The 114,665-nt window shown below is 44.2% G+C and overlaps 1 protein-coding gene across 2 annotated transcripts; it reads right to left on the bottom strand.

Annotated features, from left to right (window-relative positions):
- Positions 1-21,792: 21,792 nt before the first annotated feature.
- pou3f1 (POU class 3 homeobox 1) lies at positions 21,793-107,615 on the bottom strand. Of its 2 annotated transcripts, XM_056445218.1 has the most exons (2): positions 107,558-107,615; positions 21,793-23,718 (listed from the first exon to the last, which is right to left on the bottom strand). In XM_056445218.1, exon 2 carries the CDS (start codon positions 23,715-23,717, stop codon positions 22,665-22,667), a length of 1,053 nt encoding a protein of 350 aa, XP_056301193.1. In that variant the 5' UTR covers position 23,718; positions 107,558-107,615; the 3' UTR covers positions 21,793-22,664. The 2 variants fall into 2 exon arrangements, with proteins under 2 accessions (XP_056301193.1, XP_056301192.1); XM_056445217.1 differs by lacking the exon at positions 107,558-107,615 and having other exon boundaries at positions 21,793-25,029.
- Between the last annotated feature and the right edge of the window lie 7,050 nt (positions 107,616-114,665).

The raw sequence follows: 114,665 nt of genomic DNA, 5'->3' as shown, positions 1-114,665 counted from the left end.
GTACCCAGTAACAAGTGATTGACGTCCTTTGGCCAACTCTCCTCCCCCGTCCCGCCCCTCCTTACTTCCTCCCACTCTCCCGGCCCTCTGCTACTGCGTCACGTCGCTGAGAAAGCGTGCGTGTTTCGGGACCCTCGGGGGCCCAGCATCCATAAGCCGAGGGGGTCGAGGTCGTTGAGGAGAGCCCAGGGGTCAAAACACTGTGTGCGCAGTTCCGGGACCCCTATCCGACTGTGCGAACCCAAGACACAGAAAGCCCACTGTTCCTCCTCAAGCTCTTCTTTCATTCCAACCCAGCAACGGGACTCTTCTGCTGGGATGCGGTGGCAGGGCTCCGGCAGTGGACGACCTTCTGATTTTAAAGATATAGACAGGCATTTCTCTATTGTCAAAAGCCTCATAACTCATTTGAGGACTGGCACAGGCCATCCTGTCCCCCACAAAGGCATCTCTTAAGTTAATGACCCTGGAGGTTCGCTAACAAATAGTCATTTTTGGAATGGGGGGCAGTTAGAAGTGGAGTGCTGTGTAGTCGCACAGCTGCAGGGTACGACTTTGACCCCGAAATATAGTAAATGCGTGTAAAAGTGTGGCCTGGTTAAGAAAGGGTACAAAACAATGAATCTGTGTTCTACAAGTTTAGTTATTGCACATATTATGGAAAAAACACTCCTTTAAATCAGGGGAACATGTTGTGATCCTTTTCTTTGATGCCAATGTATTTAATGCTGTACTATATTTTAAATAAAAGATACACTTGCATTGTTTTTCAGCTTTACATGTGGTGTCAGTTATCGCAAAGGTAAATAATCTAGATACTTTTATTGATCTATTGATTCATATATTTTTCTAAGGGTCAGTTCATGCATATTACTCGTACATTTGGTTTTAATTTCGCAATTTTGAGAGATTTTCCGCCTCCAGCCCAATAAAGTAGAAGTGAACTAAACTTCCTTCTTGCTACTTGCAGTATTGAAAAATGTCATTCTTCTTTCCGGAGACGATGTGCTAGATATTCTAGATATTCTACAGACCTCAGTGTGAACATTTTCCATTAAATCTACTTCCTGCTGAAGCATTGTCCCCATGAGAGCTGTGGACAGTACGTCCTGTGCACTACCCAGTGACAGGGACACTGTTTCTGAAGAGTGAGATGTTAAATTTGTTTATATAATATTTCAATTATATTGGGGTGTCAGCATAAATATCAGAGATATAAACATCTCAGCAAATAAAAACAAAACTATAAAGCATTTTACTGTAATATTCATGGACTAAACCTTTACGTCATTCTTTTATTTTGTTGTCATTTTGTGGTCCCATTTCCTTTGAATATTGGATTACACAGAACTTGGTCACACGCACCATCACCTCCCCGCATGGTTTTAACCTGCCACTTGATCCTTGCAAACCACTCGTGCTGCTCCTCCACCCTCCCCATTCACCAACACAGCGCTGCCCTGCTCCGAAGCCTGCGCACAGAGCCGAGGTTAAGGATGGCTGAGGACAATACGAATCGATCCCCCAATTACGAAGAGTTGGAGAGCGAGAGGTGGGGAGAAGAGAGAGGTAGCCTTGGGTGTGAGTGTTGGGAGGGTGTCTCAGAATGCACGGGGTGGGGGGATGAGAGGTAGTCTTTATCTTCAGATCCCTCTCCCCTTTAACTTGAAGCTGGGTGTCATGGGGCTTTTGAAGTCGTGGATAGAGAGGAGGGACAGAAGAGAGAGGGGGGGGGGGGGTGGCTGGCGTGCAGGCAGGGTCTCGCTCCACGCCAGGGGGAAGACGTCTGAAGGAAAATCTTTACAGTCTTGACAGTGCCCCTGACGTGTGCATTTTTGTGTACTTGTGTGCGAGTATTTGGACACGTGTGTATCTTAGCGTGTCTGTGTGTGTGTGTGTGTGTGTGCGCGTGTGCATGTGTGCCTGAGTTGAATGTCTGGCTCATCCAGTGAGGTGGGGATCACAGAGCCCCCTTTTTAAATTGCCGCTAATGAGGCCTGGCTGGCGAGAGGTACTCGAATTGATTAAATTTGCATGGGAGCCTAAATCATGACGGGGGCCTCATACTTGTGCCCCCCTCACCCCCACCTCTAGGTACACACACACACACACACACACACAGAGCACCCCTGGTCCCCCCCCCCTATCCTCTCTAACCTCCACATATCAGACCTACAGGGGGTATCTCTCTGCAGGAGAGAGGGACAGGATAGACCAGGGGGTGTGGGTACATGTATGTGTGTGTCGTTGAAGGGGGCGTGGAGGGCACCCATCTGCCCCGGTATTACTGTCAGTCCATCATTCAGGGGAATGCCAGGCGCGCGCCTCGGGGACGTGTTCATTACGCTTTAACTACCGGATCTGTCCTTGTCTCGCAGCCTCCCCGTGTCATTGTCTGCCTGAGATTGCGCGTCTCTGTGTGTGTGTGTGTATATTTATGCATGTGTCTGCTTGCATCACAATTGAACGCACACAGTTCTATCGTATGGGGGTGGGTGCACACCGGACACTGTACTTGAGTTCGATATACTTCAGGTGTGTAAGTTTCTGAAAACTGCTCATTGGTTCCCTCCTTCGTCGAGCACTGTTACACTTCATTTTATTATTCTCAGTCTCTTCACTTCTACTTCTGTCTTTCACAAATACACGCTCTGTTCCCTCCGTGCACTTTTTTTTGTCTCTCAAATTTGTTGGCAATGCGTGATGAGAGCAGCTTTTTGTGTACACGTGCGTGTGTGTGTGTGTGGGTGCGTGCGTGCTGATGGGGGACAGTGCACGTGCGTGGTTAGCCTGGGTGATTGCAGTAATCAGATGGGGGTGTTAATCAGAGTTTGTTCGTCAGTGGCCTGATGAGGGGCGATGAGGGCCGCTGATTGTAATGCGATGCTTCAATCGGTCTCTCTGACGACGACAGAGACAAACCGCCGAGATAATCATTATCATACCGCACACTTTTATTTTTTTCCCCCCACACTTTTGGAACACCACGACAGACTGCCAAAGTGTCAACAAACAAGCAAAACACAACACTTCTGTAAGCATTGAAGTGTGCCACTGAGAAGATGCACACTCAATTATTAGAGGCCGACTCTATTATTATTTTACAGCATCTCTTCGTTCCAGTGGACACAATGTCAAACGACGAGTTATAGATCAGTATTTCGGTGTCAGTGTCACCCCTGTTGGATAATAAGAGCAGGGGGAAGGGACGTGTTGGGTTAGAGGGGAGAAAAGAGGTAAACGTGACCCCGTGGTTTATAGTCCTGTCTTGTCACTGACAGGCTTGCATCAGATCTTATTCTCCTCTTTATCTTTTCTATTTTTCTTCTCTTTTTTTATTTTGCAGGGGGCCCCATCGCTGGCACTATTACGACTGCCTCATCAGCCAAGTCCCTACAAGGGCTGATACAAATTAATTAACCTAATTAGGGGCTGCGATTGCGGGTGTGATTATAGGGGCTGGAAGGGGAGGGATGGCTCGTGGTGGCGGGGGTGCGCTGGCAGCCAGGGCCCAGGCGATGATGAGCTGGGAGGTGTGGGAGCAGAGCCAAGATGCTCTGCATGGCTAATGAGGAAAGCTAGCTAGCTTCAGCCTCCCCCCCCCTTTCTCTGTTCAATTCTCCACCTTCTGTTTACATTTTCTCCTCTTTTCTTGTTTTTCCTTTTCTTAAAAAAAAAAAAAAATCCACTTCTGTTACGCTTCAATTTCCTCCTCCTCATCTGCTTAAGTGTAATTTAATATTGCTGCACCCGTTCTTCTGATGTATTTCCTGTTAATTGTATGTGTTGTTATCATTATTCCCCTCCTTTATTTTGTCCTTTTGTTTGAATGGCTGACTTGTGAAACGTACTAATGCACCTGTGGCAGTGCACCGTTCAACTGAATGCATTATGTTGTCTCTTCCATGTCGTGGTTCAAGCCACTGGCCTATCTGGTTCAACTTGTGGGCCTTCATTTTGGTCTGCCGTTGATTTTCAGGACCTTTTGAGACTAAGAGCTAAGAGCTTGCACCATCTTTGACCAAATTTCAAAAGTGAGGTAGTCGTAGAATCCAGATTCCTCCACGTCTTTAGTTGATGATCTGTAGTTTCATGCTGCTGCACAGGGAGCAGTGCAGCGCTGCCTATTGTTCACTTTAACTGTACTCCACACAAGGAACAGAAATACCCTTTGGGAACAGACACAGCGTCGCACACACATACACGACTCACACAATTCCTCATCCTTCCGTGTGCACAACCAATCGCGGCTCAACGCATAGATGCACACTCAAGCTCTCTCTCTCTCTCTCTCCTCCACAGCCACACAGCAATATTTAAATATCCTTCTATTTGTATTGGAAACAGAACAAAGATATTCTTCAAGACCGAAGCAAAATGTATTTTTTCTTTTCTTGCCGGCATCAGCAATTCTAATGTTTCTAATTAGTTGGAGGGGAAGACGAGCAACTGGAGGGGTTAGGTATCAGTCATAAAAAATAAAAAGAGAGGAATCAAAAGAAAAGTAACACCATAAATATTCTTCACAAGTGCAGTTTTGGGGCTTCTATACAGTTCTGAAAGTGCAGAAACCCGTGCCAGTCTTGTCCGCTGATTGCAATGTCACCTCTGAATATTGTCGCTCTGTCTCTGCCACACTAAGCATGCAGTGGATTGTGCCATTTGATTTCCAAGATTGTGCCTTTAGCTGCCTCTCTCTCTCTCTCCTTTCCCTTCTTCTTGCTCATGCACCCTCCCTCTCACGTCCCGTTTCTGTCTCAGTATCAGTTGCAGGAATGTGATTAGGAAGCCACGAGCAGACATTGATAGGGAGGTGTTCATATCGCCGTTCTAATCTGGAAAAGAGAAAGCCCCCTTCTGTTTTCCTCTCTCAAGGATTTTGCATTGTAAATTCCTGCAAGGCTCTTCTTCATACATATAAAAATGCAAGACAGCTTTTGATCTCGCATAAAGATACATTTTTTTTAAAGACATGCTTGATTTAAAGCTGCTGTAATCAATATTTGTATGCTAGCAATGGATGAAATGAATGTGAATGCGCATAGAGATGAACACACAGTGAATTATTATGCCACTCTGCTCCTCATTACATTTACCATTTAATAAATTTGGGTTGCTTTTTCCATGAAACACATTAGTGATACAAATTATACTAGTTTTATGTGCGTTTGCACTCCCTGTTCTAAACACCTGGGTGTCAATTACAATTTTCCAGGGACAACAAATCCTCTGGCACACAGAAAGTGAAATGTTCCAGCAACAGTGAAAAGTCGTTGTTTGTTTGGAATTAATAGAAGAAGAATTAGCATGACTCACTATCGCCACATGACTGAACACAGGACATTTCCCTTTCACAAACTGTTATGTTGTTTTGTCTTAATGGGGTGTCACACGCGTGGATTTAGGTACTTACATGTATGTTTCATTAGATCATTGAACGTCCTGCAATTGATGAGAACCAATGTGAAGCATTCGTATTCCACGTGTATCAAAACCGGGAGAGAGGCGTCACAAGACGGGTGACGCTGAGGCTGAGAAGTGTTTCTCTGTGTGTAGGTGTGTGTGTGTGTGTGTGTGTGTGTGTGATTGAGGCAGAGGGGCCTGAGCGATTACTCAGGCCTTTGAGAAGTCTCTGTCTCTTGGCTCCAGTATACTCTCGCCTCACTGATAAGCATGAGCCCTGTCAGAGAGAAGGTAAATACGGCACTTAGGGATTCCTCTCTCATTTTGTAGTCACATTTACGCTTTAATTAAAGCCATGCAAGAGAGAACGGGAGAGAGCGATAGCCCTTCAATGAGCCGATGCTATCAGGGGGCCAGGTAGGTAGAACTACTGGGAGATGTGGGGCCGATATCTGGCCTCCGCCCAGTGGATGTGTGTGTGTAAAAGAAAGAACAATTTGCAAAATGTAAACGTGTGTCCGGTCAAAGTGTGTGTGAGTGTGGGTGTGTGTGTGTGCGTGTGAGACGCTTTACGATGCTCTCCCAGCTAAACAGCTGTAGCGAGGCTGCTATCAGATATTTATAAGCGCCTCATGAATATGGATGGGCGGCGTGATGGGACTGATGTTTGTCCTCTAAGAGGGGATGAAAGGAGAATGTGCTCCCTTCCCTGAGAGACCCATTCAGGGCCGCTCATAGAGCAGGGCACGGGAGCTCTGGATTGGGAGTGAAACGGGGATCGGGAAGGGTGCTGGTGGTTCAGGACAGATGGTAAAATGTAATGAAATGTGATTTGGATATACTCAAGGCAAAGCATTTCCCTTATGGATTTCTAAATGAAAAACTTGTAGTTTAATATTAACGCTCATCAGGATGACCGAGGGTTCTTGCCACCTCCCTCCCATATTTTCCATTTCAAATTTGTATTGCTTTTTGAATTCTGAGATATTTGCATAACTAATAATAAAATGTTGATTCTTCACTGTAAAAAAAAGACCAGAAATATGTTGAGCAGTACTAATTACTTAATTTTATTTAAATGTGATAATTAAAAATGTGGCGTGTATTGTTCTTTTGACTATGTGGGTGTGTTGTCGTAGATCATCAGAACCCAGTATTTACAGTCCGCTTTTGTTAGCTTAGGTAATGAGGAGGCGACATGTGTCTTCCCTAATTTATAACCACAATTATGTCCTGACGGCCAAATGTAAATTAAATATGTTTTCCAGCCCTCAAAAAAAAAAAAGTCACTTTTCTTTGTCATTGTCACAGTGAATAACGAATGCCCTTGTCCATAGCGGTCACTCTGATTCCCAGCAGCAAACATTTGGTCAGGGACATGCATAACTGACCTAATTGTCCACAGTAGAGGTCGCCGCAGTGAGAGACCGGATCAGAGGACGGCAAGCATGGGGGCAACTGGCATTGCTGCACGACAATGTACCTTTCAATGCTAATCACTGAGTCATCTATCAGAGCTAATACATGGGCGCTAAGCAACCTGTACATGCATTAGACCTCCCCAATTACCATAATGGGTTGGTTTTTAATATGGCTAATAGGCTGGCACGACCTTGCCCATTCACTCAGCAGGTACATGCACCCAGCCAATGTGAAAAGGACATATTTAGAGACTAAATGACCATTAGGGGACTTTTAGCTGTTATGGGTCCATAGTTACGCATCTGAATAAGGGAAGCAGAGACGGACAGACAGATGAATAGATGATACGCAGGAACATTAGTGGCCAAAAGACAATACATTGGGAGTAGAAAGGCTGAAATTGTTGTGTGCAAACTGAGAATGGATATTACTGTTGGTTTTGTTCTTTAGAGTACTAAACACAAAATGGCTGTTTGATGGGGGCAGCATTTCGGCCGGCAGCCTTCTTCGTATCTGAATGCGCTGGTGTAGGAGTGGCATGTGGGCATCGATGGGAAGTACGTCAGTGTGGGCACAATGTGGTGCTGTGAGGGTGGCTGGGCGGAGAGGCAGAGAAGGGGCAGAATCTGAAAAATGTGCCTACGCAAAAACTCCGAGGGGTTAACATGTTGGTTTTCTCCGTGTCTTTGTGGCCGTGGACAAACGATCCCAGGAGTTGGACAATAATGTTTTTATGAGACTCTAAATGTTGAGCTCAACAAGGTCATTGTGGGAGTGTAATGGCCAACACGTGGCCGGGCTTGAACTCCGGCAGCCTTGCGGTTGGTCCGGGGGCCAGAGGTGAGGAGAGCAGGGGAAGCAGGGAGGAGAGAAGGTGGGAGGAGAGCAGGGACTCACCCCTCCGGGTTTCTCCAACAAGCCAGCACTTTGTTCCTTCTGGAGGACAAGAGCCACTCAGAACATAAAGTACCTAGATGACCAAACTGTGCCGAGCCAGAGAGATAATGTTTCCCTGTGGCTAATCTGTGCCTGGATGCCCACGCCCTGGCATCTAGTGAACAATAACCCCTTCCTGCTTCAAACAAGAACCCTTTTCTTGGTCTTTCTTGGGACACGTCAGACTTTTACTGTCTGTCGCTGTATGTGTGTGTGCGTGTGTGCGTGTATGTGTATTTGTGCGCGTGTGTGTGTGCGTGTGTGAGACTGTGTGGGTCAGAGCTCAGTGATTTATTTGTTTGTAAAGTCCGGATAAAGGACTTCACTGTAGTCTGGATGACCACTTCACTGTGAAGCAAGGTCTCATGGTACCACACAGCACTTCAAGATGTTTAATATCTTACCCTCATGGAATAAGTTTGCGTCGCACATTTAGTAAAGCTGTTGTAAATTCATGGTTGTTGTTTGGTAAAGCTAATCGTATCGTAGGACATGGTGGTGTGTGTCTTTTGGGAATCAGTGCTCTCAGTTGCATCTGATGTTGACAGAGTACTGGAAAGCAAATCTAGAGAAAGCTGAGCAGCGGAAGATTTACTTTCATCTGGAAAATTAGCTTTCAGCACACATACAGTAATATCCCCTTCTGTCTTTTGTGAATTGAATATCAGTGACATTATTCCATCTGAAAAATGCAGATACGTGACAATACATTCAGAGACGTAAACAGTCTGTGAGCCTAAAAATGTGTTTGACGAAGCATCGACTTCTTAGATTGGCAGAACAGATGTTTAATAGGACGGAGCTTGAAGAGACAGCCTGGTCTTGTCTCTCCTTTGTCTCATTGTCCCAATAGTTGGATTGTTAAATAGATGGACCTTTGGTGTGTGTGTGTGTGTGTGTGTGTGTGTCCCTCTGAGGCCCCAGCGTCATGGTCCCCTGAGTGAAGCCATATGTCTGCTGTTAAAAAGGGCCGGAGCACCGGACAGCTGATCAATAGATCAATCATAACATTTCCACTACAAATCAATTACCCCGTGACTTCCTATCAATCTTTGTTCCTTTGTTTCAACAGAATCTGAATAATTTGCTTCATTTGATGTTTTATCAAGAATGAATCAATTGGCTTTTATGTTTCTTTGTCTTGTTTATTACATAATATTTGGTGGTCAACGATTTGCGTCACAATGAATATCACAGCTACGTTTACAGAGGGGGAATGGTTCAAAGGCAAGGAATAAAGAGCGATAGAGAGATAGAAAGAGAGAGAGAGAGAGACAGTAATAAAGAGGGCACATTGTTTCCAGTCTGCATGCATGAGCTTGTCTTTTCGACCAAGTTGAATTCCAGCCATTCAGATGACCGGAGTGCGTAGGCCAGGCCTCCAACGCGTTTCACCGTCACCATCACAACAGTTGCCATTCATGAGGCTCCGCTGGCTGTGGGGACATCTGCACCACAACTCTTGTCATCGTCAAACCCCCTCCCCCCCCCACACACACACACTTTCTGCTGCACACTGCCCCACCGAAACAAACAAACACACGCACACACACTGGCACAAGTATACGCGCGCGCACACTCAACTTCTGCAGCTAAATGCCAACGCAGAGAATCAGAAGGGCATCAGAGACGGCTGTTGTCTGCGTACGCCCTTGTGTGGGTTTGCGTGAATGAGACCCAAGGGTGGGGAGGTCTCTGATACCACAGGGTGCTGACGGGGAGGTGGCGCATTGCTTGGCCCGCTCGGGTGTGTCACGATGCTTGGAGGGTTGAGCGGTTGACAAATCCAAGGTTTTTCGACCAGAACGACCCCCTGGCATTCCACACGGGCTTGTTACACCACAGTGACGTGGGTGGCCCAGGTGACCTTTGAGCCTATGGAGTTCTCTCATATGTGTCCATTGTGCCAATGAATTCTGTGTCAATCGCACATCTGCTATCTCGTATGGATCTCATTGGGTATTGAAAGCTTAGTGTTCAGACTCGCTACAAAGCACTCTGGATACAGACGGAACTGAAAATGATGCGGATGACTTGTGAGTTCTGTATTCATTCTCAATACATACGACAATAAATGAAGTCAAACACTCTTGATCTGGAGTTTAAAATCCCTGAATTATGCTTCAATAAAGGAAAGTATTCTCCAAAGTTCCCATTCATGATATTCCCAAGCTGGCTCCCCTGCTGGTATTTCACACCATCGGGTACTGGGCGCAAACACAGAGGTTTGTTGGATAAACATCCAACGCTGAGTAGGAGCGACAAGCATCACTGTTATTGTTGCTGCTTAATGCCATGCACTAGCATTGTTGTTTTGCAGCAATCAACACATACATATGTAATAAAGCTGAGAGGCAGTAGGACAATACAAGCTACTGTTACGCCCAACTCAGATCCGCACAAAGGCCCCCACCAGTCCAGATCGAAGCAGACACTCGCTTTGCATAACTGTTTGCTGGGACTGGAAATGACTGTTTCCTGGAGTTGAATGTGCAGAATAACCGCGATTGGTCCCCGTTGGGAGTTACCTGGCATTTCTCATGATCTTATTGGACGCCATCTGTTGAGCGTGTTGGCATTTTGGTGAATGATGAAGGTTGATGGATGGTGATGAGAGTTCAATGGAAGGAAGTACAAGAGGGGACAGGACATTTTGGAGGGACTGCAACGGTGTTGTAGATCGGCCATATGTGGGCTTCGGTGTCTTTGTGTGTGTGTGTGTGTGTGTGTGTGTGTGGTGGCGTCTAAGGGCAAACGTCGATGACTGTGTCAGGGGTGAGTGATAACCGTGGTCTTTTCAGCACTGCGGGCGGGTCAGATGGGTGTGATGGATGGCGAGCAGTCTGGCCCCCTTCTTCACGCCTCTCTCCAGCCCAGTGTCTGGAGATGTGGGCTGGGGTGGAGGGCTGGAGGGGCTGGGCTACGAGCTGGGTTGGGTGTGAACACGTCTGGCCCTTATTAGACAAAGGTTGCCTGCACTCCAAAAAAAAAAGGAGCTTATTCAGTGGGTCTTTCTAGGCTAAACTAAATCGAACAATCGCTACCAGCTAAACCACTTGAATTTCTGAATGGAGCTGTCGGTTATTCAACATAGCACCTGGAATAGCTCTCCGTTTTGACATTGACAGTTAACAGATAAAAAAAAGTGCTTCAAATTTGTATGGAGAGGTTTTTTCCCCTCTCTGCTTAGAACGTGTGAACGGCTAAGTCTTCAACATGTCTTTATATGAAAAACAAACTGGTACTTGACGGTAAAATAATATGAATATTTACAACAATGCCTTCAAAGACTTTTATGAATCACTTCTTTTTCAGAGATGTTTTTGTGACAGATGCAGGACCAAAAAGGTCCCTTGTTGTTTTCGTTGTTTTTTACACTATACAGTAGGATTTTGTGTTTTTGTGTGAAAAATAATAATAAATAAATATAAGTAGGAATATAACTAATAAAATAAACTGCACTTTTCATCCTTTTCTTATCTCTCTTTTTGTTACTTTTGTACTCCCGTCATCCTCAATTGCTTCCAGAGACTTTCCTTCACAAAACTCATCCTTTCTTATATTCTCTATTCTTTTTCCTCCTCATCCTCCTTTTTTTCTCCAGTTTTATTTCTCCTCCTTACCTTCCCTTCCTCATTTCCTCCTTGTCTTTCTCATCGTGCCCGCTCCTCTTTCCCTTCATCTCTTTCCTTCTCCTTTTTAATCCAGTTCCCTCCGTGTCCTCACCTGCCTCCCTTCCTTTCTCTTAGCACAGTCCTTGCATTTCTCCTCTTCCTTCTCCTCCTTCACCTCCACACAATATGCATTTACTCTATGCACACATCTCAGGCGCCATTCATCTTTCTGCACTTGCAGAGGTGATGGTGTATCTGACACAGCCATCCTTTTCTGACGGAGGTTGGAGTTCCATGGCCAGGCTTTTATTTTCCCTCCTGTGTTTGTGGACTCTGTGGACACTGTGGTCTGCTGCTTCAGGCCCAGGCAGGCATACAGAGGGGCAGACAGCAACCAACACCCTAGAGACGAGCTACAGTAACCTGCCTCGTGTCTTTTCTCAATCTTCAAACACGAGGGAGACAGAGAGAGGGAGGGAGAAGCAACAAAGGCCGATGTGAAAGAGCACGAGGCCTTCGCACACCCGGGCTCACTAATTGACGGCTGCAGGGAGTGGGAGAGACAGTGGAAGAGATAAGAAAGCCACCAGACCCTGCTTATAGTCTGCATTGTCCACTCAAATATCCACACGGACACATATTCACAAACAAGCGCACAGAGAACAAGTTTTTACAAATGCATCTTTATAATCTCAATCATTCACCTTCATGATGTTGATGCTGCCATACCTGCAGCCCCCCCCCCCAACTCCCCCCCAGTGTTCACACCTCATAAAACCACTTCTGCAGACACATGCAGAATCTGTTTCATCTCTCAGGCTTATGCGCTCATATGTGGGCACAAGTATGGAAAGAAAGGCCCAATTTGCTGCTTTGTCACTGGTTTTGTGATGGTGAACTGAAGGCCCAAGGCCACGATTTAATTGCTTTGGCCATGTGCAGCAAAGAGGTGCCACACCAATTAATCCCCTCGGTGGCGGAGTGTCCTGTCCCACGCCTGCACCCCCTGGTAGAGTTGTCCCGCAGGGAAGAGGTGAGTGGGTTGGAGTGGGTGGAGAGGCACATGGGAACCCATGACCAACAATGGGTACCCAATCCATACCACGTGCTCCGCTTCTCCACCATCCCCCCTTCAGCATCAATGGATCACCTTTCATCATATGCAAGTCACGCAGCTGCAACAATCACATTGGAATTAAGGTGAATGTGGAAGCTTGATAACAAAGATCTGACTATTTGTATTTATTGCTAACAATATGAAAGAAGTATTCTGATTATTTGATGAAAGTAGCAAGAAAGGTGAAAGTAGCAATAACAACGGGTAGAGATACTGTTTTACTTGAAAGTACAGAATCAATGTATAGTTATAATATTAAATTAAAAGTACTCATTCCGCACTGTGGTTACACAATGAAATACGGTTTTATTATTATTGCTGATGAATGAAAGTGGAAGAAGCTGTTTTAAAGGTAACGATTGTATATTCGGTTGGATAATTTAATCTTTAACATTTAATACATTTTTAGAAGCTAATCGTTTTCTTGCAATCTAAGTGGTAGCTATAATTGTCAAATCAATGCACTGGAGTAAGAAATACAATATTTTAGGTCAAGCAAAAAATGTGTGCTTCAGTTGTATTTGAGTACTTGAATCACGGGTCGCTAACTTATCCAATAAATAACACAAAGTATTCTTCTTTCTTGTTACACATCATGCAGGGGGCTGTGAAGGTTCAGGATTTGAGGGAAGTGAGAGATTCCCCTACCCCGTCCTTTGCCTGCCTACCCATGGGTCATGAGTCTTTACCCCAACAAAGGGCCTGTCACCTCTCCCGATCATCCCCTCATCCCCAGGCCCCTTGACTGTGAGTGGGGAGGCTAACCTGGTCTGACCACTGCAGGGGGAGCAGCAGGTGGACAAACAGACAGATGGACAGAGGCAGATTAGAAGGAAAGAGACAGACACAGCGGATTGGAGAGAATTGTTTATTTGCCTCTCTGCATAGGTTGGAGACGGGAAGAAAGGGGTGTAGAGTGGAGGAGGGCTATGGGTGGATGCAGCATCTGGCTGATATGCAGCTGTGTACTGAGGCTATGAGGCGCCTCCAGCCCAGGAGGAGGTAGAGGGGAGTGTGTATGAGGCCATCAGAGATAGCCAAATAGACAGTGACAACAATAGCCTCCTGTAGCCCGCAGTCATTGTACCCCGATTGATCGTTCTGTGATCTTCCCTTTCCCTAAAACTTTGCTCCTCCTCTTCGCTCAGTATCAAAAACGTAGGAGCCGTCGTGAATAAAGAGGAACCGCCACGTTCAGGGAGGGAGACCACGACGAAGACAGCGCAGGTTGCCGACTGACCTTTTGTCTTGTTTAAAAATCAAAGGGGTGCCGCTGCCGAGCCCGTGGGGAAATAGGGGTGGGCTGGCTGGAGAAGCCAGAATTAGTGGGGGTGTCTGGGTGTTAATCCATGGGACCATCGATGACCCTTGATCCGTGGGGGCATGGGGTTGGGCTCTGCTCAAATGTGTCTGTGAAAGTCCGGCCTTCCCTCTGCTCTTCAGGCAGGCCCGGCCCTCCACAGCCCTCCTCCCAGTAATGATTTATGGGGCAGGGGGCGATCGACACACGCTCAGCCCAAGGGATGACCCTAAATGGTAGTTTTGACACCACTGAGAGACGGGGTTAAAGGTGATCAATAACAAGCCACTGGAGGAGGAGTGGCAGAAGGACAGATAGACCGAGGAGGAAGAGTGTGAGAGATGGCGGAGGAGGAGGAGGAGGAGGTGGGAGCAGCTCTTTTTAATTGGCCTCTGCTCATTACTCGGGTCTTTGTAGACCATCGGCTCTTTTGTGCACCTCCCGGCCTCTCGCTCCAGGGCACATATGTGTTGAGATTTTAGGTCTTTTCGCTCAATTCTTCTCAAGCTGACCTCAAAATGTGTTGGTCTCAAAAGACTGGTGTGAAGTTTGACCTGAATCGACTCTGACTTGAACAGAGTAGAATTGGAAGACTCCTACTTTCAGTCAAGTGTAGTATTACTTGCTATCCATGCACGTCTCAGAAAAACTGCATGATGAGGGCTCCTGCCAACTCGAACTTTTTCTTTCTTTCATTCTCTCCTTAAATATACTCCTTCGTGGCGTTCGGTCTGCTATACTCTACTCTACGGTACCCTCGATTCCTCTCATTCGCCATGTGTTTTCATCATTGCAAGTCTTTGACAATAGCTGAGCAGCAAGGGTTCATAATACATGCAGTACAAACAGTTCTAGTTCCCTCTTCAACCAACGGTGGCCCCTAATTCTCACCATAAACCGATGCTGCATAAGTGTTTTTATTATTACATTTGTTTTATTCAGCCAGGATTATCCCATTGAGATTTTGAATCTCATTAACAATGGCGTCCTGGCCAAGATTGCAGGATGAACGTTACACACATGTAGCACATAAAAACAACGAATAACATAAACACAACAACACGGAAAATATAATAATTGGAGTTTAAAATGTCTCAATAGCTCACAGCAAAATGAGGGTGCTTTTACCATAATGGGAATAACAAACCTAATTGGTCCACGTGATTTGGAGTTTGCAGATACTGTTAGAACATGTTGTCGGCAGAGAACACGGATAAGGACACAGTGCGTGTAATATGTCCCGGGAAAGAAAAAGCCGACGAGCCGACTTTCTGTGTGCAGAAACTTGTAATTCTGGCGTGATATTCTGAGTGTGATATTTTCAGCTCAGATTCACTGGCATGCATAGATGAAATGTCCCCATAATCAATAGCTGACGAAAGCATGTGTTCAAATGACGTGTCTGCCCGTACCCATCGCTATGTGTTCCCCCAACTCTGGATGTCTCACTTAATGTGCCATCTTCTCTAGTGTACCCTCCCAGCGCTGGTGCTGAGGGGAGAGATGCCTAGTAGTGAGTAACACTCCCACTACTTCTATGACACACACACACACACTCACACACACACACAGCAGTCTTGGAGTATCTCTCAGAAGTGAGCTGATTAGGCCTAAGACTGGGGACTGCTTTGCCTAATCATATCGCTGCATCCAAATCATCTGTGTACATTTCTAATTACACAGTGGCACGCGGTGTCCTTGAGCACAGTGGCAGGTCTCCATTTCATCTCTGTGCTGTGTCTTCCCCCCATTTACTTTCCTTATCCCCCCCCCCTCCTGCTCCATCCTTATTTATATATTTATTTCCATTAGCCTTATCTTTGTTGTTGTTGTTTCTCTTGACTGTGCGCTGAGCAACAGCACTCATTTGCCCACCCATCTTCATCCTTTGAACTCGGCATCGCGGGGCAACGCCGGCTGTCGGGGGATCATCTTTGATGATCTGTTTAATGTCCGGCTCCAATTTGGCGGGGTGCACAATATGATATGTATTCCGCATGCTCAACACGAAGGATCAGTCATGGGTAAACGATTACAGCAAAGAATATTGTTTGGATTACAGGGCAGGCACACTACCTCAGTAGAGTGTTCATATGTCTTCTGAAAGAAAACCATAGGGCCGCTCAGGGTATGCAGAAAGGAGATCATTCAGCTTCTCTGCCTATTCATTTGGGAATTGCCATATTTTAGCCATGTTTTTTTTCTTCTTCTTTTCTTTTGCAATATCCTTGATGAAGGAAGGCCGTCGCCGTGTGCTCCAGGGTTAGATGACCTTCCCATCATTTATCTCTTAACGGCAAGGTCTTATCTTTTCTTTTACTCGAAGCAGTGAACCTTGTTATTGCAGGCAAGAGGCATCGCAGTGCCTTTGCTACAGTTGACAATAGCCCAACTTGAAGGTGAAGAGAGGGGACAACCTTTAACATGGGAATGGCACGTCCTCCTGGCGCAACAATTATCTTTGCAACCTTGTGCAGCAGCTTAAAAGGGCCGCCTCAGCTCCTGCGCTGTGTGATTTCCGACTACAAATATTTTTAAAAAACCGTATTATTTCTGCTTTCTTTGGTTACCGTGTTATTCTCAATATGATTCCTTGGGCTATTTGCAGCCTTTTTGTCAGACATCCTCCAAAATGTAGGCAGCTAGTGCAGTTTGGGATGATTGTATTTTTCTTGCCTTTCCCACTTTGCTCTTATCACCTGTTAAGCTTGTCACATCCATTGTTTCATACCAACCAGCTCACTGAATCAGTCGTAATTGCTTCTGCCAAATGCCATCTAAAGTATGACTTTCTTCTCATTGTATGCCACCAACAGTAACATCTATGTGCTGCTGCCTGGAGGCAAGTTCCTGAGATATTAGTTCTCCACTCTCAGAACTGTTAGTCACACTGACAGACACCTGAGGCGATATGAAATGTCCCTCAAAGCCATGAAAGAGGAAGACGGGCCCACTTCTCTTCTTCAAAACCTCAGAGTGAGGAGCAAAGAGATGCAGAGGAGTGGGGAGAGCTGCACTTAAACCCCTTTCGCAGATGGGGGCCATACCTTGGAGCCAACATGAAGGGGGAACCCATATAGCTACAAGGCCCGGTATCATAAATAAGACAAGACTTCTCCTCTCCTGTCTCCGTCTCCTCCAGTTCACTGCTGGAGTGTTTCATATGGTAACTAGGTGTTCACTGTGTGGCCACATTGTTGCCCATCTTTCAAGTAGCTCAGAGGAGGAAACCTTGAGGTAGAGGGAAGAGAAGGAATTTTTGATGAAAAAATGCATTATTCTGTTCTTTTTTTCCAGTCTTCATCCCACCTTCTCTGCCACTCACATGTGGGAGTGGAGTATTTATTACATAAACGGTAAAGAAGGAGAGGAGAACTGGGCTGGAGGAAGAAGTAGTAATCGAGAGTACATAAGCTACGGGCTCCTTCGCCCGTCAGGTTAAAAATCCGGGTTGGATGGAGGAATGAGCACTGTGTTCCTCTCCACACTCCTTTACAGTGTTATGTGGCGATGCAGAGGATGTATAATGTAGATGCCCTCCATCTGTAATTTAATCAGTGTCAAGCATATCTCAGTACTGATCCAATATAACATAAAATACTAAAAGGATGCATCTATTTGAGAATAATGTGTATTGTGAGCCTGCTATGATGAGCACAGTGTAAATGATGCATTTCTTCATGTGCTTCTTTTGCATCTGTTGCATCAAGCTTATAAGCACTTTCTAATAAGGTATATGTTTTAGTATGTATTGATGGGTGATACATCATGTATTAATACTTTATAGATAAGTAATATGTATACAAGGGATTATTCTGGGGTTGTCGGGTTATGGACTTGAAGGATGCACGCAGGTTGGGTTATTAGGGAGTGAGTTAAATATTAATATAGATTTCTTTCACTGCAATAATAATACATCTGGAGTTGTTAATGGGTGGCTTTTGGTCCTGGTGCTTTTCTTTTTTCCCCCCATGTGTAAGTGATGAAGTTAGCTATTGGAGGGGTCTTCATGGTGAATTTAAAAAGAGCAAAGGAGAAGTGCTGCTGTAGGAGAATATACATCAACCCAAGGGGGAGTTCACAGTTTAGCAACCCTAAACATGTTCCTACAAACGGCTAGTTACTAATCAATAAAGCAGGCTTAAATATGTATTGATTTTATTAAAGCCTTAGCCAATATATAAACCCCATAATTCCTTATTAGAAAGTGGTACCCAAGAACTACAGGCACCGCTGCCTCCCAGTATGTTGGCTCTCAGGCATCATCCCATGTCTCCGTACATGAGGATGATCTGGAATCCCAAGAATCCCAGCCAAGTAAATTATTCATCCGCTCCCATTATTTCCATAATTGCGAGCATTGTAGTAGTGTTTGTAATGTCATTAATAACAGGCGTTGGCGTATAATACGCTTAATGTTATGTATCTGTTGGCAGATATAGCTTGATGCTGCTAATCCTCATTCATTTGCTGTGGATCAATGCAAATCCGCTAGCGTGAGTGAAATCCCCTCCTCCCTCCCAGAGCCGATGGTTCCTAATGTATTTTCCCACCATTAACCAGCCATAATCCCTGCTAATCATCACTAATCCACATCTCCTGTGTGTGACGATACTTCCCCGATGAAGGAGGCATCGTGTTCACGAGCGCCCGGGCACTGCTGAGGCGGGAGCTCCTCTGCAAGTGCTGCCGAGGGCCCACTCAGTGTAGGAGAGCCGGCTGCTGAGAGGGGAAGAGGAGGATGGGAGGATGGGAGGAAAGGGCGAACTGTTGTGATTCGTAAGGTCAAATAGCTGGCTTTTGCTGTTTTGTGATGAGTTCTGCTCATGTATTATTGATTTATCAGCATAATGGGGGTTGTGTCCCTCCATACGGCACAGAGTAAAAAAATGAATATCATCATATAATAACAGTTGGTACCAGTCACCACAATCTCTCTTGCCGGACAACTGTGGACTCTCTGTGGACCTCTATTTCTCCGTTGATGTTCACTCTGTGTATTGCATTGCATTTCAAAGCATTGCTATTGGTCACTTAGAGGCTTACCTGTTACTGGGGGAGTGGGGTGGGGGTGGGCTGATGTCTCTCTGCTTGGCTCAATACAGCCATGAAGAAGAGACGACGGAGGTCGAGTTAACAGCGGGCAATGCCACGTGTGCACCTGCACAGAAACAACATGTTACCCCCAGCAGTGCTGTACACCTGAACCCAAATTATATTTTAAAAAGTTAAACACAACTTAGTCTCTGTTGTAAACTTCTTATGGTGCTTGAGCAGGTGGAGTCAGTGGTCATGCATGTTTGAGCTGGGTGTGTTTCACACAAACAAACAGGTGAAATTGTTGTTAGCTATGATAAGTGAGTTGTTGTTCTCGTTATATTGTTGTTTTTGTTATTATTGGTCATTTCTATAATACTTGGAGGTAACCTACAGCGTTGGTTGTGCAGTACTCTAGTTCTGCCAGCAGGGGGCGCCTGTGACACGCTGTTCTCTGACAATTGGTTCGCTTCCTGGTGTTGGCCTCCTCTCTCCACGTCTTGACCACCTCAACCAGTCCAAATACACTTATTTTCCTCACTTTCATCACAAAAGCACAACAAGACGATTTAAAAACGATCCGGTCTTAATTATTGTGTCTCGCAGATTCCAACGCATGATGTCATGGCTGTAGGCTTAACATGACCGCAGACTGAATCATCTTTAAATACCAAAACAATTATATCGTATTACGTAAAATAAAGGAACATGTTCGTTGTGTCAGGAGATGTGTAAATGGGATGGAAATTAATACGAAGTCTCCAAAATATAACCTGAGTTGTGATTGTTACATCAAACTTTTCATCGCGTATTCTTTGTTAGATAGCCTACGGGTTTTCTTCCCCCTGAGAAATTAGCCAAATAAAATGTAACACTTTTAGAAATAACGTGTAATTGAAATAATAGCCCAAATGTAGACAAGTTTGGATATTTAACCAACTTTAAATGTATATGCCTCGTGGATGTAGAATTGGTTGCAGCTTTTCACTTTTTTCTGTGTAAATGAATAAAAACCATTATTGTGTTGGGAATTAAAATCCAGCGCCTGCTTTCAAGGACCAACTGTACCCTGGTCTATAATATGCACCATGTACATGTAGAAACAATGCCGCTGTGCCCTGGGATTCTACAGAAGACACAAGGGCCGAACTCTAAGACTACATTTAAAATATGATTTAGACAAACTCAATATTTATTTAGAATCCAAAAAAACATAAAAATATATGTTGCCTGTGAATGAAGGCCTGTGTCTAGTCGTATTAAACTTTAGGGCCTGCCGTTTTATTTGTAATTTGTTCTTCTTCTTTTGCTTCATCCTTTATGGGTTTTCTCTCTCTATTTTTGGAAAAGAGGCTGACTCTTTGCCTGCAGGCCTCTCTGTCTCAGATCAAAGATTCGTCACAGTTCGCCTTTTTTAAATGCATAAAACATGACAAGTTATGATGATTTATGTAAGGCAAAACAGCCCAATGTGATGGAAGGAGGCCTCATCTGCTCCTGAAATAAACAACTCACCTGGCCACTACTACGACGACTAATACTGCTAATAATCGTAGTAATATAAATAATAACCACTCAATGAAAAGACAATACGTCCGTATTGATATTGCACAATTTAATACTGCGATTATTACACAAAGATGTGAACAACGTCAGAGACTGTGTGAACTTAGCAGGGAATGCCTGAGGTAAAACACGGTTGTCTATTCCCTTTAACAGCACATGGACACAGCTTGTGATTTAAACGAGCCCCTGTTACATAACGCACCGCTGCTGACCGCCTCGCGCTGCACTTTATGCTCATGTTTACCTTGTTTACCTTGTTTACCTCGCGAGGCCACAGCACAGCAACAAAGGACGGGTGGTTTGGCTTTTAATGAAGACAAAAGACCATTTCTTGTATATATGTTTTATGTAAGTAATAAAATATTACTATAACATAAATATAAATGTGACTTTGCAGTCGACATTTAGCAATCAACATACAACCAATGTAGGAAACAAAAAGAGAAACATACTGAAATCCACTGCAACGTAACCATTAACAGAGCCGAACAAAAAGCTCCAAACACGTTTAAGAAATAAATATATATATATAAATGGTCAGATTCATAAATGAAATCATATTAAAATATCTTCTTGGAATTAGTAAGTGTACAAAACTGCCCGGAAAGAAACAAAAACAAAACAATATCTCAGGACAAATACAAGTTTACATATTGGACATATTTACACATCGGAAATAATCCTGGCAAAATTTTCTCTAAAATCTTTTTTGTACTATTATTATTTTTTCTTGAAAAAAAAACGCTTCCCTCGTCTGTATTGAATAGCACTGCTTTAGACTTTTGGACTGGTCCAACATTGAGAAACGACACAACGCATGAGATTTTCAGATTTCCTTTCAGGTCAGAAAAAAATAAATATATCTACTTAAGTCCCTTCATCGCTCTCCCTTAAGGAATTATTATTATTTTCTTTTCTCCGAATCCAGCGTTTTAATATAATACAGTGGATTTATGGGACAAAGGAAAACGGTGTGGTTGTAACCAGATTGGAACGTCAAAAAACACAGGATCCAAAACAAATAATAACAAAAAATCATGTACAGGCGTGATATTCCGACATGGGGCACTGAAGTTACCTGAGTTATTATTACTTTTCATTTCATGACCAATCTCTCTTGAAGTGTTTGGGATACAACAGGATTATCAGGCAGGGAGCAGAGACAGCGCTCTGTGGTGACAACCAGGGACCTGTAAACATGGGATTTATTGTGTTTTAAGCCTATATGGCGATCAGCCCCACTCACAGTTTTATTAACAAATATAAAATTGCTATAATAATAATAATAATAATAATAATATCAACGAAACAATAAGTGCTCCATGCAAATAAAACAATCATTTGAAAACACCCCCCCCCCCCCCAAATAAATGAAAATGCGTTTTATTTTTATTTTTCAAAGAATTCCCTTTTTAGCGTCTGGTGCTGTTTGCAAATGTCGACGTGGTCAGCTTCAAAGCGTGAACTAGTATTTGAAGGCATGCAGTCAGAACTTAAACGTCCTGTTGCATTGGGCATTTTTATGAAATGTGTTTGGCCCTAATTATGAGTGTTTCGGGTGCCATAATTTCCATCACTTCACCACCCTCAACTCCCACTGAGTAGACAGGACAACAACACAAAAAGAGACTTTCTCTGATGAGTCACAGTGCCTATACAGCAAATAATGAAAGAAATCAAAGAGAGACACTGAAGTTAAAGTATTTCCAAACCAAAACATCGCACTTAGAACAAAGAAAGTATACACCAATATTCAGATAAATCTGGTTAATCAGTTCAAGGCTGAAAAAGCAAAATGTTCATTCAGTGTAGATCTCTCCATGTTGGTCGTCTCCAGGCAGCCACCTCGTTCTGGTGAGCGCCAACAGTTCGTGGTACACCAGGAGGTGATGGCCCCGGTTGCCACATTTAATTACTCCCCATTTTGAAACAGCCATGGGATATCAAATTGACTTTATATGCCTTCTCCTCCATATCATTTTGGTAAATAAAGATCTGTGTTTCACTTTTTAAATGCGCACGGAATCAGAAGTAGCGAATATTATGTGTGTGTGTCTTTTCTGTTTTTTTCTTCTTTTTCTCTCTTCCTCTTAACATTTGCTCTCTTTGCCATATATGTGTTGACGAATACTATAAGGACACAACTGTTCAACTTTTCCACGTCTCTTTTCTCTCAGCAAAAAAACAAAACAAAAGCCAAACTTAAATACTGTAAACTCCATAGTCCCTTTCCCTTTTCTATCCCTGCGCGAATAGTTCATGAAAACAGTCACTGTACAGGACTCTGTAGTGTGCGGTGTAGAGGAGGGGTCTCCGCTTGGGAATATACGTCCTCCATATTCGGGTGAGGGAGCCCAATTGGTGTCATTCTTTTCTCTTTCTGTCTTCTGTTGCAAAACCAAACGCGCACAACCTCTTTTTCCAACTGCAGCGTGTTGGCTAAACTGGTGATTTCGTGAGCAGACGGCTTTGGGCATTTTAAGAAATGATTCTCCAGCGCCCCTTTCACCCCAACTTCAATGGAGGTCCTCTTCTTTCGTTTCCTGCCCTGCGCAGCAATCTTGTCCAAATTGGTGGGACTGCCCGTGTTTGAGTCTGTCTCCTCCAGCCACTTGTTTAGGAGCGGCTTAAGTTTGCACATGTTCTTGAAGCTGAGCTGCAGCGCCTCAAACCTGCAGATTGTCGTCTGAGAAAAGACGTTTCCATACAGGGTGCCTAAGGCCAAGCCCACGTCCGCCTGCGTAAAGCCCAGTTTGATCCGCCGCTGCTTGAACTGCTTGGCGAACTGCTCCAGGTCGTCGGAGCTGGGCGCGTCCTCGTCCGAGTGGTCCTGGTGGTGGCTGAACGCCTGCTGGGGCGACTCCATCTGGTTGTCGTGGCTGCCCGAATCGTCGTGGAGCGGGTCGCGCATGCCGTGGTGCAGGGAGCCGGGCTGGGGACTCAGCATCGCGTTGAGGTTTGTGTATCCGGGCTGCGAGTAGACCAGCGGCTGGTGGCCCGCGTTGGATGCAGGGGACAGCGGGGACAAGTGGTGCGTAGTGGCGGGCGCCCACGAACCATGGTGGCTGCTCTGCGTCTGCTGGTGCACCAGGTGAGATCTGTGGTGGAAGCCGCTGCTCAGGTCCTCCCGGGTCGCCTGCACCGTAGCTTTGTGCTCCTGCTGGCCGATGTGGGTGCCGGTGGACCAGTCGGTGTTGGAGGTGGGCAGCCACTGGTGGTGCGTCAGGCTCATCGGGTGTCCCGTGTTGGTCGCCGCCAGCCCTTGCAAGTACTCGTGGTGCATCATTTTCTGCACCTCTCTGTAGGTCGTCCCCTGGTGCATCCTATCCGAATCCGGATGCATGAGCGGGTTAGACGGCAAGGAGTTATTCCTCGGAATATACTGAGCTGTTGTCGCCATGGCTCCTACTTCGAAAACTGACGAGCACTTCGGAGGTCTCCAGGCTTTAGAGCCAAAACGCAACAACCTGCTCTGGGAGGTCTTGTGGAAGAGCGAAGACACGCCTCCATCCCGCTTGTATTGGCTCCTCTCCGCTCCGAGCCCACTGGGGACATATTGAATAGGCGCGAGGTTTCAGAGCATGCTACAGCGCAGGATGGGTAGAGCTCCGGTCTTACACATGTTATAGAAAAACATATGTTCTATTTATTAAATGTCTCTTTGAGTTTTTAACAGCACTCGTCTCATTTCGTAGACCTGCGCACAGATAGCCTCCCGTCTATCTGGTACATGTCTCTCTCTCTCTCGCGCGCGCGCGCTCTCTCTCTCTTTCGCTCTCTCCCTCCAACTCTCTCCAAAGAAGGTGCACGGTGCAGCAGCGGGGTTTGATTAGGTTTCCCTGAGTTCAGATGGGTTGTTTTGCAAATAACCACGTGGGGGAGTACGGAGATCTTTTTGAAGGGGTTGTCTCTACCTCCCCCCCAAAAACATACACACATGCACTTACAAAACACGCACCCGTGCACCTTTATAATAGGTCACTGATGATTATAGCGCTCCTCATTTTAAATAGATTATAAGGCTCCGCAGCCGCCCACACAACCAGAGGCGTGTAAATAAGCGCCACGTGACGTGTCCGTGAACGCGTGACACATTTGGGAGCATTCGCTCCATTTCAAAGCCTCCGCGGATGTCATTTATTTGTAGCCTACTGTCTCGGTCATTTCCAATGTTGTCGATGATCTCATCATCACAACCCACTTAGTCGACGATAGGCCAAGTTGTACGTTACCCTACGCGCACGCGCGCGCACAGATAGTGCAGGTGACAAATAGTAGATAGTTCATTCATACCGTTCAGTATCTTATTTTATAATCCCGAAAGGTTAAGTGCCATATCTGATCATTATCATTTATCATGAAAGTCTATTCAATTTTACAAGACATCGACTGCCAAGCTGCTGCTGTTTTAGACATATACATAAAATAGGCTCAATTTTTTTATTATCATTTACCTCTCGAAGCATTTTACTGAGCAGCAACTTGCAGAGAGAAACCTTGTGTTTCTTCCTCCTGGCTCCTTCCTCACTACCTCTCCCGGTTGATCTGATTATTTTTCCCTTCACGTTTTGTCCCAATAGCAAATTACCAATTCTATGAATTGCAAAGCAGCCTCAGAGACGCTGAGGGGTAGAGAGAAGAAGAAGAGGGAGGGGTGTGTGTGTGTGTGTGTGTGTGTGTGTGTTTGTGTGTGTGTGTGGGGAGAGGGGGGGGGGAGATGCGAAGATTGAAAGGGATCTTTGCAAACACAATCACGTTCTTAAATGGAAATGCGGGGCTTTAAACAAATCTTACATCTCTCCCGTTCCATTCGCCTAAAACTCTGCAATCAGGCACATGTTCCACTCCTTCTGAAACAGGAGCTTTTGGGAAGGTTTTTCACGGCCAACAGTCCCATTTTAATCATTTACCTGAAAGCAATGTGTTGCCTTTTTTCCTCTCTCAAACCGAAAAAAAGAAAATCTTTGCCGCGTGTTTGTTGTCATCTTCAACCTGCACGCGACTCCTCTGTGTATCTACAGGACGACTGCACTCAGTTCATTTTAATCCGGGACTACACACTAAAAGGTAAATTGTCTCCTCTCCGCTGTGACCGCGTCCTTGCTGTACTCTTGTCTCCATAATGTACCGTGTGTGTGCGTGTGCGTGGGTGCGTGTGTGTGTGTGTGTGTCGGGAAGATGTTGTCGGGGTCACAGGTGCTCGTCATCATCTCTTGAAAGGCGTGGTTTTTGTCCACCCGCTCTTTATATATTTATTTAAGATGAGTGGGAGACAATCCACGCGGGTTATTGGTGTGTCCTGTTAGGGGCAATTTATTATTATGAGTAACAACGTCAGATTTGAATTCATATGAAGATGTTTTTTCAGAGCAATGCACCTTTTTTTTTCTGGCTGTATTCCTCATAGATCTCATTTTAAGAAAACACTTCTCATGATTAATAGGGTAACATTTTGCAACGCCAAAAAAAAAATATTCTCTTTGATTCTCGATGAATAATAATCTGCATGATTAAAGTGCCCGATTTTAACACGGCATAGATTGAACTATAAAAGCATTATGCCAATACATGTATTTATTGATCTCAGCGTTATTCATTGCAAATATAGTAGAGGGAGAATAAAACCGGGGGAATCCAATATACGACGTAAATAAATAAAGACTAAGGCTTCTCTAACGCGACTCATTTATGGCGAGGACGTTTCTTATTGTCGGGGCTGAAACTCCTGAGAGACTTCAGTGTCTGTGAGCCGCTGCTGTGCCTCTCCATGCAGCTCCCAGTTAATGAAGATGCGTTAGCCATTCAGTCATTCTTGTCCCCCCAGTCTATAAAAAGCAGTGGTTTCTGCCACACAGAGCCAGTCTTGTGCTTTGCCATGCCGGAGAGGAGCTGCATGGAAAAAAAGAGAGATCCAGATGCTGTGGCCCTTTTGTAAAGAATATGGCCTCGTGTGCGCGGAGGTGCATTTTTGCCAGGACGCACGAGGTTTCCATGGTGCGCTCCATGAAAGGGATCACACACAAGTTCCTGGTCAATGACGGGGCCGTACAGGAAAAGCGGCTGGAAATGAACACGATATGATGGAAACAAAAAAAATAGAACGACAATAGGAAGGAGTCGCGAGGCACATTCAGTGTGAACCGCGGAGACGAGTGTTGAGGAAGTTGGCTGACCCTTTCCCCAGAAATAAGTGTGTGCACAAGTCTCCTCTTTGTGTCACCCTCAAAACACAATTCTCTGATTTGTTCTTCACTTCCTCGCGAGTTTCTTTCCAGTGGCGTCTTGACATTAAGCGAACATGCAGGAACTGGAGAGAAAGAAGAAGGGAAAAAAACGGACTCGCTAAAAATCATTTATAATGGACACTAAACGTGCCCACACATCATTTGCTTGCTTTCATTTTTTTGGGAAACGATCTTCAACTAAATGCAGCGAGTGTATTTCTGTGCTTCTGTAATTTAGGGTATTATTTATTTGAACGAGTGTTTATTTAAAAAAAATCTCCGTCAGTCACGTGTTAACCCCCCCCCTCTCTCCCCCTCCCTGTCTGCTTAATATGCAGCAGTTATTGTCAGGACGCACCTCAACCAATAGGGCCCCCATCGACCTTTCAATTAAACAACTTTCTCTCCCACTCGGTGCAGATGCACTGTGGGCCTGAAGAATAAATAATGATGCGTAAAAATGACCCATGATAACTACAGTTAAGAGTTTACTGCATAAAATGATGAAATAATGCAATTGTGTTTTTAATCCAAACTTGAATTAGATATGCTAAAGCGAAAAAGTTAGATTTTAGGAAAGGTTATTTTGGTCCTCATCCTGAGGTTATACATTGAAGTAAAGTTTAAGCTAAAAAAATCGAGTGTTATGAACACAGCTATACCCGAAATAATAAGCTCACGCTCTCAAAACGGCCTCGGCCTCACATTAGATGTTAAATAAAAGTCTTCCTCAATTCCGGTGGGAACATTTCTAGCTGCCACGAGCTATGTTTAGATTTTAAAATTCATGTGATGTACCCTCCAACTACAGCGAGTAGAATATTATCCACCAACGCACTCAATCAGATAATTGTATTTCGTTTCCATTTTTTTAACATTTTTTTTTTGATAGACATGCGTAATAGGCACTAAATATGCATCCATGTTTGTCCATCGATTTTGAAGACCAAATCGTCCCGTGCTTTTCAGGTAACTTTTTTTGGCTAATGAACTTGGGCTATTTTGCCAGCATCCCCCTGAGAATGCAAAAAAAAAAAGGAGAGGGGGGGCTTTTCTTGTGGTAAAAGGTGCGAGTTTCTTCTTCTATCTCTCGGCTAATTAGGCGGGGTCTGAACACGCCAGAATGAATATTCATGAATGGCACCAGCGCGCAATTAGCAGTGGAGAGAGTTCCCAACTTCAATCCCCCAAACAACGCAGCTTGCAGAGGAATGGGGTACCGCCCCCCCCCCCCCCTCTACTCCACGTGTCTCTGCTTCTGCTCAAGCACTCTTTGAGCCCCTCACTTATTCCGTCAACTCCTATCAGCCAGTCTGCTGCTCCTCCCATTTTCAAAGCATAAGTGACTTGTCCACTTCATGTAAATCTCCACGTTGGGAATAACTGCTAATCCAATTAGATTTCTCAGTAACTTCTGAAGTGATCCAAACAGATATTTATCATGCCACTTGAGGTTTTGGAGCTATTCGGAGTCACAGATAAACCAAATCTAATTTTTTTTTAAATGTCAATATCTTTAAGCCTGAATTGTAAAACACTTCACAAGCCTAACGCTCACTCCACGAGGTTTTGATTATCTGCACTTGCATGTACACACAAACGTTTACATGCGGCAACACAACGTGTACATGCACCTGCCGTCTAATGACCCATATCATCTCATAACACGCACTTTCAAAAGCACCACACCTCACTATTTCAAATCCCCCTGAATTGCCAATGGCCCCTGGTGCACACATCCCCTGACATCCCCTGAAGCCTCCGTCGACCTGTCCCGTGGTTCGTGTGTCACGCCGGCGTGAGCTTTAGTCGGCGTGAGCCTTAGCCGGCGTGAGCCTTAGCCTGTGTGGCTGCCCGTCCGTCCGCCTGCCGAGAACCCACAATCCTCTGCTTTGAATTCAAGGTGATTCTTATCCCCGACCCCCTCCTGGCCCGGCGCGTTTGCCTCTTGCCTCCGTAAAGACGTGTTTATGTATGTATGTATGTGCAGAGGGGAACACAGGGAGGTTTTTCAAGGGTTGGAGGGTGGGGGGGGGGGAGAGAGAGAGATAAGCAGAGGAGTTTGAGGCCGGTGAATATGGATGTAGTCCCTGCTTTTAGAGAGCACCGCTGATAGAGGTAAACAGCTCCTGGCCAGGAGAAGGAAGGAGGGGGAGAGAGGTGGAGGAGGGAGTGGTGGGGGAGGGGGGGGCAGTTGATGCATGCACTGTCATACATTTGAGGCCTAACTCCATATCCCTCTCCCTCGGTTACCCACCACCTCTGAGGACTATCTATCATTATTCCTTCACCTCATTCGATTGTTGTATTGTCGAGTTCCTGCTTTTCGGACAATCTTGTGGATTTCGACAATGAGGTTTCTATCATCAACACATGCGGAGCGAGGGTGGTGGCAAACCTAAATTTAAGGCTCAGAAGGATTTGGTCTCCCAGTGCTGATGCCGCATTTACAAAGAACGGACACATCAGTGCAGGTTATATGCGACAGGTGGTGTTGTTTTTGTTCGTATGCACCAGTTATTACTACCAGTCACGGTAACTATTGTTACGACTATCTGTCACGACGCTACTAGAGTGGACCCAAAAGCACGACTCAGACAGGAGTAACAAAGATGAATGTCTTTGGTTGGAAACAGGCTGGGTCAAAACCGGGAGATCAGTCGAAGAAGCAAACAAGTCCAAAAAGGGGCGGGGCAGAGAATCAGAGGTCAGGGCAGGCAGGCAGGGTCAGAACAGGCGGGTCAGGAATATACTCTCATAACACTGGATAACTTGGCACAAAAGCACAAGGCAATCTGGCAGAGGACAAGTGGAAGTGAGGGAGCTAAATAGTGAGGGACTAATGAGGGGATGGGCTGCAGGTGAGAAGGGCGTGAGGACCAGGTGAAGGGAATGAGGGACTAACGAGGTGATCAGAGGCAGGTGAGGGGAGTTGGATTGACGAGATGGTGTGACAGGATGAAAACAACTATTACAAAAAGGAAGGCGTGGAGCTAAACTGTTACACTATCGCCATCCTCATTGAGCCTTTAACCACATCTTTACTCCAACTCCACACTCCAAAAAAAACTATTCTCATTATGATGATGACAACATGATGGTCTCAGACTTCTGACCCCTTCTCGTTTTTTTTCTTCTCTCTCTTCCTATCTTCTCCTCTCCTGACAGATCCTGTGAGTCGGAGCGGCCGGCCAACACAAAGGCCGTGACCCAACAGCACACAGCGGGAGTGAGCCGACGTGTCTCAAAATGTGTGTATGTGTGTGTGTGTGTGCAAACATGTTTGTTCGTGACTCTGAAAGGTCCTTTCCAGCATCTCTAAAATGTTATTTTAAAGTTGAGTATTAACAAGCATGGCTTTATGTGTCAAAGAGAGAGATACTTATTCACAGTATGTAAACGACATGTTGACCCTTCAATATTATGTCAACAAAAGATATTCAAAGCAGTTTTGCAATTTGGGCCTAACTCAAAAATGTATGTTCATTTGCCCGAAGACGTCCTGATTCGTTGACACTGGAGTCTTCCCCTGACACAGCAACAAAGTTTAAAAAAACTGCATCACACCATTCTGAATATATTTTCCATATTGCCTTTTTAAAGTATAATCTTTTGGGCCATTTTCATTCATTTATCAAAAAACTGAAAGTGGAGAGATGTCAACAAAAAAACCCAGGGAGATGAGCAATGACGTGCAACAAAGGGCCCCAGTCTGATTTCAACCGAGGAAGTTGCAGCGCACCACAACCTCCAAACCACAAGGGTGACGCTTTCTGTTTTTATTTTAATTAAACGGTGCCTACAGTTAACTTTATTTGGGGAAGAACATCTTCTTTGCATTTGGCTATTTCAGAGTCGTTGTTTTGTTCCACAGGTATAAGCCCTCTCAGGCCCCGACGTTTCTTTGGGGCAGCTGCTTCGTTTTATCCCACTTGATTGCTCTCTTGGCCACGACACAACACAGCAACTCTCTCTCTCTCTCTCTCACACACACACACACACACTCCACAACTTCCACACTCAGGCCCCACCGCAAAGTTATTAATGAGCTGTTTAATTTTAATTAGATAGTAATTCATGTTAATGCCTGCTTAATGGAGCCAAATAATTCCCCTCGGTCACTCGGGGTCTTTATGCTTCATTTACCAGCCCCTGCAGTTATTCTCTGGCTTTTGTTTTTATATTACATTTCCAAGTCTTCTTTTCTTTTTTTTTCTTTTTCTTTTTTTCAAGCTGTGAGTGAATGATGAAACTGTAAAAACGGGAGACATATGGGGTGAGTGAAGCTTGTGAGTGTGTGTGTTTGTGCATGTAAAAGAATGTTGGTGTGTATAAGTAAGAGTGAACGCTGTTATTCGTCGATATTTCTTTTTTATTATCTGTGTTTTTGTTCATGAATGTGTGTGTGTGTGTGTGTGATACGTTGAAATAGTAGACCACATACTAACTCTCTTAATGCACAGGCCACTACAGTAAATGCCTTAACTCAGACCGAAGAAAAGGTCAAACTCAGGATTGAAAAGTAAGCGGGGTTAAACCCTCAGGTTAAGGTGCAGGTAACAAGACATTCGCAAGAGGGAGGTCGTGACCTTTTGGTCCAGGCCAGGCCTCGAGCTAAATTGACACTGCCTCTTGCCCCTGTGTGCATCCACTGCGCTGCTGCTCGGGGAAGCATTTATTTGACACACCCCCACCTTGAAGTTCAAACATCGGTAAGGCGGTGTAGGAGTGACCACACCGGCTCGGACCACCTTGTGTGTGTGTGTGTGTGTGTGGAGAAAGAGCGGAGGGGTCAATGCCGTTGAGCCTGTCTCGGTTCTGTCTGGGTGCCTCGGCTCTACCGGAGCACTAAGCTGAGTGGTTGAATTGAGTTAGTGGCTACAGACAGGCTTTTAATTGTTGATTGACCAGTCTGAGTGCTTGCTGGTCTGGGGTCATTGCAGAGAGCAGGCGGGGAGGTCCCCAGGCCCCAGCGGCAATTTCAGCCACAAACACCGACGTAGAGGCGGGAAAAAAAAAAAGAGATGGAGGGGAGGACGGCGCAAAGGTATTAAGGACGCGGCGACGGGGCCGGATACAAGCCGAGAGACTTCTGGAAAGTTCCAAAAGCGTGAAGCGCTTTGTTTGTTTTTTATTATCCGAGGTGAAGTTTGATCTGGATTCAAGCAAACAAGACTCGTGTCGGCGACGGCGTTGCAGTCGCTGTGGGCCTTGAGGTCCACAGATTAGCAAGTTCAATGTTTACTCCTCCACAAAATCTCAGCTCCTTCATCTGTTTGACGATTACAAATTTACTTTGTCGCCGTTCCATTCACTCCTCTGCCGCTGCACTCCCTCCCCCTTTCTCCTCTCTTTCCTCAGCCCTCTTTCCTCTAATTCTGCACGGGGCCACAAAAGCCCATTCTGCTGTTTTAGCGGGTTAGCTTCTCTCTCCTCTCCTATACCACCCCCTCCACCACCTCCTCCTCCTCCTCCTCTTCATCCTCGGCTCACAGCAGGTGCCCGTCCTCAGCTAACATTTGTTATCTCTAATCCTGCAGGTTCGGCGCATAATAAGGAGCGTAGTAAACTCTCTCTCAGACCTAATCCCACCACTCCTTTTTTGATGGCGCTCCCCTCGCCCTCCTCTCCTCCTTTCTCCCTTCACTATCTTTCTTTTAGGCTGTTGGGCGGGGTGGGGTGGGTGGGGGGACACTCCACTTCTCTGATTGCCACATAGCTTTTTATCACCATGGCCTTCAATTTGGGGGGCAGCTGTTGGTGGTGGGGCTATCCTTTTTTTTCTTCTTTTTTTTCTCCAAGTTCTTTATACCTTCAATTCCAACTCTCTTTTCCCATCCTCTCTCCCTGTCTCCTTTCTTTGCCCCCTTCTCCCTCTCCCTCTGTATCATTTACAGTCATTTTCTGGCAATTAAAATGGAGCGCTGCTGCAGGATTTTCGCCTGCAGTGCAACACTACAGTGCTGATGAATAATTCTTCACCCTGCAAACTGGAAAGCTAGCCTTTCTTTCATGTCGGCCCTTTGTTGATTTACCATTAAAACTTACTGCACCGCGCTATGAGTGGAGGGCGTGAACTAACAAAAAAGCAAAAATGAGGATGAAGCAGATATGTGTCCATATGCTTTAGGGTATTTTTTCTTCTTCTCCAGCCTAGGACAAGGAAGTCTTTGAGTTACGTATATGAGTCATATATATTTGTGTTTATGGTTTGGATTTATGTCGCCAGAGACATTTTATTTATGTCCACTGTCTCGTTCTGTACCACTTAGGTTTTATGTTAATTCTTCTTATCAACGGTTTTCATTATAGGGCTTAGCTGTATTGTGTGAGTGATTAGACGTCATTCATCTCGGCCTCTCTTTCTCGCACACACTGACACACACTCAAACACTCTCTGTCTCTCTCTCTCTCTCTCTCTATCACACGCAGCGAGCGGAGACTGATGTGTGGATGGAGTGTGTGGGGCGCTCAGGCTGCAGAGGTGGGGTGGTGTTGGCAGTATGTTAAATGATGTGCGTCTCCAGCCCAGCCCAGCTCGGCACTGTGTTCTGCTTTGAGTATTTGAGTTTAGTACAACAAGTTTATCGTCCCAGTAGGGGGGAATGAAAGCTTACATTTGCCATATTAAGTGTCACAATGATAAATAAAAAGACAATAAAATAAATGGACTCGACACAAGAAAATAAAACATAAGGCAGCTTGATCAATCATCATAAAGAGTTGAATTCTTTGAACCCACTGTACATTCTGTTTCACAGAGTACTGTTGTTGATATTGACTCACTGAATACTGTTCTCACTTTGAAAGAGGGACCACTTGCAATGTTGAAAATATCAACTGCCCCGTCTGACAAAAATACAAGATAGGAATTTTCTTTTTTTAAAGATCTTAAAACAAACTTTATTTGCTGGACATAGAGTTGAGTTTTTAAATAGCTGTGGGAAGTCTGAACGAGTAAATCTAGATTTGCGTCCCATCCTCTAACAACAGTCAACGTTTATATTAGCAAAGCATTAACGTGAGCTATCACTAACCTTTACAAACTCATGTTATGGGTCTGAAAAAGGCGATGCTGCAGTGTCTTCGTCCTACCACAGGGGGTGCCAGATCAACAAATGCTCAACTTCTGTCTGTGTTTGTTTTCTAGGGGTGGGCAATATCACTTCAATTAGTAAGTAATGCATTAAAAGTATTACCAGATATAGACAAATACCAGATAAAGACAAATATTGATACATTTTATAAATAAAAGATGTGCTCTCATCATAAAAGAGGCTCCTCATATGTCATGATTTGTGAAGTGAAAGCATCATTAATGAGCTACTTCTAAATACATTTCACATTCACCACTGATATTAGGTATTTGTTCTTACTATTTTCTTTTGATTAATAAATCACATGCATTTCAAAACAAAAGACAAACAATGTTCGCATAACAAACCTTTGTGTGAATTCTCTGAACGAACAAGGTGATTGCTGCATGTTGGACACAAGAGCGACAGAGAAGCGCTACCTGTTCATGTGTTTTGGTACAGATCCAGGGATCCATACTCAAACCAAGATACAGGATGAATACTATCGATACATCATATATCGATCCGCCCCCCTTTAGTTACGTTCTGCCTCTTTCACTTTGCTGTTAGCTCTGCTTTCCTCCCACAACAGCAGGAGAGTGGAGCCAGAGAGAAGTTTGTCCCCTTAAATAATAATAATGAATGTTCAAGTGGTCCGATAGAGAAACAGGGAGAAGTGTGAGCAGCGTTCGCCCTGGCTGCAGGGTCTGAATTTGGGCCTTCCCGCCATGTCATCTGTCTCAGTAGTTATCTCCCAGTCAGTTATATGGGCTTCAACATATTGAACAGCAAATATGAACACGTGCTCACTTGGATCCACTGACAGGCACACACACACACACACACACACACACACACACACACACACACACACACACACCTAGGCACACAAACACTCACAAGTCACACACACACGCAAACATGCACAAGTGTACACACAGTAAGTAAACAAACAAACACTCTATTTCTCACACTGTCACAGTCGCCTGGACACAGTCACGCGCTGAAGAGATAATGGTGGCCGGAGGCGGTCTTAGTGCTCTCTTAGTGCCCCCCCGCCCCCCAACACACACACACACACACACACACACACTCCCTCCTGTCTCTGAGGCAGAAAGCGTGCTCCGGTTCTCACTGTCTGTTAGATTTGATCACCATCAGCCAGCTGCAACGGACAGTGCACAGATCGGCTGACGGCTCATTGGCACACGCACGGACAAACACACATATACACACACGCACACACACACACACTCACACACGCACACACACACACTGTGCTAGAGGATATTACATGCAGTGTCACACACCTCTAAATAACAGTTTACTCTGTGTGTGAGTGTGTGTGTATATATATATATATATATATATATGCATGCGTATTTACCTATGCATCGGATTCGTCTGTGTGAAGATGAAGGCCTCGCCAGCCATAACTCTGTGTGTGTGTGTGTGTGTGTGTGTGTGTCGCAACAACATGGCTATGAAATGTATCCAATTCCCTGTTCCCACATGGCTGTCTCCTTCATTAACTCAGGCAGTGTGCGAAGCACAACTGCTCATTTGAATTGACAATGTCCTCATCGTATGTATCAGCAAGTGAAGTACATTTTGAATGTGTAATGATTAAGCAAAAGAGTCTCAATAAAAGATGTGAATGAAATTCTATCTGTCGTTTTTCTTTGAAGAAGTCTCGCTTTGCGTCTCTTTAAACATGATGCCTTGATGTACATGGAACAGATCCATTTATATTATAGACCCACATGTAAAAGCTCTTTTATGAAGGGTCTAATGAAGCTCGCAAAACTGTGTACGCATGCATGTAAGTGTGTGTTTGTGGGTGTGTGTGCTACGTGCATACGACATATCTCTGTCTGTCTGCAAAGAGGTTTTACTGAGACAGAAAAGAGGGGGTACAGTAAATCCTAAATCTAAGCCCGCCCATCTAAGAGACCCGAGGGTGCCACCACGCGATGATTGACATGCCTCCTTTCACCGGCGCTGTCGGACGGGGGACGGATTATGGCTGTCTCGCCCTAAAGGGCCATTGTGGCTCCACGTCTCCCAGCTGCTTCACCATGCACCCCTCTCCACACCCAAGGAGGGGCCTTCGTGAGTGTGTATGTCGGGGGCGACGAGGTGCGCGTGGCATGGGTGCGCTTGACCTTCTGTCTTAATTCTCCGATCTGTTAAAATAGCAGGATGTTGCCGTTCAGTCAGACGTCGAGTTTGTTATGTTTCATTGATTAATATTGATTTTAGAATCAAAAGACTTTTAAGAAAAACATTCAAGTCACGACAGACAAAATAACTTTTCAGTCCAACTTCACCGGGGGAAATCTTATTATATAAAATCCTTTTCACCCTTAAGTTAAATATTGAACACTCATGTTCGAAAGGTTGACCTTTGAGGTCAATCCTCTTTCTGAGCTGGCAAATAAATAGTTCTTAAAAAATGCTGTCACCCTCAAATGAAATGAGTGGATGGTTACACTTGTCAAGTCATCGCACAACAACTAGCACCGATTTAAGAGACATCTCTCGGTTTTCACGCTCGGGTTGAAAAAGTTTGTGACTCATCCGCTTTCCATCCCTCTGAAGAATAACAGATTCTAAAGAACGGGTCACCGTGCTGCGACGGGCGCCACTGAGGTAATGTAGGGACAGGTGGCGGCGCTCACGTGGACATTAAAACCCAGGTGTGTTGCTTTAGCTGCCCGCAGCTCTGACTCCACTCTGGTGTGGGTCAGAGGGCCCTCGGATGTAAAGTACAACAGCCTCCAGCCTAAAGCCTTTAACCTCGCCCTGATTGATGGCACCAGTTAAATGGGGTTTGGCACCTCTGTAAAAGAAGAAAGAAAAAAACTCAACAATGATGTATTGATCCTGTATTGATCCTGCTGATTAATCTGTGTTCTTGCTTTCAACTCAAAGTACATGACCTAATTTACATATCGGCATCCTATTTTTAAGTAGTAACATCGTTTATTTTTATAGATAATATAATAAATTGCTAAGAAATATATGATTTCTATATGTATACACTACCGTTCAAAAGTTTGGGGTCATCCAGACAATTTTGTGTCTTCCATCAAAACTCACTTATTTATCAAATTAATTGAAAATTGAATAGAAAATATAGTCAAGACATTGACAAGGTTAGAAATAATGATTAATATTTGAAGTATTAATTTTGTTCTTCAAACTTCAAGCTGGAAGACCAGTTGTATAGCTTTTATCACCAGCATAACTGTTTTCAGCTGTGCTAACATAATTGCACAAGGGTTTTCTAATCAGACATTAGTCTTCTAAGGCGATTAGCAAACACAATGTACCATTAGAACACTGGAGTGATAGTTGATGGAAATGGGCCTCTATACACCTATGGAGATATTTCATTAGAAACCAGACGTTTCCACCTAGAATAGTCATTTACCACATTAACAATGTATAGTGTGTATTTTTTATCAATGTTATCTTTATTGAAAAAACAGTGCTTTTCTTTGAAAAATAAAGAAATTTCTAAGTGACCCAAAACTTTTGAACGGTAGTGTATATATATGTGTGTGTGTGTGTACTACATACGAATAGATGCCAGTAATATAACCTTTCCAGCCTTTCGGTGGCTTCCCTGGGGTTTCCCATCCGTTTCCAAAAGGGCCTTGTGGGGAGTGCCCATCATGGGGGATCCTTCTGGGGTTATGAGCCCCTGGTGTGGGTGCAGGGCAGGGCAGGGCGGGCTGGCACTGCAGCAGTACTGGCGCAGAGCTTTGCCAGGAATGGGAATGCCAGAGGTCTGCCACACTCCTGCTGGGAACCTGCAGGCAATTCCACTGCTGCGGCAGGGAGCGGCGGAGGGAAATGTAAAGCAGAGGAACAGGACCAGCGATTAGCAATCTGTGAAACTGTGTTGACATGAAGTCATCGACGGAGTGCAAACAGACATATTGTTTCAGGTTGAAGTGAGCGTCGTGTCGAAAATGCACCCCGAGCTGTAACTTGGAAGCATTTTGCTCTCAAAGCGTGCGCAACATGATAAGTCCTCGGAAGGGGAGACCTTGATTTGATATGTGCAAGGGGTGAAAAAAGTTGCCCTCCTTCTATCCATGTCGCTGTCACCCCGGCGGAAAAAGGAGCGGATTGCTCTCACTCTCACTGTCTCTCTTCCTTTCTCTCCATTTCTCCATCTGATGAAAGAGGAGCTATGATCGCTTCGACAACAAAGGGCCCAGCCGCCTGTGTTTGGATGAGGCTCTCCTTTCTTCTCTCCTTTCTCCTCCTCCCCAATCTATCTCTTCTAACCCCCTCTGATCTCAGTTACTCTCACTTTCCCCTCCACCCCCTCCCCTCCCCTCTCCCTCCCCTCCTGCTCTATCTCTCGCCGCCTGACGTGCACTCACTGGCGTTGCTCCTCCGCTTCTTCGTTAGGGCCTCGGCGATACAATCAGGGGACGGAATTAAAAATCAGAAAGTGTCCTTGTCGAGGAGGCACCCCGGATGGCGCACTTTGATGTCTCCTCGGAAATTTGAAATTCATATGTTGTCACACTTCATTTTACCCCCCACCCCCTCCTCTCTCTCTCTCACACACACACACACACACACTCTCTCCTTCTGCTTTCTCTTTTTCTTCGTCGTCCTCCTCCTCTCCTCCGTCAAGTGCCGTCATGTCCTATTCAGTTAGAAAGACAGAAAACGCAGGAGAACGTAAAAAGCAAGTGTTTCTGAAAGCCCTTTCTTGTCTTTTATTTTTCACTTTTTTTCACTTTGTGAAGAAGGCGGGAAGATATAATGAATCATTTAATGTTCTTCTGATTGTAGGTCCTGGGGTGCGTGGGCTTAGGAGGTAGATGACAGGGAGGAAGGGACCATAGGGCCGAGTGGATACGTGTCGGCGGGCCACTTTGATGCCGTTTCAGAACCCGCCGCCAAGTCAAAGCTATTTCACAGAGTGAGGAAAGTGTGACTGCCACACGATCTGTAGCACACACACACACACACACACACGTCCAGACAGACACGTAAAGTCTCTGGCAGAAACCGTCGGCCTGGTCCCCAGCGATAACCAATAAATGCACAGTTTCTCTCCACCCCAAGATTTTCTCAAACCTTCTAAATGAAACACTGGAGTTTGGACGTAATCCTGTTAGGATTTCAACAAGGGAAACATCAAACCACGTTAATGTTACACTGAACGGCATCTGACTCGCCGTGTGAGTGTTTGCGACTCTGAAGGAATTCCTCTCAGGAAGTGTGGAAGAATAATTACTCTCGAGTCAATGACATTAATAAACAGTGGCCATAATAAAAGCATTCTCAAGAGATCGGGGTTTGGAAATGACACGTCTCTGGACACATTTCTCATTCTTGTCTTCAAGAATATGAGGGGGGCACATCACCGGGGTCCTCGCTGGCCCCTCCCAAGACAGTTACAAATGGGCACGAAGGTGGGGTGGTGAGGGCTGGGGATTGGGTAAGGGGTGTGTGGGGGGAGGTGCATGAGGAAGATGGGGATGGACCCGGGGCTGGGGAGTCCCACTGGTCCACTATACCCCAGATTCATCATTAATCACTCCTGCTGAGCCCCTCAGACCCTCCCACTCCTCCTTACCACCCCTGTCTTCTACCTATAAGACCCACTCCCCAAGGTGGTGGTAACCCATCCCTCCTTTCCCCCTCCCCAGTGTCACCCCCCCCCCCCCGCGGCCCCAGCCCCTCCTCAAAACAACACTTTCTGTTACCTCGTATCTCGGGAAAGTCACCCTTCTTTGTTTTCACGTCTCTTTCTCTCTGTTTATATCTACCCCCCCCCCCCCATGTTCTCTTTTACTCTCTCAGCCTCCATCTGTGTGTCCCCCCCCACACACAACCCCCCTTACTACTTTTTTTCCCTCTCCTTTTCGTTTTCTCCCTCTCTCTTTGTGACAAATGGGTTTTAATAAAAGCAGACAGAGCGATGAAATTAAAAGAGTGCATCCCATGGCCAGCTATCGCTCCCGCCTGAGCGTGGCACTGACATATTTAAAACAGGGCCTTAATTCAGTGGCCTGCCCGTGTCTTACATCGCTGCTCAGTGTCATCGGAACCGTTATTGCCGCCTGACACTGTATTGTTGTTGTAAAAAAAATATCAGAGCTACAACTGGCACCAGGCGAGACGAGCATTGAGCGGCTCCTTCGTCCTTGTGCCAACAGTGACCCCTATAAAACAGTTTATTCCATTGACCCTATTAGCAGATATTAGGCCCCATCTCCCATGTTGCCTCATTACAGCCCTGGATCATAAAAAAAGGGGGTTGGGGTGGAAGAGGTGGTCGGAGACCGAAAGCGAGGGTGCGTCTTTTCCGAGGGAACCCTTCCATAAGGAATAACTGACACGGAGGACTTACCCACGCCTCGAGAGCTCTCGCTCGACGTTAGAAAGCATTGTTTTGTTGGATTACTGGGTTAGGAGGGAAACCTAATCCCCTAATTTTTAATCTCTCTTGATTCCAGAGGGATGCATAAGAGACTGGGGGGCTTGCCTGACACAGCTTGGGTAGGTGGGTTACAGAGAAGGGGGGGCCGGGGGAGGGGTGAAGGGATAAAAGAAGAGGGGAGGTTTCTTAACAAAGGGCATATGATATTATTGGCGGGGCATGACTCTATTTTGTTGAGAGACTGTGAGGAAAACATGAGGAATCTTTAAATGTTTTGTTCCCTTAAACTACCAAAACCTCAGAAAACATAGGATGTTAAAAAGTTGAAAACACTCAAAATATCTGAAGTGTAATCAAGGCGAAAAAGCATAGCAGCATATAAATCCCTTCTTACAGAAATAATTCCAATTCTATTTGTAGGCTGTGCACTACACAACATTAAAAATGGCTCTGTGACAGTGATAACGTATCCTCACACCAAAACATTTCTGCTTTGTCATTTCATACCCTCACCACCATGTGTCTGGGTGTGTGGATAATTTCTCAGACGGCTTACAGTGACAGGCTTTTGGGACGGAGGGATACATTGTCTGGGAGTTCATCCCCATAATCTGCAAAGGATATACAAGGTCTCCCCAGGCGGAATACAGGGACTGTTCACCTGTAGCATTAGCTAAATAAGATTAGGAGCTGGACTGGAACCCAAACACTCGCTGTGGGTGAAAAAAAAATATATATATATATACTACAGTTCAAAAGTTTGGGGTCATCCAGACAATTTTGTGTCTTCCATGAAAACTCACTTTTATTTATCAAATGAATTGAAAATTGAATAGAAAATATAGTCAAGACATTGACAAGGTTAGAAATAATGATTAATATTTGAAGTATTAATTTTGTTCAAACTTCAAGCTCAAAGGAAGGCCAGTTGTATAGCTTATATCACCAGCATAACTGTTTTCAGCTGTGCTAACATAATTGCACAAGGGTTTTCTAATCAGACATTAGTCTTCTAAGGCGATTAGCAAACACAATGTACCATTAGAACACTGGAGTGATAGTTGATGGAAATGGGCCTCTATACACCTATGGAGATATTTCATTAGAAACCAGACGTTTCCACCTAGAATAGTCATTTACCACATTAACAATGTGTAGTGTGTATTTTTGATTAATGTTATCTTTATTGAAAAAACAGTGCTTTTCTTTGAAAAATAATGACATTTCTAAGTGACCCCAAACTTTTGAACGGTAGTGTATATATATATATAGATATGACTGGAACCAAAATCACATTTGGTAAATTTGTCTGATATTTTCTCAGGTGAAAACACAGTTAACACCTTTTGGGAATTTCAAAATCCAGTTATTGCACACACATGTATGAGGGGAAACAAGCAGCATCAAACATCCAACCGGGTTCATCTGAAGGCCTCTTTCAAATGTAAAGTCTGGAGCTGGCGGGAAACGGAGCACGACGGATGGAAACGTGGGGATGGAGAAGGGAGGGTGGTCGCGTTTGGACACAGGGAGTTAGAAATCATTGCGTCCATTGACGAAGTAACCTTGGGCGGCTTCCAGCAGGACTGAGAGTGAGTGAGCGACGGGCTCTTGGAGCCGGGCCAAGCGCAGCCTTTGTGCCAGCAGCCGTCCACATTCCAATCAGCCACGGATATTTATACTCCGGGCCTAATTGAAAGGTTGGCTTGTGAACCATCTGCATGCACCCACACTCCAACTCCCCCTTCAACACACCCACGCACACACACACACACACACACACACACACACACACACACACACACACACACACACACACACACACACACACACACAGACACTTAGTGCTTTACCACCACAGACACAGCCAGCTTTGACCCACACAAGACGGAGGCCAGACATGCTGCATCTGTGACAGCTAACATCCCAAGAGGCCAAAAATGCAAAGGGTGACTTATGGCAAAAGCGTTTCTGCTAAAGGTTAAATTAAAAATGTGTTTCCGGTTCTATATATTCACTTCTCTATACCAGAATGATGTGAAAAGATGCTAACAGGAGAAGTTGTCATTGCCCTGAGTCACTGGGCCACATAGGACATGTACTAGCTATAAAACGCAGCTGCGACAAACCAATATCTTAAAAGTGAGTTAATTCTAGAAGAAATATGTCAGGGGGTTGTAATAACATTTAAATAATAACCACAACATTACATTTCAAGGATCCAATGTCCCTTTCAGTAGGATTGCATTGTTAATAACTGGAAGGGCACTCAGAGAGCTCAGACCTGAGCCAAAGCCATTTCCACAAGTAAAGCATACTGCTTGTATCTGCCCCGTGATTTTGATCCGCTCCAAAATTGAACAGGTACTTCCTTGGGCCGTGCTAGACCCTTTCAAGAAATTTCATAAAAATGGGCGAGTACTTTTTCCATAATCCTGCTGTCGAACAGACAAAACAACAAAAGCAACCGAAAACATAACCTCCTTTGCGGAGGTAGGGACAGCATACAGCTGATAAGCATGGGAACTTGACTTTTTATCTCGTGGGCCAACAAACCTGCAGTCAGTAATACTGTGGAGCTGAGGGAGTCTGGCAGTTGATAAAAGAAACTCAGCAATGTTGTGTGATAAATGACTCGATGATTGATAACCGCCTCGAGCAGAAAAAAGAAGCAAAGCACAAAACCAGTCGGTGACGTTTGTGAAAGGAACATTTTCTCACAGTACTTACACCAAATCACGCAGCGATAACTGAGTGTTGAGGGTCACTACTGTATTTCAGGTGAATCGAATCGGAAATTATTTTTAACCTTAGGTTTTTAGGTCATTGACCCCGCATTATTAATTATACCTCCCCGCATTAGATTATTAATTGTCTTTTGTTAATGTTGTAGTTCGGTGTTCTTACAACAAACCAAAAGTGGCCTCACACTTAAAACAATATTAATAAAAAAAATTAATAATAATTTTTTTCTGAGGTTTTTAATGAAGCCAAAAAATTGAAAAGTAAAGGTAAAATAGTAACAGGATAAGGTAACAGGAGGTGGGGTCAAAAAAACCCAAAGGCGGGGAGGGAGTGTATATTGATTCAACAAATGACCCTAAGGCAACACAAGGGTTAAGAAAAAAGCTGAACGCCTTCACATCCACTCTTCTAATGTGTGTCTCCCTCCTGTATTGATACATTTTCACCCTAAAGTTAAAAAAAAATGCTGTCGCCCTTTAATATTTGAACTTGCACATTTTATTGGGTTGAGATGTTTAATTAAATTAAATTCAGTTTATTTTGTTTAGCCCAAAATCACAAATTGCAAATTTTAACTGCATACGACCTCACATCGGATCAGGAAAAAACTGTTTTTGTTGTGATTATACCGAAGGAATTTCTCATCATACATACCTGTATTCACTCCTGAACATGTACAGTAAAATGTTTCAAGTAACTACATGTAAGACATGCAAAGTAACAGAGTTGATCGGCACTGTGTGGTCGAGACCCAAAGCCAAAAACAAATCACGAAAGTACTTGATAATATCACAGTGAATCCGGCATTAATCCGTCACGCTGATGATCACAAATAAAATCCCTGGTTTTGAATCCAGGCAGCATTCACCTCACTGCTAATCTTCTTCAAATCTAATCTGAAAACCTCAACTGCAAGTTTAACCAACTGATGACATGAACCACAGGCTCATGGGATCGGGTAACTAAACCCACTGATTAATGCACAATTAGTGTTGTGTTGTGTCAGTTAACAGGATGTGCTGATGGAGTTTGCAGCAATGGTGAGGAGTGTGTTAAAGCTCTCGGCGGGCATCCAGCTGGCCCCTCGCTCATCTCTGGGACGTGCTCGGCTTCCTGTGCCAGCTGGCACTGGAACACACCGCCATGTTCATTCATGACAGGCAACTCCAAAAACTTGTGAAAAACCTGGTGATTCTTGAACGCTCCTTTCGCAAGACGAAAGAGAAGAGAGGAGAGGAAAAAAGAGAAAGAGAGAAAGAACACCTTTTCATGCGTTCTAAGCCAAGGACATTTAGGGCAACTCCGAAAAGTATATTTAATATGGCGCTAACATTTTTTGGAGGTGTTTCGTGGATGATGTCTCTCACATTTACATTGCCACGTAAAGGTAGTCAAAATCATGTGCTAATGTGTATGCTAATTATATCCATAGAAAATGCACAAATTAAGCATATTTTCAAATGATATGGATATGCACAACACACAATGGAAGTGAAAGAGCCGGATGGGAACACCCTAAAATATAATCCAGTCTGGAATAAGCAGAGATGGACTTACATTCTCACCTCTCAATGCATACTGTGTATCTTTCCTATGAGTAAATGATGACACCATTATTAACTTTTCCACCAAGGTTTTAGCAGCAATATGTGCTTCAAACGTATAAAATGTGTAAGCTGTCATTACAAAGAAACGTCCCCTTGAAGGATCTTTTGAGTGTGAAGCTCTTTGATGTCTCTCTCCACAATGTAAAGCAGATGCAAAACGACAACATTTATTAAAACCAAAAATCGTGCACAGTCAAAATTGTTACACAATGTACACTTTAGAATACTTCTATATAGTGTGGTAATAACAGTGTGGGGGCGACGCAGCATGCAGAGTTGCAGACAGAGTCATTTCAGCTTTGGACCAGGAAACAGAACCACTGCCAAATGCAGAATCCTCCTCTGTTAGTCCTTGGCTTGTGCGTGTGGTAAGTGCCGAACAACAATTATCACTCTGTTGACACCCTACTCATATCCAACAGTTGATACAGGAGGTGGGCCAAATGATTCAGAACACAACTTATTGTCTTGCCAAGTGCATCTACGATTATCAGCAGTGGAAATCCATCCACTTGTGATGTGAGCTTGTGAAAACAGCTCCACGGATTCCACTTAGCGCCAGTGTAAACTGTGTTGTGCTGTAATTTACTGGCATTGCAAATTTACACTACATACATGCTGTGGAAAAGCACAAGGGACAGTTAATCCCCAACTGATTATACCACCACAAGAATATGAACTCACTGCATATGCCTTACAGGTCAAACATACAGGAGCGTGTCCCCCTTCTTTACATTCAATAGGAAATCATTCGCTCAGAGCAATCACATATACTTCAATAACAACAGAGATAAACAACACTCATCCGGTCTAATCTCTCTGCGGACCAACCAGCTCAATCAATTAATTACCTAGTTGCTGTGTTTTACTTCAGGGCATTAGTAATGATCTTTAAATATTAATTTGGCTTTGTCCAGGGACTCATACAAGGGCCCTGTTGTTGTCTCCAGGATTTCTAGTTGTCAAGTCAGAGGCACTCCGCACTGGGAAGTAAACCTGAATAGCCAGAGGAGGGTTGAGGCTGTTTGGCGAGCATGTGCAAAGAGACACTGTTTGATGATCACAAAGAGGAATATTAGTGCGAACACTTGAATCTTTCAGAAATAAATGGACACAAGTTTAGATTTTTTGCAGATTTTTGAGGAACGGTTTTGTGCTTTTGTTGTTGTTGTTGTTGTTGTTGCTGTGGTGGGTGGCTCATGTTGTGCTGACTGAACGAGTGCACCCACCAAATGTTGTTCAAAGGCCTGAAGTCTGAACGAAGAAAGACCCACTTAAATTACACCCTTTGATCCACTTTATGAGTGTTGTCATGTATTCACCCTGAATTCTGAATCCATGTTTGAGACATCGTTGCATGGTGGGAGGGTGTTTTTTCTTCTTCCTTTACTCACCAACCATTTTTTGGTTATGTTTACTCCACTGTGAGTATTTTTCCATTTGTTGGAAAATGAAGAACAGATTGTTAAAATAAAATAGTGGAATTGTCTTAAGTGACAGACTAAAGATATGAAGCATTACCGCGTGTGTCTCCTGACCACCGGCGAGGCAAACAAACAGGAATCACTTGCAACAACATCTGAGTTAAGATCAGGCTTGATGAACCACCAAACCTTCAGAGGATAGCATCTATCTTCGTTTAGGCTGTCTTTAATAATTAATCAGATTCATTTATTTATTACTCTCCACCACTGCGATACCCAGGTGAGTTGATTTTCTCTCGGGATGAGTGCTCAGGGGAGAGGAAGGATGGAAAGATTCCTCTCCTTTTTCTCTTCTATCTCTTGCTTTGCCTCAATGTTTGTAGCCCAGAGCAGACGAAGGCAAGAGAAAAGTCAGATTTGGCCTCTGTCCACCTTACCTGCAAAATATCCTGCTTCAGCATATTTCCCAGTGTACCAATGGACCAGAAGTGAAGAACAGAGGAAGCTGTTGAGACGGAAGCTGCGCAGCTAAATTAGCTGATGCATTTCAAATAGCATCATCTCTATTATCCTTTAAATGGCACGTGTATATGAAATCTCACTAAAGTGTATTTTAATTGTTGTCGGAAATGAATAATGTCCTCATGTTTTGTAGATATAAGCTCAAGTGTGGCCCCGTGCATGATACCTCTACTAAGTTTCAATATTTGTTAGATCATAGATCTTCAATCCTGTCACATGCTGTGATCAAAGACTCCTTTCAACTTCAACCTATATTGAAAAGACATCTGCATATGTTTTAAAGTACATGCACTGAAGAGTATAAGAGATATGGTTTAAAAGGTGTTGTATATACAAATGCATAGACGATATCATTTGAAATGTGGCCATTGATGTATATGTTTTATGCTACGTCCAGTCATGCCGTGTTATAAATCCTCTGAAACAAATTCATGCTGAAATACATTCATTTTTTCCTGTGATCTCGGTATGCCTTGTGCTCGCCTCAAGAGACGACCGCAACTTGACCACATGCCAAGTTGGGGGTGAAACCAGCGCAAACAGGGAACAGCTTAACAAATTGCCACTCGGCTGCCAAGTCCTGTGAGGGAGGAAGAGCCACAGCGGGCCTGAAGAAAGAACTAAAGCCCCTGCTACAGATACGGAGAAACCCCAGAGGGTGAGGGGTGAGGAGGAAGAGGGAAACAAGCGCGAAGGTGGGTAAAAGCATATGGAGAGAGGAGGCAGAGGGTAAAGAACAAGTGAGATAAAGAGGCAGAGGGAGATGGAAAGAGTGAGAGGCAGAGCAGAGGGTAAAAAAAAAAAAAAGCCAAAAAAAAGCGAGGGAACAGAAGAGGCTTGATTTGATTTCAATGGAATGTTTGTTGACAGTGCTCCGTGGCCCGGGGCCTTGGGATAAATGATTGAACACTGCGCCTGTCAAAGCCAGAGGATTTCTGTGGGCTTGTGTTTCTCTCTGCGCTCTCTTTTGCTGGAGGGAAGGTAGCAGTCAACTAATTGACACAGAATTAAGCATGAAACGCACTAAGCGCACCCCTCTTCTGCCATGGATGGCCTCTCTACCAAAGTGGGGGCTTCCAGCCAGTTAAAGGCTATGGATGAAACACACACATGTGAAGATGAAATCAGACACGTGCAAACAATACAAGCATGAATGCATCTGCAAATATATATATATATATATATATATGAAAATGAAGATAAACTTCCAAGCAGATGGCCCACTATTCAATTACACTAGATCAGTAATTCAACATTTTCACACCCACACACACAATTGCACACAAGCACATCAGCAGAGGCCAAGAGACAGAGGCTACAGGAGGATATGCGCGCAGTATCTAAGCAAACAGTACAGCCTTTTGCTGTGACAAATTGCTCCATGAGAAAGTAATCCTTCAAGATTAACAGTGTCATTCTCTGCCACACCTTGCATATTATGCTCAGGGGGCTGCGATCTCAGCCGCAGGCTTCTTGCAAATGGCTTACCAGGTGTATGCTTGTACTAACTGCTCCTTGCCGTACTCTGAAAAGCAAAACGCATGAGATAGAAAGAGAGAGAGAGAGAGAGAGAGAGGGAGAGAGAGAGATGAAAGGTTGACAGGGCTAACAATCAAGTGGGACTGTTAGAGGCGGAAAAAATAAATTGGTAAAGAAGAGGGAAAGCAGTGTGAGGGGAGAACAAACAACATAAAAGTCAAACAAAATTGTCTGTGTGTGTAGTGGGGGGGAGAGGGGGGAAGGTAATCCACAGCACGCTGCACAGGTATACAGGTGGGCCTTTGTTTTTCCTCGCCTGAGATTGAGCGATGCTCGGGGTCGATTAAGGTGGAGCGGCGCGGACCTTCCGCTGTAAAAAATACAGTACCGCCTGCTGAAGCCCAGCCAGTAACACAGTGGTATACAAGGAGTCTCACCTCATTAAAATGTGCCGCTGCAACCACGAAAACAACATGACGAAGCAGCGGGTGTGTGAGGTGGGGCACTTTTTTTTCGAAAACAGAAAGAGAGGGGAGTGGTTTGTGGTTGTGGTAATGGGTCCGGGCAGGAGTAATGTCAGGCAGCTCCCTCTCCTCCCGTCTCCACAGGCCCGCATCACCATGTGAAGGAGCGGGACACGGGAAGAGAAAGGGAGAGGTGATGAAGAAGGGAAGGGAGGTTGCAGGGTCAAAGGGCCAACCCCATCCTGCTGACTACCAACCAATCAGGTGGTGTCCTGCGTTGCGTCGGAGGCAACAGAGGGGGAAGAGAGGAGGAGGTGAAAAGGAGGAAGAGAGAAGCAAGGAGAGTAGGAGGGTGGATGGACCGCGAGGCGGATCCCCAGGGTCAATTATCCCCGGGAAGGAGGTACAGTAACCAACACTCTGCATCTCATTTCCAAGGCAGCAGCAAAGGTGCACCTGAGCACGGCTAGCGAGCGTCCTGCCGTAGCACCAAGGCAATTAATGTCTCGTCTCAATGACAAGTGCTTCTCAGTGTGACAGTGACTGGGCAGCTAAGGGCTGGGCCAACTGGCGAAAAGAGGAGGCCTTCGTGATGCCTCTCGTCTTCCCAAAGAGACTAATTTCGCATAGAGATCCGCGCCTCTGTTCCACAGACAGTCCTAGTTAGAGGGCTTTGGGTTCAAGCCTAAACACACACACACACACACACACACACTTGAATAACTGCACAAATGCAAGGATATGTATGCCATAAATGACACATAAAAATCCTGCAAATCACACCCGTATGAGCATATTCTGACACGTGCACTACCGTTCAAAAGTTTGGGGTCACTCAGAAATGTCTTTATTTTTCAAAGAAAAGCACTGTTTTTTCAATAAAGATAACATTAATCAAAAATACACACTATACATTGTTAATGTGGTAAATGACTATTCTAGGTGGAAGTGTCTGGTTTCTAATGAAATATCTCCATAGGTGTATAGAGGCCCATTTCCATCAACTGTCACTCCAGTGTTCTAATGGTACATTGTGTTTGCTAATTGCCTTAGAAGACTAATATTTGATTAGAAAACCCTTGTGCAATTATGTTAGCACAGCTGAAAACAGTTATGCTGGTGATATAAGCTATACAACTGGCCTTCCTTTGAGCTTGAAGTTTGAAGAACAAAATTAATACTTCAAATATTTATCATTATTTCTAACCTTGTCAATGTCTTGACTATATTTTCTATTAAATTTTCAATTCATTTGATAAATAAAAGTGAGTTTTCATGGAAGACACGAAATTGTCTGGATGACCCCAAACTTTTGAACGGTATTGTAGAAATACACGTATGACATGTAAGTCATGCTGTATGTTTGAGATCCTTCGACAACGAGATAATCTACAGGTAACAGGAAGGGAACAAAATGGGCTGCTGCTTTCTGTAAAACATAACAGGGTTGGAGCTCTGAAGAAAAGAAGAGAAAAAAGTAAACTGAAATAATTTACGGCCTTTGTACGTATATTCTGACCCAGACATTTAACTAAACCTATTAATCATGAATCATAAACTCTAACAGTTGTTTTAGGAACAAACTGGTTAGAAGAAAAAATAAATCGTTTGTGGTTTAATTCTGAGGGATTGATAGAAGAACCCTTATATTATAATACAAAAGTTATTTTTGTAGAAAATGTCTTGTCGTCAACAAATACAAAAGGTGTAAAGGAGAAGTGACAACAAAACTTCAAGTCTAACGCCCCAGTCGTTCCCTGGAGGCTGCAGTGTTCATCCCTCTGACATAATATAATATATAATACAAAGAACATTGTACATTTTTGCTCCGAGGATAATGCTGGAGGAAAGATTGTGGGATTGTCTTTAAATAGGGAAGAGATCGTCCTCTAAGGAAAGCCAATGTGCTCTGTGGATATCATACATATTTGTTATGTACGAGTAAAACTTTCGGAATGATGGTTGAGCTGGAGAAAAAAGGTCAGTGGTCGATGGAAACATTAGATCTTATCCTCAATGGACCATGACTATCAATAAGTAGATATCGGTGGGTGACCACCTGAGCAGCATCAGCAACCTCAGCTCGAACCTGCCATAAACTGAAAACATGAATGCAGATTGCGTGTGCTATGAGATTAAAAGACGAGCATACAGAAGTGAATATCTCTAAAATTTAATTTTTAATAGGACCAAAAATGACGTGTAGCATCCCCTCTGGGTCTTTTTCCCTTCATACCCATGTCATTAAATTAAAGACAAAAGGCTGAGCAACACTAAACCATGAAAAACATTTTCAACAAGACTTTGGGTGTATTGTATTATTATAATATTCTATGTGTCGTGTTACATAATTTCCAAAGGAAAAAAAGCGGTAATACTTTTAACAATAAAAATCTGAAACTATGAAAAGACATAATGTGTCATTTTTAATGAGTGAAATGTGCATTTGTTAAGTATTAATATAATTGAGAAATCACACTCTTTTCATAAGATATGTGTCCTTCAGCGGTATCGAAAGTGTAGAGAAGATATTTGTTGGGAGTGTGTGTGACTTACACACCGATGTCAGCGAGTGCGTTACCATGTAATCAAGTCACGAACTTGTGCGTGACCTCGTTGCCGCAGGCCATTGCAGCTAGCAAGGCTAACATGAGGCTAATGAGTGCCATTCATTGCATTTGGGTGCAGAGGAGACAAGGAAGTGTGTGCGCAAATACACACACACACACACACACACACACACACACACACAAAGAGACACATATTCAACAGATCCAACCTTCCGATCACTGCTCCCTATAGGCCGGGAGCTCACAATGAAACCCAGTGTCTCCCTCAGTGGGTAGTCTGTGCTCTCCTCCCTGACCATTCTCACTCATCCGAGACAGAAATAGACATCGCTTTGCTTCCCTGCTCATTCTCCTAGTCAACTTGTGGTTGACACACACTGGATGAATGACTACTTCCTCCTGCTCGCCTCAGCCGACTACTGAGGTGCAGTTCCGAGTTGTCGAGCTTGCCACCGAGAGAGAAAAAGAACAAGGGGAGTCGGATGCTGCCCGCGATACAGAGGGAGGGAGGAAGAGGGAGAGATGTGTGCTAGTTTCAGCAGACTCGCCATGCACACACACACACACACACACACACACACACACACAGACGCACGCACAGACGCACGCACACACAGCGCGGCGAGCTGGCTTTTGACAGTGGCAGAATTATGACCGCGAGGTGAATATGACCCCCCTGGGACTTCATTTACCTCCAGCATATTCACTGAGTTTCTCTGTGTTTTACTGCTCCTCATAATCCAAGCCAACCACACACACACACACACGCACATACTTGCACTCATATCACCACATCACACACTATTTTTATGTCCGTGAGTGTTGTCAGGGTTATTATTGAGATCATTATGGGATGTGGGGAGTATTCAGATGCCCCCCTCCCCCCTCCAACCCCACCCTTTTTTTCTCTCCTCCGTTTGCCGTTTTGAATCTCGGAGACCTCATGAAAGGTTACCAAAGCTTTCCTATTTCGGCTTCTGTTCATCAATAAAGCAGATAGTCAAACACGAACACTCACAGAGGCAGTTTTGTATTTTTGCAGCTTGTATAATTGTAATTCTTCCCTTAATATTTCGACGGTAAAGGTCACTGATGGACTTCTTTTGTTGTGCTGTTTGAGGTCTCTTTTGCCCATTGTGTTAACAAGTCATTAAAAATTGAGGGAAGTGAAGCCGACCAGGAGACATTGCATATGTTTGGAAGCATTATTATTATTAAATAATCATGTTTGTCTCCTAAATTGAGAGTGACTCATGCCATAATATCAGTAATTAGATAAATTATTGATGAGCTTGCGCGGGTGGGTGAGAGGATGGTCGGTGGTGGAAATGGAATTGCCAAACCCAATTACTGTCTTTTTCTCAGAGTGGCCCCATTAGGTTTGTCACTTAGACCACTAAATAGCGGCACTAATAAAACTGCAACTTGCACCCAACCAGTTTAATTAATAGTGAGATGATTAATATTTTAATTGCAGCAGATTAAATACCACTCGCGCTGAGAGGGCTGCTTTACAGAGAACGGAGACTGACGTCCTGTGCTCTCTGCGTTGGGATGATGGACATGTCATGTCTCACTGCCAGCTCTCTACACAGGGACTTCAACGTCAAACAGCCACACAGACTAGACGCTTATAGAGATTACACCATTTCAGATCTGAGTTGGAGAACAGAAGACACACTGGTGCTTTTGCAATTACAAGATGAGTGATGTGTCAGAATCTCAAAAAAAACTAAGTTACCAAATCAGTGAAGTGAGATTTTGCAAGTGCTGAATGCACAAAGAGTCACACAAGTATGTAATAAAGCAAGGTTACCTCCATTGGTAGTGTATCATGTTAATTATAATTAGTAATCCTGTTTTAATTCAACCTCCGCAATTAAAAAGACAATTTCATCAACTTAACAATATAATCAGTGTCACTATGTACATTACCTGACGGATCATTTAAAAGATTGTATTCTTGGATGGCATTGCTCTTAAAACGTTGTCTTGTTTTCTATGGTAAACGGTTCTATATACTTTAACAATTTGAGATTGAGATCGTAGTTTTCACCCTTTAATGTTGCCCTCTGCAAAGAAAGGACGTCAAGGCAAACACAACACCCTTGGGTTCAAGTGTACCATCAACGCTATGCGGCACCTTCACACGCACCCACACACACACACACACGCAAACACACACAACTTATGCCACAATAAAAAGCGACAACTCCTTTCCCACTAAAACCCATCCACCCTCGCTCTCTCAGGAGGGCATGGTGTCTTCCATCCCCAACATGAATAAAACAAGTTGTTATTCTTTTCTAGATAAACACCCTCCAAGTGCCCGCAAACAAGAGGGGGAACGACGCCAAGCTTTGGTTTTCCTCCAGCAATTGCGATGGAGATGGGCTCCCCAGACACTTGCTGGGCTCTGCAAAGTGGTCCTACACTGTACAACGCGTCTGCGTTGCCAAAGGCACAGGATGGAACTTCTAAGCACAAACACAATCTGCTAAATATCGAGCAGGGCTTGCTTGCCATTTGAACAAAGCATATTATTCATTCACTTTGTCAATTCCTTATGTACATGGTATTATCCGTCAAATTCCCCAGTGAGATCTGAGCCGTTTGTTCATTTGAATCTACGGAATGACTCTGCTGGTACAGTAAGTGAATCATTAGGAAGCATCACTTTGGCCCAGATTTGACAAAGAAGGTGTGCATTAGCCGACGAAAAAGGTTAGGCATGGTAAAATGAGAGGGGAAATGTGGTGGACAAATTGAGAAATTAGCAACGTGCGGGTGGGGAAAGTCTCGGAGGACCCGGCGCTGAGGCGAGACCTATTACGGCACATGGCACCAGGCAGCTGGGTGGGTAATTATCATCATGTGTTTAGCAAGGCGCCCTTAGCCAGGGCAACATATATGACTTGTGCTTTCACCACTTAGTTGGCCCATTTAGCTCTGTGCCGCAGTGTGTATGTGTGAGTGGGGGATGAGTGCACACTTTCACTGACACACTGCTTTAATAGTAGGCAGCGTATCCCCACTGCAGGTGCTGGCAAGTCAGCCATATAGTTGGCACCTTGGACTGTGATGCAGGCGTGTGACCCGCACCGCTGTGCCAGGTCGCCTGAGGCGGCCTTGTTGTGAACGAGTGTATCTTGATGTCCTTGGGGGAAGGTGAGCAAGTGACCCCATGAAGATCCAGCTGGGAGCCTGGTGAGCAGGGGGCCCAGATGTGTGTGTGTGTGTGTGTGTGTGTGCTTACATGTGAGTGTGAGTCTTTTAGTGTTTCCATGCGTGCCCACTGCCAGCTTCTTGGTAGGAAACAGCTGGCACACCATCTGCTACTCCTCGACATCAGCAGCCCCAGAATGTGTATATGTTGTCTGTGTCTCATCCACAATTAGATATGCGATTATAAGCATAATATCAACTCATTCAAGAGGAATATTATATCATATAATGTTCACTAAAACATGCCGTTTTACTGTGCAACGGTTCCCTTTTAAATAGAAGAAAAAACCTCATTTTTTTGGTGTCATTTATTTTTGGAATAAAAAACATGTGGATGTACATTTCTTTGAATGCTACACCGAGACTATCAAGTGTATGCCTGCGTCTCCCTTTGGTTGTTAATCATTTGCTCGGAGCGAGCCTAATCTATCGAACAGACTCGGGGAGAAGAGAGAGAGAAGGAATGGGAGGTTGTGTGTGTGAGGGGGGGGGGGGTTAGTATGCTAAAATCCAACCAAAACAAGACACATGAGACATACAGTTCTAATGTTAATTAGGGAGCCAATATTACAAGATAAATCAGAGATGGAGGGAAGGTTTGGACGAGAGGGAGGAGGGATAGAGGATAGGGAAAAGAGAGAGTGAGAAACGGTGAGAGAGGGGACACTGTGTTGATTTGAGGAGGGCCTCGGGGCAGCCTACGAGGCAAAAAGGGGAATGATAGACTTGCTAACCAGGCGTTGATCAGGCCGGTGCAGCGCTCTTCTTTTAATCAACAGCGAACAACCAAAGTGGCGGAGAAAGTCGGTTCGCTGCACACTTTTTTGCTTCAAAGTCCGAGTTTAACACCATCAAGTGTCACTGGATTTTGAGTCAGTCAATTATGCCTTTTGATCCGCTGACGGCTGAAACTGTATTTTTATGGATCAGCAGTCAAAAGTGTTTTCTTTTCAGGAAAACGGATGCCACATGCAGTACCGGCGCCCGGAAAGTATCATGTTGCTCACAGAAGACGGCAATGAAAAATGATGTCCTTCCACCTCCCCAAAATTTCAAGTCGAACAGCGGCGGCGAAAGTGAGTAATCTGTAATGGGAGCGATGTGGAGGAGTGCAGCGCCGCTAATGCGCCTAGACCCCGCTGTTCTCTGAGGAAGACGGCGCTGGAGGGGAGGAAGAAGATGAGGAGAAGGAGCGGCAGGGAAGAGCAGGAGGAAGAACACACACCGAGGCCGTTGGGGGATCGCTTGCTCCAAACATGGCAGAAGGTACGGAACAAGGCGCTCTGTGTGGGCCCCATTATTTTAACTCCCCATTCTCTTTTTCCTTGCGCTCCTTTTGAAGACGGCGGGGGTTTTTTCCTCCTCCTCCCTGACATAAAAGTAAACAACGTTGCCTGCAGGCACAATTTTCCCGGCAACACAATAAAATGTGCAGTGAATTTATGATGGTCATCCATTAGCTCTTACCAAGGAAACATCACCCGTATCTGTCGTCCATCATTATAATAGAGGGTTAATGCACTGAATTTACATAAAAAAGTCATATTGTCTGCATGAATTATTTACACCCTCAGCTGTTTTTTCCAATTTCCCTCGTTTCTTTTTCCTCTCCGTCCTCTTGTTCGCGGCGAGGGGGTTTTTGGTCCAGATTCTTGTGGAGAAAATTTGACAGTAAATTCCGCCGTGAGGTGGTCCTGTCGCCGCCACCTCTCTGTTCTAATATTTCTCTCCCTCCCTCCCTCCCTCCCTCACATCCTCTTCTTCTATCTTCATCTATAAGGGATGGTGAGAGCTGGAGGCAACGTGATGTGCTCGTTTATGGCCCTCTGGTTGTTATCGAGTCAATCAGCACCGAAAATCTTCCCGCTTCTAAGTAGATTTAACTGGTCATCACGGCACATTAGTTTATCAACTTGATATTTGACAGCAAATATTTAGATGAATAAAGCTGCAACATGGGTATAAAGTGGGAACAATATTAAACAAATTAGAAAAAAAAGATGCATCCGACCAGTCCATTGTTCACAAATGTATATTAAAGTTAATTCAATAAATCACATAGTACAGTTAAGATTATTTCATCCTAATTCCTTAGTGAGTTAATCCAGTAACGCACACACAATGATCACAGTGACAGTCGTCCTACAGTAAGTGAATTATCCTGTTATTACACCCCTATAATGAAGGCTTGTACAGCACTAACAGTGGCCTCTCAGACTCCGGGGAAAGGCTGTGATTGAGCAATTATGACAAGCTCAATTACTGTCATCGTATTATCATAGCTAATCCAACTCCGCCATGCTGTGCCTTCCACTGCACTGATCACAGCGGCTTTTTCACTGTCACCGAGGTGAGAAAGTGCTGTCACTGACACCGCTCGTGCCTCCGCGAACACGCTTAAATGAATATGTGGCAAATATGTCAATCTACGGATGCCTGTCCCTGTTTCTGTCTTTCCACTGGATGTCTCTGGGATGGATGTCTTAATTCTTTCTAATTCCGCCTGACACTGCCACAGGCGCTCTCGCCCGCTGAGCGAAATGTGAGTGCGGGTTTTGTGAGTTATCTGCTTCCCCGATAAGGCTAACGCGCTTCTACGCAGCGATCGCAATGGCAGGCGGAGTGAAGTGAAGCGGGCGGAGGCTCAACAGGGAAGGGAGAAGTGTTTAAGGGGGTAGCGTAACGTAAAGGAAGGGACCTAGACAACTCGGTGACCCCGCAACCCTTCGGATAATCCTCCAACAGCGGGAGTGACACGGGTCAGTCAAACAGAGGCAGATGAGGAGGTCAGGTGTTTTGCAGAGGCAGTATAGGAGCAATGCCAGAGGTGTGAGGGGAGGTGAATGGATCAATTGGTGCTGAGCCTCAAGGTATAACCCATTCTCATCCACATAACAGTCCTTTATAAACCCTCTCCCTCCCCTCCGCACTGCTAACGTTGTGTGTTTTCTTCCCTCTGTGGTCTTGTTTATTCCTCTCACTGGTATATTTCTCCTAAGGGGCCTGATCCCTGCTTGCCTCCAGGCCTGTTTCTCGGTCCTGTTAAGGAGGTGGGGATTAGAGGTCAGGAACATGGCCACCTCCTCAGCCTGCATCGATCGCCATCCGCGCGTTTCAGGAAGTTGTGAAGGCAGTGGATGACCTGTTGAGGTGTAAGGTCAGGTGTGTGACCTAATGACTTCCTCTGCGGTCTTTCTTGTCTGTCAGTCAATCCTCTCACAAAGGGTTTGTTGTTTCAAGCCCTTGAAGGATAACGTTGGCATTTTTCAGCCTGGACCTTGTTCTTAAGTGACTAACGGAGACAACGATATGGGAAATGGCGTGAACAAGCCGAGACGGCCACTGTGCAGAGTCAATGTAAAGCTGTGTTCATTAAAAGTGCTTGTTTTTGCCACTGATGGGCTTTTTTCTTTGACGTTTCCCTTGATCCGGTGTGTTTGTTATTGTGTCCATGTCCCACTTAAGGAGAAGTCTTGTTCTGAGGTCTGGGAGCAACAGGTGTTTCCTGCATTGTTCCTCTGGTGGCCTCATGGGGTCACAGCAGCCACAGGAACACACATACACTACCGTTCAAAAGTTTGGGGTCATCCAGACAATTTCGTGTCTTCCATGAAAACTCACTTTTATTTATCAAATGAATTGAAAATTGAATAGAAAATATAGTCAAGACATTGACAAGGTTAGAAATAATGATTAATATTTGAAGTATTAATTTTGTTCTTCAAACTTCAAGCTCAAAGGAAGGCCAGTTGTATAGCTTATATCACCAGCATAACTGTTTTCAGCTGTGCTAACATAATTGCACAAGGCTTTTCTAATCAGACATTAGTCTTCTAAGGCGATTAGCAAACACAATGTACCATTAGAACACTGGAGTGATAGTTGATGGAAATGGGCCTCTATACACCTATGGAGATATTTCATTAGAAACCAGACGTTTCCACCTAGAATAGTCATTTACCACATTAACAATGTATAGAGTGTATTTTTGATTAATGTTATCTTTATTGAAAAAACAGTGATTTTCTTTGAAAAATAAAGACATTCCTAAGCGACCCCAAACTTTTGAACGGTAGTGTATATCCAGGATGGCCATTGAATTCAAAGACATCACACACATTGTGGAAATCATATACATGTTCAGCCATGACAAGTTATATTAGTTAACACTATAAGCTACAATTTCGGTGATCCAACACAAAACTCTGCCCTGCTGGTACTCGCATTTCTGCTGTTTTCTCCCAGTTACACGTCACCCCACGAGTTTTCACAACGACACTCTTTGGGATGAGACTCTTTCCATAATGTTAAAACACTCAAAATCACAAACAGAGCCTGTCAGTGGCAAAAGCAAGCAATGGTGGTGACCAATGGCCCCCAAATAACTACATCGTGAGCATCTCACTCACGCTCAATATTGAACCAATTGTCCCCTTTAGTTAGTTAGAAAGAAAACACAGGAAAACAGGGTTGAAAAAAAGGAACGATTTTAGGACTTTAAAAAAATGTGTTTACAGTTTTATCCAATAACATCATGAATATGTATTTTTTACATGAAATTACTTTGTGTCACTCTGGTTTTACTTTGAATTTGAGTTTAGTATATACATTTGATGTTGACATATATGTAATAAATAAAAAACACTTTTTAAGACTTGGTTTGTCTATCAGCTTTTTCATTCATTTAGATAACAAAGAAAAAGTACTTCAAACAACTTTAGGTGATGTCGTATTATGTTGAGTATTATGAGTTTCTCATGTTTTATAAAATGAGATATTCTTAGTTTTCTTTATTGAAATGGTATTGAATTTGGTGAGATTTTAGTTTTTCTGAATATATCAAATATCAAGTGCCATATTTTGCTCGCCCTGAACATCCTAGCGTGAGAATGCATTGCAATAGTTTTAATCTCCACAAACATCACGACACATACAGTGCAGCTCATGTTTTGAGGTTCTCGTGAGTCAAGTCATGTCAAGTTTGAAATCTCTCTTGCAAATAAGAACAAATAAATCTACCATCTGACTCAAACTTTCACACAAGTTGCCAGGAAAGTAAACTAATCACTCACTTTGAAACAAAGTATCCCATGATGCCGAGAAGTGCTGAGAAGAACGCAAGCAGGTCAGCTTACTGTACAAATAGGGTAGCAAACAAATTTGCATGTAAAAATTAAAAATCAATGTGTTCCACCTCACCTAATGACCAATCTCCCTACTGCTGCTCCTGGGCTCTGATTAACATTCAGGGGAGTTCAGGAGAAAATGTTAGAGCAAAGCATTAATCTCTCTCAGCAAAAAAGCTTGTATCTTCTGACAGGTGGGTCAAAGTTGCCGTTTAATCTAGCCCATAATTTCGTAAATGTGCTGACAGAGTGTATTTTAATACATTAAAACCGGTCCTGGCGTTTGAGAAGGCTCAAAGCGCGACACCTCAGCAGGAAGCCTGTGTCCCCGGCTCTGAGTTATGGCATGTTCGGCTCAAAAACGGTGGGAATGCAGCTGAAAACCGAAGAGAAGCCAAACGAATGCTGCGTCTGAGAGGAAGAAGAGGTTGTTTGGTGTGTGCTGAGATTTGCTTGGCCTTATATGCAAATACGAAATTAGAGCATTCCTTAATATCTTTGATTAAAAATAAACTCACTTGTTGCCTTTATTACCGTCCATTACTTAAAACACAGACCTGCCTGAGGGAGCATTACAGATTAGGCTAAAATAATAGAATCACTAAATTGCAGATCCTAACTGTATCTCTAATTTATAGATGACGTTTTAATTCGTCGAAATGTTAATTTGTACTAATCGTTCTTACGACAGCATGTAGGCTACAACGGGAGAAAAAGTACGATGAAGATGTTTATTTGTATGTTATTTCTACTTTTGCTTTTTCTTTATAACTAACAGTAAAAATGCCTCTCAAGCTCCTAAAGACCCTAAACCTGCCACAACTATTTATTTGTTCGATAGCCTGCGCTTGACTTTATTGGCCGTTGGCAGCAAAGGTGCCTTCAGAGGTGTCCCGCGTGCCTATTGAAAAATATGTCTCATACCCGTTGCCCAACCTAGTGGCAATAATATCACTCACACTGAGAGATCATGGTGTCAGGGTCAATTGTCCTGCAAAAGATGGGGGAGATGGGAGACATGTATTGATTTTTCATTTTGTTGGGGTAAGCAAGCATGTTGCGGCTGGGCGCGGGTGCAATGAGGCAGACACAATGCGCTAGTCTGCTCTTCCAGCTTGTCACCCGTGAGCTGCGACTGCCGAGAGACACCTTGAAAACAATTATCACGGAAAACTACGAAAATACTATCGACGGGTGCTTTTTCCCCCCTTCTTTTTCTGCTTATTTTTTCTCTCTCTCTTAACATACAACACAGAGCAAATGCTCCAGGTAATAACCCGGCCGATTGCATTATTCAAAGCAAAGACGGCCGGGTGGAGAGAATTTTGGCCGAGGATCCAGAGAGGAAACTCAGCCAGCATCACCCCAGATCGGGATGAAGCAGAGCTGGCAATCGCACACCACGCTGGGCCTCGCAGGGCGGAAATGCTTGTCAAACACATGACATGATGCCACAGGTCACAGACGCATCCCGGCAGTGCAGACCCTGACTAACAGCTACAAAACAGTGCCTGAATGCCAAATCGTACAACCTCTGTGCACCTTACTCGGTCGTGTTTGGCTCAAACCACCCGAAGCAGTTCATCAATACACAGTTTAGTTTAGTTTAGTTTATTAAGGATCCCCATTAGTCTACACCGTAGTGGAGACTATTCTTCCTGGGGTCCAGGCAAAAAACATTACAAGACAATACAAATACATAAAATGCAGTACAGCATGATACATTTTCCCAAAAACACTTAGACTTAGAAAACAACATTTACATTAAAAGTAAAATAATAACACCTAAATACCTTAAATACCAAAAATAATAACCTAATCTACTATAATTTCCTTTCCGATAATTGCTGCTTAAGTTTCCTTTTGAAATCACATTTATTTCTTGTTAGTCACAGAAGATGCAGTTTTATAAAGAAAAACAAGTGATTCCTGTCAACTCCTCCGTGTTCTTCTTCTCTTTGACTTTGCAGTGGAGGACGGCCATCTCATCTTCGGTCATAACCTGCGACGCATCCTTGTAAAATGTTCCTGTTGTGGCGGGACGCGCCAAAATGTCGACAACTCATTCTCCAGCATGGCGTGTTTTGAAGCCCTTCCAGTCGGGTTTCGCTTCCTGAATAAACATTTTGCCCGTCGCTCCCCCTGCTCCTCATTTGCAAAGGCTCCGGTCCCAACGGTGGTCAGAGGCGTGACAGACATGCAGGACGGAGGAGAGCGCAGCGGTCACCCGCTCGGTCCCCTGCGCCCCGGTCACCTTGATGACCGAGGCGCACTGGTCTCTTACCATGCACCGGCTTCTCTGCTGTCAGTGCAGCGGGGGTCAGAGGTGAATGCAGACAATATGAGCTCATCAGTATACCTAACACTTTGTTGTTAAGGTGCAAGCAATGTCCTACATATTCATGCAACCCACACACCTTTATAATGCCTGACAGTAAAACATCGTGAGCAGAGAAGACGGGTCTGTGACAGGAGTCCGTCATGTCTGCCGGTCAGAGATAGATATCGATGTACTTTAAAAAAACGGCTGCGAATATAGAAAGGTGGTTCGACCTCCATGCTGCAGCTCGCGTGCCGAAGTGCCCTTGAGCGAGACACTAAACCCAAGGTAGCTTCACAGCAGCTCGCTCCTAAACGTGTCATATACAGGACTGTCTTCTTTAATAAAAAAAAAAGTCATGTCATGCATTCTGGATTCATTACAAATCAACGATTTTTAATCCTTTTATTCTTTATTTATTATTTGCTGATTATTGCTTACAGCTTAATAAAAAAAAACGATAATATTTAAAATTTTTCAATAAAGATTAAAGAAAAAAAGAAAAGTGTTAACAGTTAAGTGTTTGTCACCTTTCAAGGGTTGCAGGTGTTTTTGCAGGTGTTTACAATAAGTATTTTTGTTTTACCCTACTAGTATACTTTTTTAGTATATATTTTAGAGATATTCTAATAATATTTTTCTTAAATTGTCTGTAATTCAATCAGCAATATAAGAATAAAAAGGCTTGCAAATCATTTCCTTGTAATGAATCAGAAAGAATGTTTTTTTTTATTTTTACAGAAAATAAAAAAGAAATCAAATGTTTTCTATTTTCTGAACAAATCTGTATGTACAGTATGTAATGTAAATGACGATTGTAATACAGTTTACACTTTTAAAGTTGAATGAAATGAAGGATGTAAATACAGCACAATAGTTGGGGTTTTAAACTCTCATCTCAAAGACAACTAGAACGGGCACTCGGTAGAGCGCATACCTTCGCATATCACAAGATTCGGCATTGAATTATGAACATGTTGGCATTAGTTGCATGCCAATTGGATAAAAATTGACCGTGCTATGGTAAAAAGAAGATGTTGACCTTTTCATGACCTTGACCTTTGATCCGATCGATCCCAAAGTCTAATCAAATGGTCCCCGGATAATAACCAATCATCCCACCAAATGTCATGCGATTCGGTTTAATACTTTTTTACTTATGCGAATAACACGCATACAAATAAATAAATAAATAAATACACGGCGATCAAAACATAACCTTCCTCATTTTCAATGCGAAGGTAATGATGTCTAAATTACAACATGGCCCAGATGGTAAAAAAGTGGGAATTTCACACTCTTTGTTGAGACTCTTTCTTTAGCCAGAACGGGTACAAAGCAGTCTTCCTCCCAGCTGATAATAAAACACACCAATTCATCTATAAATCAAATTCCAATAATAGCGAATTTAAACTTTCAAAGGTCTCCAAGATCACAGGAGCCTTCTCACACACCTGCTGGGCATGTCAGTGTTCTGGCAAGGCTGGGCAAGTTATAGCAACACACACACTCGCAGACACACACACACATACACCTGTGGTACTGCCTGCCACTAACGCTGTAAGTGTTCCAGTTTCTTTTCCGACAGAAGGGGTGAGAGAGGTGAGAGAGGGGGCGACCCGGCAGCTGGTTACCTTGGCTGACTCTCACACCTGTTAGAAGGAGAGACACACATCACACTTTATTACAGTGTCAACGGGTTGTGGTAAATGGCTGATGCAAGCACGCCATCATGGCCACAACAGCCCTGGTGTTCCGCTGTACTTATTCAGCCATTTGTGGAAAATTCATCAACCATTTAATCCAAAGGCATAGAGCAGAACGTCTCTGTGTCATAACAATTTCTACAGTGTGAGACGCATTTCATTCGTCAAGTCCCACTTGTGTAGCAGACATTTAAACATCGTACCATTTCGGACAACTTCATGCTGTGTTTTGGAACAATGGCTTCTCTTTTTTATTCCACAGCAAAGACTGAAAGAGGCATTTTTTTTAAATAAAGTAATACAGATCCAAAGCTCAGTGTGACAAAAACTTGAGGCTCAATTTGTCAAATTCACTTTCTGCAGTGTGACAGGGTATATTACCCCGGTGAGCAGCCAGGCGGATATTGTGTGTGTGTGTGTGTGTGTGAACATGAGTATCGAGTCACCCGTGTGTATTTTCATGTGTTTATGTAAAGATCTATTGAAAGTTTTGTGACATGTCTTCCTGTATAAAACAATTATTCATGCCAAGTTGCATTATGGGCTTTGATAACAGCTGCTCGTGGTACGGCAAGCGGGGGTGTCCACATTGTATGGAACGTGTGCGTTGCTTTGGCCGTAAACCGACTGCAGTGAAAGTATTCAGATGTCGTCACATATCACTAAAATGCTAAAATAGTAAAGGTCTTGCATTCAAAAAATTTAAAATTACAGCAGTAAATGTACTGAACCCTCCTGTTACCTTTAGGGTCAATTTGAACCGATTCGATGTTTAATGTCGGTGTTCTTTCGGGTCAATTTGACCCCAGGCTGTTTTTCACTGTGTCAAACATATAAGAAATATCAACTTTTTTATATATTTAAAGGGCTATTTAGGTAGTCAACAAACAAACATAAAGTACCTCACACTTAAACTTGGAAAACAATATTAATTCTAATAATTTTCTGGAGGTTTTAATTGCTGGGGTCAAATTGACCCCGAGGGTAAAATATGTCAGTAAATATAAAGGTAACAGGAGGGTTAAACATTGAATGGGGTCAAATTGACCCTAAGGTAACAGGAGGGTTAAATATGAAACAATAATGTAACTGTATCTCATGATCCATTACACCGTTACCAAATGTTTACAGCACAGCAGGAATAAAACACATCTTAGTCATCTTTATTCATACATATACAGTAACGTCTGCGTACAATTGTACTTGCGCACAGTAATACATGTACTTGGGTTCAAGGTTCAATATCTCTCGCCTAAATAAAGTAAAATTAAAGTATAAAGTTGCATAAAATGGACTAACTCAAGCAGTTCCGAACAACATCTCTTCAGTGAATGTACATATTTTCCGCAACGGAGATTGTATGATAGAGTAGCCATTTTACACAGCCATTATACTTGGCCATCATTTATGCACACACAGTTCACCGGTGTACCTCCATGATGGCGCCGTGTGCTTCCTGCAGAGCCTGTGTTCATCATCTACTGTATGCACATATTTGCGTATGAGTGTGTGTTCAGTTCTGTGTGACCGGCTGAATTTCTGAATAAGCTCCAGTGGTGTCTGCCCTCTGTCAACTGGTCTATGGTGTTTGCACTGCCTGTGTGTGTGTATGTGTGTGTGTGTGTGTGTGTGCGTGTGTTTTTGTGTGTCTGCGTGCACCTGTCCGGCCAGGCCCTGCAACGAGCCTTTCACTAGTTAGTGTGTGTGGTGCTTGTGTTTAATAATGCATGGCCCCGAGCCCAGGACGGGTCCTTTGATAAAGTACAGCTCCGCGGCACATGCATAAGCAGCTCCAGCCATATGCAGAAAGGAGAAATTGATGGTGGAGATAAAGTCTGCGCTGCTGCTGCTCTCCGTGTGTGTGTGTGTGTGTGTGCGTGCGTGCTTAAAAGAGAAAGAGAATGAGGCAGAGGAAGATTCATGGATTGTATCAATGTCTATATGCAAGTGTTTGATCAGGTGGCAATTTGAAGCTTTCGTGCTGCGTGAACATGTTTGAAAATTGGTAAGTTTTTGTAATATTTGATTAGCTGATATTGTACAAGCAAGCAAATATGGGAATGTACATAAATAACTGCCATGCTGCTGTGTGTGTGTAGGCGTGCGCGTGTGTGTTTATTTGAGAGGGAAAGAAAATGAGTGTGTTTTCAGAGAAATTGCCTTTAGTGACCAGCCTTGTAGATTCTATGTTATTGTGTATACGTGTGTGTGTGTGTGGGGGGTCTGTGTGTCTGTGTGTGTGTGTGTGTGAAGATATTCTCTCACATTTACTGTTTGAGTGTGCTGAGCTTCAAGTCAAAGACGAAGGGGTCAGGGGCCAGTGTGTGTGTGTGTGTGTGTGGGGGGGGGGGGCAAGGTCTTTGCCACCTTCTCGCCCATCTCAGCTCTATTCCAGACAGGAGGGCAACAATGAGGTGTGCATATACATGCAAACAAGCCGTTGTCTGCTCATTCTGTTTCTCAACTCCAGCATACATGACCCCAGGACCTTTTAAAAATAACACCGATCTAAATCGCACCCTTTTTTTTGGACTTCTCCCTCAACTTCTTTGTCTCGTTTCCCTTCAAGTGTTTTCCTACTTCACGCCGTCCTCTTCACGTCTCCAACTCTCCTCTCGCGCGTCTCACTAATACATCTCCCCTGATTTCGTCTCGCTCTGTCGGCGGCATAGTCGTCCGGCTCAGCGCCGCGGCCCAACGCTGTGACAGCGCTCACTTCTCTCCGACTAAGTCATTAGACGTGTGGCACTCTCTTTATCTGCCACCCACCTTCTTCACCTCCTCCCCTCCTCTATTCATCCACCCACTCTATTCTCCTCCCTTGCACCGAGTGCCACCCCCTCACCCAGTCATAAAGAATAGACAGTCTGATATACAGGAAGAGACGGAGAAAACCCTATCTCTTTTTGTTGCAGCTTTAATTTACTTTGTGCATTAATATTTCAGGGCCCTCTGCAGCCTTGGTGCGGGAGCCGCTGGGAGCAACTGTGTGTGTTGATGCAAGTGTGTGTATGTGTGTGAGTGTGCGTGTGCGTGTGGCACATTCCAGCTGTAGGAGGGGAAAGGATTAATATTTTAGCGGGCTTTATTGGAGACCCCTGTACCGGCTCCACCAAAACACCAAGGCATGGGTGCTCGGCGGTACCCCGGCTCACCTCGCTGCTCCAACCTTTGTGTCTTTGTCTATATTTCACTATTTCCTGCGTCTTTTCTTCCTCGGCTTTCCATCATTTTAGCATCATTTTGTGACTTATGAGCCAACAAGGGACTCAAATATGTATTCAATAATACATAATCCAACATTAAAACACATGTACCATATTAAGCTTAACAAACAATTTACGTCATCGGTTCACAAAATCATGCATCCCGGATGTTGCCTCTGAAGCAACATACAAACTAATTGAAATCTAAACCTTTTTGTTGTTTCCTCCCTTCTCCTTTCAGTCAAACAGCTAAATAAGAAATGTATCAAAAACATACATTTTACGATGGTTCCTCTGCAATTGTGATTATTTTCTGTCCACTTCAACCACATCATGAGACTTGTATAAAGGAGATGATCATGATAATGAATGTAAAGAATTAACATTCTAAATGAAGACAACTTTTTTCAAGATGTCACAGCATTACCAGAGCTGAGCGATTAAATATATACACTTTTATTAATCCCCAAGGGGAAATTAGTTCTCTGCATTTAACCCATCCTTAGTTATTAAGGAGCAGTGGGCTGCGGTGAAGCGCCCGGGAAGCAACTGGGGGTTCAGTGCCTTGCTCAAGGACACTTCGACTTGCAGCTAATGGGGAGAGCGGGGATCGAACCCACGACCTTGCGGTTGAAGGACGGCCCTCTTACCCCACTGAGCTAAAGCCGCCCCTAAATTAGCTTGGTCGGAGCAACTTAATTATTACCAACAAGAAGAATTGCCCAAACTAAAGAATAGACCTAATAAACCGCAGTTGTCCTTTTCAGGTGCATTCAAAGAAGAACATATCAGACACAATATGACCTCAAACAAATGTGTCCTCGTGCAGGGTGGTGCAGTGTACCGAAAGAAAAAAGACCGATAAGCAATTTGGAGGACTTGAAATTGGATTCTGAAGTTGGAAGAGGATGATGAGGATGCAGGGGCAGCTTTAATCACAGATCAGTGGGCCTCTGTGCAGGGGTCTCCCGGTCGCTGCATCAGGGGCGCACGGCGGGAGGCCATATTGAAATGAGGTGCCATCCCCCAGGCTCTTAACCACCCCTGACATTTGAGTGTATGTGTGTTAGAGTGCTCGTGTGTACATGTGTGTACATGTATGTGTGTGTGTGTGTTTGAGTGTTTAGGCTGAAGGGTGGGGGCTTGTGTTTCCGCCCAGAGTCCCGATTGCCTCCGCTCCCCTGCTACTCGTCTCCCCCTCTTCTACCCCTTCCCGCCCTCGCCCTCCTTCGATTGGACCCTGTTTCTCATTTGCCTATTCATTTAAAAGCACAAAATGCCTACTGAGATCCAATATGGGGATGAGGCAGGGGGGCGCGAGTGGGCCCTCAGCAGGGGAGGAAAACACAGCAACAACACGATGAAGAGAAGGAGGAGTGAAGCAGAGAGGTGCAGGATACCCAGACCTCCGACAGGAGACGGCTTCAAATGGCTTCCAGGGTCCCTCTCTTCTTTTCCATCCCTCATCTTCCATGTCTCCCTCTCTGCCTTCCCTCTGACGCTTTTACTCTGCATTTGTCCTCACTGATGCTTTGCTCACTGGGGTAGTGCTGATATTGGGAAGTGCAGCCCGCTTGACCCTGCCGCCAAGACGAAGCAGGGGTTCGACCAGGACCCAGTGTGTCTGTGAAGGTCTGTTTTTTGTTTTTTTAAAGAAACTACCCTCTGTCCAACTCGCTGACTGCCATCATTTCACACTCTTTCTTCCCCCTTTTCTCTGGCTCACCTTGGAGACTTCCGAGGCTCTAAAAGCCAAAGCAGGGCCCAACTTCTGAAAGTTCTTTCCGTGGGTTTTTTGAAAAGTCAAAGAAGATATCGCACTTTGTATAAATGCTAAAGGAAAACGTGGTTAGCCGTGAGGAGCAGCGCACGCACCGCGGGACATGTTTTATGCATGGCGGCTGGGTCTCTCAGGTCGGGGAGTTTCACATCAACAAAGTGCGGAGGGTGGCTAAAGGTGAGATGCATACCGGCAGAGGGCATTTGGGGGGTGGGGAGGGCGGGGGAGAGATGAGGAGTTGGCCAAAGGAAGAGGACTTAGAGTAAACAGTTGTAGATTCAAGCAGTCAGTGGGGCTGAAAGAAAAGGTATTCAGCCCAATAATGTGCTCGTCGCTGTTACACAAATACAACTATTTACGCCACTTTTTTTTACATTTAAATGTCACTCTAATTAACTACACTACCGTTCAAAAGTTTGGGGTCACTTAGAAATGTCTTTATTTTTCAAAGAAAAGCACTGTTTTTTCAATAAAGATAACATTAATCAAAAATACACACTCTACATTGTTAATGTGGTAAATGACTATTCTAGGTGGAAACGTCTGGTTTCTAATGAAATATCTCCAGAGGTGTATAGAGGCCCATTTCCATCAACGATCACTCCAGTGTTCTAATGGTACATTGTGTTTGATAATAGCCTTAGAAGACTAATATCTGATTAGAAAACCCTTGTGCAATTATGTTAGCACAGCTGAAAACAGTTATGCTAGTGATATAAGCTATACAACTGGCCTTCCTTTGAGCTTGAAGTTTGAACAAAATTAATACTTCAAATATTAATCATTATTTCTAACCTTGTCAATGTCTTGACTATATTTTCTATTCAATTTTCAATTCATTTGATAAATAAAAGTGAGTTTTCATGGAAGACACGAAATTGTCTGGATGACCCCAAACTTTTGAACGGTAGTGTATGTGGAAACATGGTTGAAGGGTACGACTCAGAGTGATTTGAGGACCACTTACTTTAAAATACGGCTGACCATTCTTGTTTTGCAAACAAAAATGACACAATTGTGTCAAAAACGAGTGTCAGCAGTTCATCAGGGCACAAAGGAAGTAAAACCCAGAACTGAAGACGGCTGGTGACCTCTGAAATTCCAACGTCGGCGGCATGCCAACCAAGGGCACAAACCGCCAGACCGCCCAGCGGTGGACCGGGTTCAGCTGCTGAACGTCCCGTTCAATTAGCTTGAGAAGGAACCGAGTCAGCGAGGGAAACGGATCACTTCCGTGTCCTGATCTGCGTGACTAAAACAGGGTTTGCTCGGACCGCACCGTCTTCCGACTCCAGCGCTCACTTGGACCTCAACGAAGCGAAGCGCCCGTAAAGTTGTGTGACTGCGACTTGCTCGGTTTCGATGTATTTCAAAAACCACCTCTGTGGTAGTTCCCGCTGCAGTAGGTGTTTTCAAGAACGCATATTGCCATGACACACACACACACACACACACACTCTATGGCTGTTGCGGCATGGTGAACAGTAAAGTATCCGCTGGGTAGCGGCTGTGTCTAACACTCACAACACTTAAAACAGCCTCTTCTCTGATCGCTCACCATACTCTTTTATCTCTTTAAGTACACAAACACACAGACTCACTCGCTGCACCGGGCTAATTGCAGAGGCGATGCAATTTCCAGAACATAAACAAAATCAAAGAGAGCAGCACTTTCCCCCTTCTACGTTTTCTCTTCAATGTTATTCCGTGAAGTGAATTTGGGTCCACCTCACAGAAACACCTCTCCTTGTTGGATAAAACCCCACATCGTTGCCCTTTTGCCAGAACGGACCATAATGGAGGCTGTTTAAGAACCCAAATTAGCATTAATCAGCGCTCACCCAGAAAGAATACCACAAACCTCGAAATGGCAATTTAAATGGCGATCTAATTGCTTGCTAAATCATACCCGTTTCAAAACTGAAGGTTGGCTGCAGCATCTTATGCTTCTTTTATTCCCCCCCCTGTGCAATATGTGGTTGCTTTGTTCCAATGCATTCATTTGTGGCGTGTCTGGTGTTTGTATTCCGTTTGAATATTTAAAGCGTCAAAATGGGGAAAGCGCAGGGTTTACAACTGCATTGTCCCAAAACACTGCAATCAGGAAATGATCTCACGTATGCAAAGAGGGAAACACGAGCGGACCCTCTCGCTTCCACGTTTGACAGAGTACCTTTCCCAGTCGAATACATTAGAGGACCCGTAGAATGAGCGCAAATGAATGCCCGCTCACTTCCCCGGCGCCCCGGCCTCGAGGCAACGATGGATGGGATGGAAAACAACGATTCGTCCCCATTACATTTTTCATCATACCTGCGTGAGCGGATCTCCACCTCCCCGCCCACCAAGAGACACAGCGGAAACACAGCGGAAACTCCTACCTACAGTGCGGTGGTATCGACCCACACGCTACATTTGTGCCCACACCTTGACCTTGCAAAATAACTCCATGACAATCCTGAATGATAAGCACTCGGGTTGAGATCCAAAGCCTCGCCCCCCCGGATCCTTAGGGGTAAAAAGACGGCGGGGAAGAAGAAGGAAAGACAGCCGGCGACAAACGCAAGGAAAGATGATGGGGATAGGGGGGGGAGGGGGAGGAAGGGCAAGGAGGACATATATCCCCCTTTAAGCTCCACCTTATTGGCGAGTGGTGACCCTGGACGTGGAGCTATTGTCAAGGCTCCTTATCATAATGTAGGCTGTGTTGTCTTCTCCATTACACCTCGGCCATTCAATTAGCCCCCATTACCATAGTAATAGAGCTCTGCGTCGTTCGGGTCAGGACTGGCAATGGGAGGAGGAGAGCGGTCGGAGGGAGACAGAAAGAGATGTCCGTATACCTGTCGGCACACCGATGGCAGCCTCTATTCTGGCCCAAAAAAAAGGTGATGTTGAAATCAAGCCGGTGCTGCTGGAGGACAGTGAAGGATGCCAGCAGAAAGGCGGGATCGCACTGACACACGGCAACGGCTACATCCCTTGATCTCACCTTGGGATGCGGACACTTTTGATGAATGCAATGACCTTGTAAGACATTGCACAACGCAATGAATTCATCATAGAAATTCAAAAAGGAAAGAGCAAAAGACAAGTGGCCAATTTGATGTGGCCGTTTTCCACGCCGTCAATAGTGACTTTCAACAACTGGCACTAAGTGGTAGTGATTACCAATAATGAGCATTGCGAAGCAAACAGCTACGCGAGAAGGCTCCTGTTAATAGAGCGTGTTTTTTTTAGTTTTTTTTAAGGAGAATGAGGGGAAATGAAGGCGATGACAACGAAGGTAGCGTGAACACTTCAGCCTTTTTTAGCTTGTTTCTTTGTCTGGTTGCTTTCCCTGTTTATTTGAGAGAGGGAAATCACAGCGAGGAAGAGGAGTAGGAATAACACATGAGAAGATGTTCCGGGAGAACAGATGTTCACTATACGTTAGACAAAGATGTTAAGAGAAGGCAACAAGGTGAAAGTACTGATGGGCAGAGGCTACACACTAAGGGGGCCACAGCTTTTCTTGTGCCTTTATCTCTTTATTCCCTCCATCCTCACTCTGCCTAAAACTCAATAATGTTTCTCCTTTATGTCCTAATGTTGCCGTTTTCTCTCATTTTCTCCCTAACTTCCCTGCAGCCATGAACTCTTTCAAACGTGCTTCCTCTTCCTTTTTTTTGGGCCTCAATTCATCCTTGTCAGAGGCCGTGCCAAGGCGTGTGCCAAACTACCGGTGCCTGCCTCTTGTCCCTGTCTGCATGTTGCCCTGTTGCGGCTGCCACTTTCTGGCATTGTACCCATATGGGAAGGAGAGAGAGATGATGAGAGAGACGGAGAGAAAGGCGAGGGGCGAAGAATAAAGGGAAGGAAACAAGGGAATGCATGCAGATGCAGGGCCCATCTCGTTTACAAATATGCAAATGCTGTTGCTTTTGTGATATGCAAATGAGAGATTACAGAGCGCTAATTAGGGTCAAAGGAACTGTTCACGTCAATTAAGGGAGAATGAAAAAACAATCCGCACTCTTGCTGGCCTCTAGCCGCCAACCCCTGCCACGGATATCCTCAGCTTTTGTCTTAAAAAAAAAAAAAATGGAGACATGAAAAAGACAAATAATGAGAGACATGTGTACAAGAGGCGGGGCACCAGCATTTGTATCCCCAGCATGCATCCTGCAAAAGGGCAGGGGTCCAGGTTTGTTTGAGTGGAAGGTCATGATTGGCTTTTGAGTTTAAACACAATACATGGAAATTGCAATCGTCCATCTCCAAACCAATGTTTGAAATTAGATTCTAAAGTTTTAAATATCTATTTTTAGAGAATCAGGTTGCCCACTTAATAATTGTATTACAGGCCATCGTGAATTTCTGATAGTAGCTATCACTTTGTTAAAAAAGATTTGGTCCGGTTGGACATTTCTGAAAATTTTAACATATAGATTAAATAATAATTATCCATCGCGTTGCTATACCTTTTAATTTCTATCCCAATATGAGAAAAATAACTACACCATCCCAAGTCTGGCACGCAGAATCTCTGAACACCGATAAAAGAGCAATACTCCAAATCATTTATCTGGCAGCCAATTAATTTTAGGGCAAGGAGCCTCGGCAAATAAATACTTTGATCCGACATCTCAAAAAATGGCAAAGTCTAAATACAACCTGACCATGGGAGTATATTGATATATGGTATTATAATATCTACCGGTACTTGGTTGTTGGACCCCACCTGCCAAATATCGAGAGCAAGAATCTATCTTGCAAGTGAGATCTGGTCCGGGTAAGAAATAACATCAGAAAAGCTGATATTCTATCATACAGCGTGAAAGCAAGATCAGAAGGCGAATGACAGAAAGAGGCAGACCCCGTTTCTCTGCCTCCCCTGTCCCTCTCTGTTCTCCAGCTCCCTCCTTTGTCAGTGTGTCTGTCTAATGTGTGCAAGAGGAACACGCTGGTATATTTGCATCCTAATGACCCCTCCAGTGGCCCCCGAGGCTGGGCCCTCTGCATTACCCAGAGATCAATTAGGGCCAGGGCCCGGCGTCTGCTGTGCCCCATTATAAAGCCCTCCACCAACTTTCTCTCTCACACTGTCGCTCCCCCCCCCCCCTCTCCCACACGTCCTTCATCTGCACCTCTACCTTCTCACATCTCCTACATGTCTACCACAGCGTAGAAACACACACACACGTGCTTGTCATGCAGACCAATCCCCCAGCACACACTGTAGAAACACACACATATTTTGTCATTAATGGTTGCAAAATCCTACCTTCACACATTCACCCCGAGCACATATCTGCTGCCACTCTCTCGATGAGGCGAGGTGGTGTGCTGGCGAGGTGAAGAATGAGTGGGATCTGCCCACAGAGTTTTCTCTCTGGGTGATTTCATCTCGCAGCCTTGTTGCCGGGCAAAGCCCCACACAGACGGGCTTGTGAAAGGAACATCTTTTTGAGAGAGTGTTCATAAGGCTCTCGTGGCTGCCAATCACATTCATATGAAAGCACAGTGATTGAACGGGAAATACAAAACTTGACAGAGGATGTATAGACTCCGATGCACCTTCGTTCTTTCCCTCCACATGTTGCGTGTGAGCTTCGGCTAAGACGAAGATGTGGAGCCGTTTGATCGTTCCAGGAAGCGAAAATTCATAGAGCTCAAGCGGACAGCATGTTTGAATATTTGTCCAGTTCGGTCTGACCACAACACAGCAGGTGGTTTACAGGGTCGTGGAAAATGTAGCTTTGTGGTTGAGGCTGTGGTCCACGGATCGGGAAGCAAGGCCCAGGTTGTTTGAGCTGAGGTGTAACACCAGTTTCTAATATGCAGTCTTGAGACACACACAATAGTGTCCACACGATGTACACACAATGAATAGCTTTGTCTCTATAGCTCATCATTACGGTGAACTTATGTGAATGAATGAATGTTGCTCAATGATATTTTAATTTCTTTCTATTTTTGCAATGACCTGAACAAAAACATAACGCCATAGCTGAAGATTAGAAATTAAGTAAATAAATCCCTCTTTTCGCCACTAAAACCCAGCTTGGTCATTCCTCAAGCTATGTTGCCAACTGTGTTTCGGTGGTCTGCATGTTTTAAATCATGCACATATTTAGTATCTGCTATTTAGAAATTAACCTTGCGAGAGTAAATAATAGCTGAACAGTTTGACATCTTGGAGAATACATTTAGGAGACCCTGCTGCCAGCCCCGGACCTCTCCACTTCCAAAGGGGGCAGCAAAGCGATCTGGATCTGTCTACTGGGGACTCGTCGCTGCCAGAGGCCCCACTGAGCTGAAGGAGGTTCTGGTGAACGTGTAGGATCTGATCCGGTGGCCAAGCATTACGAATAATGATAGAAATATACAATCTTTTCGCTGATGGTCCAATTCATGATCTCGAAGCATCAGTGTTAAAAATAGGATGTTTACAAACTAGTTAAAAGTTCCCCAGAGCAACTTTAATTCTTACAGAAACCGAAAAGGGTTTACGGTGGCCGAACATGCAGGACTATATGTTGGCCAGGTGCAGTAACCTCAGAGACTAATTGTTTATTTGTTTAGTTCCCAATCAAATAAGTCTCACCACTTTTCTGAGGTAAGAGAACAAAAAAGAGAACAGCACAAGATGACAAATGTTTCGAGATCTTGAGTGCGGTCCTACCGTGGATTAGGAGGCCAGTCATAAAGCAGAGTAATAACGTCGGGAAAAAAAGGTTCACATCTAATGCAACGTCTCTGACTGTGTAGCCTACATTCGGGGTACTATCTGTAATTTGATCTTTGCAAGTTAGAAACAATTCAAAAGTGAAATAGCTGTGCCAGCAAAGGCAGAGACGAAAAAGATGATGTTAAAAAACAACAACATTATAATAAAAAGAGAAAAAAAGCAATTATTTTTCAAAAAGTTATGACCTAAAGACAGATAAACTAAAATAGGCTTGTATTCTGCAGGCACCCCTATGTAACATGCAATTCAGTGTGCTGCATGGCTAGTAATTTTGCACATCAAACTCAGTTCATGGGGAATAAGTACTCATAAGGAGTACGAATATTAATAAAGAATAATAAAAAAGCATGCCATCACAGGTGCGAAGGGTCCACTGAAGAGATGCTCAAGAGATGCATCGAGTCATGTGTAGATGAACAACGACCACAACTCTTGGCCACTGTCGGTTGTATTTTCGAGCTGTCTCTTGTACATTATGAAAGTGCAATAGATTTTGAAGGTTAAGGAAAGATTGTGGTCATGTTTACAGTCACACGGTTTCAAAATGTTTTTGTATTGTTGACTCCGGCGCTCCAGAGTGTTGGAACACATTCCATTTGTGAATGAGAGGTTTTGAAGCTCTGGATAAAAAGGTGGGTTATCTGTGTGTGCACATAAACATAACATTTGGCTTTCTCTGGGCTCAAACATGAACAAAATACAAATGGAAAGTTTAGGTGGTCGTCTACACTCACAATCACAGAAAAGCAACCGGTGCATTTCACCATGAGCAACAGAAATGAATTCCATAACAAATCTTCAAGTCATAATATATATACTACAGCAGAACAAACTGCATCTCAAAATTAACAATGAACCTTTTTCTTCCATCAGACTCTGTAGATCGGGTAAAGCGACAAGTCACAGCACACGAAACAGCAATATTTACACCTGTCGTGATGTTCTCAATGGCCCTTCTGCACATTCACCCACATCTGGGACATTCTACTCCGAAGGACACTTACTGTGAGCATCTATTTTGAGTGTTCAAAATCCATTATGCTTGAAGTTGCTTCAAAGGTCAAACTGTTGGTCATTCACCGCTTCAAGTGTCTCCAGAGTAAGGTCATTTTTACTGGTATACATTGTTAGTTTAAAATCATTTTAGAAAAGTACCGGTGAGAACTTTTCAGGAATAATCTCCTCGTCAAAGTGTCAGTCAGGAATGCACATTTCAATATTTTGCATGAAAAAATGATTTTTTATTTCTTGAGCAGACATAAAACTGATATTTAGCAAGAAAATACAAATATATATTTAATTGTCACTCATAGTGTGCTGATGGAAATGATTACTGTATGTTAATATTCTAGCTTTTGAGCTTTTAATGCAGGAAATTAAGTGTGTTACATACAAGCACACATATGATGATAATACAATGTCATAGCTATAGTTACTGTGGTGGCTCACTTTTCCATCTGACTGGGATGCATTCAGAAGTAGCTGAGGTAATTGCTTTTATTCCATTGTTTCGCCAGGTGGTGAAAAGTCCCCTTGTTATTTCCTCCTGAGATTAACTGGGTGTGCACAGATTCGGTGCTGCTGCTTCAGCTGCAATGCATTCACCCTCCTGCAATATTCATGCACATATCTGGGCCCCGCTGATACAAGATTACACCTCTTAGAGAACCACGGTGAAATTTAACATGAACATTTGTGTTACATTGAAAGCATGCAGCAAAACAAAAAAAACGCACGTTGATGCTTTTTTTTCGAGGGGAGTCTGTTTACATGCACTACACTGCCGCCAGAACAAACACACAAGCAAAGCTACAGTTACCCTATTTAACTACGCAAGTGTGTGTTCATGAGACAGACTGATTATCAGCTGAAAAGCTGAGAGAGAGACACGAGCTGACAGAAAAAAACGATGCAAAGTAAAGACGGCACAACAGAGAAAAACCTTCTGCCAGGAGATACTTTGTGATTTTGCTAAACATGAGAGGACCTGGATATGACTTGTATTCTGTTGAGGCTTTGTTTGATCAATAGCCATTAACCTTGAACTCATCCTAATTCTTCCTTAACCCTGTCCTTAAAGGCAAACCTTTCCCAAACAAAAATGATCTCTATACGTGGATCATGACACATGGCTAGTGTGCTATGTATTGTGGTCATCTCAAGCATGGATAAATCAGACCACACACACACACACACACACACACACGCAAAGGCAGACAAGTGAGTGTATTCTCTGGGAATCATCCCTTAAAAGTCTCCTCTTTTACTGCAGATTGCTCCGTTTGAGCTGAGGGACAGAGTAGAGTGGCAGTAACAGAGTGTTTGTAGTGTGTTGTGTGTGTGTGTTTATCAGAGTGTAAATGCCTCTCTGCTCATGTGTCTCATTCAAATGTTGCGCAAAGACCCATTTGTGCACCGCGAGTATATTTTGTGCACACCTTGCCAGAGGACATTTCTATGAGTGTTCGTCACTCACACTTCCCACAATATGTCACAACATTATTTGACTTTTTGCTTTGACATGTGAGGGCCTCACGGACAATGCAGATTTCCGATCGGCATCTCTCTGCCCCTGCACGGGCCCCTCGGCCTGGACTAGAGGAGGAGGAGGAGGAGGAGAGCCCCCGGGGCCCGGGGACTCGACCCCTGCAGCCTGCCTTCTCATCCCTGCACTGAAGGTCCCTTTCCACTTCTCAGCAGCTGTCAATCAAAAGCCACAGATGGAGCGTGTTGGGAACACACGAGAGAGGCGGACGACGCGTCGAAGTGTGACAACAAGATTGAATCATTAATGAACCGAGCTCGCGAATCTGGTATCGGAAATAAACAAACGCGATTTAGCGCTGCATTTGTTTCCTCGGTTTTTTGAGGTTTCGTCATTCCGTTTATAATTCGACATTCTTGTTAAAATGAAACCGCGGGGCGAAATAGAAAACCGTTGCAGCGTTAATGTTACGTAACTTAGCTCTGGGCCACAATTTACTCCGTTAATGAAACAAAATGCTTTGATTACCAAAAGATGTCCTTCCTTTTATTCACAAGCAGTGCCACGGAGGTCAAATCAGTGCCTTCATTAAGCTCTAAAAAGAGCAACATCTGGTTAGCTGGAGAAGTTAAGGCATTGTGCAGATTATTTGACTTCAGGGGCCTGCTGATCACTAGCATTGATTCCTGCCTCTCCAGTCAATTAGATCAATGGGGCATCTTTAGGTCTGCTTAGCCATGTGTCAACCGTCACACTCGACGATCCCCTTCATTTGTACTCCAGCACATGCTGCCACTGCACAGATGGTAACCTATACAGTCCACTGCAGCCTGTAGCACAATGATCTGAACCGGATGAGCAAAATGTCTGGAGAATTGACAGCAACTACGTAAAAAGGAGAGTTTGAGTTCTAGTATGAAGCCCTAAATATAACGAGAAATGTTGCAGTGTTCCCAACTTTAAGAAAACATGATCAACAGAAATGTATTTCATGTTTGATATCCTACAAAATACAAGCCCGAAAGAAAGGTAGATAACAATCTCAAAAGGTATTGCACTTTGAACATTTTGACCACTCATGTGCTGGGAATATATTAAAAAGACACTTAAACAAGTATTGACTATTGTCCTTGCAGCCTGACTCAAGGGCAATTTTAGACAAGTGGTTTCTACTCCTGCCCTTGAGCAAGGCCACAATACCCAACAGCAAACTCCTTCACTGGAGCTATTCAGCTGTTTCTAAATTGACCTTAGAATATCTCTTCCACTTCCTGAGAGAAGGCCAACGTGTGATTTTCTGTGACTGCAAAACTTAACCTTCATTTCTTTATATCGGCAGAATTGTCTCTAACTTAGTGTGCATGGAGAGGGGAATTTATTAAATATCTTTTGCCGCCTGACATACAGAAAACAAAAGCAGTGGGCTGACGGATCGGCGCAGTAATGAGTTTCCACAACACACACTTGCAAATGTGGACCACATGCCAACCCCGGAGCGCTGCTACCTTCTGACCTCCTCGCCCCTCTGCAGCCAACCTGCGTGGCACGGACACCCACCCTCTCGCCGCTTTCGGCTACCTCCCAACAGCGTCTTGCGTCAGGACCCTGGGAGGCTGACCCCCTCCCCCCTGCACACCCCACTCCCCTCCCAGTGACCCCCTCAGCGACGGACCATTGTTTACTTTCACTCTCCTCCATGGCCCTGCTGGTCTGGGGGGGGCGGGGGGGGGGGGGAATCGTTACATTATTGTCTGGTCCTCCCTTGCAGCACCCCCCCCCCCGACCCGGCCTGACCCCATTCACAGTCCTCAAAAGCACCATCTGTATCACCCAACAGTCAGCAGGGAGTGAAGAGAGAGAGAGATGGGGCAAGAAGGGGAAAGAAAATAAGGCGGGGAGAAAGGAGATGACGGCCGAGGAGGGAGGGAAGCAAAGGGAGAGAGAACGAGAGGCATCTGAATGGGTGTTACGCTGTCTGTCGGAAAGTATCCGTCAAATAGTTTTCAGTGTGAAGGCTTCCCCGCTGCTTTCCTTTCATCAAACATGGTCCTTATTGATTTTATTTTACTGCCTCCTTTTATATCATCCTTCAATTTCTACTATCCAAAACCTCCTAATCCTCCATGCTTTTTTTCCCCACTCTGCGTATTTCCTCGCTGAAAGTTTTCTCAGACTATCCCACATCGCTGTTCCCTTGACCCGCTTCTCTGCTTTTCTCCCTCCCGTCTCCATCCATCCCTCGACCCCCCCCCCCCTCCTCGGAGTACATCCTTCATCTTGCTTTAGTGTTGCACGAGCATTCCAGGGCCTCTTGTATGGCTGCATGTGTGAGGAAGGCGGATTTTTTCCCATGGGGCCGCAGGTGAAAACTGGGACTCACTCTGTCCGCCGAGGGACGCCATCTGTCCCTGTCGCCGCACTTGCTGGAGGGGAGCCCTGTCACCCCTCCTCCTACCCCTCACCCCAAACATCCATCCCACCCTCTGTCCATCCACTCGCCGGCCCTCCCTCACGCCGCTCTACCGTGCTGAATCACCCAGGAATGCGCCCCCCTCCCCCCCCACTCCCCGTCCTTTCTTCCCTCTCGTTCTCCCTCCATCCCGTCACTAATTCATCCCTCGCTCCCACTTCATTGCCCTCCCACCTTCCCTTCCCTCCCCTCCTACTATGCCTCCTTTCGACTCGACAACACCCATCTCTCTCCCCTTTCTCTCCATCGCTAATCAATCATCCATATATGACACCAGGGGTAAAATTATTAAATTATCATACATTTGTGATGAGCCGAGTGAGAACAAGGGATAGTGTTTGAATTGCCGGCCCATGACCTCTAATTATGCGCATCAGTTTATTAGTTTGATATTTGGAGAGAATGAACTCAACCGAGTTTGACGTTTTCCAGTAGATAAAGCAATAATATACATAAAATGTGTGGGATTTATTTAACAAATTACCAGACATTACTAAAAGAAAAACATGACATCACACTAACCTGTGCGACTGTCTGGAATTAGAAATACATGTCACCGTAGAAAATGTGTTACTGCAGTCGGCTGCAGGCTTTTCCTTATTAAATTAAACATTTCAAAATGATTAATTTTCGAAATAAAAAATGTCAAAGATCTTTTCAGACTGTGTTTTGTTCGAACGTGGGATAATTTCATCTGCAAAACATGTTTGAAAAAATGGACTTAATTTGTGATTACGTCGTAGGCACTAAACAGCATGCCGTGTAATTAGTCCCTCAGACCCAAGTAAACAAACTCATGAGGTCACCAAGTGGGCCGCTGACATGGGAACCAGGGGGAGCCCCTCTGAGGTGCTATATGCTGTGTGTCTGCAGACCTGGGCCCAGCTGTCAGCGTCTGTACGTCTCCGTCTCGGCTCTGGTTCTGACCGCTGTGACGCCCCAACGGTCAGATGAGTGCAGGAGGACGGAGAGAGCGCACTTTCACGTGGGAACCTGGGTCGAGGCGCGCAGACAAAACAAACGCAGGGGCAGCTAAGTGTGAAACCTCCAAACTGTCACGGAGAGGGGTGAGAGAATGAGTGTGGATGCCCCGCCCCCCCCCCACACACACACACACCCCACACACCCCAGTTCAGCCTCGCACTTCCTCCCCTCGACTCTCCCATCCACCCTCCTCCCCCTCCCCCTCCCACCCACTGCGGTCCACAAACTCCCACAATCCTCCCCCCACAAAGCGTCCAGACAGACATGCACACAGACACGCAGTCACTTTGCCCCCCCCCCACTCCCGACTCGACACACACACGCACACATACACTTCCACGCCCCTGTCAATCAGAAACCCAAGTGTCACGCAGTCACAGACACCGGCGGAGAGAAAGGGAAGACGAAGAAAAATAATGCGAGGAAAAGTGGCCCGTCAGTCACTTTATCACTCTCTGCCCCCTCTGTTCCCCCTCTCCGGGCGATGGAACAAAGAGGGATAAGAAAAGAGTGTGAGGGGAGCAAATGAGAAGGCGATAGGGAAGGAAAAGAGAGCGGAGGGACTGTTGGAGAGAGGTGGATGCAGAGGAGAGTTAAAGTGTCCCCATTTTCTCACTGGCCGACCGCAACAAAGAGCCAGGCGGGACACTGCACCGGGGTGGCGGTTTTTCGCCAGGGCCTCCCTTCGATCCCTACCCCCCAAGCCCTTCTGAGGTCACCCCTCTGTTGACCTCGCCTCGATTGTTTCCCGTCGCTCTGTCAGCTCTGATTGTTGCTGACTGGTTAAATGGCTGAAAACCAAAATGGAGAGAGTCTGGGGGTGGAAAAAAGAAGACGAAAAGAAAGAAAAGGAGGGTGAGGGTTTCGGAAAAAAAAGGGATGGCCTGGGTGGAAGATGCCCCCTCTACTTTTCCCTGAGATAACTGACTATTTGACCCAAATAAACAATGTCTCTCCATCCGAAAAAAAAGTGGCAGGAGGAGGAGGAAAAGAAGGAGGAGGAGGAGGAGGGTTCAGAGGGTTTGAGGTTCGAATTGTTGAGTAAAGATGGGGAAATAGTGCCCCCTCTGTATTGAGAAATGTAAGGGGAGAAGGAGAGTGAGCCGGCGGCTTGAGAAGCCTGGCAGGCCTTCACATGTTACTTTAACTTGGGAATAACAGGAATTAAACACATAAATAAACTGATTCAGATTTGGGTTTCCACTGCATCAAGAACCAAGAATACTCGACAAATTAGACCAACTTTGTTTGGGAGATTGGCTTTATACATGATAATGGTCCGAACAGGAAAAGTGAAATCTAATAATTTATATATTAAGATATATTCCCATAAGCGATGGACCAGATGTTCATCCGTCAGCCCAACAAACTAATACACAGCCGCCTATCAACAAATACAGCAAACTGTCCTCACAACGAGACAGTGACTTAAAACCGATAATAACCCACTTGGTTTCTTTATTACCGGCCACATATTTCCTGAGCGGCCTCACTATCTGACTTGGATGAGATAAGTGTTTAAAGACCTGGTCCCGATCAATTATGCAAGAATATCCATTCCCTCCGCTCCCTTCCAATCAAACAGCTAAATAAGCCATGGTCAGGATGGACCCATTGCTCTAATTGGACAAATGGCTTGCTTAATTGATCATTGATTGACGATCGATAGATAACATGTGTTCTTGTTCTTTACAAGACAGGTGATTGAAAGCCAGCTATAAAATCAGCCAGATGGTTTGACAGACGCCAATGGGCTCTCGTCGCCTTACTGTAAGGAGGAAAGCAGCGCCCGAGGGAGACGGGGAGACACGGGAAAGCGTGTCTGTCTTTCTCCGAGCTGAGTTGAGATCCTCCTACACCTTCAAAATGAACTCAACTATACGGAGTAAATCCCGTTTTATTCAATTAGGCTACGAGCAAAAGGGATATGAGAGAGTGAGGGAGTGGACTGCAGACTGAATGCCACGAAGAGGGAGGAAGAGCAGAGATGAAGGTTGCTTCTCTTTGCCACTCGTGTGTATCATGTGCATCACTTATCAGTCAAGACACCTGTTTGAAAGCGGGCAAGCGTGTGTGTGTGTGTGTGTGTGTGTGTGTGTGTATATGAGGGGGGAACTGTGCCATCCCGGCAGAATAGGGGCACATCATTGTGGATCCCTTTGATCTGATGCTCATGGACTCGCTTGAAAGGATCACGGTAGAGACGGAGCGAGATGCAGACCGAGGCACTTCACCCAGGCATCAGTAGGCCTTCGCCCTCAGCCTCAGGTACCTATCCTTGCCTCTGTTTCTGAGCCAGCTCTATTAAATATGAAACGCTAAGACAAAAGGAGGGAGAGTGAAAAGGGAGGCAGCGGGAGCCATAAAGGACACCACTCAATGCCTTTGAAGAGACACTGAGACGAGGAGCGTCGTGAGCGCACCTTTCACGGACACACACACACACACAAACACACACACACGCCCTCCAAATGATGTGGGTGGATAGAACGGTAAATATCCACATTTGCATGCTAGTGTGTTTTGGATCACTTTTTACGGATCCACCACAAAAGGAACACTGTCAGTGAAATTAGACCAAAAGCCTTAAGTAGATGATAATATGTGCTTTGAGTGTTGTGTGTCTTTAAATGGACATTAAGACCGGCAAGATTAAAGCGCCTTTAAAGGTGATGGGATATGTCGTAGCAGAGATGGGTTTTTCATGGCAAAAAATGAAGAAAATAACCATTTAATTGCACAATTTAGTTTATTTTGAAATATAATGGGGACATACTCTTGGTTTTCAAATAATTGAAGGGCTAATTGTTCACGCAATTGGTAGAATGTGAAGCATTTCTCTGTAATTCTATTAGAAAGTTCAACTTTTTTGACGTGTACTTTTTAATAATCTTCTTCTTCTAGTTATTGTTTAATTTCCCACGAAAACACAACCTTGAATGCATTTGTGCTCATCGAGAAACTGAGGGGAAATTGTGAGAATCATTTTGGACAGATGCTACGACGACTGCGACTACAATGACCGTCAATATTATTCTTAATTTTGATCAGCACATGCTTTTTTCAAAACACACCATACAAGAGGACTTTCATATATAACTCATGCATAACTGCAAATCAAAAGGCACATCAGTGTAATATATTATTACCTCATTAATCAATCAAAATGAGAGGACGCCTATGATGGACAGCCTGTTCATCAGTGAGAGTTAAAAACCACCGTGATCATTTGCTTTTAAATCTAATAAAACGTTAATTAAATAATTGAAAATCCCACAAAGGTTGAAATAGAATTTATAAAAGGCTGAAATTATTCATTTTCACACAAACAGCGCTGTTAAAGGCGGGCGCAGCATTGACACAGACTGATAACTCAGCCTCTGAGCATGTCTTAAACTAAATGACCCCTATCAGACAAACTTCAATGGGCTGTCTTTGGAAAACAATCAGCAATGTGCTCCTCCCTGACCTTTAGCGACTCAGCAGGCTCGGTCCAATCACAGAGTATTGACATTATCCACCACACGCCATTTATAATGGGAGCCGCCGCTCGCCTCAAAGGCCCAGTCGAAATACCAGCACAGTCATGTTGTGTTTTGGTTGTGTTGAGTTTGAAGGAGAAGAATGGCGGGTGCTGCGGGTGATTCAGGTAAGCCCAGGCCAGGTGATTAGAGTGATTGCTCCGGGTCAATATTGGTTTGTTTTGTTTTCTCTGCTACTGGAACACATAAACACACACATTTGTGTAAACACTCACATCCAGGGGCACACAGATGGACTACGCATTCAGAAACCAAGAGACGGATGCACAAACAGACACATCCCACACACTATCCATCTCTCGTCCAGCCCAACCCGGTGAAAATTAGAACATGTTTCGAATCAATGTCCCATCATCTACCCCTCCACCCAGACCTATGAGGTAGGGTGGAGGTTTGGGTGTCTAATTTTTGTCACCGGGTCTTCTAAAAGCACCTCAAGGCCTCGTCAATCCCACCAGATCACCCATTTCATCCCCATCTGGGGGTGATCCATCTCGGCGGGCCCAGCCAGGCTCCATTACCCCCGGACGAGCTGTGAAATGGCCATTATGTGTGTGCAGGCATGTGGGGGGAATGGGCCTCTGTGTCGGCCATCAGCCTTTACCAGCCAACAATGGGCATGATATATATGGTTGAATACCCTGCTCAGGCCAAGAGATACAAATACATTGAAAAAGTACTGGCTGACCGTTCAAAAAAGATGGATGAAAACCAGAGCTGACAGCAACTGTTGGAGATGTTGAAGTCTGAATTAGAAGAAATGCGAGGAATGTAACGGCAATAAGGTTTGTTTTTTGTCTGGACGCGGATGAAAGACCAATTAAAGAAATAATTGAAATCATGTCCAATGTGGGATACATTGGACGCACATGTTCAAGAAAGTGCTCTCCATGAACATCGTCACATCACCAAATGATGGATATCTTTTGAAATGGTGTGTTAAACTTTGAGAGACCACCTGACTAAAATGTAATGATTTGGTTTATTATAAAATAATGCAGACAATGTACAGAGCTAAAGCAAAGTCACTGCCAGACTGTGTACAAAGTTTATTTTCAATACATGAGTGTAAATATGATTTGAGAGATGTTTGCAAGTTCACGGTACAAAAGGCTAAAAAAGGGATTAAAAGAAGATGTATTTCTGTTGTAGGAGTCCAATTATGGAATAATGTTGAAATAGAAGTAAGAATGGTTAACTCCTTGTTTTTTTAAGGGAATTATTCATAAAAAAATCCTTGAGTTATAAATGTAATTAAAAACAGATTAATATGGAAGATGTATGTGGGAGTATATATAAATATATTTAGTTTTTTATCTTGTTTATTGTTGTTATTTTTGTTTGTTTTATTTTTTTCTTTATTTTATATTAATTTTCTGATTTATTTAGATTTCAATTTAGGATAGGAATTTATACGCATTTTTTTGCTTCTACCTATACCTTTTCAGTCTCTCTTTTGTATTTTTTTTTTATAGGATAATATTGTATTGTATTTGATTTGATTGACTGAATAAAAAATACAAAAAATAAATAAAAATACAAACAAACTAAGGCCTTTGTTACACCTTTGTCTTGAGCTCTTTCCAGAACTCATCAATTGTCAAGTCTGGATGCTCCAAGACCAGATCTGGCTCGCATTAGGATCCGATCAGCCAGACCTCATGCCGAGCTGGCCCGGCCCGAACTGTTTATGAAACGTAGATCTCTATCATCTTCCACCCACAACATCTCCTCTATCTGCGACATAAAAAACAAATGCTTTCTAATAATAATAACAAAATACTAAAAGTGCACTCAGTAGAGTGCAGTTCTCCGCCAGGTGCCAAACGCACCGTTCAAAACACTTATGTGAATGCACTCAGCTGTGTTATCACTTGCGGCCCCTACCGGCCGGGGGCCGATTAAGAGAAGTGAGTGAGGAGTCAGCAGGCAGTCAATGGCAGCATTAAACAGGCAACAAAAGGTGCATGCAGCCATAACTGGGCACCCACAATACCATGTGGTTTGCTGCAGCAGAATGCGAGAGCAGCCGTGGACACACACAGAGGTGGACACTCACTCATGCACGCACACAACCGATCACATGATCCTCCTGGCGGGGATAATAGCTGGACTATTATAGTGAAGATCTGATACAATCTGTTTATCACCTAATTTGTCACGACGGGATTAGGGTGGACCCAAATGCACGACTCAGGAGACGGATAATTCAAGGAAAGCTTCTTTACTGAAAGTGTCGTCAAGATCGGAACAGACAGAACAATCAAACAATCAAACTATGGAACGCTGGAGGGCTCGGTCGGAAAAACACAAGACAATCTGGCAGAGGACAAGTGGAAGTGAGGGAGCTAAATAGTGAGGGACTAATGAGGGGATGGGCTGCAGGTGAGAAGGGCGTGAGGACCAGGTGAAGGTAATGAGGGACTAACGAGGGAGTGATCAGAGTCAGGTGAAGGGAGTTGGATTGACGAGATGGGAAGCAGGATCTTGAATGATATGATAGTTAGAGACAGGATGAAAACAACGACTACAAAAAGGAAGGTGTGGAGCTAAACTGTTACATAATTAGTTTATGTTTGTTAGCGGCACCTGACTAATACTGCAGGGAGGAGTGAACAGCAAAATTAATGGGGGTCTTCAATTGTGAAGAATTTCTAGGATGTTAAATGTCTATGCATCGTTTTACAGCCGCTCCTTTGCCCGAGAAAAATATCCGATCCGTCAGGTCACATGTGTGGACACATACATTTTCACTTACATTAAAGATTATTTTTCTGTGGATCAGTGTTAAAAAAAGGCCTTAAATCTACTTTGATTAAGTGTTTGTAAGATATTAAAACTATAAAACTGCCAAGGGGGTGAATATGTTTCCACTATTTAATTCTGTGATAAAGCTATTCAAATGAGTACACTGCATTGGGACAGCAATCGTCATTATTTTTCATTACCACTTAATCTGTCCGTATTTGTCCAACGTGGATCCTTCTTTTTTTCACGGAAACTATCCAATCCACCAAGAGTGCATCAGCGTTACCCTCCCTTGTCTAACGTCTCCAGGATGGCATATCATCACCGAGTCACAGCATCAAGGATTACATGACACCAATATCATGAAGGAGGTGATGAAGACAAAGACAGGGGAAGAAGACAAGAAGAAGAGACACACTTCCCTTGTGAGCCCTCTTGTTAGTGCTGAAACAATGTGGGCTTAATACAAAGACCAAGGGCTTGCTTGTCACACCTAAAGTGCTTTGCATTAATTACACCCTATATAAACTCTATTAATAAGACCTCCATAAGGCCACAGTACGTGGTCTGTGAGTTTGCACGCATTGGTGAAAGATCTCGTGGTGTTTGTGCCAATGTCACAGAGGGGGAGAGCAGATGCCACACTACAAATTAGGAGAAAGAGTAATAATATCACGTTTTATGGTTCATTAAAATCTTGGGGTCTAGAACACCGGGGTCTGGAACATGCCACAGGCCACATGCCAATCACCGTAACGGTTATTGACCCGAGCAGCAGCAGGAAACTAAGCGTGTCAGCGAAAGCAATTCTCAGGAGCACGAGCAAAAAAAAAGTTGCCGAAATCAAAAGTATACCCTTGTGATTGTTCTATCCGCTGCTGTAATTATGATCAACAGAAAATAAATGGTTACATATCGTGGAAAATGTCCCATAACAATTTCAGCCTGTCTTCATATGTCTTGCCCTAATCCCCTTTAATCATTGTATTTTAAAAATTGTATAAATTTACTGTTCCATAAAGCAAAGACAAACTCATAATTCTCACAATTGAGAAGCTGCAAATATTTAGAATTTTGCACACACAAAAAAAAAGTTTAAACGATGAACTGAAAAATGTATGAATAATCAATTAATAAAATCAAACAAATATATAATTGGCTGATTCATCTATTGTTAAAACAATCACGAGTTGCAGCTCCAGTTCTATCCGTCCTCCGTTCACTTTGCTGACCTGTGATGGAAACACCACCAAAGATTTACGAAGCAAAATGAATTGGCTGTGTGTATTCATGCATGCGCGTGTGTTTGAGTGACAAAGAGAGCGAACGCTTGTGTGCATGAGCATCATTTATGTTTGTCAGCACAAGTGTAGATATTGGTATCCTTGCATATGCGCGTGTGAGTCTGTACGTGCTACTGCCAGTGTGCGGCGTGTGTCTGATGTATCTTTTAGCGGCGGATAGATAAACAGTGGAGACAAACATACGCTGCATCAGTTTAATGACCCATCCCTGTAGAGTCCCTCTACATTCAATTAGCAGGAAGATAATTAATCGGGCCGAGTCTCTGGCTGCTGAGCTGGCTGGCGGACTGGCAGCGGGAAGCCAGGTGGTCTTACAGGAAAGGGTGTGCATGTGTGTGTGTGTGTGTGTGTGTGTGTGTGTGTGTGTGTGTGCATGTCTGCGTATCCTTGTGTGTGTGTTATGTTGCACAAAGGGATGAAAAACGAAGACAGATTCAGTGATAGACTCTTCGTATCTCTCTCGTTCTCCAGAGACAATGGTCAAAAACAAACAGGGGGACATAAAAACAGCCCAACAAAGGGGCTTTACATATAAACAATGCCAGCGTACTCATTCACACGCACACGCGCACACTCGCGCGCGCACACACACACACATATATTGGAAACATTTAATGAGAATACATGTTTTGTTTTGACTGGAATGCACATTTGCTGACTTTTTCTCTTGGTGTCTTTTTGCATTTCCTCCTCCACTGTCACTCTTTCTCTTTCTCACTACTCTCTCTCTCTCTCTCTATCACACACACATACATAGACACACACACGCACACACAGACAATGTTGTGATCAGTAAGCCCCTGGTGGCTGTGTGCTGTCACTGCACCATCACCAGAGCGCTGTGGGAGCGAGTGGCTCTCCATCAATCTTCTGCTGACTGAAGGACAAGTCTGAGGTAAACACACCGTGGGGGTTTCGCTGTGGCATCAAACACCTGTATTCTCTCACAATGGAAACACAGCCAACAGAGTAAACAGTGTGCACGGTTTGTATAGCTTTCTGTTCTTATATTAATTAAGGCAACTTTTGATTTTTTTTCGCCGATTGTTTAAATCCACAGGGGGCAAAAAGTGAACCATGAGAGGACCAGGTGTCTCTAATCATCCATCAATAACTACAGTTAAACATGGGGGAATGGAATCCATACAAGTTCAGAAAAATCAGGGGGACACTATATTTCCTCTGAAACTAACGACTGAGTCAGAAAACACTATTAGAATTATTTTTACCATCTCTTTTTAATCAGCAGGGGATCGCAGGTGGGTGGGGTTAGCCGCAGCAGGAGTGCAATTCAAGTCGTTTTTGTTGAGCTATCAATCACACAGAGATGGATTAAATTGACTTTCAAATATTTCCCTGTGACTGATGAAATTTTGTGTCACTGATTTCATTGTTGGCACCGACTGCATATAGTTTAAAACTTACCATGATATACTGTAAGTGTTTGAAAACACTTTCCGTGCCTCTATCTGCTGACCTAATCACTTCTGCAAAGTTTGAAGGTTCAAAGTTAAGAGCCCCGGCAAATCCGAGCCCGTGGGTTTAATGTTGTGCTGATAATCAATGTCATGCATTGTGGGACCTAATACTATTCGATTTAGCTTATTTTGGCAGTCATTAAAGCGTACTCGAATTGTGCATAACTTTGTGGTGACACACGGGTATTTAATACTTGAGTGTTCAGATTATGCCTTAAAATCAGGAGTAAGAACTCCCTGTGTTTTATCAGTGACGAGCCGTCTTAGGTTTGTCTTATGTGACCTCTCAAACACTCAGTGTCATCCTCTTTCTCATCCTCTTCCTCCCTCCTCCTGTCTTTCTCAGCTTGTTATGCAGATTCCCAGATTTGCCTCCTTCAACACACACACACACAAACACACACACACACACACACACACTTCTGTCTCCACCTCCCCAGGGGCACCGGGGAAGGGCAGAGCGAAGATGGAAATGAATTCAGCCATGTTGCAAGTGGCAACGCAAATCTGCATCTGTAATTACCCCCAGAAATACACAGGGAGCTTTCTCTCTCCTCCTCATGCCTCCTGCCCTCCCTCTCTTCAGTCTTCCCGATCTCCTCCTCCTTTTCAAGACTCCATCGCTTTCCTCTTTCTGTCTGTATCTCTGAACTCCCCCCCACCCACCTTACCCCTTCTCCTCCTCCTCCATGTCTATCTCGCACTGTCTCTGTCTCAAAGGCTTCTTAAGTGATGCTTGGTGGGCCAATTAAGGTGAGTAGAAGTATGGACTGCATATGTGTGTGTGTGTGTTGTGTGTGTGTCTGTGTTCATGCATGCATGAGTGTATTTATGCATGCATAAAACACCTTGCACACTCCTGTGTCCACACTGTCTGTGTTTGTGTCTGTGTTTCCACATATATCTGTTTGCGTGTGCGTGAAGGCTATGTGTGTGTGTGTGTGTGTGTGTGTGTTTATGTATGGTGTCATCTCTTTGTGTCTGGGTCGGGGCATATTCATGTGTTTATAAGTGTCCCCTCAGGCCAAATCGGGCTAAGCTGTCTCTTGGAACGGGACAATATTCCAAATACTAAACTCAAAGCAACTGTCTGTGTCTGCGGTACACAGACCCACAAGCAGCAGCTCCGGTTCAAAACTCATCAATAATGTGGAGTTCGATAAAAGCTGTCTGAACTATGATCTCCAGCCAGTGATGAAGCATCACGACCAAAATATATTTATATAAATACACATTTTCAACAAACTACTGAAATCCTTACTTTACAAGACCCATCCAGCAACTTGAATGAGGTTTATATTAATTTATTGAAAAATGTCATACATGTAAATGTAAAAAATAATTATGTCGACCTGCAAGATCGGTATCTACATAGCTGTTTAGTGTATCACATGACATAAAACAACCAGACACCTCATGGAAGGGAAAAAGGACGTATTACACACAAATTATTAAAATTAAATAAAAATGTATATATTTTTTATTCAAAAAGATAGGGTGTTCGCAAAGGCAAAATGGCACGTTTGCAGCCAAAATGAAGTGTCCCATTTAGTCCAATATGTCAAATATATCTGATATATTTGTGATTCCAATGTGAACTCTTCTGGTGTTCGGCTTGCAGGGAGCTCGCTGCTTTTAAACCGCCTTCGCAAATACGCACATTTGTTTCTTGTTTTGGATTATGCTGCTGGCCTCAGCGTGCTCGAGGAGAGGCGAGTGGGGAGACTATAGTGAGGGTAAAGGGCGGAGGTGAGGCCGGAGAGGAAAAGAAGGATGGAAGGAAGCAAAGAGAGAGAGACACACCCTGAGTCTCGATGGCTCCGCTGCAAAGGAGCCAATTAAGGGAAGGCAGAACGCACACGGGGGCTAAGTATACAAGCTACGACTGGGCCAGTGTGCGTGCGTGTGTTTGTGTGTGTGTAAATTAACCTATCATTATTTTCATGCCAAGTCGAGGGCACATAATCTGATCGCTACCTTCACTTTCTTGTTATTAAGAGTCCTGTTAATTATGTATCACAAAGAAAAAAATGTAAAATAACATAAAATACTGGTCAAATGTGATATATATTTCTTTTCATGTAGTAGAGTCCGGGCCTTTGTAACTGTTGGTGATGTTAATTCACATCGAAGAAAGGAACACCAATGCAAATAAAATAGCTCTGATTTCAGAATAGATTAGTGTCTGTAGAACACTTGAGTCTGTCGTCCTATTCATTGTTCCAATCCATCAGATTATTTTACTAATAGCTCTGTTAATGAATATTTAATCTGGGTGTAATTAGGGTATTGGACACTACGGGGGGATGGAGAGTGTATTTCAGTGTGAGACACAGATACACAGACAAAGAGACATTCAAATGGACAAGGAGAAAACATATGTTACAGCAGCTCTGATCAAATCTGTTTCTATCCATCTACAGAATGAACAAACTATGGAAACAAACAAGGATTATTTTTATGTAATACATTTATATGCGATGAAAATACAACATAATGCTGTGTTACTATCAGGCATGTAAATGAATACACACAGCCTAAAAACATCTTCTTACTGGACGCCAGCAAAAGGTTTTGCTCAGGTGCTATTTGAAACACGCAGAGATTAATAGAATTTGGGAATGCCGTTTCGACCAAAAGAGTACCTCAATTAGCTCTAGTGCGCTAATTCAATGGAAACAGAGATGCATATCAATTATTTGAATTACAAGAAAATCCTGTCGGACTGGTCATGGGGCCTAGAGAGAGCCAACAGTGAGTGAGCATATGTGTGTGTGTGTGTGTGTGTGTGTGTGTGTGTGTGCATGCATGTTTGTTTGTGTGAGCATTGCTGAGGTTGTGTGATATTAAGAAAAAAAAAGAAACTCTGAATAATGCATGAGTCTTTTGGTCAATGCATTGTGATTTGCTTTAAGGAGGCCTTCTCTCAGCCATTATAAGATTAAACCCAACCTTGGTTCGTCTAGAGTGGCCGGGACATGCAAGAGACCTGTCAACACTGCAGGAATTTGGACCTCACATACACTAACACACACACACACACACATACAGTATATACACACACACACACACGGTCATATTCAATATATATATCCCATCACATAAACACACACCAACATGCAGCCACACAAGACTCACAAGTAACCAGATACAGTTACGTATACAGACACACTAACATACAAACCTAGGATGTATCACAATGAATAGTCACAATTAAGTGAGGGAACGATAATGAGTAAAAAAAGAAAACGAGAGATAAACATTTAAATGAGTAAAAAAAAGAACAATCTCTGGAAAAAGGTAAGAAAAGGATGAACGCAGGAGTGAAAGCAATCCGTCAGTTCCACTGGGGATGTTGGTAAATTGTGGTCCCTCGTTGTTTCGATTCCTGTCCAGCCCGTGCGCCTGCTGTGTGACATGCTTCAATCATTTTTTATTGAGCCCTAAGTCTCTCTCCTGCTCTCTCTTTCTCCCTCCCCTTTCAATCAGTTCTGTTGTTGTTCCCAATCAATAATCAATTTCCTTGAGAAATAATGGGCCATTGCTATTTTGGGTCTTGCACATAGCCCTTGACCTTATGATAGGCTAATGGCAAATTCAAGGAGGCTGGGATGAAGGACTGGTCCTGTCCCATTAAGAATCATGACCCTGGAACATGGAAAATCAGGGAATGAAGGGAAAAGCTGGATGGGCTGTAGAGGGACTGCAGGCCACGCTCCTTTTGAGGGCCGCTATCTGTGCATCCATTCAGGTGCTAGGTATCCACCTCAATGGAGGAACTGCGTGCTAAGACACAGCACTAACACAACTGTATGCTCGCCACTTGATTATGGCAAAATGTGTAAAACAAATCAAGTTTCCAGAAAAGATTGGTTACTATATGAAGAGAATAACAACTTTTCCATTATTTTCAAATCGAAATCACAAAAAAAAAAGATGCTTCGGTGGAAACTAACAACAATCTGTACGGGATGTGACAACGAATGTGCAGCGCTAACAGCCTCCATGTGTGAAACAAAAGGTAATGAGAGCAACAGAGAAAGGTAGCGAGTGAAGTAAAAACAGAGAATGAGAGAGGGAGAGAGAGAGGGAAAAGCACATTCAGTTTAGCAGGACATTTAAGACTCCTCGCCTCTTGTTCTGCGCTTGTTGGCGTGTTACAAGAAACCAGCATCCCGCGGGACCTCCTCTGCATAAGATGAGGGAGGGGATGATGAGAAGAAGAGAGAGGGGACATGAGAAGAGAGTGGAGGAAGGAGGGAAAAGGTGGGGATGCGCTGGCTGAGAGGGAGGGAAGGGAAACCTAGTTAGAGGAGAAGATGGAGAGTGAAGGAAGGGGAAGTCTTAAGAGGTTCGAGACGAGATATAGACGGAGGGATTCTATACGTAACATGTTATGACATTGTTTCTAAAGTTGTGTTCCAAATATGTACGGTGTGAACTGCCTTTTGGGGGGATTTTTAACACTCGACAGATCTTCGCGTCAACTGGCCTATCCTGCCACACTCTATAATTCAGCTCTTTATCTTCCAAAATAATGCATATTTCATTTTGCAACAATATACAGCAGCACGCATGCATGTGAAGAAAAAGATGTTCCCACGTTTTCAAAACAATAGTCAGCACAGTTTCTTTTCTTTTTTTCTAGATCTTTTTATTCAGACATCTTTAAAGAAAACAATGGGTGCCCGTGGATGTCTTCTTTTCTCTTGTTTTGTTTTTCAAAAGCTGTTTATTCAATTCATACCTTCCCTGGTCATTTATGTTGTTTTCACAATCTGAAATTGGAGAATTTCTAAAAATTGCAAACAGCAACTTCACATTATATCGATTGATCCAACAATAATTTTTCTTGGATAATCTATCAATCATTTTATCTATAAAATCTCTAAAAAGTTTTAAAAATTAAATTCTAACAATAATAACGAGAGCCCAAGGTGATGTTCTAAATCCCTCAGATATTCAGGTTGTGTAGCATCAAATCTAATTAAATTAAACTGAGACCTGTGAATTGTGTATTTTATTATGAAAGATTATGCATAATGTATTGGTAATAAAACAAGATATCAAAGTAAATTTAACAATGATATACCACGATACTTAAAAGTGCCACATGTCGCCATCTTAAAGAGGAAAGCTAAGCTGATCAGTGGCATGGCCTTTTAATCTGCCTCCCTCCTCAGTAGCAACAAGCAACGTGAGTCGCCGCCCGACAGAACAAGTTTAATATTCACGATACGAGGCAAGCTCCTCAATGTTCAAAATTAGTGCTCTGCCAAGTTCACCCGTGTATGTAGAGGGGCTGTGACGGGAGAGTGTGGCAGGGAAAGAGAGGGTTAGGAGGATAGTTAGAAACGAAGAGGAGGGAGAGAGAGAGATTTTATTATTCACACAGGGCATAATAAACCAGGCACGCTCGGTTAGCAACACTTAAACTCCCTGTGCTGGAGCGGTTAGCCGCTAATGCGACAGCAGTGATTTGGACATGTCCTATTAATAGTGCAGGGGAGGTTTCCATGCATGCTAATAGTGGTGTGTATTAGCTATTAATAGAATCACATAGGGGGCCTGAGACGGGAGAACATTCCTGTGTAGAGAGGAGTGTGTGTTATTCTCGGTGTGTGTGTGTGTGTGAGAGAGAGAGAGTAAGGCTACACCCTGTATCTTTCTCCAACCGTTAGCGGTGATGCAGAGTCAGTGTGTGTGAGTCAATCCTCAGGGGGGGTGGAGTGGGGAAGAGACCATGGATGGAGCAGGTGAGGATTTTGGATGAGGTATAATTTTTTGGGGCGTGTGTTAGAGAGAGAGAGAGAGGTTTTGAAGCCGATGCAGTGTGGTGCAGCTGGAAGTTTGGAAGTGTTGAGCGCTCCTCCTGGATATTTCATGGCCTGAGACCTCAACCAGGCCCTGAGATTCTTCCTCTCCCTCCCTCTCAACTACAAAGCTGGGGCATTTATACCGGACTAGACAGAGACAGGAGAGGAGGGGAGGTGGGGATCACTGGTCAGTGGTGCCAGGAGAACAGCCTCGTCCTCAACGCCAAGAGACCGGAGAGGAGATCAGGACTACACACAGCGGAGGAGAGCACACCCCATCTCCATAATAGGAGTTGCAGTAGAGGGTCAGCAGAGCTCAAGTTCCGCGCGCACATCTCCGAGAGACCTCACACGACACCACACACACGTCGTGGGTGAAAAGCCCAACAACGCCTGTATTTCCTTAGACTGATGAAACATGGCCCCGCCCGCATCAGAACATGAACATTCTACACCCATCGAGAGTGGAGTGTTCCTGGACAGGTTGCACCACCGCCTGGTACTGGACCGCCGCCGCCTGGAGCGGCAGAGGGCAGAGGTGGTGGCACATCGCTGGATCATCGTTACATCCCCTCCCATACATCAAGCATATATATAAGCGGCCAGGGCCAAACGCCAAATGAATGACAACAACCACCTCCCACACAAACTGTTCACATACCCTTCATACCGCAGTATGGCACCAGCAGTGCAGAGCAAAACGGCAGTTTCAGAGACTGCTTCTTCCAGTCAGCTGCTCAGGCTGGACTGAGAGGACTGAGACATACTACAACATATATTACAAGATGTGAATATTCATCTATATTATGTATATTTATATATTTTATTATATATATATATAATATATATATATATTATATATATATTATATATATATATATATATATATATATATAAAAGTTATTATTTTATTATTGTTTATATATATATATGTTATATATTTATTCTATTACATTGTTTTTATTATATATTGTTAATACTTTCTTTTTTTTTTATTGTATTAGTTTATTCTCATCCATATTCTTTTTTTTTTTTTACTGCTGCTGGGTGTTTTTGCATATAAATTTTTACAAACCGATTATACTTGTATAAAAGGGGATGTGACAATAAAAACTTGAAACTTGAAACTTGAAACATCCTTCTGGTTCTCCACCCCCGACATGGAGATGAGGAGGGAAAGCTTCCCTTCTTTGCTCGGAGTCAATGAATCTGGCAAGAGCTTAGAAACATCAAGGAGAATATAGAGAACCACGAGTCGAACTCAAGATAATAATGTCTTGTGTGAAACAATTTTCAGAATAATAAAAATACAGAAAAATGTGTTTGTCTACTCAGAAACACTGGCATCAGTTATTCATTATTTTTGTATCTGTAATATTGTTGGTCTAAGAATCAGTATCTTAATTAAATGGTCATTATTTTAGATAAGAACATGTAAAGCTTCCTTTGACATCATATTATTTGGGATCATGTGGTCAAAAGAAAAGATATAATATATATATATATATAGAGAGGAAACATATTAATTTGTATTAGAAAAAGTAATTAATTTAACATTAAGTAGTAGGTGAATAGTAGAGTATTTTAATGAAAAGTAATCTGAAAGTGCCATCTATCTCTGACAGCTGTTATTTGATTATTATAGTGTATATTTTTTAAATACCGTAAAACATGTTTGCTTTGTGCAAAAACAGCACGGTCATATCAATGAAAACAGGTATCGCCGACTCTGTGCTTCAATACAAAGATACTGGCATCTTGACATTTGTTTTTCAAATGGCACGTCGAACTCACCTTAGAAGGGAACCTGTAAATTTTTTTTTTTTTTTTTGCCAACCAGCTTTTTTTGAGCAGACGGTGTACATAATGTTGTGATATCAATGTCTTCTCAGAGAGGGAAACGGGATGAGCATGTGTGTGTATGTGTGAGCATATGTGTGTGTGTGTGTGTGTGTGTGCGAGTGCATGCTCTGGGCAGGTGTGTGTTGACAGAGGTGACTGTTTTCTCTCTCCATATTTTTACACAGAAGCGTTACACTCCCACATTAAAAACAGACACATATATGTGCAACACACACACACACACACACACACACACACACGCTAACACTCATCCTCTCACTTTATTTCATATTTGGATCCTGAAATCACTGCGACTCTGACTGCCCAAATAAACAATACTTATTAATCCTATATTGTGTATCTATTCCTGCATATGTGTGTGTGTGTGTGTGTGTGTGTGTGTGTGTGTGTGTGTGTGTGTGTGTGTGTGTGTGTGTGTGTGCGGGCATGCATGTCAGAGGGCAAGTTCGTGCATGTGTGTGTGTGTATGCATCGTGCTGCTGAATAGGTATTGTTTTCCCCTGCGCTTCTGATCGGGCAATTTGGCAGCGGGCTCAGGGAGGGGATGCTAATGCGGATCTAATGAGTCGGCGGGCCTGCAGGATTGAGAAGTGTATCGGTGCAGTAATGTGGGGAGATGGGCCCGTGCCGCCTTGAGGGATTAGGCTTTTGAGCTGCAGTGGATGGGGGGGGGGGGACCCCAGCAAGGCCACATCCTGCCACCTCTTTCCTCCTCCCATCTTATACCTTTCCTTCTCTCTCCTGAACAGTTCCCCTGGTGGATGAATGGGCTGCCGCCACAAGCCGGACACACCCTGGGAGTAATTGATTTCTTCAGCCCTCTTCTGTTATGGCGGTGGCGGCGATGGTGATGGCGGTGGTGACAATGGTGGAAGAAGCCCTCTAGTCTTGGTGTTTTGTCAGTGCACACTGATGCATGAGTAAAATAAACCGGGATTGACCGATTAGTTGCCAGTGAGTGGACGCTGGTGTTTACTGGTGTTGGGGGGAGAATGTGTAGTTGAGAGAGAGAGAGATGGCTTGCAGGCTGGAGATATCTCTTCAGAGGTCATGGATGGGGACAATGAAGTGTGAATGTGCTGTTCATCAAAATTACAAAAAAGAAAACAAATATTGCATCTCTGAGATTGCTGTCTCCGACCACAAGACTGTTATATTATTCACACGATTGAAATATCAAACAGAAACGTTTCTTTGCAGAAACAATATCCATTTTACTCTCTTTAATCCACAAAACAAGAAAACAGATCATTTTGAAAATGGGTGAGCCGTCCTGTGAGAGATAAGTGATGAGTGTTTGATTATTCCCCTTGTACTGTACCTCTAAAGACCTGCTGGTGGTGTGTGTGTGTGTGTGTGTGTGTGTGTGGGAGTGATGGCGAGGGTATGTGTGGTTGGGCTGTGCTAGTGGGGTGATCATGTCTCAGCATTGATATTCAAATATGCCCTGAAAATACAAACCCTTATGTCAGGGATCAAGGACTCGCCTGGTTTCAACACAATCACTTCACTGTGTATGCTCCTCTCATAAATAAAGGAGCAGCGCTCTACTTCATACCACTGTGTTTTAATTATTAAGATAGAACCACGGAGGTTATCTCTCTGTTCACAGTCAGCCAACCAGTGTCGAAAAGAAAATTTGAATTTTTGCCAGCGCAGTGCTTCGAGAAGTGAAGGACAATAGAATTCAAGTACTGAACTCTCAATCTTATAACAAAAACGAACACAACAGAGCCAGAGATGACACTTTAATGCCTCGGATGTTACGGCCACGAAGACTTTACAGCTTATCCCGAGACTAATAAAACAGCTACGTGATACAAAAGCGTAGAAAACGTGTCATAGTTGGCTCACTGCTCAAGGATACTTCTTGTCTCACGCGTCTCCATGTTGGAGGCGTACACTCACGACTAGAGAGATTCATCTAGATGCGTGAGGCTGCATGAAGTGAATTATCATTATGGCGAACACCCACATACCAGCTCTAAAGCTGGTCAGCATTGTAAAATAGGAATGTTGGGGCGAGGCACATTTCCTCTCTCATTTATTTAACCGGAGGACCATTATTTGTTTTCCTAGTGCTCATTAGTCAGGTGAGGCTGACATGGGCGGGCCACCGCGGTTGGGAGCCGAGGACGTTTCCTCCGTTTGTAACCGGGCAGACAGGAGGTGTGCCTTTGGGTTTAGAAGCACATTACATATTGCTTGTTGCCAAAGAGCGGAGGTAGTGAGGTGAAATGGTAAAGGAGGGAGAGGGAGAGGAGGGCGGAGAAGGAGAAGAAGGGGGAGGTAGTTATGTGGTAGTTTGAACCACATTGATTGCCGGTTTTTAATCGGGCATAACAAATATAACTTCCCTTGAGCTGAATTCCCCAGGTAAACCGTTATAAAACTAACCTTGTTATATCTATTGACAGGGCCTTTAAATAAATATTCGAGCAGTGTGTAGGGGGGGGGGGGGGGTTTAATCCATTGATTTCTGGGGAAAAAATAAAATACCATATAGTACTCATCTAACGAAGCACACCTCCACTGCTCCTCTCCCTCCCTCCCGACTCCTTTTCCATCCCCCCCTTTACCCACTCTCCTTAGCATATTAGGTGGAGAATAATGTGAAAAAATGCTTAGCACACGGGAACGAGGCCGGTGAGCACAGACGTGGGAGTGGGTCCCCCGGGGGGTGCGGTGGAGCCCCTATCCCATAAATCCCGGGCTCTGGTGCAAACAATCAATTTTCAATTTTAATTATTTACCACGGCCTGCCGGACAGAGGCATTTATTTTCCCGCACTGTCCGGGTAAAAAAAAAAGAGAAATTAGGAGATTCATATTTGGTAGAGTGGGGTGGAGAAACCAAAAAAGACCCTCTCAAAAAAAACATTTATTATCTTTCTCCCCCTTTCCCTATGCAACGAGCGGAGGTTAGCGATAGCCCGACGAGTCAATCGATAACTTCATAAATTTTCCCGGACCTCTATCGGCTGGCCCCTGCCACTCTTGCACCCATTGCTGTTTTAGCCGGGCTCCATCTATCGGGGACCAGTAACATTAAGCTTGTGTAAGGGGAGAAACTGGCAAAATGTACAGCTCAGCACTTTCTGTCCGAGCTCTCCAGGTTCTGGCCTCTGCTCTCACTAGCGTTCCGATATTTCATCTGTAAATTTAATTACAGAACCTGGGGCAATGCAGCCGCGGTATCCCCTGTCAAGCTCTCATTCACACACAACTGGTATTACAAGTTGCAACCTGCAATAAACTGCAATGTGAAAACACGGCGCGGCCGGACCGCGCGGCTCAAAGAGCTTCAGACAAACCAAATAAAATTGGGGACAGTTTACTACAGAAGATGTCAGTTTAAATAACATGTGACCATATATAAAAAATGTCCTGCTTCAGGATATGTTTTTCCCGACACCGTCCTTTCTGAACGGTGTGACCGATCTCACGGGCTGCAATAAAAACAGGCATTATTACCTTTTAACAAAAGACATCATGCTTAAAATAAAAAACCTGCCCATCGTCAATTAACAAACAACAATTAAGGGTCCATCGCTCACCTCTCTGGCCTTGTTGGACAGAAGTGGAAAGCAACACAGCAACACTTTAGTGTTACACTTTTCACCGTGATGTATCCAGCAGTCTATAGGAGGGACTCTAATGTGTCCATAAATTTCCGCGGCTGAGCACACCGGCCTCTCCGGAGTGAAGGCTTTAATGCCGATCAATGGGGCGCTGCTGATGATCTCATGCTTGCTATTTGTGGTGAACGTTTTGTGTTTTAAAACATGTATACCTGCATGACTTTGTTCGCCGTGAACCTCTGGAGTAATCTGTATTTTCTGGTATCATTAAGCTGTTCCATAGTATTTTGTACTGTATGTTTTTTATGGGAGGATGTTCAACAGCACTTATAAGGTATAAGGTCAAACTCTCTTTGGCGACTGATGAGAAGAGGAGTCTAAACGAATAAAAGCAGAGGATAAAACACGCTTGTGTTGTGTTATCATGTTTTAGAATCAATTATTAGTTTAACTAGGTCCCCTGTAACCGCTGTGGGCTTTCCAAGAGCATTAATTAAAACATATTCAGATGCAGTTGAATAGGAAACCAGATTTAATTTACAAAACAACGTTTTGTTAAAGCCTAGAAAGAGCTGTGTAGATGAAGTCATATGATAAGTATTCATCTGATTATAGCGAGTAAAAGCCACATTAATTTTTAGAAGGCAAACGGGACACATTGGGAGACGGGCTTATCGGCCACTCTTGCCGGAATAGTCCTTTAAATACTGGAAGAATGAATCGTTCTCAGGGTTCCCATTTCCAGGACTTTTTCAAAGATGATCTAGCCTGGGATCGCACCATTAGATCCTTTGAACACATGATATCTGATTTAAAGATGTGCAGACTATGGCTATAACTTATCCATTAAATCATCTGCAACATGCCTAGAAATTAGGAGGAAGTGATCAGAGCAAAAGGCAAACACACAAAACGCAGCAAAAAAAAACAAGCAAGCACGTCGACTTTAGCAACTGAAGCAAACATGCAAACCAATTCATTACTTATTTAGTTATTCCACCATTTAAAACAATTTTGGAAGAAGGTTTCCAGGTCGTTATGGTTCAAGGTAAAAAAAGAAAAATTTAATTATTACATTTTTACTTGGTTTGTTCATATCCAGGTAATTAGGATCCAGCTAGGACTTATTTGTTGGGTATCATACTGTCACGTCTCGTCTTTATCCCATATAAATAAGGCCAAAATAGACATATGAAAATGAATAATACTTTTATGCTGATGTGATTTTTCTTTTTTGCAATATTGGAAGTGAACCTTGCATGGTTATTTACATATTCAGTTACTTTTTTTATTCATTTTTTTACTGTGAAAAACACCACTTTTGCAGATATGTGGTTTCTATACGACTCAAGTGAGGCAGAAAGAAACCGGGCGAGGAGGAGACATTACAATTCATAGTGGAGGAAAGAAACAGCTAGCCTCTGGCTGTGTGAGTAGCTGGAGACAGGTAGACATAGAGAGCAACAAAGATACAAATAACTGTCAAGGCCCAGAAAGAAACAAAGCGGGCGATGGATGCGGTGGGGGAAAGGGAGACCTGAGCAGGAAAGAGACTAAGAGGCAGAGGGAGACCGAGAGTGTTTTAGTCCACAGCAGAATGTTGTTATTTATCTGGTGGCTGTTAAACAAATAAGGAGACTCCCAGGTCTGTGATTGTCTCCGTGGGATGCTGTCGGATTTATCTTCCCTCAGTATGCAACGAACCATCAAAACTCCAGCTGTGCGCTCTCTGCTCTCTTAACATGTTCTCCAATATATATATATATATATATATACACTACCATTCAAAAGTTTGGGGTCATCCAGACAATTTCGTGTCTTCCATGAAAACTCAGTATTATTTATCAAATGAATTGAAAATTGAATAGAAAATATAGTCAAGACATTGACAAGGTTAGAAATAATGATCAATATTTGAAGTATTAACTTTGTTCTTCAAACTTCAAGCTCAAAGGAAGGCCAGTTGTATAGCTTATATCACCAGCAAAACAGTTTTCAGCTGTGCTAACATAATTGCACAAGGGTTTTCTAATCAGATATTAGTGTTCTAAGGCGATTAGCAAACACAATGTACCATTAGAACACTGGAGTGATAGTTGATGGAAATGGGCCTCTATACACCTCTGGAGATATTTCATTAGAAACCAGACGTTTCCACCTAGAATAGTCATTTACCACATTAACAATGTATAGAGTGTATTTTTGATTCATGTTATCTTTATTGAAAAAACAGTGCTTTTCTTTGAAAAATAAAGACATTTCTAAGTGACCCCAAACTTTTGAACGATAGTGTATGTGTATTCTTGTTTTTTTTATCTGCTTCAACATTTATCAATGTCCTTCACAATGTTCCTTAAGTCTTGCTTTAACATTTTCCCTGAATGCTATCAAGGAAAATGCAAAAAGTAGATCTGCGTTTATACATTTCAGATTTGTATATCATTATGAATAAAAAAAGAGAGGAGCAATTAGCACGGAGAGAAGTAAACTCTTAAATACTGACAAAATGGCAGAAATAATCTAGTTTTTACAGAACGTCATACATAATGTGAAGCATGGAAGCCATTGGATCAAGACCCCATGGAGGATTCAACTGGCAATGCAAAAGTGTTCAGCAGATGAGTGAAACTTCTGCACCTTCAGATCCAGCAACTGCAGCCTCTGCGTCGACACTGCCTCCTGGAGCGTAGAAGCCAACCATAGCCCGATCCAATGCCTTAAAGTGGACCCCCTATTGCACTGGGACCTCTGACCTTTAGCGAGGACTGGGGCCTCTGACACCTGTGTGGCCAGAGGAAGCGGAGGTGGAGAAGGCTTGACCTCTCTTTCTGCATCTCTCCGAGGTGTTCGGTCGCAGATAAGGGTCAAGGGTTTGACCCCTGGGCCAGAGGGGTTATTGAGAACTGTTGACCCCTGCGACAGACCACTTGACCCCGCTTACTGTTGGGCTCAGGGAGCTTTCCTTGGTCCAGGACCCTGTGGCGGTAGCTTCCACCCCGAGCTCAGAGAGAGAATCGGTCAGGGCCGAACAAACGAGGTCAGGGCAGCAGTGCTGGGAGATTTATGTCTCTCTGAGGCTCCGTCAGCCTTCTGGCTTGGAGACGGAGCTCAAAGCTAAGGTTGGTGTGCTGCCGCCTTGGTAACATCGGAAGGAAACGACCTCGCCAACGGAGGTACGTGTTAAACGTTTAGTTATCACTTTTTGCAGGCAACTGAATTTTTCTCTCGTGGCAAAATTAGACAGTTACCTGCACTTGTCCCGACATGGCTCCACCCACCTACAAGGTAAACAAGCCGCGAAAGCAAGTGTTCAGTTGAAAATGGAGACGTTCATGCCATAAGGGCTCGAGGGCATCTGATGTAACTGTTGAGACACATCAACCGAAAGATGGACAGGAGGAGAAACTAGAAACTCCAGAACTATTTCTGTTTATTTTTCTATATAACAATGCATTCCGACTTAGCTTTTCTTTTTTTGTAGGTCACCAGGAAGAAAAAATAGCAAGCTATAGATAATGACCTCACACGACTGATCACGCCGACTCCCCGCGAGCAATAACGGAACAATAAGTCAACCTGCGACACTAAAACTTACTAACTCTCCCTCGTTCTTCTGTGAGCTCCATAACATATAAATAAATAAGTGCAGAACACACATATCAATCTATCTCCCTTTCCCTGTGCACAACCCTCTTTTAAAGCAGTGCTGCGGGCTTTTACCCAAATGGCGTCAGGGCCATCGGTATCATTTATAACAGGACGGCAGCGCTAATGCAGCGCATGGTTCAGCCAGGATGTTTTATTCATGCTGTTTTATTATTAGGGCCCCACTTAAAAAGGTGAGGCACTCTCCTCTCCTCTGGCCGCCTCCTGCCGGCGCTGACTGAGGCACGAGCTTTATCTATCACTCTGACAAGAGCGTCTTCCCTGGGAAGTCTTTCAGAAAACTTCAAACACCCTCACTATCGATTTCTCCCCCTCTCCACCTGGGCACCGGCATACATCTTCACCCCGCCGTGCACGGAGAGACAGAGCGGGTGGAAGTAGAAAGAGAAGTAAGGCGGGGGCAAAAAAAGAAAAGAAAAAAAAGGATGGAAGTAAAGTAAGAGAGACTCGGAGATAAAAGTGAAAGAGAAGAAGCCTGGCCACTGCATAACAATATGGGTGACCTCACTTCATTGCTCAAATTTCATGTTCGCTCCACACAGCAGGCAAGCACAGTGATTACAACATCCCCGGGTATGCTAATGATGCGTTCAAACAACACTTTGTGACATGTGATTAATTCAAACAGAAAGATCATATGCACATTGTACATCCCATGCCAAGTGATTGTTGGCGAAGCCTTTGTACACAATCAAAGATTCCCGGCCATGAAAGCAACACCTTGAAAGGGGAGAGCGGTCCTTGAATCCCAGAGACAATGGAGACACTGTCACTTTCTACTACAAGGGGGAAACATGAAGAGCTTGCAATTAAATCTTGAATTAATACCGCCACCATAGCGATTGCCCCTTGATATCTTTTTCAAGCCACTTCTTTAAACAAACAGCAACTTGTGTCTTAGTTGTCTTCAGTACCATAAGGAAAGGGGGAGAGGAAACTAGGGCAGATCTGTGCAACTGTATCGTGAGATGGACAGCTTTCATGTCATCTCCACACGACTCCCGTGTCTTTTGTACCTTTTTGTCGCAATTTCGACAGAGTAAATATAAAAAAATTAACGGAACAAGGACCCTTATTATTCTCTCTAATCAATGTCTCTCCTTGATAACAAAGAGACATCGTGTCTACAATTTGAGGTCGTTTGATGATGGGATTTATTACCTTGACCATTTGTTGGCAGAAGAGACGGCTCGTTGATACGGAAGGAGATATGATTTAATGAGTTGTTAATGATTTGTCCTCAGATGGTTAATGAGAAACGGTGGGCCTATGAACTATTTGAAAGTGCAGCCATATTTAAAGATTGTTTTAGAGCCCTGCACTTACTCTAAGGGGCACACATAAATTACATAATAGACTTGAGCTGATAGGCAAGTAATTAACTCCATAAAGTAGTAAGACAAACTGTGAGGAAGGATGTGAAAGCACGGGATCAATTACATTCCTGGCATGTCATTGGGCAGCCTTTCAAGTTTTAGCTTTAATTGTGGAATAGTAAACTTCACCATGAATCCATTCATTTACTTGGGTGGTAAAGAGCTTACAGCGTAGAGGTTCCAAATGTTTTTCCTCAGCGGTGTGCATCTTGCGTGGCTGTAAAGACCCCCTGGCACTCTAACACACTCTGAAATCAATAGCACAAGGCCCCATAGGAGAAGCTGGGAGGAAGCCATTGATTGACATGTTACTCTCATGTCAAACAGTAGAACATGGCATGGCAGCAACCACCTGCTGTCTGCTCCACCTGCCGCGCTCGCCTCACTAGATACATGTTACATTTCAAAAAAATAAGTGTTTCCTTGTTGTGTATTTATTTATTTTTAGATTTTTTTTAAAGATATACCGAGAGAACTGTCAAATCAAATAGTTCCGTTCCAGGTCCCGTCCTCATCGGTGATAGTAAACGCTTCACAGTCACTAAACCTGCCTTGTAACAAATGTCTTTATTGCTTCAAAGTATTTCCGGATCCCCCACAGACCCGCCTGAGCACCTCCTTGAAGTGGAGAAACATGTCTTGCTTGTTCGTGTTTCTTTTCCTGTTGCGTGAGCTGCGACATCCACCCTTCTCCACCCTCTCCCCTCCGACGTTGTAGCCTCCGGCTATCCCGCCTCGGCGGCTTGTTTTTCTTGACAGCGAGGGCTCACGTGCCATTGATTCTCGTTTGCACTTTGGTTGGAAAGAGGGAGGAAGTGCACCTGAGTGTTTACCCATGCTGCGATGTTTGCTGTGCCTGGTGTTGTGCGCCCCGAAAGAGGCATAAATTAGCGCCCTCGACAATGGCACCCTGAAGCAACCTCCTGGTGCCATCAATATGGAGCGAGAAGCAAGCTGGGAGCGCGTACTGTCAGAGGCCAAATGGTTGGGAGGAGATGTCACCATTCAGCAGATGCTAAGCAATCAGCAACTCTAACACATATGCACTAAATTAGACTTCCAGAAATGGACACATGAGCATCTGTGAATCCACACAAACACATACATTTAAATGGGTTGATATAAATAAGTACACAGAAACACCAATTAAGTATATCCCTGAAGTCTTCCTTCTTAGAATTTGCACAGATACTTGTAAAAGTGCAAACACAGTCGCACGTCTTACCTCCAGCCTTGAGTTGTGCTTTTCCTGACTCATGGCGAACGCCGTTCCTTCGAATAATGATTCTGAAATGACAAGTTCGGATGAAATCGATGGATTACAAGTGATGTGTAAATGAAGAACAGTCAAATGAGAGATTAAAAAAAAAAGACAAACAAGCAAATTAATATTTCATCATCAGTGAAATATTCATGCGTAAGACCTTTTATCAACCCTTTGTGTTGCATTTGTGTATGGGTGTATGGGTGCGTGCGTGTGTGTGTGTGTGCGCATGCATGTATAAGGTGAGCAAGAGGAGGGGGCATCTAAGACGTCCCACAAATGTTATAAACACCGGGAAAGAAGACAAAGACTTCCGAGCATTCATTAGGGGCACTCCTACAGTACATTAAAGAGACAGAGGGTGCAGTGGATGGTAGTATAAATATATATATATGTATATTTGTTATGGCTGTTCTCACACGGCATATACATTTTTAAATGCATGCTCTCTGTCTCTCAGTCCCACTCTAAATTAGCAATAAGAGCAAATGCATCTTGATCTACAGCCCGCTCTTTTTTCCCCCAGTTAATTGTCTGACAGGTGAGTAAATATTCTACAGCTGTCATGACAGCAATGTTCTAAACAAGTGCGATGTGTTTCTGGATGTGTTGTAAAAGTGTGGCAAAAAAAAAGGAAGACATTTCGTATTTCCGTTTGTGTGCATTGAAGACATCATGAATGTGAGGCCTGTTTGTGATGATCGCGCACTCAAACATTACGGAGAAAAGTTGTTCATCGAAGATTAAGGATGTAATAACTGGGATGAAACAAGGCACACATTGTATATTCAATAGGGTTATGCCACGCGAAAAAATCAATAAATTAAAATCTAACACCAAAATAACCGCGGCTGAGCTATCGTGCCTAACCGTGTGCCCTGTAGAGTGAGAGAGCTCCGCGGCATGAGCTAAACCCTCGCCGTTGTCTTGAAAATCAATTCTCTCTCCCTCTTCCTTTAAGTGGTCAATATTTTTTGTTTCTCCCAGCGAGCTCCACCGCGGCCCCTTTAATTCAATGGGCCAATTAGAGACACCGTCACGTCTAATTCTGACTGCAGGGATGCTTGTTTGTGCTGTTACCTCATCCCTGGTGGGAGTCAGGAGGGGCAGAGCGAGGGAGTAAATGGCACACTCTGTCCGGTTTAACCCTGGCACCCGCCCCTTTTAGCCCCCCACCCCCTGCTTTCTCCGTTCTTCCCGGAGTCAAGGACGAAAGCAATTGATGTGAAACTTTCAAAAATGAATTTGGCCACGTGTGTCACTTATGGAGCGGGGAAGGAGGGGGTGGCGGGGGCCAGGCCACCACCACTCCACCGGGAGCATTTGTTACTCAGCCCTGATTGGCCCTGACAAAACAATACCCTAAAAACTCTCCAAAGTAAATTATGGTCCCGGTAAAAGGCCAACGAGGGTGGGGGGGGGGGGAGAGGAAGGAAGGAAGCGGCCGCCGGTCGGGAGAGGGCCCTCGAGCTGCTCTGGCTCACTGCCAGACGCAAAACAAAGTAATGCGCTTTTGATATTAATAACGGAGATGATATTGATCCGCGCTCATGGGGCCGGAGTCACTCTGCCTGCCTTCAGGGTGGGCCTCCATCGAGAAGGGGGAGGAGGGAGGGAGGTAACGGGGAGGGGTGCTCCTTGAAGAACCAATACCCCACTCGCAGCGCTCTGACTCTCATCCACCGCCTCCTCCACAACCTCCTCCTTGCTGAAAGCCACTTTTCCTGAGGGTCCATTTCATTTGAGTGTCTTTAATTATGTGAAATGGATTCTATGGGAAAAAGAGAAATGGCAGCGGTGGTGGGCACTGACAGAAGGAGAGGTAAAAGAGAGCGAGAGAGAGCGAGGTAAAGGGGTGGCTTTGCGCTTCCATTTTCTGTGTCAGATTCACAATACTGTCAGCAGCCATGTCCGTTTCATCCGCTTCTTTTTTTTCTTGGGATGGATTTTCTTTCTGTGTGTGTGTGTGGGGGGTTATGTGTGTGTTTTTATGTGTGTGATTGTGTGTCCTGTGCTTTCGGGACAAATACGGGGCGAGTGTGGAGGAAGCACAGAGTGAAATAGAGCGGGAGAACTGAGCATAAAAAAAGAAAATGGGCAACATAGTGAGGTGAGACGGTTTATGGAATTTGGTTACGCACACACGGGACTTGAAGGTCACGGAATTCTCCAAATTGCGGTGGACATGTTTTGAGGAGATATTGAACGAGTGGGGCTCCTCTCTTTCTTGTGAACCTCAGCTCTTTGCCCTTGAGTAACCTTCTGCACCTCCTGCTGAATTGGAGTGTGGCAGCGTTGGGTGTGTGTGTGTGTGTGTGTGCGCGTGTGACCGCTGTTGAGCAACAACGAGCTCCTCGAATCGAGTGTTTGGTGAACGGTGAGCTGAAAGTATTCATTTGTAACTAACGACAACACACCCGCTGTTTTTTTCACACTGCACCTGAGGATGTAGGGCGCCCCGCACGGCTCCTGCCTCACCAGAACGAGGACGCATCCGGACCCCCGACATTTACTGAGGTTCACGTCTTTCTTTGCATTGAAGAGTGAACAATCACTCGGTGTGTGTGTCTGTGTATGTGTGTATGTGTGTGAGAAGGAGAAATAAATGACTGGAAAAAAGCACAGAAACCTCCGTTAGGTTACTGTACAGCTTGCAACCATTCAACATGGAGACAATGTAAACAAATGAGGCAGTGCATTAAATAATTAGTGGGTCCACACTAACAGCTTTGACTCCACCGGCGACAGTGTTGTTGGGAGCAGCGGAAAAGCCAAGCACCGACACACTGAAGTCGTAAATTCCCACCAAACACAAACGCACACAAACAAACAAATTGGCCGCGCTCTGCTGTGGGCTGGTTTAATTTTTTAATGGATTTTTTTCTTTTTTTCCCTCCCCCTTACCCCTTTGTCGTTTATGTTCGCCGTCTCTGGTGACAGCCATCAAGTGTTGTCAATTTATGAAGCAGCACTACTTTCTGCACCATACCAAGTATTACGTCTTCTTCCCGGGAACCCAGGGAGAGTTGGTCAGGCGGCGTTTATGGAGGTAATTCATATCGCCCCTGACAAAGACGTTTTAAAACAACCTGAAAAATGACACCGCCTGAGGAGCTTTCTCACAAAGGGAATAACACTGTAAGCGCAGCATTTTGCCGCTGTGCCATTTCACGAACGACAGGAAAAGTTACGCAATATTAGAATTCTAAGAATAAAAGAAAGATGCACTTAAAAGACAAACATGGAAGACAATGAAAACACAAGAGAACTAGAACGGGCACTCGGTAGAGCGCATACCTTCCCATATCACAAGATTGGGCATTGAATTATGAACATTTTGGCATTATTTGCATGCCAATTGGATATAAAGAAGGGTAAAAAGAAGATGTTGACCTTTTTCATGACCTTGACCTTTGACCCGATCCATCCCAAAATCTAATCAAATGGTCCCCGGATATTAACCAATCATCCCACCAAATTGCATGCGATTTGGTTTAATACTTTTTTACTTATGCGAGTAACACGCATACAAATAAATAAATAAATAAATACACGGCGATCAAAACATAACCTTCCGCATTTTCAATGCGAAGGTAATAACATCAAGACTGTGCAGTAGGAGGAGATGGAGGGAGTGACTGATTGACCGACCAAGTGATTAATAGGAAACAGCGAGGTACACACACACACACAGTGAGCCTGAGCATCATTTGCATTTGCTTCCTCCTGGATGGTGTCTGAGCATTATATACACTGGCTAGGGGTTTTCCCACAGGACTCCACATGGAAAACCAGAGAACACGCCTCCCTCTTTCTCCACATCTCACCCTCCCTGTATCACTCCCTCTCTGTTTCCTTGCTCCTTCTTTTGTCAGGGAGACAGAGGTGAGCCCTGACAAGCCAGGGCCAAATATTTGCATAGAGAGAGCCCGCGTTCTTTCTACATGTCCTTCCCCTCCTTCGGCCGCAACTAATGATACACGAGCATGACATATCTGCCAGCTTAAAAGCCATTGGTCTTAAGCCAACTGCTGCACAGTGTGTCAAACCAGACTGTATATCTGTGCTTTAATCACATATACTGTGTGTGTATATATATATATATATATATATGGGTGTACTGTACATATATTAGCACATGCTTACACTAGTTCCATGATTGCAGGCGCACGTGTGCAGGGGCAAACACCTCCTTGCAGTTAATTTGACGATTCATTACTTCAAATGAAAAGTTAATTGAAAGTGTGATAAATATTTCATGTGATTTGGGCCCACTGTTAAACAAACTGGGGGGAAAAAAAGGTGCAAATTCCCTTTGTCTTGTAAATTGCTGTCATAAGCGATGTTGCCAACCAACCTGTTAACCACCTTGCAGCATTCTTAAGGAGTCGCAAGAAACATCACACCTATCATTGGAATGTTTGTGTTGCATGCTCTCAGTTTGCTAATAAACAAATATATATTATTAAACCACTGCAACGTTTAATGTTCACTGTTTTAACAAAGCTAACGATAACAGTATAATAGATAGTGGAAATGATTGTGAGAGGAGGTCATGGAGGTGATTTGTTTGGTTATAACTCCAGTATCTGTTTGATTTCATGAGTGGGCTCCTATCTGGGTGTCTGTTTCTAAGTGTTCCACATTTCCATTGTTGCATTTCACTGTCGGCTGGAGACTGAAATACAAAAAAATGTCATTGCATCTTAAACTAGAACGGGCACTCGGTAGAGCACATACCTTCGCATATCACAAGATTGGGCATTGGATTATAAACATGTTGGCATTAGTTGCATGCCAATTGGATAGAAATTGACCGCGCTATGGTAAAAAGAAGATTTTGACCTTTTCATGACCTTGACCTTTGACCCGATCGATCCTAAAATCTAATCAAATGGTCCCCGGATAATAACCAATCATCCCACCAAATTCCATGCGATTCGGTTTAATACTTTTTTAGTTATGCGAGTAACACGCATACAAATAAATAAATAAATACACGGCGATCAAAACATAACCTTCCGCATTTTCAATGCGAAGGTAAATATGCATTTCCTCAGGCTGTAAAAGAGAACCCAAGATGTAATTGCGAATCATAATAACGATCATGCTATATTTAAATCTCAGGCGATATATTGTGCGGAACAGGCGATTTCGTACGTATCACCTCAACCCGTCTCGTAGGTGTACCCCATACCAAGCAGAATACATCCTGATCTTCTGATTCACCCTCAATTGCACTGTCAACAAAAGCTTTAAGGGTTGACCACACTGGCGTGAACATGGCCCGCAGCTTCCAACTCTGTCCGACAGCTGAACAGGATCAAAGACTGACAGTAACCCCGGCATGCATGAGCAGTGCAGTGGGCAGCACTCGCATGCTTCCTCTTTGTCTGATGGAGTCGAATCTTTGACCCGGAGGTGTTGCTGTGACAGACAAAAGCGAGAGTCGTGGTGGGGTGAGGGGCCCGTCGGTCCCAGCGGGCCGTGTTGGCAAACCAGAACCTGTCTGTCCATCCCACCCGTCAACCCGGTCACCTCTCCTGTCTGCTCCTCTGCAAGCAACCCAGTAGAACATAGGAGAGAAGCCGGTCGAGGCGAGGACCAGCAGCGCCGTGCTCTATGTGTAGGAGCTATTTCACTTCCTGTCTGCGTACGTCCATCTACATATCAGACCTACAAAACACACACACGTGTCTATTTTTCACCATTTCTTGCATGTCTGCAAATATATCGATGTGCCTCCTTCTATTTCATTAGGCCGAAATACAAAGTGGGAGTGAACAATCAAGCGGGGGTGAGTATTAGACAAATGCCCTCCCTCTCCTGCTGCTGTATTAAATATTGAGTCAGAAATGAGCTGGAAGGTGTCTGTAAATGCTAAATAATGGAGAGGCTGCATTCGTCTGGGTCAGAGCTCTCTCTCTCTCCCTCTCTGTCTTCTCTCTGATACATTATTAAATGAGGATGCACTTCCCCATCGCAGCAGGAGAGAACAAGGGGCAGGGGGGCACCCTGTCTTCTCCACAGGAATGGGGGCGGAGGGGGGAGTGATAGGTGCAGATTCACAGACTAGGTCTGTGTGTGTGTGTGTAGTGTGGATTAGGTGCGCACACCAAACAACAGGCAGAAGAGACATAAGCATCCTCCAGCTCCGCCCCCCCTTCTACATCCCCATTACACACACATCACACACACACACACACACACACACACACACACACACACACACACACACACACACACACACACACACACACACACACACACACACACACACACACACACACACACACACACACACACACACACACACACCTTGTAGAAGTACCTTGAGCCCATTTGTACTAATGACTCTCCGTGCCTAATGCACTTTATGGAGGACAGGGCTGGATATTCATTTGGAGGGAGGGGGGTGGGGGAGGGGTGGGGGACGTGTCGGGACGAAGTGCTCCGCCATACGGCTTCCCGTCCGCCCGTTTTAGCCGGACGATTTTTCAGCAATGGGCTCGGCCGGCACCGGGTCCAGCGGTAATGCGATTCATCACAGGTAAAGTAGGTAGAAGCCCTGATTGTCTCCAGCCTTTCTGAGCCGTCGAGCAGTCCATACGCACAACCGGGGAAAGCGCCCGGTCGATAGCTAATCAAAGAATTGCAAAAACAAAGTCTGCCGCAGCGGGAAGGCCGAGTCGAGCACGGGAAGATGTTCAAGTTCGACACGCGCGTACATCGTGTATCCTGCTCCTCGTCACAGTGACAGGTTTTCGGGGGGGTTTTCCTTCTTCTTTGCTTCGATGTTATCCGCGTTCAGTCTTGGCAGTGACGATAAAACCGCATGCTCTATTTTTGAATGTCAAATTGCAGCAATTGCAAAAAGACAAAGTAATGTTGAATAAATGAGCGGGTATGAATGTTTGCTTTGGATTTTGGAGCCATGTCCGCCAGCCTCCGACGATTTTCCTTTGTCGCATTTGCCTTTGTTCCGTGACTTTTGCATGTTCCGACTCCACCGGGGGGACGGTTTCATATGTGGAGCGTTCCCAGGGTGCGTGGCATGAAGCGAGTCTTT

This window comes from Pseudoliparis swirei, chromosome 22 (genome assembly GCF_029220125.1).
Source record: "Pseudoliparis swirei isolate HS2019 ecotype Mariana Trench chromosome 22, NWPU_hadal_v1, whole genome shotgun sequence".
Lineage (NCBI taxonomy): Eukaryota > Metazoa > Chordata > Actinopteri > Perciformes > Liparidae > Pseudoliparis > Pseudoliparis swirei.
The sequence above is the reverse complement of the archived record's forward strand: the minus strand, read 5'-3'. Positions and strand labels throughout refer to the sequence as shown.

Excerpts from the sequence above, each read along its gene's own strand:
- pou3f1 (XM_056445217.1), bottom strand. The coding sequence starts at position 23,795 with ATGGCGACAACAGCTCAGTATATTCCGAGGAATAACTCCTTGCCGTCT.